This window comes from Microtus oregoni, unplaced genomic scaffold (genome assembly GCF_018167655.1).
Source record: "Microtus oregoni isolate MIOR12 unplaced genomic scaffold, Mior012 000184F_ref0000333, whole genome shotgun sequence".
NCBI classification, from domain to species: domain Eukaryota; kingdom Metazoa; phylum Chordata; class Mammalia; order Rodentia; family Cricetidae; genus Microtus; species Microtus oregoni.
Genome location: NW_024544842.1, coordinates 380,986 through 525,164, shown reverse-complemented (window position 1 = coordinate 525,164; position 144,179 = coordinate 380,986). Strand labels below are relative to the sequence as shown.

The following is a 144,179-nucleotide window of genomic DNA, read 5'->3' as shown; positions in this document are numbered from 1 at the left end:
ACCCACGAGGGCTACATACTGAGAAGGTAGGAGCTTGAAGTTCCTCAGAAACACGTGCTTAGAAAGTAAAGCCCACAGATAGAGCAGGAAGATGACTGGTTCTCAGTCCAGTTTGTGTATCACAGATACTCATTCAAGGTACGTTATGCAATTGCTCCTAACTATTAACTAACACATAACTAATGTTCTGTGTTTCTTGGTCTCAAACTTGATGACTCTGCTGTGGAATTAAGAAGACTTCTCTCCTCTGGTGGGCTGAGTTTAGTGAGCATGAGGCCTACCTACAGACAGCTCCTAGTGTAAAGCTTTGTGCTCTTCTGATAGAGATTGCAGCATAACCAGAGAGGACTGAGGGCTGAGTCCTACAAGCGGTGAAACTGAACCTGAAGGTTTACATGGCGTCGTCCTGGTTTAATCTAGTGTAATAAGTGTACATCTTGGTGAGTGCAAAACTAAAATGGGAGTGGCTAAGACACGAAAGACTAGAGAAGAACTATCTGTAATAGATAAGGAGATCACAAAAATTATTTTCAAAGCTGCACGCCACCCCCACCCCGTCCTACGAAGGAAGTATAGGTTTTGTTCGGGGAGCCTGCACATAATTAGATGAAAAAGCAGTGTGAGGGTCAGCACATTCCTGAGTGTGCTCAATGTAAGTAGGAAAAGTGCTCAAGGTCAAGTAGAAAAGATGACACATTTTTTAGCACGCTTCATACAAATTATGGAACACGTGTTCTAAAGGGTTGAATAGTTGAAAGGAACACCCCCCGAGCATGCTCGATTTTCTCCAAAAAACTGAAGCTGAAGCAAAAGAAAGGGGCACTTTGAAGGTGTATGAACACAGGCATTTCTCCCTAAGGGTACTGCTTTAGTTAATGGGTAAAACCCTGGCAGCTGTAGGTCATTCACCCTATATACCCAGGGGCTGTGTGGCACCAACCTGTGGCCACAACTGTCCCACTTCACTCCCAGTGTGGATAGAGAGGGGGCCTTGCACACCCCATCAGTACAAGTTAATGTCTGAAAACTCTCCATCTAGGAGTTCCTTTCCTGCCAAAGTATTAATGTCCCTAGATTGCTTTACAGTCTCATTGTCACACGCATAGAATATGAAGCTTAGCAACGTTGTGCGGTCAAACATAAGTTAGCTATGCAGTTTATCTGTTATTTAACAAAACAGTGTGTTTGTGCTCAGTTTTATCTCATTAGGGAGTTGCATGTTCTTCATATTCAAAATACCACGTGTGTGAATAATGATAAATTCCTTCAAAGGGAAAACCATGGGCCTTCAGAGCCTGAAAGTTTCCATCTATGGCCTACAATTGGCTATGAAGACAGTGTGGGTGTCTGTTTTGAGCAGGGCCGGGTCACAGAGCTGTGCTGGTCAAGTTGGGCTCTCTGGGGCCAGCAGCCACTGTCTCTCACTCACTTCCTTTTCTGTTAGTTGCATGACTCAAATCTCAGGGAATTCCAAGGGGAATCAGAGGGTAGAAGCTGTGAAACATGAACGGGATGCACTTTTCCTGGTGAATGATGCTTTGTTGGATGACTTATCCCCTAAGAATGCCTGAGTCAGATCCAGACAAATGGAAGAAATTAGTCTGGATACTAGGAGACCCTTGATGCCTTGTCTCTAAGGATGCACGTGGAGCTTATTCTGAAACCACTTTCTCCTCCTGGACTGATGAGGTTTCAGAGATCTTTGTTCCTCTCACTTGGGCCCAAGGACAAATGATACTGTTGAGCGTGGACAACCAGGCTGTCACTGGAGAGAGAACTAAACTTTAAAAAGACCCTTAGAGGACAGAATATAGAAACTGCCGAGGGCGCCAGCATGATCTGTGCTTGTCTTGAGCCAGTGAATGTGTCTAATCTAAAATAAAATATAAGGAAGGACTTGAGAAATGTCTCTGAGGATGCAGCCTAACCCTTTCCCCTGACTGTCACATCCATTTTATAGAATACTTCCACTATTTAGAAAATTAAGTCTGACCTTACTGTCAGAGAGGAAAAAAAAAAAACCCTGTTTTTGTCCCACATTGACATTGCCCCATGATGCCCTTCTCATGCTGCAAGGACCTCACAGTGTGTGTGTGTGTGTGTGTGTGTGTGTGTGTGTGTGTGTGTGTGTGTGTGAGAGAGAATATATTTTTATACATCCTCAGGAGCCTGCATTCCTGTAGGGTAGAGAGGCCAACAAGTAGGGGCAGTCCAAAATAGAGCAAGAGATGTCTGGGAGTTCCCTGATTTGGGGACACCCCAGGGGTTGAGCAAGAGGAAGCTGTTTCATTTTGAACACAGTGCCAGGGATGATGGGTAAGGACCCTTGAGTAAGAGGGTGAGCAGCGGGTGTGTTGGGTACTGTATTAGGTAATTTTCTCATTTTGTAGCAATATACCTGATGACCGTAGGGAGGGCTTATTTTGGGTCACAGTGTAAGGGTACAGCTATCATGGCGGGGAGAGACTGAGGCAGGTCACATGCAGCCACAATCAGGAAGGTCAGGGAGATGAATGCCCAGCTCACTTTTTCCATCTTTACTCTAAATTTACCATGTGCACGATGAAGAGTAAGCATTGAAGGGGACCACTGATGTCTGTTAGCAGTCTCCCAAATGACACGGGAGAGGGCGTGTCTAAGTTCGGCTTTCTTCCTTACTTCTGGTGACTCCACATTGACTCCACTTGTCCTTGTCCTGTTGCTTACTGTTCAGTGGACTGTGATGGAAGCCAATCAGATTCAACGAGTGCTGTTTGTCCTCACTCTGGTGGTAAAGACAGTGGTAACACTTTTCTAAGAAGTGGGAGTATTCCTACACCAAACAACTAGGCTGAGCTGACACGGTAAAGACTTGCTGCCACACAGTGAGGACTTCCTCTGGCTGTTGAGTTTCTCACGTTTTTTTTTTTTTTCTCTTTCAAACACACCTAAGGACAAATTTCAGAACCACTCACAACTCTCAAGGCCTTGGTTACTGCACTTCCTGCTTTTGCTACATCTAGTATTTTCTACTAATTTCGTAAGTTAATTATTGTCCTAGTTAGGGTTTCTATTGCTGTGATAAAACACCATGACCTTAAACATGGGAGGGAAGGGTTTCTTTTAGTTTATACTTCCAGGTAACAGTGTATCACTGAAGGAAGTCAGGGCAGAAATTCAAGGAGGGTGGGGACTTGGAAGAAGGAGCTGACGCAGAAGCCATAAAGGGGTGCACTTTACTGACTTGCTCCCCATGGCCTGTTCAGTTTGCCTTCTATTGGCACCCAGGGCCACCCAGAGGGGGCACTTCCCACGGTGTCCTGAGCCCTCCCACATCAATCAACAGTCAAGAAAGTGCACAGAGGTTTGCTCACAGACCAATCTGACGGGGCATTTTTATAACTGAAGTTTCTGCTTCTAAAATGACTTATGATCACATTGACAAAAAGCTACCCAGAACAATTATAGTAAATTATAACAATTAAAAGTCTTTATAAGGTAAAGGCTTTACGCTATTGGCTGTGTGAAGGCCTGTTGCTGGCTTTCATGTGTTATCTCATTCTATACAGACAGAAACTTCGCAGGTCATAATCACATCTGATTGTAAATCAGAAAATTGAATCCAGGGATGCTCATGACTCACTTGTATTGGGCCGAGGTATAATTTCACCTCAATAAATCCACCCATGTTTTAGACCTTCCCACTGGAATATATTGTTTTCAAGTGTTTACTGTACTACCTTCCCAAGAATCTTGGGATGTTAATGGAGTACGATAATGGAATATGCAGACAAGGAAGGGTAGAAGTTAGGCGGGAAGGCCCACTTGCCCGAGAAGCACCAATGGTAGTTATAAAGGGGCACACTTGTCATTCCCTAGGTCCCTCTATTCATATATATGGTCAGAATGCCAGGGTGACAATAGAAGTGAGATGTCAAGAGATTGAAGGGAAGCTCTTTAAGCTTGGAAAAGTAAACAACTCAATAGCTCCAGGAAGTCCCTGAAACTGACCAGGTTTACCAGGCCCCTTATTTCTCAAACATACATATACTATAAGCACTGTTGAGAGGCACTCAGATAAGCTGAGCTCTCTGGAAGAAGCAGAGTCTAGCCAAACTGCCTGGAAAGGACACTCTCCAGCCTGTTGAGCCGTCTGTAAGTTGTGCAGTGCACTTTCAAGTCTCCAGTTTTTGTGAAATGTCACCCATGTTGTGGCAGACTTTTGGTGATGAATCTGTCTTTGCCTTATTTTTGCTCCTGTATGTAACTCCTCACCATATTCATGTAAGTAACCCCAACAAAACTCAATGGTTCACCAAGTTGGATTCTGGTGGTACCCCTTCTTTAGTCTGTCATCAGTTTCCTGTCTGGAGTGGTTTGTTCACATCCCCAGGAATAGTCTTCCTGGGTGTGCCCAGCATTTCCTGTGAGGGGCTGCACTGAGTGATCCTGTGATGTGTTCCTGAGTGCATCCCAACCTCTCTTGTGAGGGATTTCATTCTAAGGCACTGAAGTACATTCCTCAGAGACTCCCAGTATCTCCTGTGAGGAGCCTCGCTGAATAACATGTTCTTTGAACATGATTCAGAATCTTCTCCTTGGGAACCTCTTTGAGACAACATTTTAAAAACATGAACTGTCTCTAAATTTGAGCTTGTGGAAGTCAGAAGCCTGTACTATGTGCCTGGGATATGTCCCATGCATGAAAAAATTGTATCGTTCATTTTTGGAGGTTCCCAGGCCTAGATTTTTCCCACCATCAGTAAATTCTCCTGATGATTTTCTGAGAGTCACAGTGATCCTCTCTATGACAGGGATGGTTTTTGACAGGCCCAAATACACCTCCCACGACAGTCCATCATCTGTGAAGTATCCTTAGTCTCTGGCCTTCTCTTGTGAATGGTGACTTGGTCATTATTGGAGTCTGGACACGTGTTGCCAGTCAGTGAGTTAATCTTAATGGTGTGGGCAGATATACAAACAGTACAGGTGACAATGGTTCACTTCCTGAGCTCAATTTGTTTTGTTGGCTTGTGTTCTATTCTGTTTTGTTTGGGACAGAGTCTCCTTATGTAGTTAGGTCATGCTGATCTTGGACATGAAGCAATCCTTCTGTCTCCTGAGTTCTGAGGGCTGGATTATAGGTGTGTCACCACACCCATCTTTGTTTTGTGTGTGTGTGTGTGTGTGTGTGTGTGTGTGTGTGTGTATGTTTTTTATGTGTATTGACAAACTTAATTTATTCCCACAATGAAGGCTGAAGGAAGATCAGAAGCAAGAGTCTGGTCTCCTGCCCCCTCTCCTTGTGTGAGATGAACAGGAGCTAGGCCTGAAAAGGCCTAGGATTGTTGCTAGGCTACTGCAGGCTTGTTCAGGCAAGATAACAAGCAGATATTGTCAGGGACAGCAGCAAGCTCATCATCAACAACATCTTGAGCCCCATGCATTTTGATGGTCATGCTCAACCTTCCAACCTATTTTGTACAGGGGGCATGGGACGACATGTGACATGTTCCCTGTTCAACTGGTTTCCTTGGTTAACCACCTTGCTTCCAGCTCTAACAGGTCCCTAACGATCTTGCTTCTTATCAACAGACTTGATGGCTTTTGTTTGAGAATGGGTCAGTATCACTCCCTTGAGCCCCTAGACAGACAGGACCCATGATCGAGTCCTGTCATTGGTACTTGTGAAGGGAAAAAATGTAGGGTCCAGCGCAGCTTTCCCAGGTCAACTTGGTACACACCTGCCAAGATGGGTTTTATAGATCAAAGGTAGACCTTAGTTCCAGTTTGCCCTAGGGCAATGCTAGCTCTTAGACCCCTCCTATTCCCATTTTACCTTGGGACCTGTTCCTTTCCTTTATAGGAGACAACATTAACAACTAGATATAAACTTGTTCTGTGTTTACCCTTGAAATGACTAATTTGGTTTCTTTATTAGCTTTAGTTCAAAATCATTACAGAGCATGGAGTTCTGGTCTTGTAAAAGCTGCTAGCTTATTATAGACTGTTAGGAAATACAAGTTAGTCATCTTTAAAGTACTGATATAATTAGTTACAGAAATAAGCATAATTTAGTTTCCTGTATATGTTTTCAAAGTCAAACTTAAAACAAACAATAAAAAACAAAGTTTGTTTAATCAGACATACCTAGGCAGCCTTCATACTGCAGAGATCTGCAGAATATGGCATTTAAAATAATAATTAAAAAACTTATTATATCAGACAGAGACTCCGAGGTCCTAGCAGTAACCCAAGGTCTCCAAAAAGATTATGAGACACCATGGTGTCTCCACCTGGATTGTGATGATGCTGACCCACTGGACGAGATGTCCCAGTGCAATAACTGCTGCCAGGACCCAGTCCAGACTGTGGACAAACAGCTGGACCTTGGAGAATTGATTGCACCACTTTTGCCTAGACAAAATAAGGTCAGTCTTTTCCATGTCCCTCTTCTACAGAAAAAGAAAAAAAGTTCACCGTATAGGCTTCCAATACTATGGAGTCCTAGGTATGACTAACTGTATATGGACTCTGGTCCCTGTCATTTTATTTTATTTTATTTTATTTTATTTTATTTTATTTTTAGTGACTTGATTAATTTCTTCACTTTTTTCTTTTTTTTTAAAATTTATTTATTTATTAAAGATTTCTGTCTCTTCCCCGCCACAGCCTCCCATTTCCCTCCCCCTCCCCCAATCAAGTCCCCCTCCCTCGTCAACCCAAAGAGCAATCAGGGTTCCCTGCCCTGTGGGAAGTACAAGGACCACCCACCTCCATCCAGGTCTAGTAAGGTGAGCATCCAAACTGCCTAGGCTCCCACAAAGCCAGTACGTGCAGTAGGATCAAAAACCTATTGCCATTATTCTTGAGTTCTCAGTAGTCCTCATTGTCCGCTATGTTCAGCAAGTCTGGTTTTATCCCAGGCTTTTTCAGACCCAGGCAGCTGGCCTTGGTGAGTTCCTGATAGAACATCCCCATTGTCTCAGTGTGTGGATGCACCCCTCGTGGTCCTGAGTTCCTTGCTCGTGCTCTCTGTCCTTCTGCTCCTGATTTGGACCTTGAGATTTCTATCTGGTGCTCCAATGTGGGTCTCTGTCTCTGTCTCTGTCTCCTTTCATCGCCTGATGAAGGTTAATATTCAGGAGGATGCCTATATGTTTTTCTTTGGGTTCTCCTTCTTATTTAGCTTCTTTAGGATCACGAATTATAGGCTCAATGTCCTTTATTTATGGCTAGAAACCAAATATGAATGAGTAGATCCCATGTTCCTCTTTTTGGGTCTGGCTTACCTCACTCAGGATAGTGTTTTCTATTTCCATCCATTTGCATGCAAAATTCAAGAAGTCCTTGTTTTTTACTGCTGAGTAGTACTTCCCTGTCATTTTAATAGATTTAAAAACTATTTGGTCTGTACTCAGATATACTTTATTTACCCTTCTGAGTTCTCTGATAGTATTAATGGCTAGAGCAGTATAATGTCAGTTTAGCAACAAAAGGTATCTAGATAAAAGTTCATAAGCTTTGAGGGTCTAAAAAATGACTTAAGATATAAACAATGTTTCTAATTTCTTCTTCCCCCCATGGTAGTTCTAATAAGCTAATAGAGCAATGACTATTAACTGTATGGGTCACAAGCTCAAGATTTTAGATCTATTCTGATTGCCATTTAAATATAAACTTAAAGGTGTTTCTCATTGGACAGCAGAAAAATACACATGCTTCTAACCAAAATCTGTAGTTTTTGCTAGGACTCAAAGGTATGAGTCTATTCCTTCTGTCTACAGATACCTGTTATCTGCTCTTTTTCTACAATATGGGTTTTCTTTAAGTAAATAAATTTTAACTTCTGTTCCTAGTTTAAACTTATCTCAATAGGCTTCCACTTGGCTGGCAGAGGCATCTAAGCATCAGTTGCTGACTACAACCTGCTCTGAATGGCGGTGAGCCCTGAACTTCCTGAAAGCTGATGTGGACCAGTCCAGCTGATATGAACACTCCTTGTTCTGTCAACAGAGTCTGATGAGTGCCCCATTGCCTAAATTTCCTCCCTACCTTTGGCTAGCCTTTCAACCTGCTTGGGCCCAGATAACAATGCCCCAATGTCAGCTTGAAGTTGTGGAAAGAAACATGCCCCATGCCCCATGCCCAAAATAGGTTGAAAGGCTGAGACAAGGGGGAACTCCCTGGCATGGGGGACAAGATAACTAACTATAGCAACTATTAACATCCTAGGTCCAGAGTTGTCAATTAATAGATTTATTAATTTAAGTAGTTCCATGCCTCCTTAAAAGCAGGGGCAAGCAGGATCCAAGACTGGGTCCTGTCATCGGTGCTTGTGAAAGGGGAACTGTGGGGGGCAGCCATGATAAGCTAAGTATGGGCAGATCACCCCAAGGAAGTTTTTTACTTCCAGCCATTATCACCTGCAAGAGTAAAACTTAGCCATTGATAAATTTAATAAGAGGCCTGAGTCTCAGTAGTTTACCCTGAAGCAATACCTGGTAGCAGAAAGAACCACAAGCTGAGATTACCCAACCACTACCCAAGAACAGACCATCCAAAGGAAATGGCTAACATTCCAACCGCTGTAGATAGGATCACCTGCTAGCACACTCACCAGGACACCCCTAGACAAATATCAGCTAATCAGGGGTCCTGAACCTCAGAAACCCCTCACCCCACCTTTACTACTATAAAAACCCAATTCTAACTAAGCTCAGGGCTCTCCGTTTATTCCAATATGTTGGACATGCAGAGAGACAGAGTTTGCAAACTTGCTTAAAATCAAGGCTCTTTGCTTTTATATATGGGACTTGGTCTCCTTGTTGGCTTTTGCGGGGACTTTGTGGATTTGGGCATAAACAAGTATGATGAAATTTCATGCCTTTAGCTAAGATCTGTCCAGATTGCAAATTATACTTTGCTTAGCAAATGCAGACCTGGCGGGCGCCATCGTACATGCTGGTCCAAATGCCCTTATATAGAAACTGAACCCTATCAACATCTGTCAACTCCCTCCCATCTCATCCTGGATATCCTGTCATTTTATGGCTTTCCAAGAAAGGTGAGTTCAATACATGACACTGTGGAGAAGCTACTCTCTCAGTTTTCAAAATAGTATAATGATGGTTTTACTCGTTTGCTGGTGATGTCAGTCTCTTACTGTACTTCATTTGTAAATTTAGTTTTATCAAAAGTCTATATCTGTAGGGAAAACATGATGGTTATAGGGAAAATATGGTATTTGTGGAATCCTGGAATATATCCCCTGCAACTAAGAAGACATGACTGTAATACATGAAACCTTTCACACATGGGCAGGAAAATGTCAAGAAAAAGGATAGAAAAGTAGACAGAAGAGATAGTAAAGCCATCATAAAAGAACAAACTGGTCCACGCTCGAGACCTGAGCACCTGCCACAATGCGATTCATTCCCATGACTTTTTAGGTAACTGGCAAGAGCGAGAGAGGTCTGGATAAAACTGAGGTCACTGATGAGTGAATCTTGAGATGATTTAAACTAAGAGTCTCCCAGTTGAACTTGACCTGATTGGATGAACTCAGGAGCGCCTCCTGAAGCTCCTAATGCAGTTTGTCCAGCTCTTTTCTTCTGGCCCTGAATAATTAAAGGTCCTTGAATTATATAGCATAACCACAAAGAAATGAATCTTACAAAAATCTGCAGGGTTATGAGAGAAGACCCTTCGCTGCCTGAATTTCCAGAAGAGAGGACAGGCCAGTGAAAATCTTGATCTTAGATTGAGGCTGTGTAGAAACTGTGATAAAAATGGAGGTTGTTTCTAAGCAGTAAGTTATAATGCCTGCCACACAGCCTAATCCGCAGCCCTGAAGCAGACCACCTGTGGCAGCTTTCCTTGTCCCCCCCCCCCCCCCCCCCCCCCCCCGCTGCTTCCATTTCCTGTGAATTTCATAGACATTCCCTTTCTAAGCTCTCTCCTCCTAGTTGCTTTGCCCCAGCCCCCAGCCCAAGCAGGTACCTCCTTCCAGGGCAGCAAAGGGACTGTCAGCAATCACTCCTCTCCAGCTCCTCCAGATCCAATCCCCCAGTCTCATCCCTACTTCCCTTCTAACCCCGCCCCCAACGGATCACAAAGATCCTCTCAACTTTCCTCCCCAACTCATCCCAGTAACCCAGTCTCCAGCTCCAGCAGGCTCTCCCTGCTATCCCGCAGGCCACTCCTACCAGGGATCCAAGTGGACTGTAGATCTTCCTCTCTCCTGTTTCTCTGGTTCCAACACCTCAGTCCCATCCACAGCTCTATAGCCGACCCTTTGTATTGGCCTCTTTTCACTGTCTCCCCCATTCTAAAGAGATAAAACAAGCAGATCCTGGTTGAATACTCTGCTCTCCTCCCTCCTGTGAACCCCTCCAGAGCCCCTAGCCTATCCCCATTTCTAAATGTCAGCTCTCAGTACCCCAAACACGTTTTACCTGGCATTCCCAGTGGCCACAACTATCAAGTCCAAAGGAACATTTCCTACCAGGTGATACTCAGATACCACACTCTGAAAACTCCAGAGAGGAAACAGAAATGAAATTGCCTACCAGATCAAATCGCCTACCCAACAAAGACAAATCAGAAATAGACCTATAACCAGCCCAAGTCCAGATGCCTAAGACACCAGCATAAAATCGCAATAAGAATTAAAAAATAGCCGGGCGGTGGTGGCACACGCCTTTAATCCCAGCACTCGGGAGGCAGAGGCAGGCGGATCTCTGTGAGTTCGAGGCCAGTCTGGTCTACAAGAGCTAGTTCCAGGACAGGAACCAAAAGCTACGGAGAAACCCTGTCTCGAAAAATAAAAAAAAAAAAAAAAAAAGAATTAAAAAATAGAGGTCAGGGAATGAAGTGCTTTCTTTGAAAACATGCTTTTATTCTTTTAAGAAACACAGAATTTATAAAAACTAGAGTTAAAAAAATCTAAGTCTACGTGTAGAGACAAAAATTTACAAAGAAAATGCACATTTTGTACATAAGGAACTAATTTAATAAACAGCCTTTCCCTGTTAGTTTGTGATTCAAACAATTTGCCAGCCTGAACTGTAGAGAATTTCAAATGTTAACACATTATATTGTGATCCCTCTTAATTTCTCCCAAAGAAAATGCAAAATGAATTCATTACACTGGAGTAAGTGGAAAAAGTGATGAGTCTCTCTGGAGAGTGTACAATAAGGAGAGACTGGGTATAGTGATTATCCTGAGATATTTCGGTAACTGGGCATTAGTGAGAACGTCTCCGCCGCTCTGCGGATAGTTATGTCTCTTCCGCTATGACTTCCCAGGGGACTAATAGAATGTTGCTAGTGCAGGAGATAATGGAAACTTCCATGCAGGTGGTGCCTTCATGCCAGTAGATGAATGCAGAATTCCTCTCCTGCCCGGCTTTTGCTTCACCTGGGCCCCATCAGCACAGACTGCCTGTACCTCGACACTGTGAGCACTCACAGTGATTAGTACATGTTAATCTACGTTTGTCCGTTTGGTACCGTGCACAGGAAGAATACATGTATCTGGAAAATGGAGTCAAGCATAGAACATCATTCTTCCAATGTAATTATATTTTGTGTTTAGAAAGCCTGGTGTTTGGCCAACTATACTTTTGTTAGCCACTATGGAAACAATTTTCTTTTTTTAAAAAAAATATTTATTTATTTATTATGCATACAATATTCTGTCTGTGTGTATGTCTGCAGACCAGAAGAGGGGACCAGACCTCATTACAGATAGATAGTTGTAAGCCACCATGTGGTTGCTGGGAATTGAACTCAGGACCTTTGGAAGAGCAGGCAATGCTCTTAACTGCTGATCCATCTCTCCAGCCCTGGAAACAATTTTCAAAACCTATTTTAGTTCACAGTGAAGGCAGTAAGTGGAATCTTTTTTTTTTTTTTTTTTTTTTTTTGGGTTTTCGAGGCAGGGTTTCTCTGTGGCTTTGGTGCCTGTCCTAGAATTAGCTCTTATAGACCAGGCTGGCCTTGAACTCCCAGAGATCCGCCGTCCTCTGCCTCCCGAGTGCTGGGATTAAAGACATGCGCCACCACGGCCCGGCTAGGTGGAATCTTATAAGAATAAAAATCTTTTTTCTTTTGTTGTAAAAGGAAAAAAAAAACCCCACAATCAATAATAGCCAGGGCAATATGTCTCCTTCGAGCCCATGAATCCTACCACAGTAGTCCCTGGAGATACCAGCATAGCTGAGGCACAAGAAAAAGCCTTAGAACCACCTGTGCGAAGATGATAGAGGCACTTAAAAGGGAAATTAGTAAATCCTTTGAAGAAATCCAGGAAAAAACAGTGGAAGGAAATGCATTAAAACTATTCAAGACCTGAAAATGGAAATAGAATAAAAAGGAAACCCAAAGTGAGGGGATTCTGGAAATGAAAAATTTAGAAATTCAAACAGGAACTTCTGAGGCAAGCTTCACTAATAGAATACAAGAGATGGAAGAGACAACCTTAGGTGTTGAAGACATGATAGAAGAAATGTGTTATGATTTATGGCACGGGTAACCCTGGCAAGTCCCCTTGCTGGTATGAGGGACCGTGTGGTGGGTAGGGACAGACGGATACATCATTCAGAGAGAGCTTGTGTATGAAGAGTTTATTTAGTAAGTATTGGGAGAGTATAAGGATAGGGCATATGGGGAAAGAGAGAGAGATAGAGAGAAATAGAGGGACAGAAAGAGGGAAGAGGAGGGGAGAGGAGGGAGGCAGAGGACTGTTGCCTCTTCAGAAGATGTGTGTGTGTGTGTGTGTGTGTGTGTGTGTGTGTGTGAGAGAGAGAGAGAGAGAGAGAGAGAGGGAGAGAGAAAGGGAAGAGGGTAGGCTGGGAGGAGATTGGGAGTGGGTGGAGCTTGTCTCTAAAAGGAACAGGATATCCAGATGACAGGGCAGGCCAGCATAATTATAATTATAACAAAATGGACATATCAGTTAAAGAAAGTATTGAATCTAAAAAGCTGACACAAAACATCCAGGAAATTTGGGACACTATTAAAAGACCAAATCTAAGAGTAATAAGAATAGAGAAACCCAGCTCAAAAGTCTTTTGACAAAATCGTAGAAGAAAAATTTCCAAACCTAAAGAAGGAGGTGCCTATAAAGGTACAGGAAACAAACTGAACACCAAAAACATTGGACCAGAAAATAAAAATATTGCTTAATAATATCCCCTCAGCATATAATAATAAAAATAATAAATTTACAGAATAAAGAAAAAATATTAAAAGCTGCAAAGGAAAAAGACCAAGTAACAAAAGGCAGATCTATTAAAATTACATATGGCTTCTCAGTGGAGACTCTAAGCCAAAAGGTCCTGGACAGATATGTTGCTGACTCTAAGAGATAACGGATGTCAATCAACAAAATTTTCAATCACCATAGATGGAGAAACAGAATATTCCATGGTAAAGCCAAATTTAAGCAATATTTTTCTACAAATCCAGCCCTACAGAAGGAAAGCTCCAATCTAAGGAAGTTAACTGTACCCATGAAAACACAAGAAAAAAATAATCTCACACCAGCAAAATCAAGAGAAGGACAGCACACACACACACCACCACCACCACCACCACCACCACCACCATTAACAACAAAATAACAAGGAATTAACAATCATTGATCTCTCTCAATAGCAATGGTCTCAATTCTCCAATAAAAAGATACAGACTAACAGGATGGATGTGAAAACAGAATTCATCCTGCTGCTGCATTCAAGAAGCACACTCCAATATCAAGGATAGACATTGCCTCAGGATAACTGTTGGAAAAGATATTACAAGCAAATGGACCTAAGAAGCAAGTTGGTGTAACCATTTTTAATATCTAACAAAATAGACTTCAAACAAAAACTAATCAAAAGATATTAGGAAGAATACTACATAGTCAAAGGAAAAAAAAATCCACCAAGATAAGATTTCAGTTCTTAACATCTGTGCCCCCAAATAAAACAACACACCAAGTTTATATAAGAAACACTACTACAGCTTAAATTACATATTGACCCTCCCACACTGATAGTGGGAGACTTCAATACTCCACTTTCAACAATGAACAGGTCATCTAGACAAAAACTGTAAACAGAGAAATGCTGGAGTTAACAGATGTTATAAACCAAATAGATTGAACAAATATTTACAGAACATTTCACCCAAACATAAAAGAATATACCTTCTTCTCTGCATCTCATAGAACTGCCTCCAAAACTGACCACATACTCAGACACAAAGAAAATCTCCACAGATACAAGAAAATTAAAATAACTCCCTGCATTCTATCAGAGCACCATGGATTAAAGCTGAATATCATCAATAAAAACAACAGAAAGCTTAAAAACTCATGAAAACTGAACAGCTTTCTACTGAATGGAAAAATGGGTTAAGACAGAAATAAAGAAATTAAAGACTTTGTAGAATTCAATGAAAATGAATGTACAATATACCCAAACTTATAGGACACAAAGAAAGCAGTTCTAAGAGGTAAGTTCACAGCACTAAGTGCCTACCTAAAAACAAAACAAACGAAACTGGAGAGTTCTCATTCTAGCAACTTATCAGCACACCTGAAAGCTCTAGACAAAAAGAGGAAATCACACCCAGAGGAGTAGAAGGCAAGAAATCATCAAACTGAGGGCTGAAATCAATAAAATAGAAACAAAGAGAACAACACAATGAATCACTAAAACAAAGAGTTTGTTCTTTAGAAAAATCAAAAGATCAACAAACTCTTATTAAAATAAACTAAAAGATGGAGAGAAAATAGCCAAATTAACAAAATCAGAAATGAGAAGGTGGACATAACAGGACACCAAGGGAATTCAGAGAAGCAATTATACAAGGACATACTTTGAAATCTGTACTCCACAGAACTGGAACGTCTAAAAGAAATGGATAATTTTCTTGATAGGTATCACTTATCAAACTTAAATCAAAATCAATTTAAATAGACCTATAAACTCTAGTGAAATAGAAACAATCATTAAAAGTCTACCCTCCCAAAAACAAAAGCCCAGGGCCATATGGTTTTAGTACAGAATTTGACCAAACTTTCAAAGGCGAGTTAATGCCAATACTCCTCAAAATACTACACAAAATAGAAACAGAAGGAAGATTGCCTAATTAATTTTATGAGGAGGCCACAGCTACTCTGATACTCAAACCAACAAACAATAAAGACCCAACAAAAAAAGAGAATTACAGATTGATTTCCTTTAGAGATGCAAAAATGCTCAATAAAGTACTTGCAAACTGAATCCAAGAGCATATTAACAAAAAAATCATCCACCATGATCAAGTAGGCTTCATTGCAGAGATGCAGGAATGGTTCAATGTATGAAAAACAATAAATGTAATTCACCGCATAAACAAACTGAAAGAAAAAAACCCACAGGATCATATCATTAGATGCAGAAAATGTCTTTGATAAAATCCATACCCCTTCATGATAAAAATCCTGGAGAGCTTAGGGACACAATAGACATACCTAAATATAATAAAGGCAGTTTACAGCAATGCCATAGCCAACATCAAAATAATGGAGAGAAATTAAAAAAATTTCCAGTAAAATCAGGAGCAAGACAAGGTTGTCTACCCTCTCCATGTCTACTCAATATAATACTTGAAGTCTAAGCCAGAGCAGTAGGACAACTGAAGGAGTTCATTGATCTACAAATTGGAAAGGAAGAAGTCAAAGTATCTTTATTTGCAGGTGATACAACAGTATATATAAATGACCCTAAAAATTCTACTGGGGAACTCTTATATCTGGTAAACACTTTTAGCAAGAAGCTGGATACAAGATTAATTCATAAAAATCAGTAGCCTTCCTACATACAAATGACAAATGAACTGAGAAAGAAATCAGGGAAACAACACCTTTCACAATAGCTTCAAATAATATAAAATATGTTGGGCTAATTCTGACTAAGTAAGTGAAAGACTTCAAATCTTGAAAGTACCCAAAGATGGAAAGATCTTCCATGCTCATGAATCGGTAGGATTAGCGTAGTAAAAATGGTCATCCTACCAAAAGGAATCTACAGATTTAATGCAATCTCCATAAAAATTTCAACACAATTCTTCACAGATCTTGAAAGGACAAATCCCAACCTTGTATGGAAAAAACAACAACAACAACAAAAAAAAAAACAAACCAGGATATATAACAATCCTGAATAATAAAGAACTGATAGAGGTCTCACCATTCCCTATTTCTTTGTGTTTTTTTTTTTTCTATTTTCAAGAAAGGGTTTCTCTGTAGCTTTGGAGCCTGTCCTGGAACTAGCTCTTGTAGACCAGGCTGGCCTCGAACTCACAGAGATCTGCCTGCTTCTGCTTCCCAAGTGCTGGGTTTAAAGGCGTGCACCACCACCACCCTACCCCATTTTCTATTTCAAGTTGTACTACAGAATTATAGTAATGAAAATTATAGTATTGGTATAAAACAAGACACGTTGATCAGTATAATAAATTGAAGATCCAGACATAAATCAACACGACTATAGACCCTTGATTTTTGATAAGGAAACCAGAAATACACACTGGAAAAAAGATAGCATCTACAACATATGTTGCTGGTCAAACTGGATGTCTGCATGTAGAAGAATGCAAACAGATTCATATTTATTACCCTGTACAAAACTCTATTCCAAATGCATTAAAGTCTTGAACATATACCAGATACTGAACCTGATGGAAGAGAAACTCAGGAATTGCCTTGAACTTGCTGGCACAGGAGAAGACTTCCTGAACAGAACTCTGTTAGTGCACAGTGTTAGGCACTAAGATCAACAATTAGTAAATGAGACCTCATGCAACTGAAAAGCTTCTGTAAGGCAAGCAACACCACCATTTGGACAAAGAGGCAGCCTACAGAATGGGAAAGGAATTTTACCAACTCTACATCTCTAGAGGACTAATGTCCAAAATATGTAAAGAACTCAAGATAGCAAAACACCAAATAATCCAAAATCTATAGAATGATTGGAACAAATACAGAAAAGTCATACCTAGGGACACCATAGTGAAACTACAGAAAATAAGTTATTGAGAGAAGGTCTTTAAGAGAACTAGGGAAAATGACACATTTTATACAGAAAAACAGCAGTAAGATAACGGTTTCTTACTTCTCAGAAATGGTGAAGGACAGAGTGCTGACATTCTAAAGAAAGAAAAATAATCTGCTGGCACAAGTGGTAAAACACCTTCCACATAAGCATGAGTACTTGAGCTGGATCCCAGGTACCATATAAAAGCTGGCACAGTGATGTACAAACCCCAGTGCTAGGGGCCAGGATAGAGACTGCCGGATCTCTGGAGCTCATTGGCCAGCCAGCCTGGTGAAATTAATGCATACTAGGGTCAGGGAAAAATTCTATGTCAAAAGTAAGGTGGAGAGCAACCGAGAAAGACATCGAATGTTGCCCTCAGGCTTTGTCTGTCATCCAATGTTCTGCATTCGGAGAAAACATGCTTCAACATGTACATCCTATCTGTTTGATCACAGAGCCTTTAGCTGCCTCTCTGTGTCTCCCAGAAATCAGGCCACACTCTTTGGACTTCTCCCCAGAGAGCTGATAAGCCTGCTGTGGCCTTGTGGCTCCCACAGAGTTCTTTCCCTCCCCTCTGCCACTATAACTCCCCTTTCCTACTGCCCTGACCCAGATGGCCTTGAGTTAGAATTCTGCTTCCGGCACATAGTCTAGTCACATAGATCTGTAAGAGCAAGATATTCCTTTTGTGCTGCTGAGCTGACAGTCTGTCTCTCCCTCCTGGATGTCATTGTGTTATCTATAACACAATGCTATAATTCTCTAAATCCATCAGGACTGAGAGAAACTGCGATGTCTTCTTCAGGACACATGCCATACTATGCCTGTGGCTATCCTACTTCCGGGCCTCAGCGTGGCTGCCTATAACCACTAGGAGAGCCTATAACTCTCCTAATAAAGCTCTTCTGAAGAATAATTTTTTTCTCAACATCCTCTATGAACCTGTTTTCTTTTATAAGTTATAACACTATCTTGGACAAATGGTTAAAAAAATAGTCTACATGTAATGGGTATTGTCAATACACTGGTTTAAAAACATGGATTAGAACTATGTCATTTGACAGAGATAGAGTGAGAAAAAAATTGAGAGAGAGAGAGAGAGAGAGAGAGAAAGAGAGAGAGGGAGGAGAGAGCCTCTTTCAATATATTTGTCTTCATTTGTGTGTCAAGGAGACAGAGGGTAATGTAAGCCACAGTTTACAGCTTTGTGTTAATCAAGGCAGGGTGAACAGAGTCTAAAAGCAGCAGAAGAGAAGACAAAACAGACTGAACCAGAGAACCCTCAGCCATGCCGTGCAGTGATGAAGGAAGTTTGCAGAATGGCCTTTTAAAGGAAAAAATCTTCCTTTTGACTTCAGGAGGCCTGGTCTCCTCTCCAGCTCTTGAATGTCTCTACCCCTACCCTGAGGCAAGAAACCACTGCAGGGCCAGGGCTACTCTGACTAGGATTTGGCTTTGGTACTCCTTGCACAGAGCAGTTGAAACCCTCAGACTGGTCAAGAATTTTCTGGAATATGGTTTTGCTCCTCCTTTTCTGTGACACTGTAGGCTCCTCAGTCTGAAGGGATTTCCATACATGTCTGACATAGTTCCCAGAAGGGCACCTTTTGATTGATTAGCAGAGCTCTTGTAAGATTTCTCTACAAGGTGGCTCTAGATCTGTGTGGACCTCAGGTGATTGTGTTCCAGGGTGAGGGTTGGCGTGTTGGTTCATTAGTTGTATTGTGTTTTTGTCAGTTTAATATAAAATAGAGTCATCTTTGAAGAGGGAGCCTCAACTGAGATCATGCCTCCATTAGATTAGGCAAGTTTATGGGGGTGGCAAGGCCCCACCCACTGTGGGTGGTGCCACCCCTGCGTAGGTGTTCCTCCTTGAATGAGAAAGCAAACTGAGAAAGCCATGGAGAGCAAGCCAAGGTTCCTCCATGGTCTCTGCTTCAGTTCCTGCCTCCAGTTTCCTGCTTTGAGTTCCTGTTTTGACTTCCTTCCATGATAGACTGTAACCAGTAAAGTGAAATAAATTCTTTCTTCCCTGAGTTTCTTTTGGTTATGGTGTTTATTACAATAGAAAGCAAGCTAAGACAGTTGGGTTCTAAGAATGGCATCTCTCCACCCTCAGCAGCTAGTTTTACAAAGCATGAACCAGCAGAATGCAATTTAAAAACTTTTCATACTGGTGCCGGATGAAAACTGATAGGTTTCAGTTTGGCTACAGTTTTGATAATTCCAGCCCTGGGTGTCTGTTAAGGACCAACAAACTATGGACGAAATACCTCAGCAATGGAAAGACCTCTGTGGTGGGTTCTGTCAGGACAAGACTGCCATAGCACTCTTGGAAGCACTGGGAACACCCATGGAAGATCATCTCAGCTTTGGATCTCTCTCTGTTGTTGCTATTTCTCCCGGTACCTGACCATCTCTTTCTACTCCAATTTTCCTTTCCACTGTCTTCTTTGCTTTAGCCCTCATCTATAACTCATCCTATGTGTGTGCTGTATGTTTTAAAAGTTTTTTTTCCCTCTCCCTTTGCTTTTAATTAAAATGTTTAATTTTACCCCAAACCTCCCATGTGACCCTTGGGATCTTGATGCCCCCACTATGTGTTATAAGTGATGAAGGGATGCCCTGGAAAACGAAGGGTTCTCTCGGACATTCCTGTTGGCTCTGCTGTCTGTAGCTCCACTGTGTGACACAGCAGCTCCAGAATATATGATATCTGTTTGGGGGTAGTCACTCCTGGTCTCGGGTGGACCTCATAGTTCTGTGGGCGCTGTAGAGCTGGATGAGTCAAGCTGAGGAGGCAGGAGTGTCCACACCCTGACGAGTTTTGGATTTCAGTTTTTTTCCCTCCTCAGAGGGGGCCTGGGAATCTCAGCTGGTGGCTGGTTTTCGACTTTGACTGTCAGCAAACAGCGTGTGGGGCTCTGCCTGCCCACGCCCTATGTGTGTGCTGTGGAAGTTATATGAGTCATGGTTGCATTTTTACAGGGTGGCCTGGTAACTCTTGATTGGCCACCATGGAAACATGGACCTTAGATGCAGAAGGTGGCAGGAGGGAGCCATGGGTGATGGCTGGTGCCTTTGTGAACACCAGCCTTTGGTCAGTTTGGGCACTAGGAGGGTAGTCTGACTATAGTAATCTATGAGCTCCATAATATACACAGGAACTCTGGGCATTATTTCCTTAAAGCCACAGAGGAACAAGTTGCCTTCTGCAGCACAGCGGGTAAGCTAAGCGGAGGTCATGGACTGCCATGGTTTCATGACATTCACCCTTGGCTACCAGCTAGATTTCCAACACAGGTATAGTCACTTTTAAACACTGACTTTGGGGCACTGTAGCTAAGCTCTGCTAGAGAGTGAACGGAGGACTGTGAACTAGTTCTTTGCAGATATGGTGAAAAGGCCCTTGCTCTACCTGTTCGGGTTCTAGGAGAGATTGCAAAGAAAGGGTCCCTTGAGGCTGGAGAAGGGTTGTCTTCAGGTGTCACACTGGAGAAACTTGCGTGGAGCATGACTTGGCCATGGGAGAGGAGATGTAACTGGAGTTGGAAGTCTCTCTGGGGTTTCAAGGATCATGGGTAGTGTGTTCAGTGTTCCAGAAATAACGAGGACATGGAGTTAAGGAAGGATACAGAGTTAAGAGAGCCTGTTTCCTGCATGTGTGTGTGTATGTACATCCATGTGTACCTAATGCCCTTGAAGGCTGGAAGAGGGCATTGGACTCCCTGGAACTGGAGTTACGAATGGTTGTGAGCTGCCATGTGGGTGCTGGGAACAACCTGGGTCCTTTTCAAGAGAAGCAAGTTCTCTTAATGACCGAGACATCTTCTTTTAACTTTAAAAGAAACTGTCAACCCTTTTCTTCACAGGTTGTTCCAATTTGTATTTCCATTGGCAATGTATGAGGGTTTAAATTTCTCTGAATCTTTACCAATACTTGCTATTGTGCCATTTTTGTTGTACTCAGTGAGTATGAGATGGAACCTCATTATGTTCTGTAGTTGACTGCTCTGTAACCAGTGGATGCTGAGCATCTCTCTCTGAGCATCTTCTTTCTCTGAGCATCTTTCTCTGAGCTACCCACTGACCTACAGCACATTTACAAAACTGGGCTATTTTGACTTCAAAAAACTTTCAAAAGTTTTAAGAATTCTTTATATATTTTAAGTAAAACTCCATATATAATATAGTCTGTATATTACCTTTTTATTTTTCCCCACTGGTGACTTTGAAGTGAAGGACTTATTAGTTTTGAATAAGTCCAATTTGTCAATTAGTCATTTTAATGATGATTTTTATATTATATAATAAAACTATCTAACACAAGGTCACAAAGATTTTTCTTCTAAAGATGCTTGTGATTTTCTTGATTTTTATTTATTGTCCATACCATATGAAAGCATATTTGATTCCAAAATATAGATCTTGTGATCTTTCTGAGATGGTTAATTTATTTCAGGAGTCATTTCGTTTGATTTTTATGTAAGAATAATCTGAAAATACAGTTTTATTTCTTTTTCAACAAAGATGGCTTTACATGTTTTGTCATGTTGTGTTAGCTGGAATATCCTGTACAGAACTTAACAGAAGTGTGAGTGGGTGTTGCTTTAGCTCGAGCCTTAGAAGCAAAGTTTTTCCTCCATCTTTCATCTTTAAGTATTTTGCGAGATATAGGCTTTATATGGATATCCTTTTCAAACCAACAAAATCCTCTTTATAAATATACTTTTCAGGTATTTATAAATGTATAAATATAAATCTACTTTATTGAAATGTTTTCTATGAAAGAGTACTGAATACTTTTTAAATCCCTGAGTCTATTTAGATGATTGCGTGTTTTAGTTATAAGCGATGTGTTTCGTTAATTAAGTGTTGAATGTTAAACCAACATGTGGATGCTAGGATATAAACCTCCTTGGGCTATTTTTATGTGTTGTTAGGTTCAATTTTATTTTTATTACCTTTATTTGTTGATTGTGGTGTGCGTGTGTGTGTGTGTGTGTGTGTGTGTGTGTGTCAGAGGACAACTTGCAGGAACTGATTCGTCCCTTCCTTTATGTGGCTCCTGGGGATGGAACTCAGGTTGTCACAGTAGCAATAAGCTTTGACCTGCTGAGGAATCTTGCTGACACTTTGGGATATAACTATACTCATGGACATATTTCCTTTCTGTTGGTGAATTCCTCTGTTTTCTTGACTAGTTTGTGAAGGATTCTTTCAATATTTGCTAGAATATAGCCAATGATATAGTTTTTTTCTCACAGGATAATTTTAATTATTGATCCTGTTCTTTAAGTATGCTATATTTATATTTATTCTTGAGTCAGTGTTAATAATTTGTATTTTTCTAGGAACTTGTTTATTTCATTTATACTATGTAGTTTATTGGAATAAGCATTCCATTGTATTTTATAATCCTTTTAATCTCTGTAGGATCAGAGATTAATGATGGGATGGCCACAGTGGAAGTCCCAGTAAAACCTGAAAAGAATTATTTGCCAATGAGGACCACACAGACTGATCCTAAAGTTTCTGATTTTTCATTTTCTCAGTCCCTTAAAGGATCACAAGGAAAGTATTATTTGAACCAAACATAACCTTGTGTGTATATTCTGCTATAAAATACACCCCCCCCCCCCGCTTGCTGAGTGGTTGGAACCATGTAGCTTTGGCTTTTTGTCTCTTTCTTAACATTGTTTCTATCTAAACTGATAGGCATAAATAGAAGAACAAGGATCTGTAGATGTTGGAGAAGCTAATGGCCGGTTGGAAGTCTTGCTTGTAGAGCTCATCTATTTGCCTTTGCAAGGGTAGAATTGTTTTGACACAAAAGTCTGAGATGTATGTCTTGTCTTATCCAACATGTTAGATGGTCCAGGTGCTGGGTTTTCAGATGATCCAAGTTTTGAGAGGCTGTGTAGATGTGAGGGAGTCCTACTGGCTTTGTGAAAATATCTCTAGAGTCTTACTAGAGACAAGCAAAGCTGAGGGAACCTCCAAGATTACCACTTCACCTTGTATGTCTAGACCTGTCCTCGGAGCCCCAGGTTATGCGGGAGCTTCTTGCTCTATTGCAGGGTGGGGTCAATAGGGACAGTGGGAAGACATATGAGGGATACCCAAGCTTTAAGGGACTTGCTTCCATACACACCCTCCATTGACCACATTTTACTATGTATTGCTCATTTTTCCTCTTTCAAAACTGTTTCTCCTTGCTGGGCGGTGGTGGCACACGCCTTTAATCCCAGCACTCAGGAGGCAGAGGCAGGCGGATCTCTGGGAGTCTGAGGCCAGCCTGGTCTACAAGAGCTAGTTTCGGGACAGGCACCAAAGCTACAGAGAAACCCTGTCTCGAAAAACCAAAAAAAAAAAAAAAAAAAAACCCGAAAAACAAAACAAAACAAAAACTAACTGTTTCTCCTTGAAGGTGGCTAAGCTTTTGAGACTCAGGAATTCAGAGAGAGGTTCCAGGGTCATCTCATGCTCCTAATCTAGCTGGGTTTAGATGTAGGGGTGAGTAGGATAGCACCTGGCCTCCAGTGGCCAATCATTTTCTTATCACAGGGTAGAAGGGATCCTTTGATACAGATTGACCCCTCAGTAGACAATAGTGGAGCTTGAGTTCATGAGGGTTTAGATTTAGCTTTATTTCTCCCTAAATTTTTCTCTGAAATCCATTTTTCTGTCTTCTGTCAAACTCCAAGTCTGAGTAGAGTGCTCCCTCTTAAGATTATGGTCATACTTTCAGCAAGGCCTAGGCTTACCCTGGATCAGAGCAGCCTAAGGGAGATGTCCTTTAAAGTATGAAGTGGAGATATCCTTGACCTTGTTTCTTTAGGAAGTTTTTTCCCTGTAAATATTTGCAGAGAGTGGATCTGTCTCCTCCCACCAGTTCACCCTCAGTGTATCCTGTGCCTCTCACATTCATATTTCTACCAAAACTTTTATTCTTATAATGAAATTGAGTCTCTGGAATGTCTTTCTTTCTTCCCTAAGAAGGTCTTCCTAAAAACTCTGATACTTTCCTTTCCTCCGTGGCCTTTGTATGATGTTCTAAAGAGCATTCATCCCATGACATCCCCATGACTCTCTCCAGAACAGAAAAGTGTCAAGATTCTTTGGGTTCAGGAAGTCACCATGTGTCATTGACCTCCACACAATCAAGTCAAACACCTAGATAGTAAGCAAGACCCACTCAGACTCAAGTGGAAGAGGAAGAAAACACTACTGGAAAAGTCCAGAAGTAGTGGTTTTTCTAGATAGTGAAAGTTGTTTTTAAAGATACAAACTTTCTGTATGTAAAAACTGGTTGTGTACAATTATGAGGCCCAAGACAGATAGCTGTACTGAGTGAGTCTCAGGAGTAGCTGCAGTTCCCTCTGAGGGTCACTGACCTTGCCTGAGGCTGGGATAATATATTTACATTCTGATGGGGGACCTTCAACATTCCTTAAATAGTTAGGAACTGGGCAGAGATCAGAAAAGATTAGCGCTTCTCCCCACAGCCATGGACTCTGTGGGCTCTATAGGAACGGCTGGCTGGGTGAGGTTGGCCTGGGTAAGTAACAGTGGCAGAGCAAGTTGGTGCTGGAGACAGAGACTGAGTGACCCTAGGACCACCAATCTTTTCTTGGCACCTGAGAGGCTGGGTCCTGGTGGATTGAGGAGGAGGCTCTGCAAAGCTGCCCTGTGAGTTTTCCTTGTGGACAGCTCTGGCTGTCAGCACCCTTCCTATTTGTGCAAGGAGCTGTGGAGACCACATGCTTAGGATCCTGTCATTCAGATGCCACAAGGCCTAGAGAGAGTAGAGAAGGTATGGTCATGATCTTGGCTCAGATCAGGGCATCACCAAAGCTCTTGCTTGTACTGCTTGATGAGCTGGATATGCAGGACCTGCAGAGAGAAAACTGCTGAAGCTGCCTAAAGAAGGTGAGAAAGTCCTTCGGTGTTCCTGCCTCATAAAAAATCTGCCAGACATTCTGCAGGACACAAAAGAAAGTGACTGACAAACTACCAATATAGGCGGAACAGTATTTGAAATTTCCTGCTTTATTGAAAAAGTCTGTCAGATACTATGGGCCAGTAGGCCAAAGATGGATGCACCAGTGGTACAGAAGAACTTTGGGTGACTGTCCAGGCAGCAAGAAGTTTCTGTCATTTCTAGAGTTTTGGAAGTTGCTTACAATGCACTTCTTGTTTACTTAGGTAATATTATATCCTTCTGGAGTCTTTGATGGAGTTGACCATTAACTAATACATTTTTAATGATAAAGGATGTTGTATATTGTTAGGAAGCCCTGAAATGCAAATCTTGATTGGAATTCCTAGTCTTCTGCCTGGTCCTGCCCATGAATCTTAGCCTGTTCAGTCACCAGACTTCTTTCTGGAACCACAGGTTTACAATGTCTAGTTGTTTATATTGCCGCAAGTACCACCAATGAAAATGCTGAGAGCAAAAATACAGGCAACATAACCTTAGACCTGTAAAATAAAAAAGCAAAAGGAAGACAGATTTAAATCATATTTTTCAACTCTCTCTCTCTGGTCAGAAGGATGAGATTTTATATAGTCTTAGAAAATGGTCATATACGCAGAGAGATAATATCCCCAATGTTTGTGGAGAGCTTAAAGGGTCACAGAATAATTACCCTGGTGCCCCCTTTCTCCCTCACTGTTCTGCATTGATCTTGTGTCCCGGATCTGGTGTGACTAAGTATCTCACATTTGAGTCTTCCTTGAGTCTCGTGACTATCTGTGAGATTTGTCACCTCATTGAGATCAGTGTCTTTTTCCTCCCTTCTTCCATTCCTTGTACTTACTCCACATGATCCTTTGCCAGCAATGCGAACTGATGGTTTTCCAGCTCATAACTTGTCGTCTCACTATCTTTTGTCTTTAATATTTAACTTCCAGTAGGGAGCTTGCCAGCTTTTTTCTTTTATGATACTTCTCTATTGCATGGCAACAAATCTTTACTAGCCTTGGGCACACAGGGGCACTCTCCTATGAATCCTACTCTAAAGGTTTGTCCTCTGCAGACTCATGTGTTTGGAAGTAATCTCGCCTTCTCAAGTTTGCTGAGGCTGGATCCAGATTCACTTTTCCTCAAGTGCACAATCAGATCCTGGTGTCTCTTGGGGTTCTGCATTTTAGCTCTGCCGTGTACCAGAGTATCTCTGTGCACAGGACCATTTCTGGGTTCTTTTCTGTTCAATCAGTCTGTCTATCCTGCACCAACACAGCCTATCCTGACTTCTCATAGATTGTTTCTTGCATTTCTGGGTGGGGGGAAAGTCCTCATTTCTACATCGGCACACTCTGGTATGTATAAGCATCTCTGATGTGTCACTAAAGCTGACCTCAAGCTGGGACTGCGCATGCAGGAGAGACTGAAAGCTGAATGCAAGGATAGGCGGTCAGCAGAGCTGAGATCAGTAGGTGGGTGCTCTTTACATTACAACTTCTTAAAAATTTTCCACCTGAGAAGATTATATGTGTCTGCATATTTAGGTATATAAAATAGGCATACAAATAAAACTTTTACTAACAAAAAGGTCATAAAGAATTTTCTTACAATTCTTTGCAATACATAAAATTTTACAACTTATTAATGACAAAAGCAAGCTTCCATATTAAAGAGATGGATGTACTTGTTTAATTTGGCTTGATACCTTTTCTCAGTGAGGCATTCTTGTCTTGCGTCCTCTCTGTCTAGCTGATGACTGTGTATCTGACTTTCCTCTTCCCAGAATTCTCCGAGTCTTGTTGCCCCTCCTATACTTCCTACTTAGCTATTGGCCAATCAATGTTTTATTAAACCAATATTAGTGACAAATCTTTACAGTATACAAAAGCATTATCCCACAGCATGGTACAGAGGCCAGAAGTGCCTTTGAAGGAATAAAGACTTCTAAATAGAAACACTGGACACCCATGGTAGGTGCATTTGTGCAGGCTCAAACCAGCCATAGCCAGTGCAGCTGAGGCAGCTTATACCACCACCAGGGCACACCTTGCAAGGCTAGAATTCTTGGCTGACAAGGTGCTTAGCTGAGATTCAGCTGAAGCTGCTGATCCAACTGAGCCTTGGCCTGCGGCTGCTTCACATTCAAAGCACGGCCTGCATTACCACAGTCATCCATGGATTCCTTTTCCTATTCTGGGTGCAGACTTCTGTCTCCCCTGAATCATCCCCATCCTGAGCCCTAAGCTGACATCTCTCTTTAAAGGGTCCAGTTCCCCTTCAAAGGACCAGTGCTTATTAAACCCCACTGCATTCCAGGGCTGCCTTCAACTCCTGTCTGGGCCCACCATATTGTGTTTCTAAAACCAAAATTGTTTCCTCTGTTGGGGGACCCACCCCAGATTCATGTTATTGGGTTTGTACTATGACCACTGGCCCCACTGGGCACATAGTGTGCCCTGAGTCAGGGGAGTAGCTATACAATAGGTAGAGTAGTCTACATTTTGGCCCAAGGGAGAAGTTTTTGCTTACTGTATCCTGCCAATGCAACACTGGATCCCACAGCAGGGCTCTCCATGTTCTGATTCATTTGTTTATTAAACATGTGGATTTTTGATTTGTAGTTTGGGGTCTGCATAGGCCTGGTGGCACCAGCTGTTTATAATCTATCATCCAACACAGCCTCCATGTGGTGGTCATGCTGGTTTGCTCCGAGAATAAGAATCTGAGTCCAAACATTGGGCTTTCGGCTTAAAAGCAACTACACCCTTAGCATTCACAGCCCCACAGGGACTGGAAATGTGCATCTTCTCCCTACTTGGTTTGCTTTACAAAGTCAGCATTATAGTCAAGATAGATTTCTTAGAAGGTGACCTGAGAACACAGTAGAAATTAGCCAGCATCGCATAGTTGAGGCCACCTCAGGCTCCTAGAGGGCTGCCCAGGCCCTGCAGCCACTCAGTGAGTGCTGACCCCCTGGACTCTCCCTATGTGCTGTGGATATGTTTTATTTCCAGTGGTTAATGAATAAAGCTGTTTCGGCCAATGACTTAGCAGAGTAAAGCCAGGCGGGAAATCCGAACAAAGATACAGAGTGAAAGTAGGCGGAGATGTCTATAACCATGGAAAGTGTAAGAGCTGGCAATCTGGAGTGGGGGTTCAGCCACATCATATTCCAGAGTGAGGAGAGGGGATGGATGAAGCCACAGCGCAGGGGGGAATGCACCCCCTTGGTGGTTGGTCAGGCCTGCAGGCTCCTTTCCTCTCCCTTCTCTTGACTGGTTATAACAAAGAATAAAGCTAGTTTCAACAGCACTCTGAAAGAATCAAATTCGAGGGATGTGAGGCAGTTTAGCATACATAAATTAAGAAATGGGAGACACAGATTAACAAGATGAGAAACAAAAACATTATCATCAACTCAGTGGACCCAGGAAAGGCATTCAACAGATTTCAACATTTCTTCATGATAAAACTTCCAACTAATTAAGTACAAGATGAATTAAGGAAGATCATATTCAATGAGTTTACAGCTGATATCATTTCAACAGAAAAGAACTAAAGGTTTTTCCTCAGATCAGGACAAGACAATAATTCCCACTCAAAACTCTCAGTCATCACAGAGGGCAGTCTTAGATAGAGGGCTTAACCAGAAGGGAAAGACATCTAGATCTGAAATTTGCACACACATGAGCTAGTAGATTGAAAACACTACAGGCTTCACCAAAGTTCTAGTAGAATTCGTAAGTGAATTAAAAATATTGCAGGATGCAAAATCAAATTGTGCCAACAAAAATTGGCAGAGTTTCTATGTATTTATGATGAGCTATTAAAATAAGAAATCAAGAAAAAATTCCATTTACAATAGCTCCAAATGGTGCAAAACTCTTATGAATAAATGCAGGCAATAAGAATCCAAAAACTAAAAAGTAAAGTTGTAGTTTAAAATGTGCTGTTATCCCTACTGAGTCAAGTTTATCTTTCTTAACTTTATTTTTAATTGTTCTGCCCTATCCTCTGCTGCACTGATAACAGTGTGTGGCTTGCCTATGCCCAAACTGTGCTGTGTGCCTCCCACACATTGGCACCCTTACCTCTCATTGACTTCCTTCCGTGGGCAATTGTCCAGCCAAAAGCTCATCTTGAATGACTTTCTTCTTGAGGCAGCTACTTACTCAGCCATCTCCAGTTCTTAGCTCTTATCCTGCTCCCATGAGTTTCTGAGGCCCAGACCTAACTCCCCAAATTGGCATTTGTGACTTCTCACCTACATGAAGCATAAGAATTTATTTGTCCTCCATACTTGGAATATGCCCCCTACTATCCCCAAAGACCTCATCCCCTTTCTAATTGAAGTGGTCACCGCTTTGGCTTAACTTTTGTACCTGTCCACATACCCCACAGTAGTTCCCAGTATCTCTTGAAACCCAGCAAATTCTCAGTGCTCTAATTTGAGCCCCATTTTCTATGACCTAAGTAGCACTGGGGCCATCTTACTCTGAAAATCTAATGCATTTCCTCCTCAATTTGCTGAGACTGTGGTCTGGGATTGCCCTGTACTGTCTCATCCTCCCCCATCAGCCTCATTCAGCCCTAGTCTTGCCTGGGCAGTATGACAGAGTCACCCTGTACCTGGGTTTTCAGATGCCTAAAGTTGTCTCTTAACTTGAAGAATTGAAACAGAGACTCCCTACATCATGATAGCTGCAGATGACTGCCCATCAGGTTTTCCCCCAAATCTTCCAAGCTCCATCTTGGGCAAAATCTCAGGACCTCCTGCATTCTCTTTTCCTTTCAGTGGCCTTCCCCATACATTCAGCCCCTGCCAAAGTCTTCCTTTCCCTTGCTGATGAACATTTGGGAAAGTTATTCACGCTCCCCAAAATAGGTGCTAAGTCTGCTAACATCACCTTTGTCATTGTGGTATCCCATCTCTGTGAATCTCATGTTTGCCTTCATTGAGACAGAGCGGACATGAGTTTTTGTTTGTTTGGTTTTGAGATAGGATTTCTCTGTTTAACAATCCTAGCTGTCCTGGAATTCATTTTGTAGAGCAGCCTGGCCTTGAACTCACAGATGAAGCATGATTAAAAAAAACTCAGAGACAGTAATTGGGGTTCAACCTGAAGGTTAGGAAAGCAAAACAGTCAGCTACTGCCTCTTACCTCTACCTCGGTCCAAAATGGCGATCCTGCCTCCAGGAATCTCTGAATGAGACTGAGAGCCGTCTCTCTCATTTTACAATCCTCTCTAGTTCTGGGATTAAGGTCATGCACCACTGCTCCTTGGTTTCTATGGCAAACTAGTGTGGCTACTGGGATTAAAGGTGTGTATCATGTATCATTGCTGCCTGGTCTGTAAGGTTGGCCTGTGTGGTTATTTTACTTTTCTGATACTCAGGCAAGTTTTATTTATTAAAATACAAGTGAAATGCCACTATATTTCCCCCTTTTGTTTAAAATTAAAAAGAAGGCTATAACTAATGTAAGAAAAACTATATACAATAAGTACAATAACTATATATAATATATACAAGCAATAATGTCTAGTCCATTTGCATTTGACAAATTCAGAGAAAATACTCCATATCTATCCTATCTTGGTAAGTCCAAAGTCTTGTACCTAATTTAATTTCTATCATAACTTGCTTTTTGCATCAGGTAATCAAGGAAAACTATAGCTATCCAGTCTTCAACTCCTTCAGAGACCCAAGAAGGAAATAATGTTAACTGAGCAGGCAGGAAGTGCAAGCAAGTAACTTCCAAAAAATGTGAGTAACGACAGAAACAGCTTGGCTGCCTGGACAGGCATCCAAAGTTCCTCTGAAATATTGGGGCATCCATCTTTGGCCTACAGGCCTAGCATATCTGACAGACTGTTCTGTGAAGCAGGATATTCTAAAGGGCTGTTGCTCCTTTTCTCGCCAATGTTTGGCAGTGTTGAAGGAGCTGCGGTGGACTGCGTTCCCACCCAGCTCCACATGGCTAGCTTTACCCGAAATAATTACACGGACACTGTATTCTTTTAAACACTGCTTGGCCCATTTCTATCTATCCTCTTCTAGGCTAATTCTCACATATTAATTTAGCCCATCTCTAATCATCTGTGTTGCACCCCAAGGTGCGCTTACCGGGAAGATTCTAGCCTACGTCCATCCTGGGTTGGAGCTGAATCGCGTCTGCCCGGGAGAGTGGAGCATGGCGTCTCTGTCTGAGGCATCTTACCTCACTTCCTCTTCCTCCCAGCATTCTGTTCTGTTTACTCCACCCACCTATGTTCTAAGCTATGAGCCCAAGCAGTTTGTTTATTACTTAACCAATGAAATCAACAGATTGATATATGACACTCCCACATCATGGCAGTCACTTTCTTTTGTGTCCTGCTTGTCTAATTAGGACAGCATACTGTCAACAGTTGAGGCAGGGGCATTTTCTTACTCAGTGGCTTACTTTTGCCACAAAGAAAATAAACTCCATGTGGAATTTCTTCAGTGCCTATTATCTTCTTTGAAGTAGATTAGTGTTGCCAGGAGTAGACATGTCTCATTGTCATAAAAAAGAAGAACCTAGGGTATTAAAACATATTAAATGCCATATTTTGTAGATCTCTGAAGTGTTTGAAGATGACCTGTTTATCTAAAATATATTTTTGTTTGATCTTGTAAACATACCTAATGTGACTACAAATTTGATAATACTAGGTGATTAACTGTTAACCTATATTATTATCCATATTATCCTAAACAGTTGGTAATAATAATTTTCAAGACTAGAAATTTGAATTACATTATTAAATGAGTTATATAGGTACAATACCTTGAACAAGAGTAGAAATACATGTATAATATGTTCTAACAAAAATAATCTCAAATTTGTATCAGTACACAAAATTTGTATGCAATATACGAAGGTCTAATCCAAACATTTAAAACTGGTAGCTACTTTTTAAAAGTAGACTCAATAGTCTACCTTTTTATATTATCATATATATATCCTCCTTTTTTCAGAGTAGATTCAATAATCTACCTTTTTATCTGATCATATCTCTATCCCTCTTTTTTCTTTTTAAAACAAGAACCTTGAATCTAGTTTCCTTTGTTTAGCTTTTTTCCTAATTGTTGTCTACAACAACTTGTAACCAACACACTAAACAAAGACAAACAACCATAATCCATTTTTTTTTGGGGGGGGGGAATGTGGGCATAGTTTTCTAGGCTACTTCTTGCTGATTGGAGGTGCTGATAATCTTATGAGGACCAAAATAAAATTTAGGATTATGGTCAAGTCCTAGCTGGAGTACTCTGTGAGGCTGGATCATCTTAGCCAGCAGTCTTGAAGCTGTTCTGGATGTAGAACTCAGAGGAAAGTTCAACAGAGGTGCTCTAAAATGTTGGATCACCTGGGCCATCTTCTCCTATCGGAGATTTTTTAGGGAGTCTTTCTTGGTCAAACCTCATTTTTCTTTGCCTAGTATGAACCCACAGCTTCTCACTTCCTGTGGAAACAAAAGCAAAACCTCTTCTCTAAAGTAACATATCTTTTGACTTAAATTTTGAAGTCAAGGCCTTTTCAAAATATTTATGTTGGATTTATCCAGCAGCATTAATAATCAAATGTGTTTTAGCAGCTGTTGCTCCTTCCTCAGCAGTCAAACAATTCAAAGACAACACAATAACATGCAGTATCCAGATTCTCTGTGTGTTTTCCATCTTTACATGGAAGCTAAGCTAGTGCAGTTGGGAGTTGGGATGCTAGTTATTCTCCTGAACCCAGGTGGCTAGGTTTGGGTCCAGCTCTGGCCTGTGCTGGTGGCTAAAATGTCTCAGGCAAATGACATTTTTGTGAATCTGTACCCTAAAAGTTGGGCACCAAATGAAGCATGATTAATAAAAACTCAGAGACAGAAATTGGGGTTCTGATGTGGGATTCCTCTCTATGATGTGAATGTGTTTTGTTACCATTGGTTAATAAAGAAGCTTCTTTGGGCCTATGGCAGGGCAGAATAGAGCAAGGCGGGAATTCCAAGCAGAGAAAGAGGAGAAAAGAAGGTGGGATCAGGGAGACACTGTGTAGTTGCCTAAGGAGAATAACACCCACCGGAAGCTTACCAGTAAACCAGGAACCTCAGGGTAAAACATAAAATAATGAGAATGGGTTAATTTAAGATGAAAGAGTTAGTTAATAAGAAACCTAAGCTATTGGCCAAGTAACACTATAATTAATGTAGTTTCTGTGTGATTATTCTGAGGGCTGGGAAATGAACGAGCAGTCTCTGTCTACAGGGTTCAACCTGAAGGTCAGAAAAGCAAAACAGCCAGCCAGCCACTGGCTCTTACCTCTTCCTAAGTCCGAAATGGTGATCCTGCCTTCAGGAATCTCTGAATGAGACTGAGACTGAGAGCTGTCTCTCCCATTTTACAATCCTCTCTAGTTCTGGGATTAAGGGCATACACCACTATGGCCTGGTTTCTATGGCAAGCTGTCATTGTGGCTACTGGGATTGATTAAAAGTGTGTGTCATTGCTGCCTGGTCTGACAGGCTGGCCAATGTGGCTGTTTTACTTTCCTGATCCTCAGGCAAGTTCTATTTATTAAAATACAAATGAAATGTCACTACAGGCAGAGATCCGCCTGCCTCTACCTCCCAAGTGCTGGGATTAAAGGCCTGTGCCATCACCATCAGACTAGCAAGCACAGGGTTAAGCCCATTTCTGGAGTTTAAACGAGGATGTCCATCAACTTCTTGTGCGTATGTGTGTAGTGTATATGTATGTAGTGTGTGCACTCGTGTGTACAAATGTGTATGCCCACATAAACACAGAGAGTGTTATGTGTCCTGATCCATCACTCTTTACCTTACTTCCTTAGGACAGAGTCTGTCAATGAGCTTGATGCTAGGCTGTAGCTAGCAAGCCCCAGTCCAGTAGTCTTCCCATCTCTACCCACTTTCCCCCAGTAGTCCTGGGGCTATAGGCACACGCATGGCTATGCTTACCTTTTTACTTGGGTCCTGGGGATTCAAACTTAGGCTTTCATGCTCAGTCACTCTAACACATAAGGTCATTTCTCTAATCCTCTCCTGCTCTATTTGCCTGTGAACCATGATCTTTTTGTGACTTTATATTTTTCTGCACTCTGCCTGACTTCCACCACAAGTGGCTTTCTAAGACATTTTTCAGAATTACTCCACAGCAGGAGGGGGCTTGGTTGTGGGCCTCTTTTTATCTCAATGTTTGCTCACCTAAAGAGAGTCTCCATACTGTGGCATGCCTAGGGAGAGGCTATATACTCCATCACAAGGGCATCTCAGGGTCATGAGTTACAACAGGGCTGAAGCAGAGCAGGGTAGGGCAAAGGTCATACCCAAAAGCCAGAACTATTTACTCATTTCCTCTGCAGATATTGCCATGGTGATAGGGCTGGCATCTGTTGATATCATGTAGGCTGGGGCTTTTATGTATCTGCTGGATCTGCTTAGAACTCTGAGACACCCTAGGATGCTATTGCAATATGTGAGAAATGAGACTTAGATGATCTTGGACATGGGTCTCTGAGACAACACATATCCTGTGTGAACCTTTCCATAGCAGACACTGTATCTAGCATAATGGGCAGTAGTCACTTAAAGGCAGGAGGAATTGTCTGGAGCTGCTGAATGGGTGCAGAAGACAAGACACTGTGTGCAGCTTAGAAGAGCAAGCCACAAAATCTGTGGGAGAAAGGTGCAGAAGGACAGAGAGGCTGGCCCATCAGATGTCAGTCAGGATAGCTAGGGCCCTAGCCCTGTTGCATCAAGGAGTTTTTTGCTATCTTTATTCTGACTTTAGAGGGATTAAGGAACAGTGGGTATAAATCTGGAAGAGAAGGCAAATTCCTTGATGTGACTACTTCCTAGGGCCTCCTTTCTCAGAAGGGCTTTTTAAGGTTCTGGTGGCTTCTACAGGGATGTCTGTGGCCATTTGTGACTTTGGCTTATTTCTTAGCCTGACCTTTAAAACATGTGTCTGGTCCTTTATCTATGGAGAGTGTATACAGCTAACAGGTAAGAGTTGGGACCCTGTGTTGAAGAGGCTGCTTTGTGTTAAGGATGCTATTTAGACATTCTACCTTTATGATAGATGTGCTGGTTGGTTTTTTGTCTACTTGATCAAAATCTAGATATTTCTGGGAAGATCCAAATCTAGACACATCTCAATTGAAGACTGTAGGGACAGTTTCTTTATTAATGATTGATGTGAGAGGACCCAGATTGTATGGGAGGTGCTACCCTGGTCAAGTGGTCCTGCGGTGTATAAGAAAGCAAACTCAAAAAGCCAGAGGGAGCACACCAATAAGCACCATTGCTCCATGGCTTCTGCTTCAGTATCTGTCTCCAGGTTCCTGCCTTGAGTTGAGAGTTGTACGCTTAAATAAACTCTTTCCTTCCCAAGTTGCTTTGGTTATGGGGTCTATGATTATAACAGGATTCTTTCTTCTTGAATAGTCCATGAATTTGGATAAATTTGCAATGACACTATAGTGTCACTGAGTAATCTCACTCTCCCCTGTACTTGGTTCTTGTTTCTGCTTAGTCCTGACAACCATGGATCGTTTACCAAATCTATCATCTATTATCTATCTATCTATCTATCTATCTATCTATCTATCTATCTATCTATCTACCTATCTAATAAAATTGACATATATAATATTATTATTGATTATTTTTATAATTTAAATTTAAATAAATATTAAATAAAACTTTATAATAAAATTTAAATAAATTTTATTAATTTTCAGTGAGAAATAAATTTTTATACAAGCAATACATATTTTTGTCTATGATCATTAGTAACAAAAAGTTTCATTTTCAAGGAAGTCATAAATGGGAGTATAAATGATATTTGATTCTTCTAATCATACTATAGTATTTTTATTCAAATGTAATATTTCACTAGCCACACTTACACATGTTTTGACAGAAGGATTTTTGTTTTTTGCTTTTTTCCAGAATGTCATGCAGCCAGATTGGCTTCTTTTTGTTAGCGATAAATATCTAAGATTTCCCTACATCTTTTCGTTTTGTCTCATCGCTCTTTAGTATTGAAAACATTTGGACCAAAACTTATCCAGTTACCTACTAAAGGGTATGTTGGTTGCTTTTGGCTTTCAGCAGTTATGAATAAAAAAATCTATGAAGTCTGTTCTGGTTTTCATGTGTGCGTGTATTTTGGGTTTATTTGGATAAATACCAAGGGGAACAGTTGCTGCATCATATTGGTAAGAGTGTGCTTTATTTCACAAGAATCCACCAAACTACCTTCACCATATCTGTACCATTGTATCCCTCAGAGCAACGAATGAGAATTCTTGTTATGTCACATTCGGCATTCTCAGGGCTTTGGGTCGAGGCAATTTTAAAAGATGTATAGAGGCATTACATTTTAATTTGCAGTTTCCTAATGACATATGATGCTGGACGATACGGTCATTTGCTTAGTTGCCTTCTGAATATCTTTCCTGACAAGATGTGTGTGTGTGTGTATTTGGGTCTTTTGCCCATTTTAAAATCCATTGTGTATGTTCTTATTTTTGAGTGTCAAAGGTTCCTCATATGTTTTGGTGAACGATCTTTCATTGTTTGTATCTGTGGTTTACTCTCTTATTTTCTTGAAAACATTTATCACAGAGTAGACATTTTCAGTGAACTCCTGTTTATTAATTATTTCTTTCATGGGTTGTGTCTTTGGTATTGGAACCAGAAAATCATTGCTCCACCCAACCAAGGTCATGTGGGTTTTCTCCTATGCTATTTTCTAAGAATTTTGTCTTTTTATATTAAATACATCTTTAATATATTTGAAGATGGCTCTGTTTAGAATTAGTGGATATTCTTTTTTTTGGTGAGTTTAAGTATGGTAAATATTTTTCTATTATTTTAATTTGTATATGTCTCTAAATTTGAAGTAGGTTGTACGTATAAAATACATAGTCAAGTCTTCTTTTTTGGAAAAAAATCTTTTCTGCCCAGTTTGGTGGCACTTGCCACCAATCCCAGCACTCAGAAGGCAGGAGCAGGCAGATCTCTGTGAGTCTGAGGCCAGCCTGGCCTACAAAGCAAGTTCTAGTGCAACCACATTACAAAGAGAAACCCTGCTTGAAAAACAAACAAACAAAAATCTTCTCTGACAATCTCTGTTTTCAATTAATGGTTTTAGACCATTGATATATTTATAATAGAGTTAGATTAATAGCTGCAGTATTTGTTACTGTTTCTGGTTGATGTTCTTGTTCTTTGCTTCCACTTTTACTCCCAACATTTTTTTCTATTTTTAATGGTTTGATTTCCTCTTCATTCTTAGCATATCAATTGTATTTATTTTTTAAAGTTTTGGTGATTGTTCTTTATAAACAATAGACCATCTTCCAATAAACTGTGAACCCCACAGGTAATAATGTAATAAAAGCTTACAATATCAAAGCATTTCCAACTCTCCACCTCTTATTCCTGTACCTCTGCTGTTGTCCATTTCATATATGTAGGTGTTCATATATATTTAGTGTGTGCATAAGCAAACACACCACAACTGTCATTACTTCAGACAAACATATTGCTAAGTAAGTTAATAATAAGAAAGAGAACCGTAGATATAGCTCAGTGGCAGGGAATCCACCTTCCTGGTTCAAAAATAGGAAATGTGGAAGTGTTAACCAGATGTGGTGGTGCATGCCTTTAATCCCAGCACTCAAGAGACAGAGGAAGGTGGATCTCTGTGAGTTCAAGGCCAACAAAGGCAGGGCTGTATAGAGAGCCCCCCAAAAATGAAAGAAAAAAAGGGGTTTGTTTTATTTTCATGCATTCTTTCTCTAATGCTTTTTTTTCTTTTCCTTTTTTAACTGTGTGTTTTCCTTTCTTCCTGAAGAGCTTTTAACATTATACAAAAGGCAGATCTTGCTTCATCCCTGAAGGACATTATTACAGGGTGCAGATTCAGGCTTGGCCATTTCTTCAAATTTTATTTACTATTTATTTATTTGTTTGATTGGTCTTGAGACAGGGTTTCTCTATGTAGCCTTGGCTGTCCAGGAGCTCACTCTGTAGACTGGGCTGGCCTTAAACTCAGAGATCTGACTCCCAAGTGCTGGGATTAAAACGTGAACCACCACGGCATTTACTTATTTTTTATTATTAGTTATGTGTTTTTGTGTGAGTCTGTTTGCGTGGTGGCCTTCAGAGGCCAGAAGAGGGTGCTGGGTTTCCTGGAGCTGGAGTGGCAGATGACAGTGAGGTGCTGCTGGGAATTGAACTTGGGTTCTCGGGAAGAGGACCAGGCTCTCTTGACCACCCATGGCAACGTCTTTTCTAGTACTTTAAGCATTAAACTATACTCTGCAGGATCTCTGAGGTATGGGATGCAGTTCTTATTCTTGCTCCTCTGAAGAGCAGTTCTTTTCTTCTGAACTCTTTCATGATTTTTCTCCTTATCTTTTTAAAAAATTATTATAATTAAGTTGAATATGGTAGGCCTAGGGGACATCCTTGGGACTGTTTCAGCTTGCTCTTGGTGTTCATTCTCTGAGATTACAGAGATGGCAGTCTGATGTCTGGCACCTAGTCTCAGCCACTATGACTCCAGACCTCTCCATTCCTTTTTATAGTCCTTCTTCTTGTGTGACCTTCTGCAAGGTCTACAGATCATGGACATTCAACACTTTTTTTTCAGTCTTTTTTTTCTTTGCTTTTTCAAGTTGGGTGGTTTCTAATGTTGTATGTGTAAATTCAAATATTCTTCCATCAGTTTTGTCTTATGGGATAATGAATTTACTAAGGGGAGCCTTCATTTCCCTCATGGTATTTTGATCTCAGTGTCTCATTTTGATTCTTTCTGAAAATTTCTATTATCTGCTTGCTTACGTTGCTCATCTATTCTTGCAGTTCCTGTTCTGGTTGCTCCAAGCTACCTGTCAAGACCAGTACTGGCTCTGACACAGCTTCAGTTGATTTGATGTTTGCCTTTCTGTGTGTCTGATGATTTTCTGGGGAGAGACAAGAGCTGATAGTATCAGGCACGGGAGCTGCAGCGAGTTCTTTTTAATAATAAGGTAGTAAAATGGGATGGGCGAGCATTTAATGTTTGTTAAATAGATGCTATTCTTTGACACTGATGGGAATAATGTAAGCTTCTACGTGAATGTTGGGAAGACCTGAGGGGAATTTTGTCTTTATAATAATGGAGGTTCTAAAGGGACTGGATCATGGAGGGGAAAGAGGGCAATACCTGTTCTAGCCAGAGCATCAACACCCCTTTAGAAGGACATCTAAGGACCTGTCAGACCTGCTCTTCAGGAAGGCGGCGTGCCAGCTCAGAACATCCCTGGGCATGATGCTCTGACTCAGAGTCCCCAGCTGTGTAGTTTGAGGGTGGTCAGATACTGTCAGATCAGTCTACATGGAGACATCGTGCCTGCAGGTCAGACCAGAGCAACTGCAGCTTGTGCCTCTGACTCAGAAAGAGAGAAGATGCTATTTGGTTTCTCCAGTTGGTTAGGGAGTCAGCTTAAGTCATCTGACTGCCACACCCCATTCTCAGATGCAGTTTCACTCACGCTCAGGCCGTGTGTAAAGATAAGTTGAGCCATCAGCTGTGCCCAGAGTCTTTCATTATTTGTGAAGAGCTGTCTGTGGCAAAGAACAAAGTTAATTAAAGTGTGTTGCTTCTTTTTCACAGTTGCTGATGGTGAGTTTAGAGTTCGTTACATTTTCTAAAACAGTGTACCCGGTGGTGTCCTGAGACAGATGTCTGTTTGGGTGGTGGCCAGAGTAGAGCAGCAGAAAGGCTGGAAGGTAGACGGGTTCTTGGAGTGAGGTAGGCCTGTGTGCCCCAAGTCTCTGCCTCACACTTCATGACTGTTCTCTCTCTGTGGTCAGGCATGGAGTGAGGATGATGTGACACCAGGCTTGCCTTTCCCTCTGCCTGGAACTAGATGGAGGATTTTACTGTTGGAAGAACAAACTGTTAGGTAGTGATCCAGCAGGTGCCGTGGCAGAGGGACCAGCTTTAGAGTCTAGAATGATGTTGGATACATAATGTTAATTGCTGAACAACAGTGCTGGCAAGGAGTCCATAGATGCTTTATTTGAGTGTCTGGGTCAGTGCCCACTCTGACTCTGAGGCCAAATCAGGCTCCATGGGGTGCATCTGCACAAAGGACTCTCTCGCTGAACTATGACGCTTAGTTGGGCTGAAATCTCTCTCTTATAGCTGTATTGTGAGGATAAGAGGCTGTGAGAAATCATTGCATGAAGCTATGAAGGTGGAGACCCCAAGAATTTGGAGATGCAGAACCAAGAAATATCTGTCAAGGAGAGTTGCATACAGGGAGTGGGACCAGACCAAGAGAAAGGTGTATGTTGCAAGCAGAAAAAATGGGAAGAAAAGAGACATATCAGCCTTTTGATACAGGACACGGAGCTATTAAGATTTGGTGCTTTCCTTGCTGGGTTCTTGTCTAGCTTTCACCCAGTATTTCCTCACTATGCTCCCATTCCTCCCTTTTGGAATATGTATATATTCTGTCCCATCAAATGTTGGAAATATGTCATTTGCTTTTTGATTTTGCAGAGGTTATAATTAAGAGATTTCCTTGAGTCTCAGAAAAGATTTTGGATTTTGAATGCTTAAATTTCATGTTAAGAGTGTAAAGGATAATGGGGATTTTTGAAGTGAGATATTACACATTTTACATTATGATATGGACATGAGCCTATGTAAATAAGAGAGTGGAATGTTGTGGTTTGGATGAGAAATGTCCCTCATAATCTCAGACATTTGAACACTTTTTCTTCAGTTGGTGGTGCTGTCTAGGGAGGTTTAGATTGTTCAGCTTTGCTGGAGGAAGCATGGTACTGGAAGCAGGTTTTGAGATTAAAAGCTCAGTACCACTTCTAATTCTCTCTCTCTCTCTCTCTCTCTCTCCTCTCTCTCTCTCTCTCTCTCTCTCTCTCTCTCTGTGTGTGTGTGTGTGTGTGTGTGTCTGTCTCTGACTCTCTCTGTGTGTCTCTCTCTTTCTCCCTGTCCGTCTCTGTCTGTCTGTCTGTCTTCCTGCTTTGTGCTTGTGGCTGAGACGCAAGCTTTCAGCTACTTGCTCCTGTTGCCATGCCTCCATACCTTGATTGACTCTTGTCTCTCTGGAATCATAATCTCAGATAAACCCTTCCTTCTCTAAGTTACCTTGGTCATGGTGTCTTATTAGTGCACAAGAAAAATAACTAATAAAGTCTGCCTTTCCTTCCTGGGCAGACCATGATTGTCTCAGCCCCCTTTCTGGGTCCTACTGTCTGGGAGTGTCCCCAGTATTGACCTATAGGTGGCTGCTTTTACCATCTTCCCAGCTGTATTTGGTGTAGGACATCTCTCACTTACTAGGACACTGCCGTCACAGCACTTGGCTCCCTCTCCACAACGTGTTATTGCCAAAAAAAAAGTCCATAGAGTGACTCATGCTCAACTCTCTGGTGCTCTCCTCATCCAGACACCCTTAGAAAATAGGAAATACTGATCCATTGCACTCAAATCAATGGATTTCTAGTGGTGAGGCAGCAGCTGGCAAGGGAGAGATTCCAGAATGAAGATGCTTTCCACCTCCTTGTCTTTCCTTTCTCCATCCTCCTACTTCTTGCTCTAGAAGCTGAGTTCATCTGCCCTTTCATGACCCTCCTTGGAAGGTTCCCACTCAAGATGAGAGCATAGATGAGCCTGGTTGGGATCCCTCTCTGGCTCTGTGGAGCTGTACACACGAGTGACTGGGCAGTACCAAAACTTACCTCAGTGTGGGATATTTCTTCATAAGATTAATTTTCATCATTCTAAATGTGTTGACACAGCCTGTGGATTCTGAGAAAATAAAATTAGAGTAGTTTTGTTGTTTATTTTAAAGAGAAAGTAGTCTATGGAGAGGGGGGGAAGAGGCCCCTAGGCTGTGTTCTGAGCTTTCTAACTGCTGAAACATGGGACAAAAATGTTTTCCCTAGGACCAGACCTCATACCCAGCCATCTTCAGGGGGTCATTTTGTAGAGAAGGACACGGTGCCTGCTTAACCCCAGCACATGCTGAGTTGTACACAATTCTCTCTGGGTCTGAGCATCTAGGTCTATCCCCACTCTGCTGTGGGTCTCAGCTAGGGATATCGTCTTGCCTACTGCGGTCCAGGACCAAAGGGCTCTTTTTTTCCCCCCAGAAGCCTTGAGGATCCTCAGCTTGGATATCCACAGAGAGGCCCCATCTACAGTGAACTGGGTAGGTGCTTGGAGCCAGGGTGCAGACCATCTTCAGCAGAAAGTGTTTCTAGCATACTCAGTAGGATTAATGGGGTCTGGAAGGGAGATGATTCACCTTGTGCTTTGTCATGCTCAGTGAAGGAGCAGCTTTTCTGAGAGTCAGTGTGGGGGCCCTGATCCCAGCCATTGTGCCGGTCCAGTCATCTTCATGGGTTCTGGATGCCCAGGTCCATGATCATAAACTAAGGGCCTCTGTGTACTTCCGACCCTACTTGAACTTCTTAAACCTGGGGTTCAATGCATGACACAAACAGGAGTTTCTGTGATCCAGAGAGGGGCTGAGCTGTATTGATGAGGAAACCAGACGGCAACTCTAGGTGAGTCAGGGGAAATGACTCAGAAATATGTGAAGCTTGTGTCTTGAAAGAGGTGAAGAGGGCATTTCAGCACGCAGAATTTGGGTTTGACTGGAGTCAGCAAAAGGTGAACGGAACTGGGACAACTTTCCAAGACTCTTTAGTTTTGCATGCTGCTAATCCACAGAGTGGGACAACATATTAATGGAATCTCATTTATGGTGGTTAGGAGATATTTCTGCCCATTGGACATAGTAGGACTTTCATTTTTAATTAATTGGTAGTTTTTGGGTGTGCATGTGTGGATGTGCACATTCCACAGTGCGCATTTGGAGGTCAGAGAAATGGGTTCTATCCTCCCACTACGTACCTCTCTGGGCTTGAACTCAGATTGTCAGGATGCACAGAAGGTGCCTTTATCCACTTAGCTACCTTGATGGCCCAATAGGAAAGATTTAAGGAGAGGTTTCTGGCTTGCTTTCTGTTGCATTATGTTTTGTTTTTAATATTTATTTATTTATTATGTATACAATATTCTGTCTGTGTGTATGCCTGCAGGCCAGAAGAAGGCACCAGACCCCATTACAGATGGTTGTGGGCCACCATGTGGTTGCTGGGAATTGAACTCAGGACCTTTGGTAGAGCAGGCAATGCTCTTAACCTCTGAGCCATCTCTCCAGCCCTGCATTATGTTTTTATAGTAGCCTGGATACATGGCTACTCACCCCAAATAGAACATCAATGATAGACCAAAACCTACAATCCTGAGTATAGCTTAGTGAATCCAGTGCAGTTATTTATTGCTTACAGGAACATGTGTAAGGCTCTATTTACAGGAGTATTGGTAGCCCTAAAATAGCTGCCCTACCAAAAAGTCTAACCCAGCATTGATTATGAGTTTTCTAGCTGCATAGGTTGAGTTCTTTTTCAGTTAAATTTTTACACTTTATATACTCTAGCACCTCATGAGACCATGAGTAGTTGTGGCAGAATTACACATGGCTGGATTGGGTGCTGCTATATGACACTGTTTCTGGGGAGATATGAACACACTGTCTACTCCTGTCAGATAGGGAACCAATAATGAACCAAAGTCCAATTTGGTCAATCACTGACTTTATTGGGGATACTTATAGGTGTATATGTGAGAGGTTATTTACAGAAACAGGGATGACTTAAACTGTGCCACCAAAAGTCTACCACACATGACTTATGAAAGCTACCCTGGAGCTGTCTGTACAACGTGGAGGCAGCTTGACAGGTTGGAGAATCTCATCTTCTTATACAGCCTTATGAAGTGGCCTTGTGAGTCTGGTAAGTTTCAGGGTCTTCCTGAATCTTATGAGTTGTACACTTCCTGAGACTCAAGGAGCCTTACTTTAGAATCTAAAGGAAGTTTAGACTTCTTTAGATATATATATTATATATAAGTATATATAAAAGTATATGTGTAGTTAGATATAAACTACATAGATATAAACTATATAGCTTATATCTATAAAGTTTATATATGTATATATATTGTTTATATCTATATAAAACTGTATATAAAGTCATCTATCTATCATATGTCCACCTACTTATCTGTTTGTCTGTCTGTCTTAGTTTAGACCTTTAGGAATATTAATAAGTGTTTCTCCAGAATGGAAGGTTTCAATTAGGAAGAAATTTCAAACAACAGGGGCACATGAAGGAAAGAATGACTGGAGTTTTAGGCAAGGATCTAATATTCTATCCCAATTCTTTCTTTCAGGGACCATCAACAGGGCCTGATCTTAAGGGTGTCTTATGGGTAATCTCAGCTCCTCTGATTAAGACAATGTCTGTTATGTTTGTACTCCATAGATAGTATCCTACAACACTTTTTTAAGCTGTGTGTGTTCTGCTCCATAACCCATGTCCTGAGTGATGGGAACATATATGCTCCTGAAGGCTGGCATGTCAGGTTGGTGGATTTCCAGGCCTTACCTAGGTCTGCATTATGTGTCCCTTTCTTTCAAGGAACAGACTCCTTATGTTATAGGGTTAGCTTCAGGAAATAGGGTTCACCGGAGACCTGGACATCAGGAATTAACTATAGTAGATGCTTGTCTTCTACAGCTGAGCAACGCATGCTCAGCTGCAAAGCACATCACACAGCAGTTTAGGGAAACCCCATCTTAGCCTATATGTGAAATGCCATGGTCAACTGCCCTGGCTGCAGAGGGAGCTCAGTTAGTTCTGAAGTATATGAGGTTCTTTGAAAAGTTCTCGGGGCTTGACTGGAATCAGGATCCTCTGGCCCCCAACTAAGCCTTCCTTCAACTTGTTCTCTAGGATGGTGATTCATGTACTGAATCCTAGAACTTTGGATAGTAAAGTAATGGAGCCTTATGAATTGTACTAGTGTCCTTGTGAAGAGGCTTCAGAGAACTCCCCCATTTCCTTGCCCAAGTGAAATGGTGCTGTCTATAAGCTAGGAAGACAGCCTGCTCCAGGATCCAAGCACGCTGGTTCATAGCCCCAGACTTCTAGCTTGCAGAGCTTGAGAAATAAATTCTTAGTGTTCACCAGTGACTCAGCTGATAATGATTTTTTATGACTGTATATAGTATCTGTTAAGACCGGCATCCTCTCTCTTTTTACCTGGTCTTCCCTGGCATGGCCTGGGCAAGGTTTGTGCATGGGAGTGGGAGCTCCCGGTGCAACTTGTTTCAGAATTTTATCTGGGCTGCCTGAGACATATTAGGACTCTTGAGAATGGGCATGTGGTCCACATCCACATTCCACTTTACCAGAAGGTTAGAGTTAAGTAGTGCCATACCAATGTTCTTGGAGTTCTTTGAGTGGCTCCAACCCTACCCTCCTTGCTGCCAGGATGTATTGGAGCCTTATGCAAGGCGGCAAATGTTGTACAAGGTGGTGTGTTCTGTGTGGGTTTTTGTGTCCTGTTTAGGGTGGCATACACTGTTTCAGTGATGCACACTATCCAGGGTGACATACTTAATGTGATAGGTTCGTGCTTCTGGAACCGAATGTCTATGCAGGGACAGAGCTGCAACAGACAACCAGGCTATGTCTTGAGTGTTTGAAAGATGCCACTCTTTCTTTCATAATAATCACTTTTCCATGGCTAACCATGTCTTGGTAGCTGGCTCGTGGAATGCAGGGTTCATAGTTATAGAAGCAGCTAGAGACAGTATTAGGCACAGCTCTGTCGATAGACCTGGGGACTGACTAGGGAGCAGACTTTAGGCAGTCCTGCTTATACCAAGTGGAGACTTGAGAGGGGCTTTGGTTGATGCTTCCTGGGTTGTTTTTATCTATGTGATGACCACAGTCTACATTCTGTGCCAGGCCTAATGAAAGGAGACGTTCCTCTAGCAGGAAATAGAGTGGGTACAGAAGCCATCACTGACTGCAGCTCAGGACAAATATTTGTGATCGTTCACCTCAACAGCACTCCAGGGGCTCCCCCATAATGCTGCTGACGGTGTGATTTGAGTGCACGTATTACAGTTGATTGTTTGCGGTCTGTTTATAGACAGAGTGAGGGAGGTGAAATCCCTGGATCCTGTTCTCACCTTCTCTGCCCTGGATTATGGAGAAAGAAAGCCATTGTGCAGAGGTACTAGCCCTTGAAGGCCTCTGTTCTCTTGGTGGGAGGCTCAAGGGTTGGAACCTGGGTTCTGTTTGGGGTACCCTGAGGTTGGTTGCCTTCTGTATTTTGAATGGTCAGCTGAAAGAGTCCACACATTGTTGTTTGACAAAAAAACTCAAGTAGAAATGTCGAAAGAGGTCTGGTGTCTCTGAAATATCTTAATCCTCATTTTACTTACTTCCTCAAATATATTATGTGATCGGAGAGGTTGATGATCGCCCCACTTCCTCTTAGAGAGGCTCTTTTCTGTCTTTGAAGGCTTTTTACTTTTGCTGTTATTCTAAATATTTTAAGAGCAATGTGTTAAGTGTCCCACAAAACATTTGTGCACTAATGGGTGGCCTCAGGGGAGGTCCAGAGTGGTGGTGGGGATGACCCTGCCTTTAGGAGCCATGCTTGAGAGACTCACCTGAGCAAATCAGACAGGTAGTATCTTCCTCTTAGCTTCTCTTTCCAGAGGAACTCTCAAGAAGCTGTCAGCTGTCCAGAAGGGCTTACTATATGTGTATGGTAGCTCTCAGCTGGGTGGTGGGTTGGGTGTCAGCTGCTTCCTCATTCAGGATATCTACTGCTAGTAAAGAGAGGATTTGAGCTCTCCGCTTCCCACACTCAGAGCTGCAGCCGCTCTCTTTGGATAGGGTTGATGGGACAACCACTGGTGAAGAATAAAAGAAAATTGCATCAGTGTGTAAAGTGTGCTTTCCTAGTGAGTTTTCTTGTGTGTATGTGTGTATATGTTTATGTGTGTGTACATGTGTGTTACATGCATGATGAAACCAGAGGTCAATGAAATGTCTTCAATTGCTCTCTACCTTTTTTTTTTTGAGACAGGGTCTCTGACTACATCTGGACCCTTGTAAATTGACTAGCCAGAAAAATCACAGAGGTCTCTGTCTCCCCGATTCTAGGATTTATAGGCGCACACTTGGATTCCCCCAACCCTTTGAGTATTGGGAATTGAACACAGGTTCTTATGCTTCCATGACAAGTACATTCGTAACTGAGATCTTGCTCCAAGCCCTCCCAGTGGTTTTTTTTTTTGTGTGTGTGTGGTTTCTGCAAGACCAAACAAAGCAGGGCTCCTTGATGCCAGGTGTTTCTACACTCCCCAGAAGATAAAGGAGGTGTATGTACTGTGGCACAGGCCTCAAGGTGGTCTTGGGTATTCTGGGCGAGCAATTCAGGCTGTAGTAATAGAATGGATAGAAAGAGGAACTCTTGGTATAGATGACTATATGAGATTGAGCAAAACCTTTAGTGTTTTCTCTGAATTTGACCTACATTTGAGTCGAATTTTAATGAAACAGAATTTCCTTCCTTTCATAATCCTAAATTCAAATTTAGTAAGTGCTGAACCAGACCAAGAATGACTGTGTGGCCCTGCCGCAGGTCACCACCATTTGCCTGGGCTTCTTAGTTCAGTTTGGAAAAGGACCATCGCAGCACAAATCCCACAAGTCAGAAGGTACGGCCTGAGTTCGAGTCTCACCTCTCTCCATGACTGTCCAGGGAAGCGGCTTCTGTGAGCCTGAGCTTATTTTTCTGAAAAATTGGGCTTAGCAAAGGCGCTTACTTGGTTTATTCACGGTGACTAATACAATGATATGGATGTACTTTCACAGTTTTAGCTGTGTATGGCAAGAAGGGTCTTTCCATTCTCTAAAATTCATCAGTTTAATGTCTAGGACACACAAATCATTCATTCTATTGATAAGAAAAAGAGCAATTTCAAGGGAAAGATGTGTAATTGATACAAACAGGCAGTGTACATGTGGTTTCTCATCCACGGGGCTAACAGTAAAATTCAAATTAAAATAACAGTGAGACTAGTGTCCCTGCCAGAAGGAGCTGTGCTGTCTGATGGGAACCTGCTAGAGACAGCATGGGTGCAGAGGGCTAGACAGGATATGGCTTCCAAGGGAGGAAGAAGTCCTTGCACAGTTTGAGAAAGACTCTGAAGACAGGAAAGAGGGAGAAATCATTCTAATCTCAACCCTACCCTATTCTCCTTGAGTCAGTGACAACTAAAGACAGTGGTTTAGAGTTGTCTCTGTTGGGTATAAGGAACAGAGCTGGGCCAAGCTGTGTAAACTAGAAATATGAAAAAAATGTGTTACATCAAACCAACCTAAGTTTCTGTTTCTGTAGCGGCTATGCCCGCCGTGATGCTCAGGAAAGGCTGTCTTTGTGTTCTTCTCACAGATGTTATGCTGCTGTTTCTTCAGGTACATTCCCAGGCCATGAGTCTTCACTGTTTCTGTCCACTTCTCCACGGTTTACTTGTGGGGGCTTTGCTTTGTCTCCTACTCAGTCCTGGGATTCCCACTTTTATCCCCCCTTTTCCCTAGGAAGGTAAATTGGATCTTATGGTACCATTGTACTGTTTGGGTCTTACCTTGTCTGGTTCTGTCCAGAACTGATGGTGACACTTCTCATCTATGCCTCATACACAGTTATGGGCACAAATTCGGTGAGCACTGACTCCAGGCCCTTTATAAAGCCGTGTTTGTGGTTGGCATCAGCCTCCCCATCTTGTGCCTCTACAGTCCCTCTAATGAGAGATGTTTAGGGAGTTACTAGTGCTTAGGTGGTGTCTTTTTTTTTTTTTAAAACTGTCTTGTTTCCATGATATCCTAACAAGAGCAACTTAAGAGACAAAGGGCTTATTTTAGCTAGTGGGGCTAGCCGTGAAGCAGGATCTTGAAGCTGTCAAGTTACATCTGGAGTCATAAGAGGGCAATGACTGCACACTCTGTTCCCTTTTCCGTTTTGTGTAGTCTAAATGCCTTCCTTGGGGGAATAGTCTCACCCACAACTGAGATGGGTCTTCCCAAACCCAATTAACATAATCAATTTAATAATTCTCCCACAGGTTCCGTCAAGTTGATAATTAATACTTAACCATTACAGGCAGTTGTCAGAAAATGAATATTATTCACGTTTTTTTATCACATTCCACAGCTGGCAGGGGTAGTATATTTGATTCACATGAATGGATGTTGAGACCCAAAGAGCACAAACAACTTGCTCAGAACCACATGACTATGAAGAAACTGAGCCAGGGTCTGGACCAGGTCTGGTTCCAAATCCCAGACTTTCTCCTTCTTGCTGTCATCGTCTGTAGTCCAAAAGCAGTGACTCCAGCTTCAAAAAGTACCTCCCTTCCCCGTATAACCCTGGTTCACTGGAGCAGCCACACAAACATCCGGACTGGCAGGTTTTTGGCAGGGTCCTGGGGGCGTAGGCTGTGCAAGTCTCCTGACAAGGATAGGGGTTTGGGCCTAGGAGCAGAGCCAATCCTGCTTTGGGGTGACCTGGCTGGTCTGTTCTGAAATCAAACCCATGTTGGCAGAGGTTCAGATACCACTAAGGTTAGCTCAGGGCAGGGTAGTGGTGTCGTCAACCATGGTTTAGCCTCCTGGGTGTTGTGTTCTTTCTTGGCTCACTTCTGTTATTGTCTGTGTCAGTCACACTCCCTTCCTTCATAACAGGATGGCAGACAAAGCTGCTGCTCTGGGCTGTTCCAGCTACTGAAAACACTGAGATAAGCCCCTCAAGGCAGAAATCCCCATGGCTGCAAAGTGTTCATTCCCTGACCTTGCTCTTTGAGAGTTGCGTCTCCTCTCTGTGCCCTGAATGCACTCTGGCGATACTGTGGAAGCATCCCTGATGTGTCTTGTTTTGTTTTGTTTACAATCTGAAAACCTTTTCTAGTTGAAGGTCCTTGATTGGATATTCCTCAGATATCAGCTGAAGAAACAATCACAGTTTTTAGTCTTGCAAAAGCTATACTTCTGGGACTTCTATATTTTTTCTCAACTCTTCTGCCAATTTGCTTATTCTTTTGTAGATTAACCCCCCCGCCCCACGATATGTTACTAAGCACAGCAGAGCAGCTATTCATTCTGGTGATGTTTTGCTTTGCAAAGCTTCAGCTGCACTAGGTGCAATTCCTGTTTTCTAGGTTATTGTATGCAGTTTTGTGATTTAAAACAAAACAAAAAACAATTACATAACACAAATTGCCATTTCTCAACTTTTGACACCAGATTTTTTTCTGGTCAGCTATTGCTGCTACGATGCCGTGGAATGACCGCCCTGCTGATCCCGCTGGATTAGGACTTCTCTTGATTCCTGCGTCTGCACAAGGTCACTTCTCATCCCTCTTTCTTTCTTTCTTTTTTCTTTTTTTGTTTTTTTTAAGACAGGGTTTCTCTGTGTATCTCCAGCTGTCCTGGGACGCACTCTATACACCAGGTTGGCCTCGAACTCATAGAGATCTGCCTACCTCTGCCTCCCTGTGTGCTGGGATTAAAGGTGTGCACCACCACTTCCAGGTTCATCCTGTGGAAGATGCAGAAGCTTATTAGGGCAAGTTCCAGACAGGAACTTCAAGAGTGTGAGCAGAAGGGTATTTTGCCTCTGAAACCTCTGCTCAGAACAGCTCCCTGCCCCTTCAACCACATTCCGGTATTTGCACCAGGTCCCATGGCCACCTGTGGTAGCTGTTCTGCTATGGGAGTATCTGAGGGATTAAGGCAAAGCAAAAACAAGGTAAGGATCCTGCTCCTTCTGGTAGGATGGACAATTTTCTAGGCAAGGCCAGGTAGGCTACTCTTTATACGCCCTATGACCTATAGCCACTCTTTAGCTTTCTTTAATCATCTCTTCCAGCTGTAGGACTGAGAGGCACCTCTTGGTCATTACCTACACTTCAACTGGAAAAGCAGGGGAATGCTCTTTGTATATAATGTCTAATCTGATGGGATTAGATTGGGTGAATGAACTAGCCAAGGGGCATCTGGAGTCCTCAGAAGCTGTGAGAGACAGGAAAGACCCTCACTATCTTTGATAATTGCCCTTTTGCCTTCCTGAACTACAGAGAATAAATTTCTGTAGTTTTAAGTCAGTTAGCTTGTTGTGGTTTGTGTGGTAGCTGTAGGAAATTAGTATGCTATAATATTTACACTAGAACCCTTCAGCTACTCCCATAGCAGAACAGTTTCCCTCCCGTCCTCGGTACCACAGGTGGCCATGGGACTTGGTGTAAATACTGGAACTTGCCCTAAAAACCCCATGTGGTAGGTGTCTGATACCCATTTTACAGGTAAACAAATCCAGGTTTTCAGTCTAGGTAACTTGATTCTGGTAGAACCCAGCCTGCTGCCAGCACCTGTGTATTATTGCTGTCTGCCAGACCCAAAAGTAGTGGTGGTGAGGCTTGGGCAAAGAACGAAGTCGTGAGAACAGAATTTGCCTCATTTGGGCTGCCTGCCCTCAGAGAAGCAGGCTCTCAGGGCTTAGCGTCCACACGCATGGCTTACCTGCAGCTCCCGTTACAGGGCCTCTGCAGAGAGACTGGGTAATGTCCCTCCCTTCAGTATCAGTAAAATAGGCCTCATCCCTGAAGTTCTGTCCTAATCAGGAGCCCCAAAGGCCTGACCTCTCCTAATGGTTGGAAAGAGCGTGTTGGGCGAAGTATTGGAGACTTGTTGGGACTAGGACCTGCCTGGGGCATGAAGAGCCCAGATTTCTGTGTCTAGCCATGACAGACAATAGGATAGGGTTGCTCAAGTGTTGCTTCTAGACTCTCACAGGGATCTTTTTTTTTCTCCTATTTTCTTGCTTATTAATAGGAAGGTTAGCAGGTGTCTGCCACTTTGTCACACGTGAGGAGTAAGTACCTGTCCCCCACAGGCTCATGAATGGAGAATATTGTACGTTTGGATAGACTATACACAGAGCCTCACTTATTCCTGAGATGATGAGACTTGGGACTGATTTATACACTTTATATATTGTTACCTATGTAGCCCAGGCTGACCTTGATTTTACAGTTCTCCTACCTAACCCTTCCAAGTGCTGGGATTATAGGCCTGTGCTCCTAGACTGTTAATTGATTAGATTTAGACTTTTGTAAACTTTGACTTAATATCACAGTGGGTTAGATTTTTATAGATGCTGGGATGGTGTGAACTCATTTTGTATGTAAAGTTTTGGAGGCCAGATTTTATGATCACATAACAATTACCCCCAAAGAAACCAACTTCCTAATCCCCAAACCTGTCGCTAAGCTGCATTATATGTCAAAAGAGGTTTTGCAGTTGCAATTGGTAAGAGACGATAAGATGGTCTTGAAAGAGTCATAGTATTTTTCTTTAAAGGAAACCAGACTGCTGGCACCAGGGAAGATGTAAGCACAGAAGCAGAGGTCAGAGGGATGACATTGTCTTGTAAAGAGAGGGAGGGACCATGGAGTATGAAGCACGGGCAGTTGGGAAAGCCCAGGATTAAACTTTCACTTGGAGCTTTCAGCGTGAGGGTGATCTCGCTAAATTGTGATTTTTGCCTGGAGAACCTGGCTTTGGAGTTCTGTTATTCAAAACTGTAAGATATCAGCTTTGCTTTGTTTGAAGCCAAACTTTGCAATACTCTGTTTTAGCCTAAGAAAATAATTCAGGGCCATGGTGGTGAGAACAACTAAAGAATGGGTCTGGAGAGGAAGGTTAGGGAGAACTTGTGTTCTGCAGGGCATGGTGTCCTGTGTGGGGATGTTGCTGATAAGCCAAAAGAACACTAAAATTTGATGCCCAGACTTGGCAATTGACAGGCCACTTATGAGCCCAGCAAAAACGTGTGTGTGTGTGTGTGTGTGTGTGTGTGTGTGTGTGTGTGTGGAAAGGAGGAGACAAAGTCTTAAGGAAAGGATTCAGAAAAGTGTAGAGTAGGTGAAGATAGCAATGCTATCTTCGTGACTGTTCACAGTAAAAAGCACAGGCAGGCAGTGGCAAAACCTGCAGGCTTCATATGGTGCCCCCCCTTCAAGCCATGACTGCTGTGGAGAGATCCAGCCTGGGAGATGATCACTCTCAGGCCCCTGAGTCGAAGAAGTGCTAGGTTTGGCTGTGTCCACAGAACTGGCTAGGATTGGGGAGATGCCTGGAAGAAACACATGGAAATTCTCTTTTGATTCTTTTTATTTTCTCAGTGAAATGAAGAACAATCATCTCTTTTTCACTCGCTAAATATGCTGAGCAGGCTTGCAGGATGCTTGAGGTGCAGGAAACAACAGAGGTGGTTGCACATGCAGCTTCAATATCGTTTGGTTGGAGAAATAATACACTGTCCAACTAGCTTGTTTTAAATTAGACAAATACCCCAGAGCCTGCCTGCTGATGGAGAGCACAGCCCAGGTCTCTGTTTGGAGTGGGGCTCTCAGGGTGCTGAGGTCAGCTCTGTTTGACATTCCTGATGTGTGAAGGGCGGCTTAGAACAACAGCACAAGCCACGGGCGTGCAGCTCCCTGGAGCTGCTCCAGGGGCCCTGCCTGAGAAATGTTTCGGTCTAGAGATTCCTCCCCAATTTTAAACATCTGTTGGTGCTTGTGGAGAATAAGGTTGGGATTGTTTTGCTCACAGCCCCGAAAGCGCCTCTCACTGTTTGCAAAGCTGATGATAGATGCTGCACACTTTGGCCCAAGCTAAACAGCTCGGCCCTGACCAGGCAACAGGGTCCCACCTGCCTGTTGGTACAACTCAGCTGTTCCTAAGATTATGCAGGAACTGAGAGACATATAGGAATCTCTGGGGTTCCCTGAGGTGAGTTGTATTGGCTATTGGCTTGATCCTTGATGCATTCAGACTGCTTTCAGTTACATGCTCAGTATACCCCGCTGCCTCCTCTGCCAGCCTCTGTGGAGTGTTAGGGTGAACTGGTTTTTGTTTTGTTTATTTGTTTATTTTACTTATTTATTTTTCTGAGACTGGGTTTCTCTGTGTAGCTCTAGCTGTTCTGGAACTCAGATCTGTAGACCAGGCTGGCCTCGACTCACAGAGATCAGCCTGCCTCTGCCTTCCAAGTGGGATTAAAGGGCTGCACCACTACTGCCTGGCCTGTTTCATTTCTTACTGGTGTCCTAAGTACATGTCAAAGCAAACTTAAATCTCATTCCAGTGGACCAGGCAAAGCACAGTGTTGCATTTTACATTATTATTTTTAGTCAAATTGAGGCCATATTGGAGTTCCCATTTTTTCCTAGGATGATGGAAATATGAAGCGCAGGCATTGCAGGCCATCTGGCCCTGATTTAGAAGGACTGCATAGATCCTGGGCCTCCTGTTTTGCTGCTTTTGGGGTCCTCTCTTTTCCTGGCCTCCTCAAGTCCTCTTCTATCAAAGCTGTTGTCCAACCCTGTTGATAGATTCCTGGGTACTGGTTTGAGCTTCATGAGCTGCCCTGCTTGATATGACCCCTTCTCCTGGCTGGAGTATCCTATGGATCAGAGAACCCAGAGAATAAGCTTTGGCTCTGTAAGGGACTGCAAACCACCTAAAGAAGGTTGCTTCTTGCTCACTATAGCACTCTATAAACAGATCATCAAATCAGGGCAGAAGTCTGGATATGTGCTCACATAACATTAGAAGGGCAAAGGCCATGTTTTCATCCATTACACAGTGGTTCTCTGGGTTTACAGAATGTCAACACCTACGTCTGTCTTCCTGCCTTCCTAAAGTCTATATGTTCTGTTGTACATGATTCCTCTCTTCCTACCCATTTATGAACAATGTAGCAAATTGTTCACCCTCAGCACCAGTCTTGCCCATTGATCTGTCTTCTATAACTGGAGTCTCCCTGTCAAAGGCCTCATTATTTCCTACCCTCCCATCAACCCCAAGCCATGAGCCACACAAGCAACTCAAATGGCACCTTTCTGTGGAAGCTGTTCTATAGATGGTAAGTGTGAAGCTATGTTTGTTGAAGGAGGAAACCCTGGCTTTAAAGTCCACGCCCAGGGTAACGTTAAAGGCTCAGAAGAGGAAGGGCCAAGAGGCTAGAAAGGGGCCCCAATCATAAGACCAAAGGTCACCCTGGGTGGGAACAGTAGACAGATTAGGACACAGCCACACAGTGAGGGAGGCACTTGTAGATTATAAATTCCTAAATCAACCTTATTCCTGGGCAAGGCCTATCCTCACTTTCCTGGTGTAGTGCCTGTCTCCCTGAGGACAGTGCCAATGGACAAGTATGTGGGGCTCAGTGGGATGAGGCTGAGGCCAAAGACCTTTTAAGGTCTATACCTGGAAACTAAAGCAGGAGTGTAGGAAGAATTTTCTGTTGGGACTGCCCGCTCCCCAATAACTGACAAAGACTTTTTATTAATTATAAATGATCAGCTCATAGCTTAGGCTTGTTACTAACCAGCTCTTTCAAGTTAAATTAACCCGTATTTCTTGTCTATGCTCTACCACGTGGCAGCACCTTTTCCATCACATGCTCATTTCCTGCTCCCTATGCATCTCACTGGTGACTCCGCCCTCCTTCTTTCCAACATTCTCTCAGTCTGGCTCTCCTGCCTAACCTCTTTCTACCTAGCTATTGGCCAGTTGGCTCTTTATTAGATCAATGAGAGCAAAATATCGTCACAGTGTACAAAAGGATTATTCCATAGCACAGGAGGACTTCATGCTCATCTTCTGACTAGGTAACTTACACTGCATGTCCTACCTCCCTGAACCTCAAGGCACCCAGGTCACAGAAAAACACCCAACCTATTGGAAACTATGGGAACCCCTTGTCCTCCAGGGAGAAGCAAGGCTTTCTAGGACAACATAGGGTCAATGGAGGCTTTGGAGAGCGGGCCAACCACACTTGCCCACTCTGAGATCTGACCTCAGAAAAGAAAGTCTGGTCTTACTGATAGACTCTAAGAAAAGAGGTGAGCCTGTTGACGTGATGACACAGACTTCTGAGCACTTATGATGAACTTGAATTCTACAGTCACACCAGGATCAGCGACATTACTGAGACAGAATATGCCAGACTTGTACTTGGCTTGAGGTTAGACAGACAAGGACCTACGAGCTGTAGGGCACTGGAGACCACCCTGCCTTGGCCCCATCTATAGACTGAACAGCTGTGGATAAGATGTAGCATCTATCCTGGGACCATGTCAGATGATTTTGATTCAAATGCCTCCCCTTTTAACAGTTTTTCCTAACTTGCTTAGTGTTGGCCTCTGTGTGGTCTGCTGCTGGTAGATCTGGTCCAGACCTCTCAAGAATAGGGCCAATGTTAGAGACATGATGGCCGATCCCCAGGGGACATAATCGCATACCCTTCAGACACAGACATGTCTCTATCCTTAACCACCCACTGATCAAGTTATGTTTCGGATTCCTCTGTGATGTTCAGATCCTCACCTTACCCTGGCATCTTGATATTTAGACAGAGCCTGGCATGCTCTGCATATTCTGTGTTCAGTCTGTCAGCCCCCAAAGCAGGACTAATTCATGGTGTTCTCCTTCTTTACGGTGTCCCTGGCCCTACAGCTGAGTATGGGGTAAGAAGATAGAAACCGTGCATGCATATGTGTATATGCTCTCCTTAATTAGCTTAATCAATGAGCTGCCTGTGAGCAGACAGGACCCTGGGCCAGAGAAAGAGTTTCTCACGTACTGACATTTCTGCTTTACCAGACAGGTAGACCCTTGATCAGAGCAAGGTCGGAGCAGAGGTCAGGCTTGTCTGTCCCTTCCAAGGCTTCTAGCCTACACAGTCATTTCTCTCCTCTTAGAGGGTGGCGCTGTGTGTGTGCGCGCACGCACGCGCGCACATGCATGCACATGTGCAGAAGCTGCCCCACAAAGGGCAGTATGTCCTTGTAGTGTCCTCAACAGACGGCAGCGTTCTATGTTCTATAACCCACGTGCCCATGTTAGAGGGTGAGGGCTCACTGAGATGGCTCAAACATCTCATAAGGACACCATAAACTCTCATTCCGTTTTTTGATGTTATCGTCTGCTAACGAATGCGTCTACTGACCCCTAGGAACACAGAGCTAGTGGGTCTACACACCTTTGAGCTCTGAGTTACTAGCCTAGCAGATCTGCTGGGAGAGACTTGGGTGTGTCAGGAGCCCTCACCACTAGGGTAGAGTAGGCGTTCTATGGCTGAGGACAGGGTCAAAGTTCAGCAGATCTAGAGAGTCTTGCCAGGAGCCATTTCCTAGCAAAGATTAAGGACTTTGAGTCAGAAGAGGACCTGCCTCCAGGGCTGGGTATGCTATATGGAGACACAGAGCCCCAGTGTAAGCTGTCTGGATATTGGAGCAACTGTTTTAAGTGTGGTTCACCAGCCCTAGGAGCCAGGAAGTATATTCAGGTCATTTAAGGAGGAAGAGGTAGGGACCGGAGTGGGGCAGTCATTAACTCTGTTGAGTTTTTCTCACACAGTACATGTGTGTCATGGCTGAGAGGAGCTACTGCCTCACCTTGTCTCATAGGGCAGGAAGTAGTATTCTCTGGAATGTGCATCAGTGGAAACCTGGAACTCTGGAAGCAGTTGGGAATTTTAGTTAGAACTCAGCACTGTAGGTATGAACTGGCCGCATCACACAGAGGCTTGGTTCAGGGTAAGGACGCCAGCAAGCTCTTCATGAGAAACAGTAGAGGGTGTAGTTTACACAGGTATGGCTGTCCACTTGGGCCTGTGAGGACCCAAGGTGACTCCTCTACCTGGCACAGGGTGGAGAATCATACTATAGATGTCTAGAAACAGAATCAGGGGCCTAGCATCCATGCCTCTCTCCTAGCAAGCTTGCATTTCAGGTGGTATTGGCTAGATGCACTTCCTAAGCTCCTCTTGAGGCCTTCCTAGCTCTGATATCCAACCACCTCAGTCTTGGCCCATGTGGGAAGCTGGGGAGCGTGTCTTTTGGAAATGACTCCAGTTTGTGGTTGTTCTCAGTAGACACGCCCTTTGCTGGGGATGAGAGGCTAACCTCAGCCTTGGTTTGGGGAGAGAAATGTGCTCTGTCCAAATACTGTCCAAAGTATTGTTTTGGTCTTTAACTTTCAGAGTCCTATTTGAGGCTAGGCTTGGGTCCTGCATGCCTTTGGTGACTCTGGAATTCAGGGCTGGCTTCTCTTAGGACACTCCAGTGAGTGCCTTTTGATGTTCAGATCTGAGGTGGTAGAGATGGACGCCCTTACTGTTCCCTACTGAGACTTCAGCAGAGGAGCTGTGTGAGCCTGCGTAAAGGAATATTGGCCTGAGAATCAACTCCTGATCCATACAGAACTTCCACTCCTCTGCTCAGCCTGGCTCTTAACATCAACATTCCAGAGCAGACACAATTTACTGAGGCGTTTGCTCGTTCTCGGCAGAGTTCCTCTGTATGTCCAGGTACTGTGGCTGATGTTAGGCAAATATTTGTTACAGCCTGGTTAGAGGTCTTGGTGGACCAGGATGAATCCCCACCCATTCCCATACTCGTCTGCAGCTTCTAATCAGGCTGTAGCAAATATTTGCCTAACATCAGTAAACTGTGTCTTGTCAGGAGAAAAAGGGGGAGGGGAGATGATCTGTAAGAACAGACAAATGAGTGAAGACTGTGTAGAGGAGGGCACAGCCTTTATGGGTGCACTCAGTACCGGGTAGAGGAGGGCACAGCCTTCATGGGTGCACTCAGTACCGGGTAGAGGAGGGCACAGCCTTTATGGGTGCACTCAGTACTGGGTAGAGGAGGGCACAGCCTTCATGGGTGCACTCAGTACCGTGTAGAGGAGGGCACAGCCTTCATGGGTGTTCTCAGTACAAATGCTGTCATATGATCCTTGGGCCTTTGTGCCAAGCCTTGGCCTACAGCTGCAGGTGGTTGTGGAAGGTAGGTGCTGAGGAGCCATGTGAATCTCAGTGGGAAGGAGACTTCCAGGAGCGCTCTAAGCTCAGGTGGGAACTGGGGAAAGGCAAGGTGATGATCCAATGTCATGGTGCGAACAGGTGAGCCCAGGGTTCTTCTTGGCAGGGAAAATATGCAGAAAATGGCGGTACAGAGAGAAAGGGCAGTGGCCCCAAACAGGGAGATGGCTTTAATGTGAGACCAGTCCCTAAATCACTCCTCCCTTCTCCCATTGAGATGACACAGCGTGGGTGTTGGCTCAAGCATGAGGTCCCTGTGGCAAAAGGGGGGAACCCTACAATGATCCATATTGTTCCCCAGGGACAGACCCTTCGGACCTCACTCACTCCAGGTTCATAAGATAGGAGCCATTAGTGACCACCCACCAGCCACCACCATGTATCCGGCTGCGAATTTCACAGACATCTGTATCAAATTACTGGCTCATGTCATGTATAAAATTAGAGACAGGAACTCTCTGAAAGGCAGAAGCTACCACTCTTCATTCCAATGTGATGTTTGTACCCCTCCCCCAGCTCACTGGAGTGCAGAAAGGGAAGGGAGAGATGACACTGCCTATACACGAAGGCTGACCCCCAAGTGGAAGAAACTCCAGGGTGGGGGTCTAGGCTGAAATGGATGTGGTGGGAGGCCCTAAAACAGTAGAAATGAGTTGGATGGGGTGAGGGAGGCGGCTGCCTGGAGTTGGAGCTGATCAGCTTTTGTCTCCAGTAGGCTGACAGAGCTCCTTGGAGTTTAGAGAAGGTAGTTTCACTAAACCTCCTGTCCACATCCCCTAGGGCATTTGAACAAAGGACCTGCAGACCGAGACGGCCACCCCAGTATCATGTACTATCACTCACCTCAGCCAAATTCCCCAGTCTCTAGTCTTCATGTTAAACACAACCTCTGCACAGGTGTCATTCCACAGAGCTGGCTGGGGTCTCCAAATCTCTGATGAGACTCCAGTTTATCTCTCCAGGCCCACTTATATCCATCTCAGCATTGTCATTAAATATTTTTCACTTTTTCTATGATTAATAGAGATGTTTTATATTTTTTCTATTATTTTTAATTTTTACCCTTCACTGTTTCGGTTGGGTATCTGCTTTTTTTTCTGTTGCTTTTTGGGAGTTCTATGTATGCAATGAGCATCAACACTGTGTTTATAGTGCTGACATTGCCATTTTGCCTTTCTAATGGTGATATTTTTGTCACATAGAAGTTTAAATTTTTTTTTTTAAAAAGCCAAATCTATCAGCTGTTTGCTAGAGGCTTTGGAGCTTGCCTCTTGTCTGCTTTCCTGAGAGGGCAAAGACTTCATTTTGTGTTTTACTCTAAAACTTTTATAATTATGCTTTTTCTCCCTAATCTAAGTTTATTTTGGGGTATGGGGTGAGACAGAGTGGAACCATTTTTCCACATTAAGCCTTAGATATATTGAGCCCTGGAAGACACAAATTATAGCCTAGAGGCTGGAGAGATGGGGCCAGCTTCCTGGGCTGGAGTCCAGCCTGCATTAAGGCTGGGTGCTAGCTGGTGGCTGAGCTTCCGGTTCCCCCTTCTCCAAAGATGGTTGTACAGATCAAAACAAAGCCCTCCTGTAAATACTTCAGAGGGTGTCTTAGCTTTAGGCTCAGGTCCTGCCTCCAACCATTCGCCATCTTACTTCTTCCGGCAAAGAGGAGAGCAAGGGAGGAAACCAGATAGGTATCTTGGTGAGTGAGAACACTGAACTCACAGTTTGGCCCATGCCCTACCCATGGCCCTCCCATGCTGGACCCCTAGGACAGAGACAAGCCTTAGGCTGCCCACCTCTTTAGGAGACTCAACCAGACTTTGGCTATCCTAGGGGCTTCCAAGATGGAAGTTGCCACATTTGCTGGGGGGGGGGGGGGGTGCAGGTTTGGAGAGATGCAGACAAGTGCCTCAACTTTCTCATTTGCTAAGCAGAGGGCACAAGATACCCCTTGTTACTTTGTTGTATAAATACCACTCAGTTGAGAAGGAAAAATGTGCTCACCTTCCACAGGCCTTTCTAGCCCTGTGACTACCTCTGGGCTCTGGAGGCACACAATGGTCTCCTTTGTTGGCTGTGTCTTAAGGGACTCCTGCTGACAATAGACTCTCATCTGGCTGGACTCCTGCTAGGCAGCACGTTTTCTTGCTTTCACCCATGCCTGCCAGGGAACCAACAGATACTTTGTACAAGTCCCCCAGACTTGATTTGAGCCCAGAGGTTTATGCAGGCCTGAGTGCACATTTGTCTGAAGGCAGGTGCTACGTCAAGACATTGTGGCCTCAAAGAAGCTCTCCTTAAGCCTTACGTCCTTTCTTGCTCAGAAGGTCATCAACAGTTGGTGGGCAGTGGCAATGGCCCACAGGAGGACACAGCCATAACCCTGTCTCAGGCACTTCTGAAAGGATTTAAAGAAACAATGTGTTCTTTCTCAAAATGTATCTGGTAATCAGTCAGAAGGACCTGACAACTGAGTTTCCTCTTTTTCAGAATGAGTGGTCTGCAAGCCTGACTCACACTTCTAACTTGATAAATTCTGCAAGGCTTTTGAAGTGCCTGGCACTCCCCTGGCCCATGGTGTCAGTGCTGACACGAGCACATTGCAAAAGTCTTGCAGAAAGGAGCTGATATCTTCCTCCTATAAGAAATACATAAATCAGTTAAAAATAGTCCTCAGAGCGGATGTGATGCCGCTGTGGCTGTCGCAGGAAACACATGAATCAGCCATCTTCAGTCACAGGATGATGTGGACAGTCCTGGAGTTCTGGGCCCCTCCCAGGCTGTTTGGATGTCCCTCTCTTTACCCTATACCCACCCAGGCCATGAAGGCTGCCCAAGGAAGCAACTAACATTGCGGCTTCCTTACTTTTTGAAGACTGGGGTTATTTCCTGAATTCAGACTAACCAGAGCTGGCCCAGGAAGGGGGACACTTATGTGTGGGTACGCCACAGCCTTCAAGCTCCCTATGGGCGCACGTCTGTCCTTACCTGGGAAGTTGTGGGAGTTGCCTGCGCAGCTTAGGTAATTCGTGGTCTGGTTTCTGTTTTATTTGTGAAGAAGCAAGACATTTATGTGGTCACCAATGTTTCACAACACCCTATACAGTCACCCAAGACTGTTGGTACATTTCATTGTGTCAGAAGTTTATGTAGCTTGTAGTAGCTCAGCAGAACAAGTGGTGAGGCCCTGGTAACCCTCAGAGGCTCAGACTTCCAAATTACTGTGTGCCCTGAGGGGAAGTGGGACTGCTGCTTCTAGTAACTTCTGGGTTTGGGTTCTGTGGGCAGAGGCAGCTCATTCATCTACCTGGAAGCTGAGGGCCCCAAGAACTCCCTGATCTCAGGGTTCCATTTCTAGGATGGGACAGAAGGGTCAGCAGAGAGCCTGGAGAAGGGTAGTAAAACAGAAACCAAACCACGAATTATCAAGGTTCCAGAACCTCTATTGGGCTGGTATTCTTTTATTGCATTCAGAACCTAAAGTTTAGGACATAGGGTCAAAAATATCTAAACTAGATAGAAATAGCTGCCACTAGCTCCAAAATATAAAAGAACATTGATTCTGTAGCTGGGGTCTCTCTTGTGATGAACCACCTTTGGGCTTTAGGAAAACTGGCCACATGACTTACTTCATCTGACTGTGAGCCACCACTACTATTGTGGAAGCAGAGGAACATTTGGAGGTCAGCATCTCTAGGTCAGCAGGGATGACACTGAAGGCCTGGGGTGTGAACTCATAGGACAGAGGGGCTTCAAGAAATCAGGGTGCAGAGGCACCTTCTCAGTCCTGATCAGGCCTAGGGCTCTTCTCTGCCTCTCTTGGCCCCTTCTAAGGACCCGTGAGCCAACTTTTTGTCCAGTCCATTCTCATTCACAGTCCTTGGAAAGTCTCTGAAGAATGCACCAACCTTACTCTGCAAACACTAAGATTCTGCAAGTCACGAAGACTCCTACTCCAAACACTGATTCTAATGTTTGAAGGAAGAGAAAACACATCATGGAAGTGGTGATGGAGGGTGACTGAAGTTCCAGCATCCCCTGCTATTCTCCCATGACCACAGTCTTTCTCAAACCTGATCCCTGTCCAAACTTTCTGACTATGAGAGAGATTAAGGAACAACCTGGGCAGAGCCCAGCTGTGCAGAAACAGAAAGAAAATCCTTCGTGGGAGAACCTGAGCAAAGTCTCTTACGCTTCTGCAGTGCCCTCTGCTGGCTGCTGGTCCTTGACCCATCTGTTACTGCACCTGCCTAGGTTTCACATCTCAGTGGAGCTCATCTGTCTCCATCTCCAACGAGCTCCCAAACCAGTTGGCACCAACTTACTGCATTCAGGCCCTACACAGCCTTGGGGTGGGAGGCAAGATTGCCAGGAACAGGGCATGGTCTCCAGCAGAGGCAAGTGGTCCCAGTCAGTAGATGAATGCATGAGTGATTATCTGTATAGGCTTCTGCACTCTGCTCACTAACCCAGCCCATCCCTTTGCATTGTCCTGGTAATGTAGAGTCATTTTCCTTGAATTACACCGGAGGTTGTGATCAGGCTCAGCTGTGAGGCAGAGACAGCAAGTTGGACCCTTGTAGGGCCTGAGGTCCAGTGCATGCTCTAGGAGCCTGCTCAAACGCTATGTGACTTTTAATTGCAAGCTGTGACTGTTGCTGGAGACAGGCACTGCTTCTTTCCCAAACCGTAATCCCCTGGGTACGTGAACTCTCAAGTGAATGTGTGCTGTTGACAGGAGCTGGCCATGCCAAGGAACCTATGGGAAAATGGTGACGTTTCCTCCTACCTCAGGGTGGGGCTCAGAGAAATGGGGTAAAGCTTTCCTTGGGAGTCTGAGTGTGGGTTAATAGTGTGTGCAGAAAATGTACTGCAAGCTTGCCTACAGGTCAATCTTTTGGGGGTATTTTCTCAATTAAGATTCTCTCTTCCCAAATGACTCTAGCCTGTGTCAAGTTGACATAAAAACTAGCCAGCACACTCTGGTGTGGATGAATGGAAATGGGACATAGGCTGTGAGGGTACTTTAGAAAGGACAGAGCTGGTTCTTCCTTAGGACTTCCATGTCTGTCTGCCAAATGCTAGCTAGAGCCATAAACTGATGTGCTCTGGCTTCTGGGCATTCTGGGATAGCTGCTGACTTGGCCAGAGCATGGGAAGACCTGGAGTTGCTGATGAGGCAGAGGAAATACTGATCCCCAAGTTACCAGCTCGTTACTGAGACAAGAGCTGCACACCTCTAAACTCCTAAGTCAGGTTGTAGCTAGCCTTATGGTCTCTGGGCCCGAGGACTCCTGTCTTCATTTAAGTCCTAAGGGTGGAGTTGGGAAGGCAGCCCATAGGAACGGGAGCAAGGAGCACTTTTGCTACTGAGGACAGTGGTAGATAGGGATATACTTCCTGGTTATGCCTGGTCCAGGGCTGTGTTGATAAGGATTTGTGCTCAGGTCACCATCTGGGACAAAGAACACACGCCAGAAGGAGGCCATTTGGGATCTCCAGGACTCTATGTTCTACATTTATACATGTGTGAGCACATGGATGTGTTTAGTGCATGCACATGTTTGATTGCGTATGTGTGTACATGTTCAGTATGCATCTTGTACATGTCAGTTGCATGTTCTGTATGTACATATACCTTGGTCCAATAGATTCTCTTTGGGATTTCATTCTTAAAAGTTGTGATTATCCTTGTTCAGGTTAACAACAATGAAGAGACCATATCCACCTCACAGCGAGGTGCAGCCAGTACTTACAAGGTCCTATGGACAGTAGCATGCTGGAGTGCATCAGTGGCTGTGTTTTTACAGTTCTGGCCATCTTTTTCTTTGTTTTGCTATTTGTAAGGTCTCTGCTATAAGTTGAACATTGAGATTGGGTGGATGGATGGATGGATGAATGGATGGATGGATGAATTTGTGCATGCTTTTCTATATGTGAGCACTGCAGAAAGCTCTGGGGATAAGGTAACAACTCTGTTCTTTCCTTCTCAAATACTGTGTACTATTTTGCTTTGTTCTTGGGAGGACACCTCATGAACCTACATTATTATTCAGCCTGAACTATCCCACTAAAGCTGTTCTGTGGCTTAGTTCTGAGCTGGTGGGTTGGATTTTTATTCCTGTGGTACTTGGGATGGCTAGGAGAATGCTAACTTGAAAAAACTTTATTTCTTATAGACAAATTATGGACTATTTATTGTTCTATCCTTACATTTGTATGGATCTCAGGACTGTACACCAATGATGTGGGATTCCCCTCTGTATGCTATGAATGTGTTTTATTATCACTGGTTAATAAAGAAGCTGCTTTGGTCTACGGCAGGGCAGAATATATCAAGGCGGACAATTGAAGAAGAGATAGAGAATGAAAGACGGCAGAGTCAGGCAGATACCATGTAGCTGCTGAAGGAGAAGGACATCAGAACATTACTGGCAAGCCACAGCCTCGAGGCGATACATAGATTAATAGAAATGGATTAATTTAAGATGTAAGAGCTAGCTAGGAATATGCCTGAGCCATGGACCACAGAATGTTGTGATTAATATTATTAATATTAATGTTGTGGGTAACTATTATTCGAGTTTGGGCTGCTGGGAAACATAAGCACATTCTTTGACCACACACCAACTGGTAATTTACATCACTAAACTACAGTGTTCATAATTCAGAACCTGTTGCTGTTACCACTTGTTGGTTGTTCCTATTCATACCCTTCCAGGTTACATTTGTACTGTCTGGATATGGGCTTCCTACAGATTCAAGGAGGGGCTTTAACATTGTCATCTAGGTTGGCAACTAATACTTTTATCACTTCATAAATGCATATTCTTAGTTTTGTCATCTTTAGCTGTAGAAGGTTGAATTGATAAAAATGTTAAAATATCTCTTTTTATCATGAGCCCATTTTAAAAATTGTTTTAGGCTCAATCTCTTACAAGCATAATATGTATTCAAATCCTTAAAAATAGACACACAGAACTTAGTATAAATTTGCAGCTAGAGTAGCCTTTGGCTATTATATTTCCACCCTTTTTTGTTTTGTTTTGCTTTTTGAGACAGGGTTTCTCTGTAACTTTGGAGCCTGTCCTGGAACTAGCTCTTGTAGACCAGGCTGGCCTTGAACTCACAGAGATCCGTCTGCCTCTGCCTTCCAAGTGCTGGGATTAAAGGCATCACCACCACTGCCTGGCTTATATTTGCACTCCTTTGCCATTGTGAGAAGAAGTTAACTGAAAGGCCAACATGCTGGATGTTCTCTCCTCCCCAAACAATTTCTCAGTGGAAGCTGAAGCCACAACCATGAGATGTTGAGAATATGAGCAGATGGTGACTCTTGAACAGATTCAGGAGGAGCGCTCCTCCTCTGCATTAGCTCACTTCAGTTTCTAGAGATTCTGGCTCTCAACTTTAATATTCCTACCCAGCCACAAGGCATATATGGAGAGTCTATATTCCCATATTTGTTGAGGCTCAAAATGAGCATCCAGAGGCTTTAGCTGCTGCCATTTTGTGTACACCACTGTCACTGTCAAGGTCCTGGAATAAACGCTATGCTGTGACCCGATGGGGTCAGTTTCTGGCCAACTCCTCATTTTCAGGTTCATGCGTACGTTGTCCTTCAGGCAGATTGTTGAGATTTTCTGCTAGCGTCACAGAGCTAAAGGGACTCCAGTAAACAAGCGTATCACATGGATAGCCACGCAGATCAACATGAGGAACCAAGCGTCTGAACTCACACTGCAGGCACATGGATGTTCCATCAAAATGGCCAGAAAAACTACTCATAATGATCACAATAGGAAGAGAACACTGAACACAGAATAGCTAGGTATGGGTTCACAGCTGACAGGAAAGCTGAAGGGGAGAATAGAAAATTACAAAGAACTGGATTAGGAAGGCAGGGGGTAGGCTAAGAACTTCACTGGACATCTGATTGGGATTCAGGCTTAGCAGGTCCAGAAGAGATCACCGAGAAGCCTGGGAAGCTTAGGCAGGGAGGGAGTGTTTGTCATCAGCCAGTGACTCTTTATAGGCAATTAAGAAGGTGGTTCAGACCAGACGGGGAAGGACTCTCCATGTGGCAGCAGGTGGCTCACAGATTTAAAGCCAGCTGTGATCATACTTCACTGCTGAAGCTCAAAGTAGGCTTAGGCTCTGTTCCTATACATTGACTTCCATGGTGACCCCTCCTTCTTAACCTCCTCCCCCATCCCTTTTGTGAGTTTCCTACTCACCAGCGTCCGCTCTGTTGTCTTGATGGTGTGACTGTTCTGATTCTCCCTCAACTCCACCACCTGGCCCTTCTTCCTACTCTGCCATGACTGGCCACAGCTCCCAGCACATCTGTGCCAGATTAGGTTGTATTTGTATGCTTTTATAGATGAGCACAATATTTTTTCTTAAAAGAAAGAAAAATGCAAATAACAAAATTAAGTAGCCCTTCATGGCTTGGGCCCTGTGAGACTTTTTTTTTTTTTTAACAGATAGAGGGGTTGTCTTCATTTTAGACCAAGCTCAAAGAACAGGTATGGAAGTTTCCCTGTGGAGAAACCCTGGTGGATAGCCAGTGGACTTTTCCTGAAATGTAGAAGCTGAAGCTGCCTCATCATAACTGGTTTTCCCTGCCTGTCCTGTTGTGCCTGTCAGGAGAGGAAGTCAGAGACCTAGCAGGTAGGAGAGGAAAAGCAGCAGGAAGGGAAGAAGGATTGGGATAGGGAGGGGACTATGTGAGGAAGAGGTCATTAGCAGGGATGTCTGGCAAAGGGAGGAAGGGTGGGTGGAGGGACTCAAGCCTGAGCGGTGATAGGGTCTAATTCCCTACTTTAGGGCCATCATTGTTCTCTCAGGCATGAGGAACAGAGATACTAGGGGGAGCAGGCAGATGAACTATAGCTCTGGTACTTGGAGCTGAACCCAGCCTGATCCCTAGAGGCTGCCTAGTGGTTTCTGAGGCTGCAAATTCGCACTCTTCTCGCACTGGATGCTGAGAAGTTTGAGGATAGCTTTCTTAGAAGGTGAATTTCTTTCCTGGTTCTGATCTGTCTCCACTTGGATATCTAATGTAAGCTCACATATGTTATGTCCAAACTGGAGCAGCTCCCCAAAAGAACCCCCCCCCCACTTCTGCCTAAGTTATGCCTTGCTCATCTTGGCTCTTCTTATAAGCCCCACATTTACCCTTTATTTCCCAAGGCTCTGAATCTGTTGTGCATTCTAAGTCCCTGGTTCCTCAGGGCTTCAGTCCTATGCCATTCCCTGAACACTTTACCTGGCTTAGACTCTCTGAAGCTTCCCAGTGTCTTGCTTCCCTTCCCCCTGACCACCCAGTAGCCAAAGGATTACTTTAAAAAGAAGCATGGGTTATGACACTTTTACCTCATTTCATGTTTAAGGAAACCCATAGTCTTCATCACACTAGAAGGCCTTTAATGGGGCTCCTGATGATGCCTTGACCCCTTAGCCTTCAGCCCCCTTCAATAATGAACCTCTGTTCTAGGCCTGACCATCCTGCTTACCCACCGGAAATGTCTTCATGCAAGCCCAGCCTTCTTGTAAAATGAAGGCATCCAGAAAAATAAGATCACATTCTGTCTTCCTGCTTCTTAGAGTAGAATGGCATGAACAAACAGCAGGGTCTCAGTAACTAGTAGCTAAGATTAGCTAGTAGTAGGAAATTGATGACCCCCAACATCGGAAGCCCATATTCCAATTGAGAGGCTTGATCCAAGATCCTATTATCTGGGTAGATCCCTCTCCCAGGCCCAACCCTGCTTTGCTGCCTGCAGGAACCAGATCTCGGCATGGGAAGCCCCACCAGACTCCTCACAGACCCTGTTTTCTTCCCTTCCATCCACCTTTTGTCTCCTGGTAAAACCATCCATATAGCCTGTCTCAGAGGATGTTGGAGTAGCTTTTCCAAAGGGCCTTGAGGAAGCAGAAGCAAAAGTCTAGACTCAGTTCAGTAAGAATCTCAGCGCTGTACCCCCGTTTTAGGGGTACAGTAGTGTTAGTGTCTCATCTCCAGCTATATGTGCTGAAGGGAGACAATGATCAGGCAGCATCAGAGCATACCATCCCACACCTCACTCAGAGAATGTGAATCTTTTCCTCCAGCTGTTCAGTGCCCCCACCCTGACCTCCTCCCACTGTTTCCTTGTGACACGCTCAGGCTGCAGGAGTGATGTGGGAGTCCCCTCTGTGTGCTGCCATTGCCATTAATAAATAAAGAAACTGCCTTGGTCTGTTGATAGGGCAGAACTTAGGTAGGCAGGGAAAACCAGACTGAATGCTGGGAGAAATGAAGGCAGAGTCAGGGAGTCGCCATGGACTTGCTGAAACTTTGCTGGTAGGCCACCACCTCATGATGATATAAAGATGAATAGAAATGGGTTAAATTAAGATATAAGAGTTAGCCAATAAGAAACTAGAGCGAATGGGTCAAGCAGTGATTTCATTAATACAGTTTCTGTGTGATTATTTTGGTTTTGGGTGGTCGGGACGAACAAGTGGCCTCCTCCTACAACAGAGGAGTTTGCAGGGGGTGGGGTGGGGGGAGGGCAGCAGACAGGTCTGTATTCCTTTCTCTGTTGTGCTCTAGACAACCAAGAATCCAAGTGTGACAGGGGTCTTTTAGTGCTGTTAGATTGCACACCACCATTTTGCAATATGTGCTTTTGGAGCTCTTGCTCCCTGTGCCCTAGAGCTGGTTTTTCCTGCTGTGTGCCTGTTGCAGGGTGAGAGGAAAAGTAGGCACAGCCAGGGATAGGGTATGGTTTCTGGCCCAACTGTTTAATGCCCAGGAGCACTTGCTTCTTGGGGATTACAATTCCAGTTAGCAAACAACTTGGGGATGTTGGGTAGCTACTAAGAATCTTCCAGCGAGCAGTCACGCTCTATAGATTTTCTCTGTCTAGTTGACTCTCTTGGAGCACCAAATCCAGCTGCCAGGTATGATCAAACCTTTTTCCAACAAAGCACACAGCTGGAAAAACAATCCAAACCAAGTAAAAGGAAAAATTAACTTGTAGTTACATTGGTAGTTGTGAGTCAGAGCCCAGCCTGCACGTTACTCTGCTGACACCAAGTGTTTGTGCAGAGGAACTGACGCAAACTATAATTCCTTCAGGCACCTCTTAGTAACCACTTCAGACCTTAAATTTGTTTCAATAACCAAAGTCCATACCAATGTAAAGTATTCATTTCTATATCATATTCTGTTTATTGTTTTTTTAGAAATTGGCTGTGACTATTAATCATCTATAATCAATCACCTTTAAATGAAAACAAACATTCATAAACAATCATTTTGGGAATTTGGGTGTTGTTTTCTCCAAACGGCTTCCTAATGTTTGTTGGATGAAGTAATTTTAGGGTTCATAGAGACCTTTTTGGAGGGTCTTGTTCCGTCAAACCACAAGACCTCCACAAGGTTATATATCTATACACACACACATATACATGTGTGTGTGTGTTCCTGGGGATTATGTACAGGATCTTGTACATGTTAGACAAACACTTTAACACTGAGCTACAATCCCATTTCTCAGCTTCAATAATTTGTTCTGAGACGTGTCCCACTCTGTTTCCCAGGCTGGCCTTGAACTTACAATCTTTCTATCTCTACTTCCTGAATAGTTAGGGCTACTGGTGCAAACCACTGCATCTGGCTTCATCTGTAATTTTTGGCCAACCATAAACTGACCTCAGTTTAAGCACAAGTGATGGATTACTTACTCCTCTTGGCATATTCGAGAATAGTTGTGATGACCTACAGGAGACCTTAGCCTGCAGCTATGGAAACAAAATCAACAGAAATATACAGCAGATTAGCTAGACCTGTAGTAATTGAGTTATTAGCAGGATCTCCTCGACTCTTCTCTATTTCAACCCCGGTTCCCTCCTTTCCTAGCTTTAGGCAGGCAATGGCTAATGCTGACTAAGGTGGGTCTTTTTGGTGGTGCAGCTGTCTGTAGGTTGCCCCTGCTCCTGTAAGTAATCCTAATACTCATTGATTTGTTTAAAGTGGGGCGGGGGCAGAATCTTTAATCTGTTAGACCTTTCTTTTTGGGGTGAATAAACATTTGGAAATTCACACAATTGCATACCACAGTTCCAGGATGGGCACAATAACTCAGCAAATTTTCAAAGAATTTACTTCCTGCTCTGATAAAAAGCAACTGATACTGGTTCATAGACACTGCAAAGCGCACAAAGATGCAACAAATTTAGAGGAAATTTTGTTCGATGATCTTAACCAATCTCCAGTAAATGCTATCTGGTTACAAGCTTTTTACTTGAATATAGAGGAAATAAGCTGAAAGTAACAATCTATGTGCTACACTTCCTTTTTTGGGTGCCAATTTATAATGAATCTCAAATCTAGCTGTCTCAGTACAGTTTTTGTTTTGATTGGAAACTATACACTTCAGATTGATAACTTTGTAATTGTATAAGCAGTGTTTCCTCTAAGAAATGCTTCCATTCCTGATTGGCATTTACGTTTGTTAACAAGCCTAGATACAACAAGCCTCAATCTCAGAGATTTGACAATCTAGTAGGGGAAAGCGACTAGGCTACAACAAAGCAAGTGTGAAGTTGTCCCTGCCACTGGGACGTCATGCTGGAGGGGGTAAGCTCATACTCCCAGTGAGGGAGAAGTGCTCCATAGGGCCTGGCTTGAGGAGAAGCTCTGTAACAAGGAGAATGGTACCAACCCTAACCCTGGGGCAGACCCCGGACCAGGAAGCTCCCCTCGGTCACGTGCTCCCAACCGTCGCCTCGGAGCAGCCAACGGTCCATGGGTCCCAGACCGTTGGGGCGCAAGTAGCTCGGCAGCAGATGCTCTGAGCAGCTGTAGGCGACATGATCTCCTCCAAGGTGGTGCCCCGAGAGGAGGCTCAGCGGGAGACGCTGTCTGAAGGTCGACTGGAGGCAGAGACCTCCGACGAGGCTGGCCCTAGCTGGGCTGCAGGGCCGCCGTCAGAGCGCCTGCCGCCCCTGGGTCAGGAGGCTCCTCCGCCACGTCGCTGCCACACCGACTGTTTGGAAGCGCCCCTGTCGCGCTCCTTCCAGCGCCTTGGCGCTGCGGTGGGTTCGCACCCCTGGCTGTTCTTGCTTGGGCCTTTGCTGCTGACGGTCGCGCTGGGCACTGGCCTCATCTTCCTGCCCAAGGAGAAGGAGAACCTGGAGGAGCAGTACACGCCGATTGGCAGCCCTGCCAAGGCCGAGCGGCGCTTCGTGCAGGGTCACTTCAGCACCAACGACACGTACCGCTTCTCCGCCTCCAGGACCAGCTCCGAGGCCAACTTCGCGTCCATCCTGGTGGTGTCTCTCACCGACTCGCTCCTGAAGCAGAGGACATTCACAGAGGTGAGCAAGCTGGACAAAGCGGTGCAGGCGCTGAAGGTGGTACAGGAAAACGGACCGCCGATCCTGTACAAAGAGGTGTGCGCCAAGTACAAGACGCTGTGCGTGCCGCCCAACCCTCTGCTGTATGCCTGGCAGCATAACTTGTCATTGGATCTATCAAGCCTCACCTTCCCCATTCATAACATGTCCAACCACTTCATCTACTTGGCGGACTTCTTTGGGGGAAACATCTTGGGCCAATCGGTGGGAAGAAGTCAACGACTTGCCGAGTCCCGAGCGTTGAGGCTGCTGTATTACCTCAAGACCGAAGACCCCGAGGACAGTGAGCGTAGCAAGGCATGGCTGACTCACTTTCTTGACCATTTCAAGGACATGAAGAGCAGTCTGACTTTAGAAGAGACAGAGGTATTCTGAAGGTTAGGGTTTGCAAGGGAGGCCAATAAGGGTGGGAGGGTTGGAGACGAGGTGGCCCTTGAATTAAAGCTGAATATGCTCTGCTATGCTCGGTATGGAATCCCATTGTAACACGGATAGATGAAGTCACAGATCATAAAGCATTGGCATCATTCTGGTCTGTACACGAATCCTGCATCAGGAACTCTGCTTAATATAGAAAATGACTTTCACACGTGGTGTGGGGTTTGGTTTTCTAATTAAGTTACTTGAAAAATATTTTATTGAGCCCATTCTTGTTCCTAGGAGTTCCTACAGCCTGTTTGTGCCCAATGGAATTAAAAGACAAGACTTTTAAGTTCTGTCATGATGGTTAGTTATAGATAAGACACCTAGCTTAGTATTGAAGTATATGTCATCTGTTAAAATTCTGGGCCAGCAAGTCCAATATATAACCCTAGTGAAAGCAAATGCTCACTGGGAAGCCAAGCATTTCTTAAAGAGCTATTGATGCAACTAAAATATGAAAAGACAGCAATCTAGTGAGATGTAGAATATGCCCACAATTTCCCACAGTTGTCAGTGAGGATAAGGTTTTACAGTGTGCATAAAATTCAATTTTGGTTTGTTTATATTTAGGCTTTTTTTTTTAAAACCTGATCTTAGCTAAAATGTAGAGCAACCATTTAAACTTTGCATTTTGAGGGAAAGGTTGGAAAGCACACTGCAGATTTTATGTGAGGCAAACCATTGACTTTTTACAGTGTGGCCATTAACAAGCTGAAGTGTCCAGCAGAGTTTGTAACTTCTGACAGACTCTGGAACTGGGATTGATACCGAGTATTTTTTGGTTGTTGTTGTTGCAGGTAGTCTACTTTACATCCCTTTCAAGGCAGCTGGAGTTTGAGGCAACCTCCAAGACTGTGATTCCTCTGTTCCATCTGGCATACATTTTAATCATACTGTTTGCCGTTGTATCATGTTTCAGGTAAAACTCTCACTCATGATTTACTTATCACTTTCTAATATATTGTGATAAAACATACACAATATACAATATTTCATTGTAACAATTTAGTGATATTAATTCTATCCATACTGTTTATCCATTACAACTATCTGCTTCCTAGGTTTCTCAACACTGCTAATAGATACTCTATTAATTATGCAGTAACCCCCTAAACCCTTCTCCCATAGTCCCAGAAAAACTAACCTATTTTCTATCTCTGAATTTGCCTATCCTAGACTTTTCCTTTCTGTTCTTTATAGCGTACTCAGTCTAAAGAAACGATAACAGATGAACACTTCTGTTATCTATGGTTTTATTTTTCCATAATTTTAAAGATTTCCAGTTATTCAAGTTTTCCCTTTTTAAAGTAGGTGTCTATTGCCGTACATTGCCTTGTCACCTCACTCCGTAAGTTACAATGTTGTACGGCTTTTCTGTCACTTGATAGAAAACCTATACCAAAAGAAACTTATAGAAGAAAGAATTAATTTTGGCTTATGTTTCTCAAGGGATACAGTTTATTATGGAGCAGGGATCTGGCTGATCATATTTCATCCACACATAGGAAACAGAAGGACAACAGGAAGTACCCAGTGATGTACTTTCTCTGGAAAGGCTCCACCTCCTAAAGGTTCCATAGCTTCTTCAAACAGTACCACCAAATGAAGACCAAGTATTCAGGAAAAAAGCCCATGAGGGAAATTTCTCATTAAGACTAATAGTTTATTCCCCTTGTCCCATAAGTTCATGATTATCTTACAATGCAAAATGCATTTAGTCCAACTTTAAACATTCCCACAGTAGTGGCTAGAGAAATGGCTCAGCAGTTAATAGTACCTGGGTTTGGTTCCTAGCACCCCCACACGGTGGCTAACAACTGCTTGTAACCCCACTTCTAGTTGATCTGACCTGCCCTTCTTATCACTGCAAATGTGGTGTAAGATATATACATACAAAATTTAAAAAGTAAGTTCCTATAGTTGTAAGTCTTAGCACTGTTCGAAAGTTCAAATTTTCTTCGTAACTGTGATTTCCTGTTTTTTTAAAAAAACAAATTATATATATATATATGCATATATATATATACAGATACACATACACATATATCTTATAAAATGGGACATAGTATATATTACCCCTCCAAAAATGGAAGTTTGGGGACATAGTAAGGAAATATTAGAGGGAACCAAGACTGAAATCCAGCAGGACAAATGCAAAGGTTTGTAGCTCTGTGTCTGGTAGCTGGGACTTTAGGTTCAGAGGACTTAGTTAGATGCCTCGGCACTTCCAGCTTCGTTGTCAGCAATATCTCTCCTGAACTGCATCCATTCCCTGTATTCAGCTCTCCTTGATACATGCCTTTTGCAGTTTTGACATCTCAAACATCTTGAGGTCTGAAACACAATCTGGGTTTCACTTTTACAAGCTTCACACAGTGGCCTTTCAGGGTCTCTAACATTGGCACACATCGCTTGGCCTCAGTGGCTCTTTGACACTATGGAAAAAGAATGATTTTCTCAATTTTGCATCTTTCTTGTCTACAAAAGTAGTACTATGTGAACAACACTGAGAATTTCAGCTGCCAGTCTGAGATGGGCCCTTGTCTGTTGGCTTGGTTTGTTTCATTTTCTAATTGCTGAGTTGCTTGCAAGTAGATTGTGTGCTACAAACCTTACTCTCTGTTGATAAAAATAGTTTTGTTTCCAATCTAAAGTTTTTCTTTAACTATTATTTTATTTCATATATATGGGTGTTTTCCTGCGCATATGTCTGTGTGCTGTGTACTTGCTTGGTACCCATGGAGGACAGAAGATGTTGTCAGATACCCTAGAACAGAGTTACAGATGGTGTGAGATACTCTGTGGGTGCTGGGAACCAAACCCTGGTCCCCTGGAAGAGCAGCCAGTGCTCTTAACTGCTGAGCCATTTCTCCAGCTCCTTTTTCTAACTCTTTAAAGAGTTTGTTGAGGTCTGAAAAGCTAAGTCCCTCATTACAACCTTTTATGAAAATGATTCTGTGGCGTTTTTCATTTTTCTGCGTATTTATCTGTACACTGAGCAAGTGACATGAAGTTGTCAGCCCTGGTTTAATCTTCTGGAACCACCATTGATTATGCACTTTCCACTGCTTCCAAACAACATTGTTATTGGAACATCATTGGTCACTATTGTATGACATACTTTTCTTGGAAAAACACAACACAATACACACACACCTACTCACCCCAGGAAGGGAGCTCACAATAGATCAAAGTAATGATTGTGCAGAGTTTAAATCTGAAGAACTAATGAGTTTTTAATGGGGTTACTAAAAGTAATATGCGTAAGGGGGGTTACTTATAGGAATAGGGGTGACTTAAAAAGAGCAGCTGGATCACCAGAAAGCACAACTTAACATGGGTGGCCACTCATGAAAGTCGTATCCCTAGAACTTTCTGCATAATTTGCAAGGAAACTGGATAGACTGAGGGTTTTTCTGTGTCTTGACTGGTTAGACTCCTCTCCTAGCAGATCTATGGGAATTTTTACAAGCTTTTGCTTTCCTAGATGTGTGTCTCTGGAGTTTCTTCCTCCTTCCTGGAATAGGAATAGGTGAAGAAATCTTTGCCTATTTGAATGCGACCTTTCCTTTTGTCTTAGAATCTCTGATTTGAATTCCTATTCATCATCCGCACATATAGGGCCCTAACTTGTTTTCTTTTCCCCATAATGTATTTGGAAGTATAGTTGTCACTCACAGTTTTGAAGCAGTTTCTAGCAAGTGAAGTCTAAAACCTGTAGTGTATTGCCAAGGTTTTAAAATGTACTGATGGAGGCAGAGGGATGGTTCTTATAGAGAACCCAGGTTCAGTTCCCAGCATTCACTTGGTGGCTTATGATAAAGCATCCTCTTCTGACCTCTGTGGGAAGAAGGAATGGGCATTATGAACATATAGATATGCAGGCAAAACAAACATACACACAGAAGAAAATAAATCCAAAAATTTTAAAATTTTCTGTTGTCTTGACAAGGAAATAGGTTGGTTGTTCAAAATGTGTTGTACTCCAATTCTTTTCTTTCCTTTTTCAAATTATCAACCTTTCTATAAAGCACACATCATCAAATAGATAAAAATCATGAAAATGATTTTAAACAATGTTTCCATACCTTTAGCACAGTATCTACTGGACTAATTTGAAATTGCAGACTATTTGTACTACGTTTATGTCTAGTTGAAGTCAGGGGTTGGATGGACAAAGAGCTGAATATGTGCTCCATTTCACACACAGCTTGCCCTTGACTGTGCTTTGGATGTGGTTTGAGGGAATCCTAGTTAATGTATTGATAACTTGGTTTTTAGCATTGTGATATTGGGAGACAGTAGAGTCTATGAAAAGTGATAGGGATGCTGTCCTCAGAGAGCACTGGCATGGCACTCATTAGTTCTTGTAACAAAAAGTTGTCATGAAAACAGAAAATCTTTCTCCTAAATCTATTTTCCCATCTTTCCTTTTATTCTCTCCCCCCCCTCTCTCTTTCCTACCACAAAGACATTTACCATGTTATAACACAGTGCGAGGAGCTCTTGCAAAGATGCTGCATCATCCTCTTGGACCTTCAGAATTGTGAACTAAATCAATGGTTTTTATTTTATAAAGTATCAGGCCACCAATTTAAAACATTTAAAATTAATAGTTGCTTTTAAAAAGTAGATTCAACATCTACCTTTTATCATATCTATATCCTCCCTTTTTCTTTTTAGAATAGATTCAATAATCTACCTTTCTATCTTGTCATATTTATATCCCCTTTTTACTTTTAATCCCCCAAAGGAGATCCCTGAGATTACAAAATTTACACCCCAACTCCCAACCCTATGCCAGTTATAATCAACCCCTAATTGATGTCCCTAACCCTGAGGATAAACTTTGTTGAAAGAGGGGGCGTTGTCTTCTAGAATTACTTCCAGCTGTCATGAAAGCCATGTTCTTTCTATGGGATCCTGTAAAAACTAAAATGATGGGAGCTGGAGAAATGGCTCAGAGGTTAAGAGCATTGCCTGCTCTTCCAAAGGTCCTGAGTTCAGTTCCCAGCAACCACATGGTGGCTCACAACCATCTGTAATGGAGTCTGGTGCCCTCTTCTGGCCTGCAGACATACACACAGACAGAATATTGTATACATAATAAATAAATATTTAAAAAAAACTAAAATGATGGTTAAATTTCAAGAGTACTGTCTGGTATAATTGCAAATAGTCTCTGAGTAGTGGGTAGGGTTTTTCTGAAGTTCTCGTTTGAAATTCTGGCAATAACGTTGTAAGAAGGTGCATCATTTCAGCTGACCAAGTTGGAATCATTTTGAGCAGCTGGTACCCAAAACTGATCTTAAAGTAGCATTATCAACATCATGATGTCATAACAGCCAGATTAAATCATTGTTGTAGGACCCCCATCTTCTTCCTGGAAACTTCAAAGAATACTGCAGGAAAATTTATTGTTCATCATTATTATTCATATAGACATATATTCAATGAAAGGTATGATAGAGACAGAAATATTTATGGAGAAAAGTAAAATCTTTCCTAAATTCTTTCTTCTGTCTGTCCCATACCAGATGGCTCTATATGAGACAGAAACTCCGAATTTTTCTTTTAACAACATGCTTGGATTTAGAGATGGATAGTCATTGTTCAACTCCAAAGCCAACTTTGATTTTTAAGTGATTTATGCTTCTGTTATACTGAGAAGTGAATATATATGTAATGAAATTTTACCTTGTAAAGGATATGGTACCATAAGTCAGATTTCTCTTTGCTTGTTGATTCTTTCTGGATAGCTATGTTTTCTTCTTTCGGCATCTAAATGTCCAAAGTCTCTTGACTTTTTGAAGATGAGTATTTTTCTGCAAAGACAAGAACAGAATCTGCCCCAACCCTTATGAGGGTTTCTTACCACTTATATGATTGTAATCTCTGTGGATGAACTGTTATTTTTATGTCTCAGAGATTTCTCTTTTTCAAACTGAATTTTTATTAATTTTGATGATATCCATAGCTCTTCTTCTCCTGTAGAAACAAGAGAGAAACCCCTTCCCCAGTCTCCTGGTTTCTGTTGAAATAGGAGCGGCGGGGCAGTGTCCCCAGCACCCGGCCGCCCACAAGGCTAGCTCTAGCTTATGCCCCAAAATAATTACACCGAAACTGTATTCTTTTAAACACCGCTTGGCCCATTTCTATCTAGCCTCTTCTAGGCTAGCTCTCGCACCTGGACTAGCCCATTTCTAATAATCTGCTGTAGCCCATGAGCTGGTTTACCAGGAATGATCTTAACCTGCATCTGCCTGGAGTGGGAGAATCATGGTGACTCTCTGACTCAGCTTCTTTCTCCCAGCATTCTGTTCTGTTTACTCCACCCACCTATGTTTTAACCTATGAGGGCCAAGCAGTTTCTTTATTGCTTAACCAATGAAATCAACAGATAGAAAGATGACCCTCCTCCATCAGGTTTCCATTCTGAAGTCAACACATTCTTGAAATACACTGGCTGATTTAATTCAAATTTTTTTTCTATTATCCAATCTCTCTGCTGTTGTTTCTTTCTCATTAGTGATAAGAAAATTCAAGGTTAATAAAGCATTATACAATCTATTTCTGGAAGTATTTTTCTATCCCTTTCTGTTTGTTTAGCATGTACTTTATAGTTCAATTTGATTTTTCTATAACTGCCTGACCTGAGGGATTGTTTGATGTACCTGTAATATGTATATATTTATATATGTATATATGCATATGTATGGATATGAGATATGTAGATGACAGATATAAAAATTATCACCCTAGAGGCTTTTGCCATGGTGTCTAAGTCAACAACCAATTGGTCTGATTTCAGTATGAAAGCTGCCATCACAAGTTTTTATTTTTCTCTCTAAACTTACAGGTTGGACTGTGTAAGAAACAAAATGTGGGTAGCAGTCTCTGGAGTGTTTTGTGTTGCCTTGTCAGTGGTGAGTGGCTTTGGCTTGATGCTGCACATTGGAGTCCCTTTTGTGATCATAGTTGCAAATTCACCATTTCTTATTCTTGGTGAGTAAAACAAAATATGAAGCTGTGTTGAGCCTGTAGGTATGCGGGGTGAAAAAGGGAACACATTTGTGTAGAAAGCTCAAGCAACTGGAAGAACAAATTGGATTATCTATCTTCAGAGTTGGAAAAATATAGTATCCCAGACAAATAGAAAGGAGAATGGACTTTAGTTTACACTGAAAATATGCAAGAAGTATTTTGTATCAAGGGATACACACTAAATTTAAAAAAGTTTTTCTCTAGATTAATCAGTACTAGCAAGATTATTTTGGAATGTCGTGTGTAAATGAGTACTCAAGAGTTTGCTGTAGAAAAAATATAAATTGGTTTGTATTCCCCAAGTTTATAGCAAAAAATTATAGAGCAACAATTTCAGTTCTATAAAATTTATTTGATACATGTAATTGATCATAAGAACAAATGGGTTTACTTTGGTGTGTTTTAGAATAAGAAAATATTGAAAGCAACTTGATCCCATATCAATATGGCGTTTGTCAAATCAAACATATTAAAAATGGAAACCGTATTTGACCTTTTAAAAAAGACATATAATGAATTAAATGAAAATTTGTCATTATGAATCAAGATACATGCAATAGATAATTTCATGGGTATAGCTGCATAGAACAAATTCTAGATGAATTTTTTTTAAATATTTATTTATTTATTTATTTATTATGTATACAATATTCTGTCTGTGTGTATGTCTGCAGGCCAGAAGAGGGCATCAGACCTCATTCCAGATGGTTGTGAGCCACCATGTGGTTGCCGGGAATTGAACTCAGGACCTTTGGAAGAGCAGGCAATGCTCTTAACCACTGAGCCATCTCTCCAGCCCCTCTAGATGAATTTTTAAAATGTGTTTTCAAGCCAGGCGATGGTGGCGCACGCCTTTAATCCCAGCACTTGGGAGGCAGAGGCAGGCGGATATCTGTGAGTTCGAGACCAGCCTGGTCTACAGAGCTAGTTCCAGGACAGGCTCGAAAGCCACAGAGAAACCCTGTCTTGAAAAACCAAAAAAAAAAAAAAAAAAAAAAAAATTAAAAAAAGAAAAAGATGTTGTAATAGGAGTGGCAGGCCTGCGTCCCCAGCACCCCGGCTGCCTGGCTAGCTTATGCCCTGAAATAACAACACACAAATTGTATTCATTTAAACATTGCTTGGCCCTTTAGCTCTAGCCCTTACTGGCTAATTCTGATATCCCGATCAACCCATCTCTAATAATCTGTGAGCCCTGGTCTTACTGGGAAGATTCTAGCCTACATCCATCTTGGGTCGGTGCTTCATCGCGTGCGTCTGCCCGGGAGAGAGGAGCATGGTGTCTCTCTGAGCTCACTTCCTCTTCCTCCCAGCATTCTGTTCTGTTTACTCCTCCCACCTATGTTTTAACCTATGAGGGCCAAGCAGTTTCTTTATTGCTTAACCAATGAAATCAACAGATTGATATATGACACTCCCACATCAAAAAGAGTAAAATGTGTTTTAAGAATTTTTCTTGCAAGGGTGATTATAGTTTTTTTGTATTGCTGTTTTTAAATTTTATTTTACAGTAAGTATGCATGTCAAACTATGCAATTTGAGAGAAATCAGTTTTTCCCCTATAAATAGATGGGTTTATATTGCACATCAGTTTAGCCTGCTCTTAAGATTACACTTCCATGTTGTTGAAATAGGAGCGGCAGGGCTGCGTCCCGGGCACCCGGCCGCCCCCACGGCTAGCTTTACCCGAAATAATTACACGGAAACTGTATTCTTTTAAATACCGCTTGGCCCATTTCTATCTAGCCTCTTCTAGGCTAGCTCTCGCACCTGGATTAGCCCATTTCTAATAATCTGCTGTAGCCCATGAGCTGGCTTACCAGGAATGATCTTAACCTGCATCTGCCTGGAGTGGGAGAACCATGGCAACTCCCTGACTCAGCTTCTTTCTTCCAGCATTCCGTTCTGTTTACTCCGCCTACCTAAGGGTTGGCCTATCAAATGGGTCTAGGCAGTTTCTTTATTAATAAGAAATCACTCCCACATCACCATGTTCATACAGTCAGCCACTGTGCCCATAGTCATCAACAACTAGGTTGATGTCTTTATTGTAAGCCAGTTTGTACTCACTGTATTCATACGGTCTATATCCATAGGAGTGTAAGTATAGATTTGTAAAGAGTATATGTAATTCTAGCAACTCAGTAACTGTGAGGAGAATTTCTGAACAAATTTCCATAAGTAATAAAATCAGGTTTTAAACACCCAAGAGTTACCACTGCATTCCATTCCATTATTAGTTTTTAGTGCCTCTGATTGTTTCCTCTGTTCAGTTGCTGGTTATGGGGTGCTACCATACAGTATATGACAGCCCCTCTACCTTTGCGCAACTTCCTACCTCAATTATATCTGAACTACAGGCCAGCTTGTAATTTTCAGTATTCTCCTAACCTTAACTTGTAACCAATGAAAAAGAAGTAAAGATCAGCATTGCAGTCCCAAACCTGCTGTTAAATAAACATGGAAATTAAAAGCACACATGACTGCAAGCGGTCTCCACTTCAGTCTAATGCTGGAGAGAAGTCATTGGTAGCTGGCTCAGACTGTCTAGTCTCCCTGCTTTTGCATCTTCATTCTTTACACTATTAATGTAAAAGCTCTCAAACATTCTTCAGTTTTGTTTCAAGCCAACCATGAAATGGCACCATGGAAAGGACTCCAAAGATTCACTTTTGCACACCTTTCTCATCTCAGGACCAAAGAAACATTCTGTCCAACAGAGACACTAGATTTGTGTGTATGCCTAATAAAAATGGCACAACTTGGATGGCCTTATGCTTACTTGCAAAAACATTTGCCAACTCCCACAGAATGTCTGATGGATGTGTTTGTGTATTAGTTGAAATGACTCACGGGATCAAAGACAGATTGCTGGTGCTGTTTCAACTGGTATGCAATCAGGTAGATGTCCCCCTTTTATCACGAAGACACCCTGGGTAAACACTAGGGAGTGTTCTGTGTACTAACTAGCAGCATAGGTATGTACAAAGCTAAGACCTATTACAGAGGAAAGAGTGACAAATTTTGTCATAAATTCAGAAGCAGACTGAGAAGATGGTGTTGAAACAGAGATTTTCAAGACAAGTAATAAAAAATGCTTGGTTGTTTTAATATTTAATGTGTATTATTAATATATAGAAAGATCTGTTCTTTTGTTATAGGTGTTGGGGTTGATGACATGTTTATCATGATTTCTGCCTGGCAGAAGACCAGCCTCATGGAAAGCATAAGAGAACGACTCTCCAATTCATATTCAAAGGTGGCAGTGTCCATTACAATCACCACCCTCACCAATGTCCTTGCTTTTTATACGGGAATCAGCAGCTCTTTTAGGTCTGTACAGTATTTTTGCATCTATACAGGAACAACTCTGCTCTTTTGCTATTTTTATAATATCACCTGCTTTGGAGCAATTATGGCTCTGGATGGTAAAAGAGAGGTTGCGTGCTTCCGCTGGCTAGAAAAGCCAGACCCAAAATATGCCTCATTCAAAAAATCCTGCTGTGTCCCATTTGGTTCAACCCCAGAGGAGAATGGGGAAGATAAGCATCCAATGAATTTGTTCTTTAGAGACTATTTTGGCCCTTTCCTCACAACTTCTAAAGCCAAGTTTTTTGTAGTGCTGGTATACATTTTCTACATCATAAGCAGTATATATGGATGTTTCCAAGTGCAGGAAGGGTTAGATCTTCGGAACCTTGCTAGTGATGATTCCTACATCACACCATATTTTAATGTTGAGGAAGATTATTTTTCAGACTATGGTCCAAGGGTTATGGTCATAGTCACTGAGAGTGTTAACTACTGGGATGGTGAAGTAAGGCAGAAGCTGGACAACTGTATGGTGAAATTTGAAGAAAATGACTATATAGACAAAAATCTCACAGAGTTTTGGTTGAAAGCATATATTCAATATATGAATAACAGTAGAAAGGATCCTAATGACAAGAATACATTTATGAATAATATTTCAGGTTTTTTAAAAGTTTCCCCTGTTTTTACATATGATGTTAATATTTCCTCATCAAATGAGATCATTGCCTCCAGAGGCTTCATTCAGACTGTAGGGGTTTCTTCATCAAGCAGTAAGAAGAGAATGTTACTAGAGTTACGAGGCATAGCTGAGAACTGTGAGGTTCCCTTGATGGTGTATAACCAGGCATTCATCTATTTTGACCAGTATGCTGCGATAATAGAAAACACTGTTCGGAATGTCATGGTTGCATCAACAGCTATGCTCATTGTCTCCCTGTTGCTAATTCCTCACCCAGTGTGCTCCTTGTGGGTTACTTTTGCTATTGCATCTGTGATTGTGGGGGTGACTGGTTTCATGGCATTCTGGAATGTTAATCTTGATTCCATATCCATGATTAATCTTGTTATTTGTATAGGGTTTTCTTTTGATTTTTCTGCACACATTTCCTATGCATTTGTTTCCAGTTCTGAGACCTCAGTAAATAAAAAGTCAATTGAGGCGTTATATATGCTAGGCTATCCAGTGTTGCAAAGTGCAATTTCAACAATAATAGGGGTGTGTGTTTTATCTGCAGCTAAAGCTTACATCTTCAGGACATTTTTTAAGATTATGTTTCTTGTTATGTTTTTTGGGGCCGCTCATGGCCTAATTTTTATTCCAGTATTCTTAACCTTTTTTTGAAAGTTTGTTTCAATACACGGTAAATAGCCCTAACCAGTTAGAGAATTCCTGATGACCTGAATCCAGTCTGATTGCAAAATGTACTCATTAAGACTAGTCAATAGAAAAAGAGAGAGATGAATTAGAAGAGGCATTTCAGGGTAAGAAAAACCAGGGGTAGGGGTGGGAGGGAAGAGAGGGTAATGTTGGATATAAACAAAGAACATTGTATACATGTATGAAAATGTCTCAATAAAAACCATTAGTTTGTTCAACTGGTATGCACTAATAAAGTATGAATTATTAATATATAACTGAAAACAGATATAAAGTGTTAAAAAATAGTCATTCCAGTTAAAAGATGTTTTCTTGATTTTGAAGTTCCATATTAAATTGTTGTTCCTTAACATATTCTGAGAAAAATTAAAATGTCTTTACCAAATTCAGAAAAATGTTATCATCTTTATTCTAATATCTACAATAAGTCTTAGTTACTTTTCTATTGATGTGATGACCAAAACCAAACTTTGGAAGGTAAGGTTTATTCCAGTTTATAGCTTATAGTCCATCACAAAGGAAAGTCAGGACAAGAACAGAGAGACAGAAACTGAGGCATAGACTGTTGGAAAAACTCTTATTGGATTGTTCCTCATGGGTTGCTCAGCCTGATTTCTTACATACCCTAGGGAGCCTTTCCAGAGATGGCCCATGAAGGGACTGTAAGCTAGGTACTGTGGGTACTCAGCTATCAAAAACAAGACATTACTCTCTCTTTTTCGAGACAGGTATTTTCTGTGTAGTCCTGGCTGTTCTAGAATTCACTCTGTACACCTGACTGGCCTTAAACTCAGATCTGCCTGCCTTTGCCTCCTGAGTACTGATATTAAAGGTGTGTGCCATTCCTGCCACCTTTGTCATAACGCTGTTTGGGAACATGCATAGTTTTTTGAAGGAGATAGCATTCAATTCTGAATAAATAAATTTATTAGATTAGTTCAGCAGCATTTATAAACAAATATCTTTTAGCATCTGTTGCTCCTTCCTCAGCATTTAAATAATTTAAAGAGAGCATAATAGTATACAGTATCAAAATTCTCTGTCTATTTTCCATCTTTGTACAGCTTTGTTTTAACCTCTATTTCGTTTATTTTTACTTTTAACTTTTTGCTTTTTAGACAGGTTCTCTGTATCTTTGACCTGGAATAACTCTGTAGACCAGGCTGTCTTTGAACTCTCAGAGATCCGCCTGTCTCTGCCTCCCAGGCATTCGGGATTAAAGGTGTACACTACTACACCTTGAACTCACAGAGATCTGTTTGTCTCTGCCTTCTAGGCACTGGGATTAAAGGCATGTGCCACCACACCTTGAAGTCACAGAGGTCAATCTCCCTCTGCCTTTCAAGTGTTGGGATTAAAGGTGTGTACTACCACACACAACAACTCTCTTCCTTTTTTTTTTGTTTTTTACTTTAAGAACTTCAACTTTTAGTCTGCATATATTTTTAACACACTGTAAACCATTTAAAAATTTTCTTTGTCTTTGAATCTCTCTTTACTGTATGTCTCTCTTTTTCTGACCACATGAGTCTTTAATTTACCAAGCAATATCAGTAGGACTAAAGGCGTGGCTTTGCCGGCTAGATGTAGCCCATTCCTTAGCTTTCCAGCCTCATGGCTGAGGTACTGGCTGTAGCCATGTTTACTGCCACAACTCTATGGCATTTCAAGGTCCCTGCCAGCAAGTGAGCTTCAGCAGCCTGTGCTTGCAAACCACACGAACAGCCTGCGTAAAAGAGTCAGAGTTTGCCCTGGCAGGACAGCCCAGAAAGCCGGCATTTTTAAATGGCGCAGCTTTTTTCCTGCTACGGCTGAAAACCGAAAAGCATGCGTTCAGCTTTTCGTCAACACCGTTTAAGTGTTTCGTGGCAGGACCTCTTAATGAGCTGCAGGGTTTTGCAGCTAAAGCTGAGTCAGGAAGCCTCTCTTAGATGAGAGTGCTTGCTTGCCTCTAGCAAGCAGAGCAGAACCGAGAAATTGCTGCTACCAAGAAACCAGGCACAATGCTTTCATTTTGTTCTAGAATTGCTTCCCAAGCTGTCTTAGGCTTTATGTGGAAGCAGTTGTCCACATGGGTGCCATTTGTAGTAATAAGGGGCAGCGGGGCTGCGTCCCTGGCATCCCAGCCACCTGGCTAGCTTATGCCCCGAAATAACAACACACAAACTGTATTCATTTAAACACTGCTTGGCCCTTTAGCTCTAGCCCTTACAGGCTAATTCTCACATCCTGATCAACCCATCTCTAATAATCTGTGAGCACTGGTCTTACCGGGAAAGGTTCAGCATGTCTAACCTGGCGGCTTGCTTCATTGCGTGCGTCTGCCCGGGAGAGCGGAGCATGGCGTCTCTCTGAGGCGTCTGCTCCCAAGAGGAGAGCTGTGGAGTCTGAGCTCACTTCCTCTTCCTCCCAGCATTCTGTTCTGTTTACTCCTCCCACCTATCTTCTAACCAATGAGGGCCAAGCAGTTTCTTTTTATTTAACCAATGACCTTCCTCCATCAAATGCCAATAGTTGTGTAACCACTACCTCCTCCAAACTGTAGAACTGAATGAGCATGGTAATTTACACCTGTTACACCAGCACTTTGGAGAGAGAAACAGCAGCTAAAGGTCAGCCTGGGCTACATGAGACTTTGTGCTTAAGAAACAAACAGTTCCATCACCCCAAACACAGTGAAGTACCAGCCAGTACTTCCTTGCCTCCCACAGCCCTTGGTGAGGTGGCTACTTAAGTATAACCTCTTGTCTTTTGTTTGTGTGACCCCTTTATCTAAGAGTTTGTCCCTCTCTTCTGGTTGGTAACAGGGTTTGAAGCATGATTTAACAAAAGCTCAGGGTCAGAAATTGGTGTTCAATATGAAGATCCAAAAAGCAAAACATCCAGCCACTGGCTTTTACCTCGACCTCAGTCTGAAATGGCAATAGTACCTTCTGAAATCTCAGAAGGAGATTGCTTCTAAGAGCTGTCTTCCCCTGTCTTGTATTTCTCTCTAGGGCTGGGAGTAAAGGTGTGCGCCACTATTATTAAAGGCATGTACCACCCAGTTTCTATAGCAACTAGTGTGTCACTGGGATTAAAGGTGTGTGTCATTGTGGCTACTGAGATTAAAGGTGTGTGTTACCATAACCTGGCTTTGTTTTACTCTCAGATCTCCAGAAAGTCTTTATTTATTAAAATACATTTGAAATGATACTACAAGGGCTGATAGGAGGGCCTCAAAAACAAAAATATGTCCTGTGGATCCAGTGGAGTTGGAGGAGCCAGGTTACTGAGCCCCGGCATTGCTTCTACGGCAATTCTCTATCCATAGAGTGTGCTTATCTCAAATGTTGCGTGGATGGAATTATGTGGTGTGTTGGCTGCAGCTTCTTTGACAATGCTCGGTTAATTTGAGATTTATCTGATACATAAGTTAGCAGTTTGTTTTTATTGTTGAATATATGTCCATCATATGGATATACCACATCTTATTTTTGCATTCTCTGTTGAAAGATGTTTGGGCAGTTATAAAGCCCTTTCCAGTTTCATATACTTGCATATGGGTTTTTATGTCAATGTATCTCTGCACTCTCAGATATGTGTGAAAAGAATGACCTTATGCATCTCCTAATTATCCACATGTTAAAGGCTTGTATCCAGCCTTGAGAGGTAGTGGACTCTTTTAAAAGGTAGAACCTAGCAAGACGACCATAGATTATTGGATGTATGCTTCTTAAGGGATTAATGAGGCCTTGATCTCTTTCCTTTATTGTTCCTGACCATGACATGAACAGGTCTCTTCTGCCAGACTTGTCTGCAATGATGTGCTATGCTGGTCCAGACCCCAAAGCAACAGGGCCCATTGACTCTCTTAGCTAGGTGTTCTATTACTGTGAACAAAACAACTTGGGGAAGAAAAGATTTATTTCATCTTATAATTCCATGTCACAGTCTATCACTGATGAAAATCAGGACAAGAACTCAAACAGGGTAGGAACCTAGAGCCAGGAGTTGTCATGGCTTGTTCAGACTGCTTTCTTATGGCAGCCAGGACCATCTGCTCAGGTGTACCAACACCCACAATAGGGTGCACCCTTCCCCATCAATCACTAATAAAAAAAATAAATAGGTTTTCTGTAGCCTGATAATAGGTTTCTTCACTAAGCCAGATCAAGCCAAATAGAAAAAGTGGAAGAAGAGGGTTTTTTGGGTTTTTTTTTTGTTTGTTTGTTTGTTTTTTTTAGCAAAGCAACTTCTGGATGAGTTCTCCAGTTCCAGAGATTTAGGCTGGAGAAGTCATACACCTGAACAGGGAGCTTTTATATAGGCTGTAGGCAAGAAGTGATGATGTATCTGCCACAGCTAGGTTTATGCCCAAGTATGGTCAAAAGCTGAACACTGTAGGCAGGGACTTGGGCAGCTGGCAACTTCAGGGAAGGAAGCTGCAGTAACCACTAAGAACACAGAATTCGACTTTTTGGTGCCTCCCCTTTGTTCAGAGATTCTGTGAGTAGGCAGACTTTGGTGGGAGGCATGGGGCTTTCCAGATCATGAAGAGGAGAGCTGGAGGTTCCAACCAGACAAAATGTACTGCAGATTTGTAGATGAAGACTGCTTTTTTGTTTCCTGGCTGCCCAGAACCGAATAGTTACACAGAAACTATATTATAACAGTGCTCGGCCATTGACTCAGGTATATTCTACCTAGCTCTTACATCTGAAATTAACCCATTTCTATTCATCTGTGTATCTCCACATGGCTGTGGCCTACCAATAAGGTTCCAGCGTCTGTCTCCTTCAGCCTCTAAATGGCATGGCATCTCTTTGACTCTGCCTACTCTCTCTCTACATCTCTGTTGGAATTTACCACCTGACTTTACTCTGCTAAGCCATTGACCAAAACTGCTTTATTCATTAGCCAATAAAAGCAAGATATATACATCCCACATCATATCCCCTTTCTGCCTAATTAAAAAGAAGGTTTTAACTTTAACATAGTAAAATTGCATATAACAGAACAATTATCAAGCAAGAATTATAGTTACAGTATTTCTTTGTGAGTGTAAAGTTTCATAGCTAAATTATCTTTTATCATAACTAAGGAAAACTATAACTATCTGTCTTCAACTCCACCAAAGACCCTAGAGGATATAATATTACCTAAGTTCAGAGGAAGTGCACTGCAAGCAACTTCCAAATCTCTAGAGTTGACAAAGATGTCTCGTTGCCCGGACAGTCACCCAAAGTTTTTTCTGTCATGTTGGGGCATCCATCTTCAGCCTATGGGCCCATGGCATCCAGCAGACTTTTCGGTACTGTCAGCTCAGTCTCTTTCTGATGGAACTCCAGAAATGGAGGGCAAAGACATGTGTCTTGCTCAGTGCATATTTGTTTGATGTTGTAGACACTGGTGACCTCCAGTAATGTGGTTGTGGCCCTCTTCAGGGAAGAGTGGAAGCTGCTGAATGCTGATCAGCAGATTCTGTACAAAGATGTGATGCCGAGAACTGCAGGAAGCAGCTTTCTCTGAGAAGGGCCACAAAAGTGATTTAGTTTTTGTTTGTTTGTATAGGTATTTTGTTGGGATGTCTGTTGGTATACCACAGGGTCTTAGAGGCCCCAAGACTTTAGCACAACCAGCACCACCTTGGAAGTACCATTTAGGTCATGGAATCCAGCATGTAGTGACACCACCTGCCAAAAGGAGATCAAAGACCTAATTCATAAATGTCTGTAGTTTTGGGAAAGTCTTTTGGCTTCTGTAGTTCTGCTTCTGGCTAACTGTTCTTGCTACAACCCAGGATGTTGATGAGTTTTCCAATTACATACATTTCATTTCAATGCTATTATGTCTAACATGCAAATTGTTATATAGCTTCCAAAGGTGTTTTCTTTTTTCCCAGCCTCCCGAGTGTGTGCATAAGGACAACCAGCCTTCTGGGTAAAAAGAAAACAGAACTTTTGCTCATCCCCACTCCTTCATTCTCTGTCTCTTTTCTCTGATCTGTTCTCAGCTCATCTAGCATCCTACCTTCAGCATTCACATTAATTAATTGAGTGATATTTGTGTTTATTTTTGAAGACAATATCTCACTATGTAGCCCTGGCTGACCTGGAACTCACTATGTTTGTATACTAACCAGGCTGTCCTCAAACTCACAGTGATTTACCTGTCTCTGCTTCCTAAGTGCTGGGAGGTAAGGTGTGTGCCACCAAGCACTTCTCAATACTGCTGTCTTAATAATTTACAGCTAATATCTTCCATGCTATATAGAATAGTAGCAGGAACTGGAGACAAAGCCCATAAAACCTCATCTGAAGCAGCCTGAGGTCTTTCAGAGACCTCTACTTAGATGGAGCCAGGGTCCTTGGCTTTGCCACTGAAAAGAATTCTAGGTTGAGTCAGTATAAATCACACTTAAGGTTTATATAAAAAGATTTTTAACATAGATATTACCATAGGTATTAAGTAAGATAGACAGCCCTTTACACACACACACACACACACACACACACACACACACACACACGGGAAAGGCTAGTATTCATCTAGGTGTGGGTATTAATTTCGTGTGGGGGTTTCTGCAAACACCTTGGCCAACAGAGTGTCAATCTGTGTGAGGCAAAAAGGAACTCAGATTCAATAGGATTCAGTAGTCAGTAATGGTTCAAGTTATTATAGGCATTACTTATGTAGAGTATAATTTGAAAAAAAAGTTTCCTGGTGTAACAGAATCCCATGAGCACAGTAAAGCTTAAGGCACAACTAAAAAGAAACATTTTTCAAAATACATGTCTCTTATTAAATAAAGATGGGTTCCATAGATAGACTATAGATGTTATCTTAAGAGCCTTGGGATGATGTTCAGATAGTACAAAGGTCATCTAGGCTATTGACCACCTCCATTCCTAGTCTTCCAGAAAACAGGTTATACATCTCTTCCTTTGAAGAGACAATCCTGTATGTTTAGCATTCCTGGTTTTCCTGTTCCTTATCTGCAAGCACAAGGATCTCTGTGCCCCAAACAATTTCATAAGAGAGTTGTGTGGTGCCTTACTAATAGCAATATATATGATTTTGTTGGCTTCTGATGTTTTGGATTTTATACCATTTTGGATTTCATAGCAGTTTCTTTTTTTATGGTTTTTATTTTAACTTTATGTGAGTGTGAAGGTGTCAGATCTCCTGGAACTGGATTTCCAGATAGTTGTGAGCCGCCATGTGGGTGCTGGGAATTGAACCCGGGTCCTCAGGAAGAGCAGTCAGTGCTCTTAACCACTGCGCCATCTCTCCAGCCCACCATTTTGGATTTCAGATTAGGTATGTTCCCACTGCCTGTAATGTAGTGTGTTTATCTCATGGAAATACCCCATTCTATTGGGCATTTTTTTAACCTGTGGACTATTATGAAGATGATTTCTTCCTATGCTGCACTATCTAATTGATAATAATGTTGCTATTTTAAACTATAGGTAATGTTTGGTATTTGGTTGTCAGCTGACATCTGAGTGTTAGAAGATGGAGTTCTCGGTATCTTGGGGAAATCTAGGAATGATGGTTAGAATCAAACTTGAGAACCACAGAGAACAGGGCATCGTTCTGATAGCACATGGCTCATTTAACTCAATCATATAGTTGAAATTCTATCAGAAGGTTATTGTGTGGACTCACTCACTGTAATGCATAGAATACTTAAACAGTGCCTGGCCCTTAGCAGGGATCTTTATCTGAGCAGTGAACAATGCTAGCTTTGCCCTCAAGACCTGGAAGTGCAGTAAATGGTGAGGGGGCTAGTGGGTAGGATCACTTTCTACTAATCCTGATGATCTGAGTTTCGTACCCAGAGTCTAAATGGTAGCAGGAAAGACGCAACATGGCACATATTCCCTCACCCTCAAGAAAGTAAAAATAACAAAAAATAGGTAAACATTTGATGGTCGTTCAGCTGGTGCTTATAGTAGTCAATAATTTATGAAATAAAAACCTTCATCAACATTTTGATTATTATATATCTATGTAATAGAATATTATGCAGACATTAAAATATATACACAACAAGTCTAATAATGGAAAGGTTGATACTGCCATGTATAGTGAGGAAAAAGCATGATCGGTGTTGGTATGACATAAACTAACATATTTATAAATAAATGCACAATAAATAGGTGTCCATTGCCCCAAACTTAAGGAAATATGTGAAGGATTAATAGCAGTTAACCTACATATTGTTTGTTTGTTTTTAAAACTATGCTTGGGCTAGCGAGAGGGCTCAGAGATTGAGATTGCTTGTGGCTCTTATAGAAGACTCAGGTTCCATTTCCAGTACCTACATGGTAGTTCACAACCACCTATAATTACAGTTCTGGTACACAAATACAGGTACTTTCTCCCCACCACCCAACACAATACCTTAAAACTGTTTTATTTGTTACTAGGGGTGATGGTTTACCTTTAATATCAGCACTCAGGAAGCTGAGGCAGGTGGATTTCTTTGGCTAGTATGGTCAACACAGGGAATTCCAGGACAGCTAGGACTATATGGTGAGACCCTGTTTCAACAAAACAAAACACACTATCTCACTCTTGCCAAATTCTCCTCAGAGACCATGTTAAATTTTATAATCAAGAAAACTGTGTGTGGTAACAAAATTTTCTCTTCCAAAGTTCCTCTATATTCATAAGCTCAAAAAATCTTAAGGGAGTTTATGAAGGTCACAGAACATCTAGAAAGTGAAATCAGAACTATGCGCTTACATTTATAATGATATAAATGTATTCAGTTTTTTATTAATGAAATATGTATGGACTAGGGTGAAAACTAAAGCAATGTTAAATGAAATTATGAAGCAAAGGGCCAGTGAGGTTTAGTGAGTAAAGGAGCTTGCTTGAGAATTCAGTGCCTGGACCTACATCATGGAAGGAAAGACCCAATTACCGCAGTCCCACATCGAATACTATGGCACTCTCCCTCCCCATGGAAGGAAAGACCCAATTACCACAATCCCACATAGAATACTATGGCACTCTCCCTCCCCAAATAAGACAGATAAAATTTAAAGAAATTATAAAACCCATTATAATGCAGAAAGATGTCATGATCACAATGGAAAACTTAGTATTGTCAACATAGCATGTATTCCACAAATTAACTTTTAGATTCAGAGGCATTTTGTGTTTAAATGAATAGGCTAATCTCAAATTTGTGTGGAAATGCAAAAGTCTGAGAATAACCAAAGCATATTTCTAAAAATAAATGGAAAATTTTACACTAAGTAATTTTAAAGCTTGCCATAGAAATGCATTAGTCACACTAATACGCAGTTCAGTGTGGCCCCACGTGCCACAGTGGAAGATTGTGAGTCCAGGTCAGTCTAGAGGATGTAGTGCAGCCCTGTCTCAAAAGAACCAAACAAGTATACTAATAAGAAATATCTTTGACATGAACATAAGATCAGTAAAACATAGTCTTGAATTCATATTCATATACATTGTAGGCAGAGACTGCTCGTGTGTTTCCTGGACACCCAGACCCAAATGATGACACAGAAACTATATTAATTACAGCACTGTTTGGTCAATAGCTTAGGCATATTCCTAGCTAACTCTTACATTTTAAATTAACCCATATCTACTAATCTGTGTACCACCATGTGGCTATGGCCTACTGGTAAGGTTCTGGCTGGTGGCTGGTGTCTTTCTCCTTTGGTAGCTACAATGTGTCTCTCTGATTCCACCCTCCTTTCTCTTCTATCTCTGCTTGGAATTCCCACATTGCTCTATTCTACCCTGCTATAGGCCCAAGCAGCTTCTTTATTCATTAACCAATAAAAACAACACATACACAGGACTTCCCACACCAGCTGCATTTTGAAAGAAGTTCCTAAATCAATGTGGGAAAATGTTTTTTAGTGGATATCGCTGTAACAACTGAGTATTTGAGGATGGTTAGGATTGGGGTTTTAGCTTGGTGGCAGGTTTGCTCCTCTCCCTCTGGGACACTGATGGAGTGACAGGGAGAGTCTTCACTGAAGACAAGGCCTCAGCAGCTAGTGAGGAGATGGGCTAGTGCCTGCCATCTCTCTTGGGATGTGGGAAAGGCCTTGGCTCCACTTATTTCCCCAGAGGCTGACCAGCTAGAGTCCCTGTGGCCAGACAGGGACAGCAGTCAACTTTCCTCCATTTCCCTTCCTGGGATGGGGAATGCTCTGGGCTGAACCAAGGTCACATGTATTTTACTTCAGGTGCACCTGGAGGTAAAGCCACTGAGAGGTCCTCCACTCACCCTCAGGGAGCTCTTGTTCCTCAGGGGTTCAGCAGTACATTTTTGTAAGTTTGTAGCATTAAGTTGATATAAAAGATGAAGTTGACTCTGCCAGGTAACTCCTAACTAGCTGACTGGCATTCGAAGTTGGTAAATTAGACTAATATGTACTGATGCACATTTGGGGTGATTTGTCTTATCCTAAGCTCAACTTCCTTCCCCAACAACTGACACTGCCTTTTCAACCCTCCTCCTGCCTCCTCAACTTTCCTGCCTCTTCCCCTATCCCCTTCCTCCATCGCTCCACTTTCCTCCCTCTGGCTCCTTGCCATCTGCTTGCCTTCTTCTCCTCTCTTGTGCCCTCCCCTTCCCAGACCTCTGCTCAGGTGCATTTGGTCAAAGAGCACAGAGCACGGAGCTGCATGTGTGCTGTCTTCCTCAGACACGTGCATGCTAGTGGAACAACAGCAACTGTACAACTTGTAAAGTCAGTCTCGCGACTTCTAAGAAAAGCCCACGCTACTGCCTGTGCATTTTGTTTTTGTTCGGTTTCATTACTTCATTTTATTTTTTTCATAAAACACTTTCTGAGGTAGTGAGGGAGGAAAACATCTAACTTGTGAGTATGTAACTGGAAGAACAAGCCAGCAGCGGATGGATGCTGGACAAGCACAATGCCCTGAACCCTTCATCCTTAGAGAACTCTTTGAAGAGGCCTTGAAGGGGAGAAGAGATGCCAAGTAGGTGAGGCAACACACATGGAATTTGGACGCTGAGAATCATAAGCTAAAGGGGAAGCAGGTACAAGTGGTAGGAAGTAGAAGGGGTTTAAGGCAGTGTCTTAAGCGTAGGGGTTATGGTTTAGAGATAGGGTTAAAATGGTTAAGGACAGGGTCAGGGTCCAAGACAGAAGTAGTGGGGATCTGATTTATGAGGGGAGTGGGAAGCCCTGGGTTCCACCCTCTCAGTACTGCATAAACTGGGTGTGCTGCCCCATTCCTGTAATCCCAGCACTCAGCAGCTGGAAAGAGGGGGATCAGCCCCACTCCCACCCTTGTGGAGTGGAATTTTTCTTTTTTTTTTCCAGCAGCATTTGGGCTAATAAAATGTTCTTGCAAACTGTGGTTAAATATGATTCTCTGTTTACTAGATGTGTCCTCTTTCATGTCTTTCATGATCTTTAAACTCAGTTTAGGCATGCATACTCCTGTACCCAGACATACATACAGATACACACACACACACACACACACACACACACACACACAGAGAGAGAGAGAGAGAGAGAGAGAGAGAGAGAGAGAGAGAGGCAGACAAACATAAATGAGTAACAGTTCCTCTTTCAGAAATGATTGCTTTATTCAACCTCCAATAATCATGATTTTTCAAACAGTATACTCTGGCAAATTGTGGTTCAGTCAGACTCTCTGCTCATCACACAGGAACCTGCAGGGCCCTGTCTCTGTCTTCATATTCACTGAACTCTCTTAGGACTTGGTGAGTTGCAGAAAATGCCCAACTTTATGTGGAAATGACAGGTCACTGCCCTCTGATTTGTTTGATTCTTTAATTTTTAAAAAAGATTTATGTAGGCTGAGTGTGGTGGTGCATTCCTTTAATCCCAGCACTCAGTAGGCAGAGACAGGTGGATCTCTGTGAGTTGGAGGCCAGCCAGGTCTACAGAATGAATTCCAAGACAGCCAGAGCTGCTACACAGGGAAACCCTGTCCTGAAAGCAACAATAACAAAAGAGAATTAAGCTTTTATTTTATGTACAAGAGTACTCTATCTGCATGCATGCCCCTTTACCAGAAGAGGGCACCAGATACTACCATGTGCTTTCTGGAAACTGTAAAGGAAGAGTAATCAGTCCATCTCTCCAGGCCTGATTCTTTGTTTTTCCTGCAGGCCTGCATTAGTGGAAGAGTGGGCAGCTTTGTATTTCTTGTGGACTGCTTTGCCCATGTAATGATTAACCTGTGACAAGAAAAAAGAATCAACTTCCTCGTGTAAAATTTACAATAAAAGACTGTTATTAATTAATTATTACCATGAGGCCATGGCCTACCAGCAATGTTCTGGCATCCTCCGTTGGCAGTTACGTGGCATCTCTTTGACCCTACCTACTCTCTCTTTAGATCTCTGTTCAGAACCCTGTGTTTGTGTACTCACTTCACCTTCCAGATCCCAGATTCGAGACACATTCTCTGCTGAGGCTGGTCCCCAGTGCTGGGATTAAAGTGTACATCACCACCGCCTAGCTTTGCTCTACCCTGCCATAGGCCGAAGCAGATTTATTCATCAACCAATGAAAGCAACACATAGAGAAGGACATCCCACATCAGATTATCTCAGTCAGCAGTCTCAAAGATTTTCTGAATGTAGAACTGGGAGGAAACTTCAACAGAGGAGCACTGAAATGTTGGATCATCTGGGCCATTCATTTCTACTGGAGATTATTCAGGGGGGTCTTCCTTGATCAAACCTGATCTTTCTTAACCAAAAATGAATCCATAGCCTCTCTTTTCCTGTGGAAACAAAAGTAAATCCTCTTCTATAAAGTAACATAAATTTTGAAGTCATTTTCAAAATATATAGGGTAGGTTAATCCAGCAGCATTTATAATCAAATGACTTTTAGCATATGTTCCTCTTTCCTCAGCAGTCAAACAATTCAAAGACAACACAATAACAGTATTCAGACTGTGTATTTTTCACCTTCATATAGCTTTCTTTTTCTTACCCTATTTCTTTTATTTTATTTGCTTTTTGGTTTTTTGAGACAGTCTTTCACTGTTTATCTTTGTCTGTCCTGGAACTCACTCTGTAGAACAGGCTGGCCTCAAACTCACAAAGATTCATCTACCTCTGCCTCCCACATCCTGGGATTAAAGGCATGCACCATCATGCCCAGATACTCTACTTTAAAAATTTTTTTCTACCCTTTTTCTCTCAAGCCTACATATATTTTTAAACATATTGTAAACCATTTAAATGTTTTTATTCTATCTGAATCTGTTTTACTGTATATTTCTACCTTTTTCTGAGCATGAGTCTTAAATCTACTAAGCAGCATGGTTAACAATAAATCTGCAGGTCCCTGGCACCACCAGGAAGCATGCCACCAGCTGCTCATAAAAACCTTTTAAGTGATTGGAAACAGGACCTCTTATAAGGGCTGCCATTTGGTTTTTGCCATTAAGTTTGGAAGCCTCAATTAAAGGAGCTGAGCTTCTGCTTGCTGCCAGCAAACAGAGCCTACCAGAGAAAAGATGGCTACCAAGAAGCTGCACTTGACTCTGTTCTTGTCTGACTAGAATACTTTTTTTTAAAGAAAGCTTTCTCAAGCTTCATGTGGATATTCTTTCCAAACGTTAGGGTGCCATTTGTAGACAGAAGTTTCTGTCCGGCCTGATCCTGCAACCATTCATCCCAAAGAAACACACAGAGGCTTATATTAGTTATAAACTGTTTGGCCTATTAGCTCAGGCTTATTACTAAAATTCTTACAACTTAAATTAACACATAATTCTCGTTGATGTTTAGCCATGTGGCTCGGTACCTTTACTCAGTGAGGCATTCTCATCTTGCTTCCTCTGCATCTGGCTGGTGACTGACTCTTTGACTTTCCTCTTCCAAGAATTCTCTTAGCCTGGTCACCCCCCTCCCATTCTTCCTGCCTGGCTACTGGCCAATCAGCATTTTATTAAACAAATACAAGTGACAAATCTTTACAGTGTACAAAAGCACCATCCCACAGCAAATATCCATAAAGTTTTACAACTGAATTAGTTATTTCATGTCATTGAAGAGATACATGAAATCTAAAAGAGTTACTTTAACATTTAAGTTTGTAGGGCTCTGTTCATATGAGTTTGTAGGTACAAACAAAATAATAATACACTGCTTGAACAGATTGTTGACACTGTCAGATTTTATCTCCAGAATTCCCTTGTGTAACTTAAATGTGTTAGCTAAAGGTCTTCCCAAATCCTTTATAGCTAGAGTCTCTTCTGTATGAGTTTTTATCATGTCTTCAACGACTACTGTGATATGCACAGGCTTTAACAGAATGGTTTCACACTAAAAGTTTTATTGTCGTATAAACAGTACTATGAAGTGCAGAACCTTACCACATTAACTACATTTGTAGGGTTTCTATGCAGTTTGATTTTTTTTTCTCATAGTTTCAAAGACAAAAATCACATACAAAGGCTTTACCACAATGATTACTTTCATAGTGTTTCAATCCAGTGTGTGTTCTTTTATATATGTGGAATCTACTGTTACATGCAAAGGATTTCCCACATTGATCATATCAACAATCAGGGTTTCTTGCCTGTATGTGTTCGCTTATGTGTTTTGAGATATTTGTGAAATGAAAAGGCTTTACCACATTGATTACATCCATAGGGTTTCTCTCTGGTATGTGTTCTTTCATGTGTTTGGAGACTACTGTCACGTGCAAAGGCTTTACCACATTGACTACATTCATAGGGTTTCTCTCCAGTATGTGTTCTTTTATGCATTAGAAGAGCACTGCTATATCCATAGGCCTTACCACATTGATTACATTCATAAGGTTTCTCTCCAGTATGTATTCTTTTATGCATTAGAAGGTAACTGTGAGTGGTAAAGGATTTCCCACATTGATTACATCCATAGGGTTTCTCGCCTGTATGTGTTCTTTTATGTGTTTTGAGATAACTTTGAAATGCAAAGGCCTTACCACACTGATTACATCCATAGGGTTTCTCGCCTGTATGTGTTCTTTTATGTGTTTTGAGATAACTTTGAAATGCAAAGGCCTTACCACATTGATTACATTCATAGGGTTTCTCTCCAGTATGTGTTCTTTTATGTGTTTGAAGCCTACTGTGACATGCAAAGGCCTTACCACATTGATTACATTCATAGGGTTTCTCACCAGTATGTTTTCGTCTATGCATTAGAAGATGATTGTGTTGAGCAAAGGCTTTACCACATTGATTACATTCATAGGGTTTCTCTCCAGTATGTATTCTTTTATGTATTCGGAGATAACTGTGAAATGCAAAGGCTTTACCACATTGGTTACATTCAAAGGGTTTCTCTCCAGTATGTGTTCTTCTATGCATTAGAAGACGACTGTGCTGTGCAAAGGTTTTACCACATTGATTACATTCGTAGGGTTTCACACCCGTATGTATTCTTTTATGTGTTGTGAGATAACTGTGAAATGAAAAGGCTTTGCCACATTGATTACATTCATAGGGTTTCTCTCCAGTATGTATTCTTTTATGTGCTTGGAGAATACTGTCACGTAAAAAGGCCTTACCACATTTATTACATTCATATGGTTTCTCTTCACTATGTATTATTTTATGCATTTGGAGACTACTGTCACGTGAAAAGGCCTTACCACAATGATTACATTTATAGGGTTTTTCTCCAGTATGTGTTATTTTATGCCTTAGAAGATTCCTGTTGCATACATAAGTTTTACCACACTGATCACATTCATAGCGTTTCTCTCCAGTATGGATTCTTTCATGCCTTTGAAGCTGATTATTATAAACATAAGCTTCAACACTTTGAGTATATTCAGAAGGTTTCTCTCCAGTATGGCTTCTTTCATTCCTGTAACAATAATTGGCACATGTTAAAGTTTTACCATATTCATTACACTATTGAATATATTGCATAAATTCATTTTACAATTTGGTCTAATTGTAAATAGGAACCAGATCTTAAGGTTTTATGACTGTGATTACATTCATATTGTACTCTTTCATTAAGGGGTGTTTTGCATCTTTGAAGATACCTATGATGGTAAGAGCCTTTATTACATGGTTCACATTTATAACATCTTTTTTTCTATTTAAGATTTTTCACATATTTGAAAAGAACTGGAAAAAATCAGAGCTTTACCACACATATTACATTCATAAATTCTCCTATAATGTGAGTCATACTACATTTGCAGAGTGAACAAGAACAAACAAGTATTTAGACATTCCTACTACTCACAGGGCTTTTCTGCAGTATGAATTTGTTGCTGAATTTTCAAAGAAGTAAACTTGAAACCTACTGAAGAAGTTCATTCAAAGTGGGGACTAATATATATCTTCTAATTGATCTGAGAGGGAGAGGGCTATGTTGCTTCTTTTGATAACCCTATGTTTATATGGCTTGTATCCAGAATGACATAGGATATTAAAGGAAGAATTACAAATAAAAGGTGTCCATGTTCCATTCATGAAGTTTGAGTTTCTGTTCCTCATAGATATATGGTATAGGGATTAAAGTTCCTGCACAACAACTGCCCCTTGGCTCTTGACTCTAACTACCCCTCCTCACACCAAACATAGCAAAATCACAACAAGCATATGAGGAACACAAGCTTTATTATAGACTGTTTGCTTATTAGAAAGTTTGGGACATATACGTATCACCAATTTAATGAGCATACCTTTTGTACTATGACTGGCATGAAACTAAATGGATTGGCAGTTCCACAGGACAGCTCGCATGGGGCTATAATCGAAATGGTGATATCTATTAAGAAACTGTTTCCTTCTCTTCTTTTTTTAACATAATGATTTGCAAACAAAATTCACCTATATGACATCAAGATATGTGGTTTTGTGAGAATTTAATAATCTTCAGTGCACTTTAAGTTGTCCTTATTTACACTGTTGCTTTCTTTTAAAATGTCTTACAATTTCCTGAGGCATATTTATATTAGCTTGCATATGAAAATTACCTTCCAGGTCTTCTAGAACTTTGACGTTCTTCAAAATTATGATCTTCCCATTTGCAGCCTAAAATATAGTAACAGAAAATGAGTAATGTATTATTGGAAAATGTGCAAAATTTAAGTTGTTATCTTCAGTGAACCTTAGAACCATGCCCAACTTATTCACATCATCCTTCCTTAGTCTCAATTACAATTACAAAAGATCATCTATAACCAAGAAACAGTCATCCCCTTATTTTAAAATGTGAAGGAAAATTCACAATATTACCTATAGCAGTGAGGTTCCTGTAGGTCTCTAGCATCACATCTCTGTAGAGATTCTTCTGGGAAGGATCCAGCAAAGACCACTCTTCCCAAGTGAAGTCAACATACACATCATCATAGGTCACTGCATTCTAAAATATACATGTGTACAAAAGAAAGTGATAGATAACCTTGCAAATGTATACTTCTTTGAAAATACAGTCATATAATTCTGGTGCTTCTCAACATATTTCATGACCCAGAAGTTTAAATGTAATCACCAAGTTATTTTAGAAGAAAATTGAACAGGAGGGTCAACTCTGGCATTTCTGCACCTTTATATGGGATATCGCCTTGTTAGAGAAATGCCTGTTAACAGACTCAGAGAGACAAGTAAACAGATCAATAGTACTGACTACACATCAGAGAAATTGTATGAACAGCTACCAACTACAAAAACATGATGGGCAAGCTGGTGTGCTAGCTCATGTCTGTAATCCTAGTACTCAGAAGGCAAAGGCAGGTATGTTTGCCTCTGAGTTGAATACTGGCCCCACTTATGCAATCAGTTCCAACACAGACGGAAGTACATCATAAGAACCTGTCTCTCATGCAAAAATCAAACAAACAGAAAAGATATTAAAAACTCAGGGGTTTCTTACTGAAGTTCCTACAAAGAGTATGTATTCATTCCAGTTCTGCATTCATATTCGAGAAACATGAAGTGCCTGTCTAAACTGTAATATAAATAAGACCTTTCTAAAAGGAACTGCATATTTAAACAGGTACAAATGGACAGATGAAAACAAGCAATGTAAATGTTGATCATAAATAACATAGGGCAAGAGAGATGGCTCAGTAGAAAAGAATATTTGCTGATCTTTCATATAGGTGAGATCAATTGCTAGTACTTACAGGGGGGAAATCATAATTACCTATTGTCTCAAGTTCAGAGGTTCTGAGACCATCTTTTTACTACTATGAGGACCAGGCACCCATGGGGTGTATGTCCAGGGAAACAGACAAAGACTCATATTAACTTAAAAAAATTCAAAGCAAATACAACAGGCAGGAAGAATGTCACAAATTTGCAATCCAATGACTCAAACTGCTCAGGTAGTATTAGTGTCATGAGCTTTTATTTATTGCAATCACGAGCTTAAACTCTCCATTCGTTCTGAAACAGAGGTTGGTTCAGGGAGAGCCCCAAGTTCAGCTGTGGCAGGGTTTTCAATGATTAAAGTATGGGAGATGGGGTAGGGGAACTCCTCATTGGGGAGGTGTGATGGAGGAAGGTCATTGGCTAATAAAGGCACTGCCCTGTTAACACAGATTTTTGCTGTTTGTTGGTGTCGTGCTGTAGAGAGATTTCCTGATTCAGCAACAGTAGCAGAAAAACCACTTTGTCATTTTAAATCGCAACTTCCTGGGGCTGTGCCGCCATTGCGATCTCTGTCTGGCTCCTGCGGGAGACAGAGCTTTTGAATAGAGCATTTGGAATAAAGTGCTACGATTTGTTTGATGGCAACTTGACTCGCTGTGTTCTCGGGTCTGCTCTGCTTGCTAGAGGCAAGCGGGCGCGTCATCTAAGAGAGGCTTCCTGACTCAGCTTTAGCTGCAAAAGCCTGCAGCTCATTAAGAGGTCCTGCCACGAAACACTTAAACGGTTAAAGCTGAACGCATGCTTTTCGGTTTTCAGCCATAGCAGGAAAAAAGCTGCGCCATTTAAAAAATGCGGGCTTTCTGGGCTGTCCTGCCAGGACAAACTCTGACTCTTTTACGCAGGCGGTTCGTGCGGTTTGCAAGCATAGGCTGCTGAAGCTCGCTTGCTGGCAGGGACCTTGAAATGCCATACAGTTGTTGCAGTAAACATGGCTACAGCCAGTACCTCAGCCATGAGGCTGGAAAGCTAAGGAATGGACTGGATCCAGCCGGCAAAGCCACGCCTTTAATCCTACTGATATTGCTTGGTAAATTAAAGACTCGTGTGGTCAGAAAAAGAGAGATATACAGTAAAGAGAGATTCAAAGACAAAGAAAATGTTTAAATGGTTTACAGTGTGTTAAAAATATATGCAGACTAAAAGTTGAAGTTCTTAAAGTAAAAAAAAAAAGGAAGAGAGTTGTTGTGTGTGGTAGCACACGCCTTTAATCCCAGTGCCTAGAAGGCAGAGACAAACAGATCTCTGTGAGTTCAAGGTGTAGTAGTGTACACCTTTAATCCCGAATGCCTGGGAGGCAGAGACAGGCGGATCTCTGAGAGTTCAAAGACAGCCTGGTCTACAGAGTTACTTCAGGTCAAAGATACAGAGAACCTGTCTCAAAAAGCAAAAAGTTAAAAGTAAAAATAAACAAAATAGAGGTTAAAACACAGCTGCACAAAGATGGAAAATACACAGAGAATTTTGATACTGTATGCTATTATGCTCTCTTTGAATTGTTTGAATGCTGAGGAAGGACAAACAACTGCTAAAAGATATTTGTTTATAAATGCTGCTGAACTAATCCAACATAGATACTTTGAAAATGCCTTAAATTTGAAATTTGGATCTAAGGACATGATGCTTTGGAAAGGAGTTTCTTATTTTGTTTTCACAGAGGATGAGACGCTGTTCATTTCTTCTATTCCGATTTGGTATGATGGACCACGCCCTCCTGAAGGGTTGCAGTGAACATCTTCAGAAAATTGCTTCGCTCAACTGCCAACTGAGATGAAACTAGCACACAGGTTATACCATGAAAGACCTAATTAACGACGCCCCCATTCAGCAGGAAGCAGTTTGGAGAGAAAAAACTGCGCCCATGTTCCCAAATATGGTTTATAAACGTTCTTTTACATTTAAAGGGGGATATGATATAGATATGAATAATTTGCATTAGTATAGATTTTGCTTTATTGATAGAGATTTAAGGTCAATTTTGTTATATGTATAAGTGTTTCTGATTTTGATTAAGGTATTGTGATTGTGTAGTTCATTTAAATATGTACTGTATAATTAAGAAATATAGGTTGTTAATGGATAATCATCGATAATAGTAAAGCTTGTAGTCATGTTAGTTAGATTTTCTAGATATATAGAGATGTATTTTAGTTAGATAGACATTCTTCATGTCTTTCAAAGATTACAGAATAGGACATTTAATGTTTTAATAACTGAGGACTTTTCATGACAATGAGACACTCTGCTCCTGGCAGCACCAATCTACTTCAAGAGGAAGATGGGCATCAAAGAGGCACCTTATGGAGTTTGATAGCCATTTGGGCAAGAAACTGCTCTTGCCTGGACTATTGCATAAACTGGACACAGAGAACCCGCAGAGGACTACTGAACTTGCCTAAGGTGAGATGATCTTTCGGGGTTCCTGATTCATGAAAGAGTCTGCGAGACATGCTGCAGGACACAACAGATAGTGACTGAACTGACTTTGAATTTTCCTGCTTTATGGTATGTCTGCTGGATACCATGGGCCTGAAGGCTGAAGATGGATGCCCCAACGGTACAAAAGAACTTTGGGTGACTGTCCAGGCAGCAAGATGTCTCTGTCATTTCTAGAGTTTTAAAAGTTGCTTTTTTCTTGTTTGCTTAGGTAGTATTGTATCTTTCTGGAGTCTTTGATGGAGTTAAGAATAGTTAGTTATAGTTTTCCTTAGTTATGACAAAGATTATTGTAACTTTTACTTGATAACTGTTTTGTTATATGTAATTTTGCTATGTTAAAGCTTTTTTTTTTTGTTTAAACCGAAAAAGGGGAAATGATGGAGGAAGGTCATTGGCTAATAAAGGCACTGCCCTGGCCCATTTTATTGGTTAGAGGATAGGTGGGAGGAGTAAACAGAACAGAACGCTGGGAGGAAGAGGAAGTGAAGTCAGTCTCGACAGATCTCCTCCCTGGAGCAGACGCCTCAGAGAGAGACACCATGCCCCACTCCCGGCATGAAGCTCCGACCCAGGATGGACTAGGCTAGAATCTTCCCGGTAAGACCGGTTCTCACAGATTATTAGAGATGGGTTGATCGGGATGTGAGAATTAGCCTGTAAGGGCTAGGGCTAAAGGGCCAAGTAGTGCTTAAAAGAATACAGTGTCTGTGTAATTATTTCAGGTAAAGCTAGCTGTGGGGGCGGCTGGGTGCTGGGGACGCAGCCCTGCCGCTCTTATTACTACAGAGGTGAGAAGCAACAGGAGTCTTGTCAAACAGGGATTGGTGCTGGCACTGCTGCAGGGAAATTGAAACCTATATGCAAGTTATGTAAGCCATTTTTAACTTTCTGGAATGTCTGGTACTTGTTTGTCTCAATTCTGACTGGTGGCTGAACTCGGGACCAATGTGAGGGTGAGGCCTAGTACCTTTCATGACTGCACTAATGTTAAGTTAGTCCTCCTCAGTACAACATCAATGTTCCACCAAATTTGGCTTCTAATTTGTGATGGGACCTGCCATACTTCATACAGAGTTGCTTAAGATTTTTATAGGAAATTCCTTCCTGGGACTAGGAATCACTTTTCCTAATCCTTCCATTAACTGAGGGCATAGAAGGACGGATTCTTAACCTTAGGGCACCTTGCTCCAATGCAGAACAAGGGCAATCTCTTTAATTGTGATAATCTCCCTGAAAATTCCTGCCTCTGTTTCAGCATTTGGCTGCCATGTGAAACTACTTAGGCCTGCTTTTCCCTACAACCCACAGATTTTCATTTATTTCTGCCCAATTTGTTGTTGTTTTCACTGGAGTCCTGAATGAGCCACCATTAATAGCCATCTAGGAGATTCAATATTTCATCTAAGAAATCAGCCCACCATTTTTTAATTTTCTGCCTTATTCAATTTCTCAGGGCATATCCTCAATTGATGCTCCATTAGATGACTGTATGTAAACAGAGACTGTTCTTCCATTTCCTAGCTGCCCAGACCTGAATAATCACACAGAAACTGTATTAATTACAACACTGCTTGGCCAATAGCTTAGGCGTATTCCTATCTAGGTCTTAGATCTTAAATTAAGCCATTGCTATGATTTAATATTTTACCACGAGGCTCATGGTTTACAGGTAAGGTCCCGATGTCTTCCTCCTTTGGCAGCTACATGACATCTCTCTGACTCTGCCTACTCTCTCTATATATCTCTGTTTGGATTTCTTGCCTGACTTTACTCTGCTAAGCCATTGGCCAAAACAGTTTTATTCATTAACCAATAGAAACAACAATACAGAAGGATATCCCACAAAATCTCCCCTTTTTTGTTTAAATAAGAAGTAAGGTTTTAACTTAGTAAAATTACATATAACAAAACAGGTATCAAGGAAGAATTACAGTTACAATATTTCTTTTTGAATCTAAAGTTTCATATCTAATTTATCTTTTATCATAACTAAGAAGAGCTATAACTATCTGTCTTCAACTCTTCAAAGACCCCAGAAGATATAAAATAATACATAAGTAAACAGAAAGTACATTGCAAACAACTTCCAAAACTACAGAATTGACATCTCACTGCCAGTACAGTCACCCAAAGTTCTTCTGTAATGTAGGGGCATCCATCTTCAGCACACAGGCCCATAATATCTGACAGACTTTTCAGTGAAGCAGGAAATTTGTTTTGCTTTGTACTGGCAAAGTTTGTCAGTTGCTTTCTTCTGTTTCCTGTAGAATGTCTGGCAGTTTCTTCTGTGAAGATGGAACCCTGAAGGACCATTCAGTCTTTTGGAAAATTTAGCAGCTTCTAAGGGTCCTGCATGTCCAGTTCATATAGCATAACATCAAGCAGTCTAGGCAAGAGCAATTTATTGCCCAAATGGCTAATAAACTCCATAAGGAGCCTCTTCAATGCCCATCATCCTCTTGAATGGATTGGTGTTACCAGGAGATGTGTCTCATTGTAATGAAAAGTCCTAAGTTAACAAAACATTTTAAATACCATATTCTGTAGGTCTTTGAACAGTTTGAAGATTCCTTATCTAGCTGAAATATATCTCTGTACATCTAGAAAACCTAACATGACTACATTATAGATGACTATCTATTAATCTGTATTTCTTAACTATACATTACACTTGATTACCCATTTCTATTAATGTGTGTAGCACCCCAAGGTGCACTTACCAGGAAGATTCTAGCCTATGTCCATCCTGGGTCGGAGCTTCATCGCGTCTGCTCCAGAGAGGAGAGCTATTGAGTCTGAGCTCACTTCCTCTTCCTCCCAGCATTCTGTTCTGTTTACTCCACCCACCTAAAGGCTGGCCTATCAAATGGGCCAAGGCAGTTTCTTTATTAGCCAATGACCTTCCTCCATCACCTTTACTCTGCTAAGCCATTGGCCAAAACAGCTTTATTGATTAACCAAGAAAAGCAGCACATACAGAAGGACATCAGACATCAAGTGTATGATCTGACATGTTGACACCTGGAGCTAACTAGGACACAGAGACAATAATATACAAGAATGTTTTTGTTTATTTGATTGTTTTTGAGACAGGGCTTCTCTGTGTAGCTTTATAGCCTATCCTGGAACTTGCACCATAGACTTGGCTGGCCTTGAACTCACAGAGATCCACCTGCCTCTGCCTCCAAAGTGCTGAGATTAAAGGCATGTGTCACAACTCTCCAGATGCAAGATAGTTTTAAAAATCAAAAACCAACCTAGTAACCACTTCAATAACTTAAATAGCAAAAGTGTAAATATTGATGATAGTAACGAGTGGAAAACAAAGATATGCCAAGAAATGAGATGCTCAACTACTTGCCACATCCATCAGAAGATCAGGGAGGCTACCCTCAGATCTACCACATTATCTATTAGCCCAGATCCGATTTTCCCAGCTGCCTCTAGCACTGGAATAGAAACGAGAGGAAGCTTCCCCTTGACCCTCTCCATACCTCCTGTGGATCCCTAGGAAGATCTCCCTTTGGCCTCTCATTCCCTTAGCCTCTAACACCAGCAAGCTTTCTCCCATGAGCATATCAGCCAAGAAGATCAGGAAAAAAGGAAACATTCAGTCAACAAATACTCTGATATTCCAGAGAGCACACAGAAATCCAGGAACAAACCTCCCATCCAACAATGAAGCCAGAAATCAGCACCTACAATTATCCCAATCCCAGATGCTTACACAACAGCATAGGAATATACTCCATAACATCCACGGAAATATATCACCAACAGAGCTCAGCTATCCTATCATAGCAGGTACTGAATATTCCAACATAGCTGAAATACAACAAAAAGCCCTTAAAAACAATTATATGATCACAAATTATAGGATCAATGTCTTTTATTTATGGATAGAATCCACTTATGAGTGAGTACATACCATATTCATCTTTTTGGGTCTGGGTTATCTCACTCAGTAAAGTGTTTTCTATATCCATCCATTATAATTCGTGATCCTAGAGAAGCTAAATAAGAAGGTGAACCCAAAGAAAAACATATAGTTATCCACCTGGATATTGGAAGTAGACAAGATTGCCAGGTAAAAGTTGGGAGCACAGGGGTGGGGGTGGGGTAGAGGTAAGGGGAGATGGGGAGAAGGGGAGGATTGGGGAGAGCTTGGGGGAATGGGATGGTTGAGATGGAGGAAGGGTGGATATGGGAGCAGGGAAGTAGATATCTTAATTAAGGAAGCCATTTTAGGGTTGGCAAGAGACTTGACTCTAGAGGGGTTCCCAGGTGTCCAAGGAGATGTCCCCAGCTTGTTCCTTAGGCAGCAGAGGAGAGGGTGCCTGAACTGGCCTTATCCCATAGCCACACTGATGAATATCTTGCATATCACCATAGAACCTTCATCTGGCGATGGATCGAGATAGAGACAGAGACCCACACTGGAGCACTGGACTGAGCTTCCAAGGTCCAAATGAAGAGCAGAAGGAGGGAGAACATTAGCAAGGAAGTCAGGACCGCGAGGGGTGTGTCCACCCATGGAGATGGTGGGACTGATCTAATGGAAGCTCACCAAGGCCAGCTGGACTGGGACTGAACGAGCATGTGATCAAACCGAACTCTCTGAATGTGGCTGACAATGAGGGCTAACTGAGAAGCCAAGGACAATGGCACTGGGTTTTTATTCTACTGCATGTACTGGCTTTGTGGGAGCCTAGTCTGTTTGGATGCTCACCTTCCTAGACCTGGATGGAGGGAGGGGGGACCTTGGACTTCCCACACAGCAGGGAACCCTGACTTCTCTTAGGACTGGAGAGGGAGGGGGAGGGGGAATAGGGGGAGTGGGAGAAAAATGGGAGGAGGTGGAAATTTTTAATAAATAAATAAATAAAAAGAAAGGAAAAAAAACCAATTATATGAAGATAACAGAGGTCCTCAAATAGAAAATGAATAAAATACTTAAATTCAGGAAAACACAAATGTTGGAGGAAATCAATAAATCACCAAAAAAAAAAAAATCAAGGAAAACATAAATAGCTGTAGAAAATAAAGCAAAGAAAATAAAAGCCAGGCCGGGCGGTGGTGGCGCATGCCTTTAATCCCAGCACTTGGGAGGCAGAGGCAGGTGGATCTTTGTGAGCTCGAGGCCAGCCTGGTCTACAAGAGCTAGTTCCAGGACAGGCCCCAAAGCTACAGAGAAACCCTGTCTCAAAAAACCAAAATATAAAAAGAAAAGAAAAACCAAATAGTTAAAACAAGTGAAACTGTTCAAGACCTGAAAATGGAAACAGAAGCAATAAAGAAAACACAAACTGCAGGAATTGTGGAAATGAAATCAGTCTGGAATGAGTTACTGGTCTGTATTCCCAGCAATGGGAAGCAAGGTCAGGATTAAATGTTCAAAGTAATTCTCAATTACATATTGTAAAGCAAGCCTGAGAAATGGGAGACATTGGCCTAAACCAGTAGTTCTCAACCCTTCTAAGGCTGCAATCTTTTAATACAGTTTGAATTCCTGTGGTGACAACCAAGCATAAAATTATTTCCATTGCTACTTTATAACCACAATTTTGCTTATTATGAATTGTAATATAAATATCTGTATTTATGATGGTCTTAGGTGACTCCTGTGTTAGGGTCTTTGACCCCAGGAATTATGACCCACAGGTTAAAAAACACTATTCTAAAGATAGATAGATAGATAGATAGGCAGGTAGATAGACAGACGTATACATAGATCGATTGATAGATAATAAAGCACTTAAGAAAAAATGGTATGAAAATTCTTAATGACTGGAAAATGTTAGAAAACAGAAACACACAGAAATTAGAGAGGCAATGCATTTAAAGAAAATACAATTTAAAAAGTGATACCAATAATTGACTTCTTAAAGAGATAAAAATAATTGGAAGAACACTTAGTTATACTGACTTTGAAACAGAATAGGCCCTTCCCTGGTAGAGAATGCCATTAATAAGACATTGTATGACTTTGTCCTGTGTAAAATGATAGGTGCTTAGGGCTGTAAACTCATACAGAGTTACAGGCAATGGCTGGTGTCTCAAACCTCTCAGCTGAGTTAACTGTGTCCACCAGGACTGCACATATCTACATAGGAGAGTTCTCTAACTGGAAACTGAATACTCAGTATTCAAGCTACCCTCCATAAACTGCACACTCACCAATTCTGTCTGTCTTTGTTTATATAGAAGGGATAACACACACTGGGAAATCACACAGAAAGTACTTACCCTGCCCCATCAGTCCTTCTTTATGCTGGAGATCCCCCAGCTTACTGCCTTAAGCTTCAGTCTGTGATCTAGCTATTGTCTATTCTATTTCCCCCTGCCGTGTGCCCAGTGCACTGTTTTTCCACTTCTGGTCTGAACGGAGAAGCCATCCTTTCCCTGTACTGAAATGGACAGTCCACTACAGAAATTTGTGGTGCTACAGACCTGTAATCCAGATATTTAGGATGGCTAGTCAAAAGGATAGAAAGGGCAATGCCCTGTGGGTCTACGGACAGGGTTCAAGTTCACCTCAATCAACATCAGAGACTTTGACTCAAACCATTTTTCAAAAAGGCTGGTGATGCAGCTGTTCTATAATAATACACCTTTAGGGCAATGCTGGTTGTGACCCTGTAATGTCCCATTGAAGAGAATATTAGAGGACTGTTCTTTGATGGGGGCCTTTTGGCTGTTTGCAAATCAGGGTTGTCTCTTTTGTTATGGGAATGTAGCTTAACAAATCCTGATGGACAAACATTCATATACTAGCATCCTAATCTCTAAAAGGCCTGGTTACCTTAATGCTTATCTTTGGTGTATTTGGGAGGCAGCCCTACCCTTAGCTAAATTCTACTTTATGTGAATTAATGTCCTACAAATTGGAAAATCCTTATACTATCAATTCTATTACCATCAACACTGCTCTTGTACGTCACAGTTTAGCAGCGGAGTGGTTCTCTACAGCAGATACTGTCTATAAATTGCACAAAATTAACTCCAGATGGATCCTAAAACTAAATGTTAAATGTTGAAAGTTCAGACACCTCCTCTTCACAATGACCCCCAAAACAAGAATATGTCTAAGTAGTCCACTCCCAATGCTCTGCACAGAGGCAGCCCCAGGGAATTGCAAGGATAATGCAGGACCATGCAGAATCATGCAAGTCAGAGGGGATTCTGCCTTTTGCCACTGGTTCCAACCCAGCCCTGGGGAGAACACACAACACCAGATCTAGTAGCTTAGCAGGCCACCCCTCCCTGTCTGGGGACAGTGGCCCCTTGCTCACCAAGGTATATCTGCTGAGCATGCCTGCTCTCTACCTGCAATGGAGCACAAGGAGCAACACACAGGCCAACTTCTGACTTCCTCAGTAGTGTAGCTGAGAAGGCAGCATGGGGCTCAGAAGAACCTTCCCATTTGAGCTTCCAGGTCCAGAGGAGGCCCTGATTGGCTAGTGAGATCTGAATGACAGGAGTTCCCTTGGAGATAGGGTGAGCTGAAGGGACCCAGCAGAGTGGTTCCCAGCCTTGGCTTCCATTCCACCCTGAGCACAGACTATCCCAGACTGGCTGGAGATTTGCAGCAACTTCACCAAGACATCTCTTGTTTTCCTAAACCAATGGTTTCAGTTATAAAAAAAATCTATACAAATTCAGAAGGAGGATAATCAATGTTGCCCAAGAGGAACACAGGGTAACTCCAGAATATTATAAATAAAACCAGGGAGAAACTGCTGCGCGAGTAAGCCAGAGCAAGAGACCACTGAGGGTCCAGATGTGAGTCTAGGACCTCCCAAGAACTAGGCCTGAGCCAGGACCTCTGCCAGTCTCAGCATGAATCTGGGACCTCTGAGGGAGTAGGCAGAAATGAGCGATCTTGCAGGGCCAGGCGTGAGACTGGGACCTCAGATGGAGTAGGCCTGAGGCAGGACCTCTGTGGGCCTGGGCATTGGTCTAGGACATCAAAGGGAATAGGTAGGAACCTGGAAACTCTGCAGGTCTGAGCATGAATCTGGGACCTCTGAGGCAGTAAGCCTGAGCCAGGTCGTCTGCAGTTCTGGGTGCACCCAAGCCTGGGAACTTGAAGGCAGTAAATTGGAGCCAGAAACCTTTGCAGGACACACTCCAAGCCAGGGACTTCTGCAGGAGAGGATCCAGACCAGGATTTACAGAAACAGGTCAGAGCCAGTAACCTAAGCCAAAGTAGGCTAGAGAGAGTAAACTCCAAGGGAGCAGAGCAAAGACATTACTAAGAAAGAGAATTACAGACCAAATTCACTCATGAACATGCAAAAATACTAAATAAAATACTGGCAAATCGAATCCAAGAACATATCAGAACCATCATCCACCATGATCAAGTTGGCTTCATCCCACAGATGCAGGGATGGTTCAACATATGAAAATCTGTCAACGTAATCCACCATATAAACAAACTGAAAAATAAAAACCACATGATCATCTCATTAAATGCCGAAAAAGCTTTCAACAAAATACAACATCCCTTCATGATAAAGGTCTTGGAGAGAGCAGGGATTCAAGGACCATACCTAAACATAATAAAGGCAATATATAGCAAGACAACAACAAACATCAAACTAAATGGAAACTCCCAGCAATTCCACAGAAACCAGGAACAAGGCAAGTTTGTCCACTGTCTCCATATCTATTCAATATAGTTCTTGAGGTCCTAGCTAGAGCAATAAGACACAAAAGGAGATCAAGGGAATTCAAATCGGAAAAGAAGAAGTCAAACTCTCACTGTTTGCTGATATGATAGTTTACATAAGCGATCCAAAAATTCTACCAAGAAACTTCTACAACTCATAAACACTTTGAGCAATATAGCAGCATACAAGATTAACTCAAAAAAAAAAATCAGTAGCACTCCTGTACACAGATCATAAAAGAGCTGGGAAAGAAATCAGAAATACAACACCCTTCACAATAGCCACAAATAACATAAAATATCTCAGAGTAACTCTAACCAAACAAGTGAAAGACTTGTATGACAAGAACTTTAAATCTCTGAAGAAAGAAATTGAAGAAAACACCAAAAAGTGGAAAGATCTCCCATGCTCTTGGGTAAGCAGAATTAACATAGTAAAAATGGCAATCTTTCCAAAAGCAACATACAGATCCAATGCAATGCCCATCAAAATTCTTCACAGACCGTGAAAGAACTGTACTCAATTTCATATGTAAAAGCAAAATACCCAGGATAGCCAAAACAATCCTGTGCAATAAAAGAACTTCTGGAGGCATTACAATCCCTGACTTCCAACTCTACTACAGAGCTACGGTATTGAAAACAGCACGGTACAGGCATAAGAACAGACAGGAGGACCAATGCAACTGAATAGAAGATCCAGATATTAATCCACACTCCTTCTAACACCTTATTTTTGACAAAGAAGTAAAAAACATCAAATGGAAAAAAGAAAGCATATTTAACAAATGGTTCTGGCATAACTGGATATCAACATGTAGAAGAATGAAAATAGACCCATATCTATCACCATGTACAAAACTCAAGTCCAAATGAATCAAACACCTCAACATAAAGCCAACCACACTGAAACTCACAGAATAAAACGTGGGAAGTACACTTGAACGCATTGGCACAGGAGACCACTTCCTAAATATAACCCCAGCAGCACAGACACAGAGAGAAACAATTAATAATTGGGACCTCCTGAAACTGAAAAGTTTCTGTAAAGCAAAGGTCATGTTCAACAAAACAACAGCCTACAGAATGGGAAAAGATCTTCACTAACTACACATCAGACAGAGGTCTAATCTCCAAAATATAGCAAGAGCTCGAGAAATTGGTCATCAAAAGAACAAATAGTCCGATAAAAAAAAAATGGAGTACAGACCAAAACAGAGAACTCTCAACAGAGGAATGTCAAATGGCTGAAAGACATGTAAGGAAATGCTCAACATCCTTAGTCATCAGAGAAATGCAAATCAAAATAACTCTGAGATTCCATCTTACACCTGTAAGAATGGCCAAGATCAAAAACACTGATGACAACTTATGCTGGAGAGGATGTAGGGTAAAGGGAACACTTCTGCATTGCTGGTGGGAATGCAAGCTGGTACAGCCCCTTTGGATATCAGTGTTTCAGATTTAGGAAACAGCCTTCCTCAAGACGCAGTTAATACCACTTTTGGGTATAAATCCAAAGGATGCACAATTGTGCCACAAGGACATGTGCTCAACTATGTTCACAGCAGCATTGTTTGTCATAGCCAGAACCTGGAAACAGCCTAAATGCCCTTCTACCGAAGAATGGATAAGAAAAATGTGGTACATTTACACAATGGAGTACTACACAGCAAAAAAAGTAACGACATCTTGAGTTTTGCAGGTAAATGGATGGAGCTAGAAAACATTATTTTGAGTGAGGTAACCCAGACCCAGAAAGACAATTATCACATGTACTTACTCATTGGTGGATTTTAAACATGAAGCAAAGAAAAGTAGCCTACAAACCACAATCCCAGAGAATTTAGACAACAATGAAGATACTAAGAGAGATTTACGTAGATCAAATACATGGTGAGTAAATTGGGAGCATGAAGACCTTGGGGGAGTGTTGGAGTGGGGAAGGGAGAGGAAGGGAGGAGAGCAGAGAAAAATGTAGAGCTCAATAAAAATCAGTCAGTCAGTCAGTCAATAAATAAATAAATAAATAAAGTCCACAGTGACCACGGGACTGATAACCACAATCCCATGTGTGGAACGAATCAAGTTCTTAACTTCTGAAGCAACCCCTTCCCAAAGGCCCTGGCCCCAGACCATTACCAAGTGTGATCTTGACCAGTGTTACCCAGCTATGCTGAGGGATAATGTTGTTGTTCACTGTAAAGATATGTCAGTTGTATTAGTTTAATAAAATATTGATTGGCCAGTAGTCAGACAGAAAGTACAGATGGAGTGACCAGATTAAGAGAATTCTGGGGGTGGGGCTGGAGATATGGCTCAGTGGTTAAGAGCACTGACTGCTCTTCCAGAGGACCCGGGTTCAATTCCCAGCACCCACATGGCAGCTCACAACTGTCTGAAGATCCAGTTGAAGGGGATCTGACACCTTCACACCAATGCACGTTAAATAAAGCAAAAAAAAAAATAAATAAAAATAAAAAAAAATAAAAAAAAATAAAAAAAAAAAGAGAATTCTGGGAAGAGAAAAGGCAGAGATTCAGTCACCAGTCAGATGCAAAGGAAGCAAGATGAGAATGTCTTAGTGAGAATAGATACCAAGCCACACGGCTAAACATAGACAAGAATTTTGGGTTAATGTAAATTGAAAGAGCTAGTTAATAATAAGCCTGAGCTAAGAGGCCAAACAGTTTATAATTAATATAAAGCTCTGTGTGTGTCTATGGGACTGAATGGCTGCAGGAACATACAGGATAGAAATTTCCATCTACAAACAGCACTTATGTTTGGCAAGAATTTCCAAATAAAGCCTGAGAAAGCTTTAAAAAAAGAATTCTAAATATACAAGAACAAAGTCAAGCCCAGCTTCTTGGTAACTGCCTTTTCTCCAGTACGCTCTGCTCCTTTAAGAGAGGCTTCTTGACTCAGCATTAGTGACAAAAACCTCCACAGCTCTTTTAAGAGGCTCTGCCATCAAACACTTAAACAGTGTTTATGAGCAGCTGGCATCAGGCTTCTTGGTGGTGGTGAAAGACCCCCACTCACTAAGCAGCAGTAACGCCATTTTGCAAGGCTTAAACTTTGGAGCAACGCAAGTAATTAGAGCAGGGAAGTTCGACTTGAGAATAAGGGCGGAGAAGCCAGGCAAGATATCTGCGGTCAGCCGGTCAGCCATCTGGCCCCAAGCGATAAGGAACCCGCAGCTGGCCTGCTCTAATGAGAACATCCCGTTTGCTTAGGGAAACAGGATGCCTATAGTCAGCACATGTGCCCAACTTAGAATATCAGTAATTCACAGAAGAGACAACTCCCCCTATGAAAGATCCCAGCTTATCTGCTGTAACGTCATTTCACAAAGCTTTTGACGAACGACTGTAAGTGCAGAGTAAGGTCAGGGTCCCTGGCTGCAAAACAGGATCTTTATATCCATAGATTAGGACAGGACATCAATTAACAGGATATCTGTTCCCATACATCTGTGCTGGGAGAGGAAAAACCACCTGTGCCCCTTGCCCCATTCCAACTGACCACTAACGATGCATTTGCTTCTGTAATCTGCTTCTGCTGCCCTCTTTCCTATAAAAAGACCTTCCCCCAGTCTGCAGGCGCGCTTGTCTTCCGAGAGACTAAGTCGCCCCAGGTACCTGTGTACTGAATAAAGCCTCTTGCTATTTGCATCCGAAGATTGACTCGCTGTTCCTTGGGAGGGTCTCCTCAGCCTGAAGGACTGCCCACCACTGGGGTCTTTCATTTGGAGGTCCCACCGAGATTTGGAGACCCCTGCCCAGGGACCACCGACTCACCACCGGGAGGTAAGCTGGCCAGCACAATTGTTTTCTGTCTGTCTTCTGTCTTTTATGTTTGCGCCTGCGTTTGTACTGGTTAGCTAATCAGATTTGTATTTGGCGGACCCGGGGAGGAGCTGACGAGCTCGTACTCCCCACCGCAGCCCTGGGAGACGTCTCAGAGGCATCTGGGGCCAGATGTGGTTCCTGGCCCATCAGTAATCCTGTGAATCCTTCCCGGGTAGGACTGTTCGGGGCACCCCCACAGTCCGAACGGTACGTGATTCTTCTGGGAGACGAGGAATCCGGGTCCTCAGAGTCTCCGTCTGAAGTTTTGCTTTCGGCATTACGCCGAAACCGCGCCAGCGCATCTGTATTGTCTGTGTATTTTTGTGCTTAATATGTTCTTTGTTTTGTATATCTGTTTGTACTCGAGTCTAAATCTGGTACCATGGGGCAGTAAGTAACCATCTCTTTGACCCTAACTCTGTGAAAATCCAAAAGGAACGCTGACAGTCTGCCCTTCCTTTACTTCTCTAGGCTCTGCTGCTGAACTGCCCTGCTTGCTGTTGCGAGGGGGGAGGGAACAGGACTGTGATCTCCTGAGGCACAGCCTGGAGCCAGGCCTAGGCGGGGCAACTGGCTCCAGCTCTGAGCAAACCTCTCAGCAGGACGCAGGGCGGGCATGGCAGCAACCCTGGCCCGAGTCAGAGAAGGGGGCAGCCGTGGCCCCCCTGAAATCCCTGTGCTGAAAATGACGTCCTCCCTTGCTGACCTAAAGTCCACCAGCACCGCACGGGAGGACTGGGGGAGGAGGGCTGCCTTAGACAGTCCAAGGTGTTCCCTCCCCCTACAGCCAATGCAAAGGCCTTCCCAGCTGCTACTGGCAGTGTGAGGGCTAAGAGGAACTGAGTGGACCAATCCTGACCTCACAAGTTCCCTGGAGGGAATGCCTCCTGGGGCCTCTGGAATCCCATTCAGAGAAAAGCTGCTAGATTGCTGTGAGTATAGAGATGGGATGTGGGAAGCTTGTGCTATACAACTAGGAGCTCACTGTGGACAGAGCTGAGGCTGAAGCCAGGTCCTGGGAGGATCCCCAGTGGGGTTCCCTGTGGAGAAGGCTTGTTTTCCTTAGAAAATAAGGTGCTAGAGACTGAATGGCAGCCCCCATCTGCAAATGCCATGTAAAACCTTGTACTAAAGATCTGTGGCCCTTGCCCAGGGGAAATAGCTGGTGCTAGCGCCAGGGTCACAGAACTAAGCCTGGGAACCTGCAGTAGGCTATTTCTCTGGGGTCGGATACCCTATTAAAAAGCAAAGGTCCCCTAAAGAACCTGGACCTTTCCATTTTGGCAGTAGGGCAAGAGATTGCAAGTAAATTTCCCTGTGGCTGTTGATAAATGATAAGTGTGGATTCAGGAGTAGTAGCTAATGGAATAAGCTGACATTAAAAGGGCCTACCAGCCCTAATAACATCTGTCTTCTGGGGATGCTCTATACCAGTCATCATGTGCTGCATCCAGGTAAAAGCCTCTGGTTTAAAAATTGGGAAAATTAAATTAAGTCACTTTAAAATAATATGCTTATAAAAAAAAAAACTACTATGCAGTGTGTCTGGAAGAAAAGTAAATTCCCAGTTCTGTTTAGATGGATGCAGGACTACACTGTCTTCAAGAACTATTGCTGTAGAAGGCCTGGCACAGGGCCGGGGCCATATGAACAGCCCAGCTGAGCTTCTAAGCCAGCCCATGTTTAGATCTGAATTTAACACTTGTCTGCTCACAATGCTTGTGATAAGGTGGGGGCCCTGAGTTGCCCCACAAGACAAAGATCTGCTAAAGCCTCTCACCCCACTAAAATGGCAAAGGGGGTGTTACTAAATGATGAGGTTGAGTTAAAATGGTCCTTTTGACTCTTTATAATGTTTATGGCTATTTAAAAAAAAAACATGGCGAAGATTCTCATTTATTATTAATATAAAAAAGGTGCATTTTGAGTTGTTTTCAGATTCTGTCAATGATAATATAAAGGATGTCGCTAAGTTTTTAAGGTAATATGTTATCTAATTTTGAAAGTCCACCATGCTAATGTTCAAAGTAGCTGTAAGCATAAATTGTCAAATGATATTTTTAATCTTGGTCAGTTTTACAAGAATAAGATAAAATCTCAAAATTGTTTAATTTGCATTTCCCTGATGATTAAGGATGTTATATTTAAACAAATTTTAAATATCTTTCAGTCACTTCAAGTTCATTTGTTGAGAATTTACAGTTTTGGTCTGTGACGTAATTGTACTAAAATATTTGTTTTTATGAGGATTAAGTTCCTAAGTTCCTTATATGTCTCATGATACCTCCCCATTCTACAGGTTGATATTACGTTCTGTTGATTATATCCTTTGCTAAAATAAATTTTAAACTTTTTTCCTTCTATAAAAGGTTCAATATTGTTGGTTTTATGTTAAGGTCTTTAATTTGTTTGGATTTCAGTTTTGTGCATAGAGAAAAATATGGATCTATCTTCATTCTTCTAAAGGGAGAAACTGACAGTCAAAATGCTGGGCTCATGGCAAATCTCAGGCGGGGGCTGCAAGGCACCCCACTAATTCGGCCAAGATAAGAGAGGTTCTCCAGGGGCCAGTTAAAATCTGTGTTCCTTAAATGATTAATGAAAGTTTACAGGCATTTTACCCAACCTCTGAAGGTCAGCAGACAGCAGTAGCCACAAAAGAGAGAGAGGCGGGAAGCAAAAGAAAGACAGGACTCAGACAGATTAGGGGCCTGGGCAACAGAAGATCAAAGACAAATAAAGAGGGACACTGGAACTGAGTAAAGAATACAAACTGGACACCTTACGAACTATAAATTTGGGAAAAAGACAAATAAATGACTCGTTCCTCCCTGGTCACTTCTGAATGTATGACCAAAGCCTTTTGTTGACCAAACGAGGGACTTTTGCTTTCGCTGCTGTTTTCAGTTCTGCAGGAGACACAGGCTGCTTGTCTGCCTCTGTCTCTACCACGCCCTCCTCACCAGGACGACCACCTCTCCCTGCCTTCACCACTGAAGAAATCCTCACCTCCTAGCAACTGCCTTGATGCTGTGCTTGCTCTAAAGCCTGCATGAGCCCTGACTGCTCACTCTACAGTCTTGCTCCCCTCACCCATGTCAGACTGCGATACAGCAGTCACCATGCTACCACAGGTGCCCTCCTGTGCCAGACTACTGCTCCTGTGCTGGGCTGACGTCGATGGACTATGGATCCTACTAGCATCTGCCTAAAGGACAGGCGAATGGCAAAATGGCAGGCTAAGCTGTGCCAGGCAGAGCCGAAAATGAGGGTGAAGCTTGCCAGGGGTACAAGGCTGGCGGTCCGAGCTAAGCAGGTACAGAAGACCGAAGGTAAGCGGAAGGCGGGGGCAACATTGGTGGACAGGAAGCAAATGATCTGGGCCAGTAGCCTCCCTTCAGGGATGGTGGCCCGACCACAACGCTGAACTTGTGGCTTTGATACAAGCTCTACAGATGGCAGAGGGAACGTCTATACTAACAGCAGGTATGCTTTTGCCCTCATATATATATATATATATATATATATATATATATATATATATAAAGCAATATACAGACAAAAAGGACTGTTGACATCTGCGGAAATTTTGAGCCTCCAGGAGGCCATGCATTTGCCAAAGAAGATAGCCATCATACATTGACCAAGATTGAGACACCCAATATAATGGCTAAGAAGATCATAAAAATCATCCTAAGGTTTGGGATGGCCAAGATAATCATGTCCCATAATAGGCCTGCCTTTGTTGCCCAGGTAAGTTAGGGTGTGGCCAAGACATTGGGGATCAATTGGAACTTAAGCTTACCAACCCCAAAGCTCAGGTCAGATAGATAGGATAAGTAAGATTCTAAAAAAACAAATTGATATAATTGGCCCTGGAGACCAGCAAAAATGACTGGACAGACCTCCCTCCCTCCTGTCCTGTTCTGGGTTCAAAACACCCCGGCATCGTTGCCACTAGCTCTGTTGCCTGGCTAGTTAGCTGCTGCTCATGTATCTGCTGACAATGGTTGACCTTGATGATGGAATCCTGAGCTCAAGGCTTGCACAGGGCAGGCACATCTGCTGTAAGATGGGCTTACATCACCTTTAAGGCTCTTCTTTCCTAAAGTCAGAAACCCACAGGGCTCTGCTCATTTTTAATGTCTTTTAAAGCATAATATCAGACAGCAGAAGCAAAAGACAATTCTGTTCTGTTCCTCCTTTGTGTGTCTGGGACCTATTGACAGGAATTATTTAGTACAGTTTGAGACTTTTCCAGATCAGACCGTTTTGTGCAGATAACTGCAGAGAGAAGCAAACACACCTAAAGCCTCCTTACCTCTTGACAGGTTTTGTTTTTCTACAGGAAAATCTTGTTTTAATCTATGGGGTTATAAAATGATATGGCTTTCAAAAGGTAAACAGATGTAATTTAATATATGATAAAATAGATATCAATGGGATGTTAAAACTTTTTAATGCTGTACTTACAAATGTGAAGCCTGGGTAAGGTCAGTCTCAAAAAGATATTTATGTCCTCATTGGCTGTCCTCTGGCTTTAGGGCTTTCTGTTTTGTTTTAAACATTTGTCATCCTGTATTGCATTTTCTCTCATTGTTTGTTAAAGTTCTCACAATGGACACAATCCTGTACATTTGGATAAAGCTGATGCTACGGGATGCAATGGAAACTCGTAAATGCCATGTGGTGCCAGCTGGACCGAAACTGACTTCTCCGGCACATTCTCTGGAGCTGAGGAACAACACTCCCGGTGTCTACAGCAAAAGAGATTTGTCTTCATAATACTAAACTTGCCTCTTAGGAGAAGGCATCCATGTGTTTCTTAGGGCTGAGTTAAGCTCTTTGTAGTCAATAGACTATTATTGCCACAATGTTGGGTGCTATTCTCGGGTCTACAGTGGTTCACAATGTCTACCATGTAGTTACTTTCAAGCCTCATTCAGATAGTTTTGCTAAGAGCTATTCTGCAAACCCTAGAGATGTTCTACTATCTTCTCAACAAGGATATTTTAAAGGATGGTTTAATAAATCACCATGGTTAAAAGCCTTAATTTCCACTATAGCTGGGCCCCTACTTATTTTACTTCTTATCTTTACAATCGGCCCTTACATTTTAAATCGCCTGGTGCAATTTATAAAAGACAGACTTTCAGTTATCCAAACCATGGTACTCTCCCAGCAATATCAGATATTAAAGCAGAATGACGTAGAGGTCTTTAAACACATGGATTTATGATTAAATCCATGAAAAAGAAAAAGGGGGGAATGAAAGACCCCCACTCACTAAGCAGCAGTAACGCCATTTTGCAAGGCTTAAACTTTGGAGCAACGCAAGTAATTAGAGCAGGGAAGTTCGACTTGAGAATAAGGGCGGAGAAGCCAGGCAAGATATCTGCGGTCAGCCGGTCAGCCATCTGGCCCCAAGCGATAAGGAACCCGCAGCTGGCCTGCTCTAATGAGAACATCCCGTTTGCTTAGGGAAACAGGATGCCTATAGTCAGCACATGTGCCCAACTTAGAATATCAGTAATTCACAGAAGAGACAACTCCCCCTATGAAAGATCCCAGCTTATCTGCTGTAACGTCATTTCACAAAGCTTTTGACGAACGACTGTAAGTGCAGAGTAAGGTCAGGGTCCCTGGCTGCAAAACAGGATCTTTATATCCATAGATTAGGACAGGACATCAATTAACAGGATATCTGTTCCCATACATCTGTGCTGGGAGAGGAAAAACCACCTGTGCCCCTTGCCCCATTCCAACTGACCACTAACGATGCATTTGCTTCTGTAATCTGCTTCTGCTGCCCTCTTTCCTATAAAAAGACCTTCCCCCAGTCTGCAGGCGCGCGCTTGTCTTCCGAGAGACTAAGTCGCCCCAGGTGCCTGTGTACTGAATAAAGCCTCTTGCTATTTGCATCCGAAGAGTGACTCGCTGTTCCTTGGGAGGGTCTCCTCAGCCTGAAGGACTGCCCACCACTGGGGTCTTTCAGTGGCATGAACCTAAAAACTCCACAGAGTTGTGACATTCAATGTGGTTCCCACTTGTGCCATGAAGCTAGACTCTTGGGAAGCTAAGAAAGGTAGAAGAGCCAGTTGCCAAAGCCACAGCTTCAATTCTAGCCATTTCGCTTAGCAGATGAAGACTCATATGTTCAGAAAAAGATAGAAATATATAGTAAAGACAGATTCAGAGGAAAAAGAATCCTCTAAATGATTTACAGTGTGTTTAAAAATATATGTTGGCTTGGGAGAGGAAAAAAAAGATAAAGTACTTAAACAGAAATAGAGTAGTTGGATGGGGTGACACAGTAAATCTCTGAATTCAAGGTCATCCTGGTTTACAGAGTGTGTAACCAGCACAGCTAAAGATACACAGAGAAATCCTGTCTCAAAACCCAACCATTTAAAAATAAAAATAAAAGAAATGGAGTAAGTGAAAAAAAAAGCTACATAAACATGGAAAATACAGAGAATCTGGATCCTGTATGTTACTGTGTTGTCTTTGAGTTGACTGCTGAGGAAGGAGTAACAGCTGCTCAAACACATTTGATTATAAATGCTGCTGAGCAAAGAGGTCAAGACTAGGATGGAGAGACCCACTGAAACAGCTTACCTGAGCTAATGGGAGCCCATGGACTGCAGTCCAGCATAGGACCAAAATAGGCCCACTTAATGTGAGTGACAGTTGTATGACTGGGGCAGACTACAGGGTCATTGGCAGTGGGACCAAACAGTTTGTACTGGCCAAACAGTTTATAATTAATATAAACCTCGCTTTGTTTCTTTGGGATTGAATGGCTTTGGGACTGGGTGGCACAGAAACTTCTGTCTATACAGCTACCTATAATTCTATGTGTGTACAGAAATTAATAAAGATAGATTTCACAACTTCAACAAAATTAACTCAAAGTGACACTTAAACTGTTCATGTTTTGAACCTCCAGCTACTGATATGTCTTCCAGAGAGGCCCCACGCTCTGGAGCCCTCCCTGCAAATGGAGGCGAGCACAGCTGTGGCATCTGCCCTAGTCACCTGCCCAACACCATGCAAACCTGAGATACCTCTACAGATCAGAAACTCATTTTGTCCCTTGGAACTGAGCTTCACACCATGGTGGCTGGCTATAGCAGAAAGTTGAAAACATTCTAATCATGTGTTGCTGAAGGATGACGCCCATCACCTCCTTTCTTCCAGTTTCTAAACTATCTGACACATGTGTTAAACAAACCTGAAAGTGGAATGAAACATTCAGAACTTCTACAACTCAGATCTTCAGTTTCCAATCTGTCTTCCCAAGGCACAAGAAAAGCAATGCCTCTGTGTGGACACTGGACGGAGATATTACTAGATAATAGTCTCCGAGGCAATGCCTCTGTGTGGACACTGGATGGTGATATTACTAGATAATAGTCTCCGAGGCAATGCCTCTGTGTGGACACTGGATGGAGATATTACTAGATAATAGTCTCCGAGGCAATGCCTCTGTGTGGACACTGGATGGTGATATTACTAGATAATAGTCTCCGAGGCAATGCCTCTGTGTGGACACTGGATGGAGATATTACTAGATAATAGTCTCCGAGGCAATGCCTCTGTGTGGACACTGGATGGAGATATTACTAGATAATAGTCTCCGAGGCAATGCCTCTGTGTGGACACTGGATGGAGATATTACTAGATAATAGTCTCCGAGGCAATGCCTCTGTGTGGACACTGGATGGAGATATTACTAGATAATAGTCTCCGAGGCAATGCCTCTGTGTGGACACTGGATGGTGATATTACTAGATAATAGTCTCCGAGGCAATGCCTCTGTGTGGACACTGGATGGAGATATTACTAGATAATAGTCTCCGAGGCAATGCCTCTGTGTGGACACTGGATGGAGATATTACTAGATAATAGTCTCCGAGGCAATGCCTCTGTGTGGACACTGGATGGAGATATTACTAGATAATAGTCTCCGAGGCAATGCCTCTGTGTGGACACTGGATGGAGATATTACTAGATAATAGTCTCCGAGGCCAGGATGGCAGAACCTCCCCCTGCCCAGAGAATCCACACTCAAGGAAGCTCAGTGGTCCAGAGCCACTGCTCAAGTCACCACAGGGATCAATAGAACCCCAGGCTGGCTTATGGGGTATCTGAGTCCAAGCAGTCCTGATTCTGATAGCTCAGTCAACCTACTCTTCCTGGTCTAGAGACAGTGGCCCCCACACTCACCATGGACTAGCTTGTGGACTTCAGCCCCCGCCCCCAGCAGAACAAGAGGAGAATCATGAAAAGAAATTGTAAACTACCTTCCACTAGTGCTCCTGAAGGCCAAGCCTTCCCAAATTTCCTCATTACTTAAGACCACCCAGTGAGCTTTAGGACAATAGCAGCAATGCCACTAGGTGAGTAGAGATCAAATGACTCAGACCACACAGTCCTTTCCAACCGTGTCCTTCCATATATGATCAAATAAGGCCCTAATCTGGGAAGTCTGCAGTTTAGTAAAATCCCCCAACCTCCCAGAACACTTCCTGCTCCTCTTCTAAGGCACAGGGTCCTATGTGTGCACCGTCCAATACAGCCAGTCCTTTGCTTCATAGTTGGGAGGTCCTGCAGCCAAAGGCAGGTCACATCCAAACAGTAACTGTTGTTAAACAAAAAGAGGCCATGGATTAGAACACAATGAAAAGTCTATGGGAGGGCTTGGAGGCAAAAACAGAGATAGGAGAAATAATGTAATTATAATTGTAAAATACTTTGCTAAAAAGTTGAAACAAGCCTTATGGCTATATGCTCCAGAGACTAGGAATTTCTAGTAGAGCACACCAAGTACCACTCATGCCATTTCTCTCAGGGTATACAACTGAAACCTGGAAAACACAGTCATACAATGCAGGGACACACCATTTTATCCAGTTCTTCTATTTAGGTTGAACTGGTGTAACTACAATAATTTGGGTTCTAGTTCAGTTTTTTTTTTCCAGATTCTTTATGCCTGCTCTGTGGACCCAAGATATGGCTAAATAGAACCTTTTTTGACCATCTAAAATTGATTCCCTCACTACTCATTACTAAAGTCAAGTACTGTCAGAGCAGGAAAGCCTTTACCCTCCTCCTTGCTCATCTTTTTCTGTGCTGTGACTACACATGCTTTACAGTTAGTCAGTGGACTCAATTCTTCCATGGGTCTCACTTCATTTGTAAATTCAAAATAAAATCTACAGGATCATTCACTGATCTATTTTTTCCTTCCAGTCAAGGCCCAGCCAGGACTGTCTTTTCATCAATGGGCAGCAGAGGCAGGAGTAGGTGTTCAAAGCAATTTTCAGTTACATAGTGTGAGGCATCGGAGCTATGGGAGACACTGATCTAAACCAGTGGTTCTCAGCCTTCCTAATGCTGTCTCATTAATGTACAGTTCCTCATGATGTAGTAACTCCCAATTATAAAATTATTTTCACTACTACTTCATAGCTGTAATTTTGCTGTTATGAATTGTAATATATATATATCTGCATTTTCTGATAGTCTTAGGCCAGTCCTGTGATAGGGTCATTTGATCCCTCAAAGTGAGCCAGACCCCCCCCAGATTGAGAACCATTGCTCTAAACTAATATGAATAAATAACACTTAAGAAAAAACAATGGAATGATATTCTAAACTGGGAAACATTGAAAACAGAAATAAAGAGATTATAGCAGTAATGCATTAAAAATGAAATAAAAAAATACAAAACACTGACCTTTTAAAATGATAAAAATAATTGGAAGAGTAGTTAGCTATACTGACATTGAAACAGAGTGGGTACTTCCCTGGTAGGGAGAATGCCATTAAGAAGAGAATGCATGACTTTATCCCATGTAAAATGTTAGCTACTAAGTGCTGTGAGCTGACACATGGAGTTACAGCCAATGGTCTATGTCTCAAACCTCTCAGCTGATTTAAATGTGTCAACCTGGATTGCTCATAGCTGCATGAGAGAGTTTGTTGGTTGAAAACTGAATACTTAGTTGTTCAAGCTATCCTTCCTAAACTGAACACCCACCAATTCTGTCTGTCTTCATTCACATGGAAGGAGTTAATTCATGATAGGAAATACACAGATAGTCCCTCACCCTACACCATCAGGTCTGTCTTTGTAATGGAGACCCCTGCAGTTCACTGCCTTTAAACTTAACCTGTGATGTAGCTATTGTCTAGTCTGTTTGCCCCTGCAGTGTGCACAGTACACTGTTCCTCCTCTTCTATTCTAAATGGACGAGCCATGCTCCATCTACACAAATCCTTCTCCTGTTACTGCATTGGATAGTCCACTATATGACTCAAACTGGTCATTTTAGAATTCTATGGTGCTATAGACCTGCAATTCAGGAACGTAGGGTGGTTTAGTCAGGAGGATAGCAAGGGCAGGGTCCGGCGGAACTACAGACGCGGTTCAAGTTCACCTTAATCAAACTGACTCAAAATTGCTTTTCAAAAAAGTATTGAAAGTGAAGAACTTCTAGAAGATACTAGAGAGATCAGTATTGTTCGACTCTGGCAAATCTGGTGATGTCTCTCCACACTGCAGGCACCAGCTTTTCACAGTGATGTTAACAAGGATCTTACTAAGCACAATTCTGCTCCCAATGCTCTGCGCAGACACGGCCGGGTGACTGAAGTTATTCAGAGGCTGCCAGCCCGGCCCAGGGAGTTGCAAGGCCACATAGGACCACGCTGAACCGGGCAGGAATACAGCGAACTCTGTCTGCCCACTGGCTCCCACCAATCCAGGGGAGGACCCATCACAGGCTGCTGAACCTCAGCCAGCCTCTCTCCCTAGTTTGAGGACAGCGGCCCCTCCCTCACCAAGGGTAGCTACTCCACGGCACGTGGGGACAGCGGACCCTGGCTCACCAAGGCCCACCGGTTCTCCCCGCGTGAGTTCAGCAGCCCCTCATTCACCATGGCCAGCCACTCTTGCCGGCGTGGGGACAGCACCCCCTAGCTCACCAAGGCCCACCGCGCCTCCCCGCACGGGGTCAGCAGCCCCTCAATCACCATGGCCAGCCACTCCTCCCCACATGGGGACAACCGGTCCTCACTCACCGTGGTCCACCGCTCTTCCCCGTTTGTGGAGCGCAACCCCTCGCTCACCATGCTGCGGCTGCCAGAACGATCCGAGCTCTCCCCACAATGCAGCTCAAGGTTCAGCGCCGAGGAAACTTCCGACTTCCTCAGAAATGCTGAACCAGAAGTCTGCCCCCCGGAGGAACCCACCAATCTGACTGGCCGGTCCTCTGGAGGCTCTGATTGGCTAGTAATGAGTGAGTGATAGGAATGCAACCCAATGATTCTCAGCCTTGGCTTCAATCTTAAGGACAGACCTATCCTAGATTGGATGGAAATTTGTGCCAAATTCAACAACCAGTCTCTTGTTAATGTAAACCAGTGGGCTCAGTTTTAAAAGGAAGTATGCAAATTCAGGAGGAGGTTACTCAGATAATGTTGCACAAGGGCAACACAGGTAACTCAAAAACGTTAAACAGAGTCCACAGTGACCTTGGAACTGAAAATCACAGACCTTTGCGTGGAAAAGTGTTGGATTCTCAGGAGTTGAAGCAATTCCATCCCAAAGGCCCTGGCCCCAGATCGTTGCCAGCTCTGCCAAGCATATTCCCGGTATTAGAGAGGGAACTCTGATTTTGCTCTATACATCAGGGCCTTAGAGAAACCACCCAAAACTTAGGCAGGTTGCCAAACTTGGAGAGTACTAGTTTCAAGCCTTCTATTGAAGCTCTGCACTGGTGAGGGAGGAGCCGCTGTCCTCAAACTAGGGAGAGAGGCTGGCTGAGGTTCAGCAGCCTGCGATGGGTCCTCCCCTGGCTTGGTGGGAGCCAGTGGGCAGACAGAGTTCGCTGTATTCCTGCCTGGTCCAGCGTGGTCCTATGTGGCTTTGCAGCTCCCTGGGCCGGGCTGGCAGCCTCTGAATAACTTCAGTCACCCGGCCGTGTCTGCGCAGAGCATTGGGAGCAGAATTGTGCTTAGTAAGATCCTTGTTAACATCACTGTGAAAAGCTGGTGCCTGCAGTGTGGAGAGACATCACCAGATTTGCCAGAGTCGAAAAATACTAATCTCTCTAGTATCTTCTAGAAGTTCTTCACTTTCAATACTTAACGTTTAGGTTTAGGAACCATCTGGAGTTAATTTTGGGGAGTTTCTAAACGTTATCTTCTGTGTAGAGTAGCAGAATTGTAGAATTGATGGTAATAGATTTGATGGCAAAAGAATTTACCAGTTCTTAGGAGACATTAAGTCACACAAAGTAGAACTTAGGTAAAGGAGAGCTGCATCCCAAATACCGCAAAGATAAGTAGTAACATTAACCATGCCTGTTAGAAATTACTATGTTAACATGTGTTTTCTTCACTGGGATTAATCACCCATTCATTCCCATAACAAATACAACCCTGATTTACAAACAACCTAAAGACTCAACTCCCCATCAAAGACCTCTAATGTGGTGCTTAGGGACCATTACAGGGACCACACAACCAACATTACGTCCTGGTGTGCCAAAAAGACATATTAATTCTAGAACAGCTGCATCACCAGCCCTTTTGAAAAGCAATTTTGAGTCAATTTGATTAAGGTAAACTTGAACCCTGTCTGTGGTCCCTAGGACACTGCCCTTGCTATCCTCCTGATACAATATCCTCCTGATACAATAGTTTACATAAGTGACCCCAAAAATTCTACCAAGGAAATTCTACAACTTGTAAATACTTTCATCAATGTAGCAGGATACAAGATTAGCTCAAAAAATCAGTAGTCCTCTTGTACACAGATGATAAACGGGTTGGGAAGAAATCAGAGAATCAACACACTTCACAGTAGCTACAAATAGCATAAAATATCTCAGAGCAACTCTGACCTAACAAGTGGAAGACTTGTATGACAAAAACTTTAAATCTTTGAAGAAATAAATTGAAGAAGACAACAGAAAGTAGAAAGATCTATGCTCTTGGGTAGGCAGAATTAACATAGTAAAAATGGCAATCTTACCAAAAGCAACATACAGATCCAATGCAATGCCCATCAAAATCCCAGCAAAATTCTTCACAGACATCAATAGAACGGTACTCCTTATGGAAAAGCAAAAACCAGGATAGCCAAAACAATCTTGTGCAATAAAAGAACTTCTGGAGGCATCACAATCCCTGACTTCCAACTCTACTACAGAGCTACAGTACTGAAAACAGCCTGGTATTGGCATAAGAACAGACAGGAAGACCAATGGAACCGAATAGAAGACCCAGATATCAATCCACACATCTTCAAACACCTGATCTTTGACAAAGAAATTAAAAATATCAAATAGAAAAAAGAAAGCATATTTAACAAGTGTTGCTGGCATAACTGGATATCAACATGTAGAAGAATGAAAATAGACCCATATCTATCACCATGCACAAAACTCAAGTCCAAATGGATCAAAGACCTTAACATAAAGTTAGCCACACTGAACTTTATAGAAGAAAAAGTGGAAGTACACTTGAATGCATTGGCACAGGGAACCACTTTCTAAATATAACCCCAGCAGCACAGACAGTGAAACAAACAATTAATAAATGAGACCTCCTGAAACTGAAAAGCTTCCACAAAGCAAAGGACATAGTCAACAAAACAAAACAACAGCCTACAGAATGGGAAAAGATCTTCACTAACTCCACATCAGACAGAGGTTTGATCTCCAAAATATACAAAGAACTCAAGAAATTGGACACCAAAAGATCACATAATCCAATAAAAAAATGGAGTACAGATGTAAACAGAGATCTCTCAACAGAAGAATCTCAAATGGCTGAAAGACACTTAAGGAAATGCTCAACATCCTTAGTCATCAGAGAAATGCAACATCAAAACAACTCTGAGGTTCCATCTTACACCTGTAAGAATGGCCAAGATCAAAAACACTGATGACAACTTATGCTGGAGAGGTTGTGGGGTAAAGGAAACACTTCTGCATTGCTGGTGGGAATGCAAGCTGGTACAACCCCTTTGGATGTCAGTGTGGCGATTTCTCAGAAAATTAGGAAACAACCTTCCTGAAGACCCAGTATACCACCTTTGGGTATATATCCAAAGGAAGCTCAATCATGCCACAAGGACATGTGCTCAACTATGTTCATAGCAGCATTGTTTGTCATAGGCAGAACCTGGAAACAACCTAAATGCCCCTTAATCGAAGAACGGATAAAGAAAATATGGTACATTTATACAATGGAGTACTACACAGCAGAAAAAATACTGACAGTTTGAATTTTGTAGGAAAATGGATGGAGCTAGAAAACATTATTTTGAGTGAGGTAACCCAGACCCAGAAAGACAATTATCACATGTACACACTCATACGTGGTTTTTAAACATAAAACAAACAAACAAACAAACAAAAAACAGCCTACAAATCACAACCCCAGAGAACCTAGGCAACAATGAGGTCCCTAAGAGAGACTTACATAGATCTAATTTACGTAGGAAGTAGAAAAAGACAAGATCTCCTGAGTAAATTGGGAGCATGGGGACCTTGGGAGAGGGTTGAAGGGGAGGGAAGAGGCAAGGAGGGGGGCAGAGAAAAATGTAGAACAGAATAAAAATCAATAAAAAAAACCCTTCCTACTGGCAACAGCTTTTTTAGCATGTGGTGTCCTTTTCTTTTGGCTCTGGTAGGACCTGCACTTTTGCAAGACTGACTCTAGACCCATGCAAATTCTTCATGAACCTTTCAAGACTAAACATTTAAAAGTGCCAGATTCCTTTGATGTGTTGCTAGTTTTGGAGGCACATAGCTAAGAAAATTCTCCACTTCCTTATGAGGTCATTAATTATGTCAGGAAAAGCAATGTGTCAAAAACAAAACAAAACACCAAGACTAACAAAATCCAGAGAAGTCTGGTTTCATCTCTTTAGTATAAATAGGGTAATCCACTCAGGACCCAGTGGCAGCAGGAAGTTTATGGATGTCTCCTTTTCGTTTTATGCCACAGTAACAAAGAAGTCACTGGGCATTGATTCTTTTTAACAAAACCATTACTAAAGAAGATGGCTAACTCAAATGGCTGCTGCCTTTGTGATGAGGTCACCAGTCAAATGAGAACAAACCACATGGTTTCTTTTTGCTCAAGGTTAGCTCAGCCCAATGGAAAGGTGAACCCATTCACCATCAGGCAAACTCTCTGCAAGATTCACATATCTCACAGGTTAAATGTGTCCTGTTGCTCCCTAATCATAAGCCCATGAGCATTCTTAGTTTTTCTGCTTTCCATATAACTTTAGAAACAGCTTTTCTTTTATAAATATTTAGGAGTTTTCTTTGGGTATGTAGAATTTATGCTGCAAACTGAACATGTCCAACTTCTTAATATTAACTCACCATGTTAACAGGATCATCAAGTGATGGAGGAAGGTCATTGGTTAAGTAATAAATAAACTGCTTGGCCCTCATAGGTTGAAACATAGGTGGGAGGAGTAAACAGAATAGAATGCTGGGAGGAAGAGGAAGTGAGCTCAGAGAGACTCGACAGCTCTCCTCTCGGGGCAGACGCCTTTGAGAGACTCCACGCTCCTCTCTCCTGGGCAGACGCATGCGATGAAGCAAGCCGCCAGGTCAGACATGCTGAATCTTTTCCCGTAAGACCAGAGCTACACAGTTTATTAGAGATGGGTTGATCGGGATATCGGAATTAGCCAGTAAGGGCTAGAACTAATGCGCCAAGCAGAATGGGCCGAGCAGTGTTTAGAGGAATACAGTTTCCATGTAGTTATTTCAGGTAAAGCTAGCCGTGTGTGCGGCCGGGTGCTGGGGACTATTTCAACAATCAAGGGACTAACCATTTATTTAGTTTTTTATTGTTTTCCGTATATGTGAAAACTTAGTTTATTGCCTAAAATATACTTTGGGGCTAGATGGGTGGCTTAACATGTCCTCTTCTTTAGGATGATGCCACACCAACTCCAGTGTCGTCTGTGTGACACGAAATATGTCATTATGCCAGACGGGAGCTATGTGTACCATGGGACTAGGCTTCCTGGAGGTCAATGGCAGACAGCCTGGTATTGACCATCCTTGGGGCAGAGACAGGTTTCTCGATTAGCTGGCTATGCGGGATATGAGCTTTGCATAATCTCTTTCATAATAATGATAGTCTTTATATATACAAGACAAGGATCATTCTCTTCAGGAACAGCTCTGAGATAGGGAATCACAGTATGGGAATGTATAAGACTACAGCAGAACCTTTGTCATACACGGGGTGTATGATGAGCAAGGGAATAGATGGGTTAATGTTGATGGACAAAGACTGTTATGTTATACTTTGAACTTTATGGATAGGCTTGCTAGATCCCAACCCCCATGGTGTCTGCTGCATAAGAAGGTACTAAAAAGTATATTTCAACAGGTACAGAGAACTGATTAGGCATATTTGATCACTAGATGAGATAAAGAAAGGGTTAGAAAGAGGAAGGGCCATGATAGTGATAATGAGACAGAAACTTTCTATTCATAAGATGAAACCACTTGTCTGAGGTTTATGTTCCCAAGGACAAGATTTCCTCTTCTAAGGATGCTTTATGTCTAACACCTGTCCCTGATAATATACTTTTCTTAAATGTCGCTGATGTGACTAAAAGAAGCTTTCATACTGTGCCAATCAATGATACATGACCTTCTGATTTGTTCTTTGTTTGAATACTATATAATGAAAACACGAATTCAGTAAAATCGTAGTAGATTTCAACCACTCTCTTGTGTGTTGTGTCTGTCTGTCATCCGCCGAACTTGTGCCTTCCTGTGTACCAAGACCCTGCTTCTCCCACGGTCTGAGTGGCTCCCCTCAGCTGGTCCGGCAGAATGACCTGTGTCGATCCTAATACTCATGTTGGATGGCTCATATGTTCCTGCAACTCCAGATCCAGGGAATCTGACAAACTTCTCTGAAGAAGGATGCTTAAAAGAAATCCCACACTAGCTCAGAATTGAAAATAATAGACGGGCTGGGTGGTGGTGGCACAAATGCCTTTAATCCCAGCACTTCGGAGGCAAAAGCAGGTGGATCTCTGTGAGTTTGAGGCCAGCGTGGTCGACAAGAGCTAGTTCCAGGACAGGCTTCAAAGCCACAGAGAAACCCTGTCTCAAAAAACTGAGAGAGAGAGAGAGAGAGAGAGAGAGAGAGAGAGAGAAATAATAGATGGTTATTTATTTAGGGATAGACTCACAAGTCACAATCCTCTGCTGGAATTGAGAACAACAATCAAATCCAGCACCTGGAAAAGAGGCCAGACACGTGCTTCACATCGGCATAAATAGTATAAAAGGCCACATCCAAGTGGGCGGGTAACTTAAAAGCTACTGGCTGTAGGAATTCCTACAGCACTTCCCTCTTTTGTTTAAATAAGAGAGTTCTCAGACTAATACAAAATTATATACAATAAGAAAAAATATATCAAGCAAGAAACCTGTGATAAATGTTTCAATAATTATTCTATCCTAATGAGTTTAAGTCTTGGCCAGGTCATGAGAGGAAAGTAACTACAACTACCTAGTCTTCAACCTCATTGAAGATTCGAGAAGGGAAATAATATTACTTGAGTAGGCAGCAAGTGCAATCAAACAACTTCCAAAAATGTATAACAACTGACAGAGACAACCAGCTACCTGAGCAATCACCCAAAGTCTCATTCGCACTATTGAAGGTCTAGCATAACTGACAGACCATTTTCAGAGGTAGGCAATTTTTCAAAACTGTCTTACCCTGTCTTTGCAAGATTTGAGTCTTTTTCCTTGTGTCCTGCTTATCTATTTCTGGATACCATGTACATTGTCAGTGGTTGAGACGTGGGCAGCTCCTTGCCCAAAGATCAGTTTTGCCAAGAAGAAAACAAGCTCCAAGTGGAGTGTCTTTGGTGCTCAAAATTCTCTCTGGAATAGATCGGTGCTGCCAGGAGCAATAGTGTCTCACTTTGACAGAACCCCAAGTTAATTAAATGCCATATTCTACAGCTCTTTGAAGTGGTTGAAAATAGGCCCGCACACTGAAGATTTTGATGCAGTACTGAGAGCATGGAGTCCATAAGATCAAGATGAAAGCATTCAAGGGGAATGGCTCCATATCTGGCAGAGGCAGGTGGATCTCAGGGAGTTTGAAGCCAGCCTGGTCTACAAGAGCTAGTTCCAAGCACAAGCTTCAAAGCAACAGAGAAACCCTGCCTTGAAAAACAAGACAAAAAAACCAACCAAACCAAACCAAAAAAAAAAAAAAATAATAAATAAATAAATAAATAAATCAAGCAAAAGAGAGAAAGAGAAGAAATGTCGATTTACAGATAGAAAATAAGAAAAAAAAAACCCAGAATGTTCTTCACCAAGCAGACAGCCTGGTTTATAAAGTAAGTTCCAGGACAACTAGGGCTATTACATAGAGGAACTGTGCCTCAAAAAATAAAAAAAAGAAAGAAAGGAAAAAAGAAAGAGCCAGGCAGTGTTGGTGCACAACTTAAATCCCAGCACTTGGGAGGCAGAGGCAGGCAGATCTCTGTGAGTTCAAGGCCAGCCTGGTCTACAAGTGAAATTCCAGGACAGCAAGAGCTACAGAGAGAAACCCTGTCTTGAAAAATTAAAGAAAATCATACAAAGAGCCGCCTCACCCTGGCCCCTCCCCCTCTCTCCCCCCCCCAGGCCGTGCTCAGTGCTCGGTGCTCGGTGCTGAGTGCTGAGTGCTCGGTGCCCCGGGGAATCATGGGAGACGTAGTATTGTTGGGCAGCCGGCCGGCAGGCCGAAACTACGGGGATATACAGAGTCCATGGACAGGCAACAAGGCCGCCCTGGGGAATCATGGGAGATGTAGTCTTGTGGGGCAGCCGGCCGGCAGGCCGAAACTACAGGGATATACAGCCACGCCCCTTCACGCAGACCACGCCCTCTCACGTAGGCCCCGCCCCCTCACGCAGGCCCCGACCCCATCTGCGACACCGCCCCTCACCCTGGCCCCGCCCCCATTGGCGACCACGCCCCTCAATGACGGCCACGCCCCTCACGCAGGCCCCGCCCCCATCAGTGACACCGCCCCCTCACGCAGGCCCCGCCCCATTGTGGTGGCCCCGCCCCCTCTCGCAGACCACGCCCTCTCACGTAGGCGGTTAGCGCCGCGGTTCCGTGCGCGCGAAAAAAGTACCGCCGTCCTAGGAACTCGGTTCCGCTTCCGGGTGCGCGAAAAAGAAATTCCGCCGGCCGCGGGACGCGCGAGAAACGTTCGGCGGGCCGACGGACGCGCTTCTGCATTCACGAAAAAACAATTTGGGCTTGCGAGAAAAGTTCTGCGGGCCGAGGAACGCGCTTCCGCTTCAGGACGCGCGAAAAAAAGATCCGCGGAACAAAGAACTCGCGAACAAAAGACCGCCCCGGACGACGAACTGTGTTGCGCTTCCGGTCCTGCGATAAAAGTACCGCGTAGACGAGGGGAACGCTTCGGGGGGCGCGAAAAAAAGTACCGCCGGCCGGACGTCCGGTTCTGTCCGGACCCGCTGGAAAATCCGTCCGCCTCGGGGTCTCCGCGCCGCCGCCCGCGATGATAACGGAGCAACGCGGGCGCCCGTGCACATCGGTTCCGCTTCCGCCGAATGTTCCTCTTCCGCTGAGGGCCTGGCGCTTTGGTTCCGGGGTGCTGGCGGGGCGAATCGGGATTCAGCGTGACCCGCGGGACCCGCGCCCTCTGACCCGGAAGCGCTATTCCTACGGCGGCTGCCCGGCTCTGACCGGAGTCCCCCCGCCTGTACGGCACCGGCCGGGGAACGGATCGCGCGGGACCCGCGCCCTCTGACCCGGAAGCGCACTGGCGGACCGGAATTTCAGGTTCGGGGCTGCCGGGTCTTCACCGAACTGCCCGCCGGTACGGCGGCTCCCACGGGAGGGGCGGGAACCGCGCGCTCCGATCCGTACGGAAGCTCCGACTGCGAACAGGAGTTCCCGGATGGGGGCCGCCATGTTTTCACCGCAGTCCCCGGCTGTACGGCGGCCGCCGAGGGATCGGGAACCGCGCGCTCCGATCCGTACGGAAGCTCCGTCTGCGAACCGGAGTTCCCGGATGGGGGCCGCCATGTTTTCACCGCAGTCCCCGGCTGTACGGCAGAATTTCAAGGGACGGACGGGAACCGCGGCTTCCGCTCCGTACGGAAGCTTCCCGGATGGGGGCCGCCATGTTTTCTCCGCAGTCCCCGGATGTCCGTCCGACTGCCAAGGGACGGGCGGGAACCGCGGCTTCCGCTCCGTACGGAAGGTTCCCCACCCGATGCGGGCCGCCATGTTTCCCGTCCGTCCGTACGGAAAGCACGTGGGGGCCGCCATATTGCCCGTCCGTCCGCTCCGTACCGGAAGCGCCGTCTCGGAGCCGCGGCGGCGGCGGCCATGGCGCTGACCCCGGTGCTGCGGCGGCTCCGCGGGCGGCGGGTGGTGTTGGCGAGCGCGTCCCCGAGGAGGCGGGACATCCTGGGCTACACGGTGACCACTTCCGGGTCGGCCGGCCAGGATCCGGCCCGCGGGGCGGGGGCGGGGCGGGACGGGGTGGGGCGAGCGCGGTGACACCCTGACCTCTCACACCCTGACCCCTGACCCCGCAGGGCCTCCGGTTCGAGGTCGTGCCCTCCCGCTTCCCGGAGACCCTTGACCCCGCGGCCTTCGCGACCCCGCACGCGTACGCCCGCGAGAACGCGCGGCGGAAGGCGCTGGAGGTGGCGTTGCGCCTGCGCGAGGTGGGTGAGGGGCGATCGGCGGCGGCCGCCATTGGCCCGCGCGGCTGTCCTTCCGCCCCCGGGGCCACGCCCACTGACGTCATCTTCTCTTTAATCCCCGCCCCCTCCCCCACCCCCCCACCCCCCCCCCCCGCAGAAAGACCAGCGGGCCCCGGATGTCGTCTTTGGCGCCGACACCATTGTGGTGAGGACGGAGGCCACGCCCCCTCCTGGCGGCCACGCCCCCGCACGAAGGCCTCAACCCCTCACTGTGACCCCGCCCCTCGCGGAGACCACGACCCTTCCCGTCGACTCCGCCCCTCATGCTGACCCCGCCCTCTCACACAGGCCCCGCCCCTCAGACCTCAGGCCCCGCCACCTCGCGGCGACCCCGCCCCCTCGCGGTGACCACGCCTCCTTGTGTCGACCCCGCCCCGTCAAAGCAGGCCCTGCCCCTCGCGGCGACCACGCCCCCCTCGCGCAGGCCCCGCCCCTCGGCCCTCAGGACCCGCCCTCTCATCCCGGCCCCACCCCCTCACGCAGGCCCCGCCCCCTAACAGCGACTCCGCCCCTCACGCAGGCCCCGCCCCCTCCCCCCCAGGTCGTGGACGGGCTGATCCTGGGGAAGCCGCAGGACAAGGAGGATGCCATGGGGATGCTGCGCCGGTGGGTGGGGCCTGGGGGCCGGGGGTGGGGCTATGGCAGTGGGCGGGGCATGGGAGTGAGGGGGCGGGGCCTGTGAGATGGAGGGGGCGGGGCCTGGGGACAGAGTGGGCAGGGCCTGGGGCAGAGAGGGCGGTTCCCTCTGTCTGACCCCCGTGTGACCCCAGTCTGACCCCTGTGTGACCCCCATGTGACCCCATTCTGACCCCTGTGTGACCCCGTCTGACCCCCTTGTGACCCTAGTCTGACCCCCATGTGACCCCCGCGTGACCCATGTCTGACCTCCACGTGACCCCAGTCTGACCTCTGTGTGACCCCCACCTGACCCCAGTCTGACCCCCATACGAACCCAGTCTGACCGCTGTGTGAACCCAGTCTGACCCCTGTGACCCCCATGTGACCTCCACCTGAGCCCTGTGTGACCCCCATGTGAACCCAGTCTGACCCTCACATGACCCCGGTCTGACCCCAGTCTGAGCCCCACGTGACCCCCGTCTGACCCCCGTGACCTCCCCGTGACCCCGCAGGCTGAGCGGGCGCGAGCACAGCGTCATCACGGCCGTGGCCATCGTCCTCTTCCCGCCCCGCGACCCCAGTGACCCCCGCGACCCCGGCGGTGACCCCGGCGATGACCCCACGGTGACCTCGTTCCACGAGGAGACGCGGGTGATGTTCTCCCAGCTGACAGAGGAGCTGATGCGCGACTACGTGGACAGCGGGGAGCCCATGTGAGCCCGGGGGCGGGGACTGGGGCGGGGCCTGCGACGACATCACCGGGGGGCGGGGCCTGTGACATCACCGGGGGGCGGGCCAAGGGAGGAGAAAAAAAAAACGAACGGGGAACTTCTACGCGACCCGCGACGCCCCGCCTGCCCCCCCCTGACAGGAAGTGGGCGTGTCCCTGACGACGAGGCCCCGCCCCCCTCCCCCGCAGGGACAAGGCCGGCGGGTACGCGCTGCAGGCGCTGGGCGCGATGCTGGTGGAGCGCGTGGAGGGCGACGCCCTGGGCGCCGTGGGGTTCCCCCTGAACCGCGTCTGCCGCGAGCTGCAGGGCCTGCTGGGGGGGGCGGCGACCCCTGACCCCTGACCCTGCGACCCCCGACAACCCCGCGACCCCCTGACCCCCCTGACCTCCATGACCCCTGACCCCCTGATCTCTGGCCTGAAAAATAAACCCGAGGGTCACGCCCCGACCCCCCGACCCCTGACCCCCCCGTGACCCCCCCGACCCCTGACCCCCTGGCCGGAAAATAAAAATAAACCCGAGGGTCGCGGAGTTTGTCATCCGTCGTCGCTCCCGGTTCTTGTTTCTTCATTTGCTCGCTCGTTAATTTGTTTATTGTGAGTTTATCTTTATTATTAATTTATCCCCGATTCGTTAATTTATTTATTTTTGTTTACCGTTAATTTATTAATTTACTTATGAATTTATTTTTATTTATTGTTAATTTATACCTGATTTGTTAATTTACTCATTACGAATTTTTTGTTTGTTATTAATTTACTACTAATTTATTAATTTTCTTGTGACGAATTTATTATTAGCTTACCGCTAGTTTGTTAACTCACTCATCACGAAATTATTTATTTTTACCCGTTTATTACTAACTCATTTGCTCATCATGGATTTGTTTATCATTAATTCGTTGCTGACTCATTAATTTATTTGTTATGAATTTTATTAATAATCCATCACGGATTTATTAATTTATTAGTTTATCACTAATTTATTAATTTACTAAGCACTGAGCACCCGGGGTACTGAGCGCCGGGCACCCGGGGTACTGAGCACCCAGCACTGAGCCCTGATCCGTAAGCACTGAGTCCTGAGCACCGGGCACCCGGGGTACTGAGCACCGAGCACTCAGGGTACTGAGCACCAAGCACTGAGCCCCGATCCGTAAGCGCTGAGTCCTAAGCACCCGGGGTACTGAGCACCAAGCACCCAGGGTACTGAGTCTTGAGCACTGAGCACCCGGGGTACTAAGTCCTGAGCACCGAGCACCCAGGGGTACTGATCAGCGAGCACTGAGCCCCGATCCGTAAGCACTGAGTACTAAGCACCAAGCACCCAGGGGTACTGAGCACTGAGCACCCAGCATCCAGGGTACTGAGCACTGAGCCCCGATCCGTAAGCACTGAGTACTAAGCACCAAGCACCCAGGGGTACTGAGCACTGAGCACCCAGCATCCAGGGTACTGAGCACTGAGCCCCGATCCGTAAGCACTGAGTACTAAGCACCAAGCACCCAGGGGTACTGAGCACTGAGCACCCAGCATCCAGGGTACTGAGCACTGAGCCCCGATCCGTAAGCACTGAGTACTAAGCACCAAGCACCCAGGGGTACTGAGCACTGAGCACCCAGCACCCAGGGTACTGATCAGCGAGCACTGAGCCCCGATCCGTAAGCACTGAGTACTAAGCACCAAGCACCCAGGGGTACTGAGCACTGAGCACTGAGCCCCGATCCGTAAGCACTGATTATGAAGCACCGGGTACTGGGGTACTGAGCACCAAGCACCGAGCACCGAGCACCGAGCACCCAGTCCTGAGCTCAGAACTGGGGTAGAAATCAAATTGATAATAATAAAATCATTAATAGTAAAACGTAAAAATTAAATCTGTGAACATAAAAGAAAAATAATCGGGTTATGAAAACAAATAATTAGGTTATGAAAATTAAATTTATAATAATAAAATAATTAATTGTAACGTAATAATAAAAGAAATCACCAAAATAAAATGACATAAAATTAATGATGACACAAAACTAATATTATAAGTGAATTATTAATTAATTAAATTAATTAATATGATTAATTAAAATGATAAAAAAATTAGTTTCAGGTTTTTTTTAAAAATATAATTTATTTATTTATTAAACCAAACGTTGAATATTTTTATATTTATATTTACTTATTAGGGATTTATTTTTAATTTATTTTCTATTTTGTATTTATTTTTTCTCCTGTATTTCTTCGTCTAAGAATTTTAATTGGATTTGATTTCAATGCAATCAGAACTTTAATTTTAATTTAGTGTAATTAGAATTTTAATAAAACTTTTTAATTTTAGTTTAATGTCATTAGAATTTTTGATTTGATTTCATTTTAATTAGAACTTTAATTTAATTTCAATTTAACGTAATTAGAATTTTAATTTAATTTGATTTTTTGTAATTAGAACTTTAATTTAATTTTTATTTAAAGTAATTAGATTTTATTTGATTTGATTTCAATGCAATTAGAACTTTAATTTTAATTTAATTAGAATTTTAATTTTATTTCATTGTAATTCGAAATTTAATTTAATTTTAAGTTAACAAATTAGAATTTTGATTTGATTTGATTTTTTGTAATTAAAACTTTAATTTTAACTTAACGTGATTAGAATTTTAATTTGATTTGTTTTCATTGCAATTAGAACTTTAATTTTAATTTAATGTAATTAGAATTTTAATGATTTCAATGCAATTACAACTTTAATTTAATTTTTATTTAACATAATTAGAATTTTAATTTGATTTGATTTCAATGCAATTAAACTTTAATTTTAGTTTAATTAGAATTTTAATTTGATTTCAATGCCATTAGAAATTTAATTTAATTTTAACTTAACGTAATTAGAATTCTAGTTTCCATGTAATTCGATTTTAATCTAATTAAACGTCGTGAAACCTTTGTATTTATTTCATTTTGGCCTCAACGTGAATTTAAAAATTAAAAAAAACCGTTTTAATCTGCGTTCGGCGAGATGAATTTATTTAAATTTAATTAGAAGTTAAAATGGATTTGACGTAATAATTCAATTAAAATGAGTTTTTTAATTTCAAAAAAGGCACTGATTTTAATTTAGTCGAATTTAATTAAATTATTAAAAATTAAAATGGATTTAACATAATTCAATTAAAATGAGTCTCTTTTAATTTTAACAAAAGGCACTGATTTTAATTTAGTTGAATTTGTTAAATTCGTTTAAGTCATTAAATTCAATTTATTAAATTCCTTTAGATTAATTTTAATATAATCATAATTAAATCATTAAATCTAATTTATTAAATTCATTTAAATCATTTTAATATAATCATAGTTAAACCATTAAATTTAATTTATTAAATTCATTTAGATTACTTTAATTTTAATATATTCATAATTAAATCATTTAATTTAATTTATTAAATTCATTTAAATCATTTTAATTTTAATATAATCGAATCTTCATTTTATTTCTTTTCAGGGAAAATTAATTAAAATTTCGATTTCATTAAGTTTTGATCAACACGAATGAAGATTTTAATTTAATTTAGATTTTAATTTAATTTCATTTGGTTAAAATAAATTTAGAATTAAGGTTTTAATTTAATAATTTAGATTTTAATTTAAATTAATTTGGTTCAAATAAATTTAGAATGAAGATTTTAATTTAATTTAGATTTTAATTTAATTTGGTTCAAATAAATTTAGAATAAAGATTTTAATTTAATTTAGATTTTAATTTAATTTAATTTGGTTCAAATAAGTTTAGAATGAAGATTTTAATATTTAATTTAGATTTTAATTTAATTTAATTTGGTTCAAATATTTTACTTTCTATTATTCATTTTATTATTTTTTTTCTTGGCTGGGTGCTGGGTGACCTCGGTGCTGCGCTCAGTGCTTCTCAGCCTGGGCTACGGGAGACTCGGTGCTCGGTGCTTGGTGCTTGGTGCTCAGTACCCTGGGTGCTTGGTGCTTGGTGCTCAGTACCCTGGGTGCTTGGTGCTCAGTGCTCAGTGCTTGGTGCTCGGTGCTCAGTGCTTGGTGCTCGGTGCTCAGTGCTCAGTGCTCGGTGCTCAATGCTCGGTGCTCGGTGCCCCAGGTAATCATGGGAGATGTAGTCCTGTGGGGCAGCCGGCCGGCAGGCAACATGGCCGCCCCGGGGACTCATGGGAGACGTAGTCCTGTGGGGCAGCCGGCCGGCAGGCAACATGGCAGCCCCGGGGAATCATGGGAGATGTAGTCCCGCCACCCCAGGGAATCATGGGAGACGTAGTCCCGCGTTGCAGTGCAGTTGCTCCCCACACCCCGCCCCAACCCCA

At 42.8% G+C, this 144,179-nt stretch overlaps 3 protein-coding genes across 3 annotated transcripts; 2 read left to right on the top strand and 1 right to left on the bottom strand.

The window, feature by feature from the left end:
• Positions 1–71,835: 71,835 nt before the first annotated feature.
• LOC121445404 (patched domain-containing protein 3) lies at positions 71,836–84,505 on the top strand. Its single transcript, XM_041647540.1, has 4 exons — positions 71,836–72,747; positions 73,602–73,723; positions 79,664–79,809; positions 83,010–84,505. Exons 1-4 carry the CDS (start codon positions 71,836–71,838, stop codon positions 84,503–84,505), a joined length of 2,676 nt encoding a protein of 891 aa, XP_041503474.1.
• A 12,145-nt stretch (positions 84,506–96,650) lies between these two features.
• LOC121445403 (zinc finger protein 120-like) lies at positions 96,651–135,392 on the bottom strand. Its single transcript, XM_041647539.1, has 7 exons — positions 135,369–135,392; positions 129,582–129,736; positions 128,761–128,968; positions 101,791–101,917; positions 101,529–101,586; positions 99,592–100,402; positions 96,651–96,761 (listed from the first exon to the last, which is right to left on the bottom strand). The coding sequence occupies exons 1-7, from the start codon at positions 135,390–135,392 to the stop codon at positions 96,651–96,653; spliced, it is 1,494 nt and encodes a 497-aa protein (XP_041503473.1).
• A 2,650-nt stretch (positions 135,393–138,042) lies between these two features.
• LOC121445398 (probable bifunctional dTTP/UTP pyrophosphatase/methyltransferase protein) lies at positions 138,043–140,324 on the top strand. Its single transcript, XM_041647536.1, has 6 exons — positions 138,043–138,207; positions 138,327–138,458; positions 138,595–138,642; positions 139,039–139,103; positions 139,628–139,828; positions 140,035–140,324. The coding sequence occupies exons 1-6, from the start codon at positions 138,115–138,117 to the stop codon at positions 140,186–140,188; spliced, it is 693 nt and encodes a 230-aa protein (XP_041503470.1). The 5' UTR covers positions 138,043–138,114; the 3' UTR covers positions 140,189–140,324.
• The last annotated feature ends 3,855 nt before the right edge of the window (positions 140,325–144,179 follow it).

Excerpts from the sequence above, each read along its gene's own strand:
- LOC121445404 (XM_041647540.1), top strand. The coding sequence starts at position 71,836 with ATGATCTCCTCCAAGGTGGTGCCCCGAGAGGAGGCTCAGCGGGAGACG. Across the intron at positions 72,748-73,601 it reads TGACTTTAGAAGAGACAGAG|GTAGTCTACTTTACATCCCT; the intron begins GTATTCTGAAGG and ends TTGTTGTTGCAG. Across the intron at positions 79,810-83,009 it reads TTCACCATTTCTTATTCTTG|GTGTTGGGGTTGATGACATG; the intron begins GTGAGTAAAACA and ends CTTTTGTTATAG.
- LOC121445398 (XM_041647536.1), top strand. The coding sequence starts at position 138,115 with ATGGCGCTGACCCCGGTGCTGCGGCGGCTCCGCGGGCGGCGGGTGGTG. Across the intron at positions 138,208-138,326 it reads GGGACATCCTGGGCTACACG|GGCCTCCGGTTCGAGGTCGT; the intron begins GTGACCACTTCC and ends CTGACCCCGCAG. Across the intron at positions 138,459-138,594 it reads TGGCGTTGCGCCTGCGCGAG|AAAGACCAGCGGGCCCCGGA; the intron begins GTGGGTGAGGGG and ends CCCCCCCCGCAG.
- LOC121445403 (XM_041647539.1), bottom strand. The coding sequence starts at position 135,392 with ATGAGACTTTGGGTGATTGCTCAG. Across the intron at positions 101,918-128,760 it reads GGGAAGAGCGGTGGACCACG|AATGCAGTGACCTATGATGA; the intron begins GTGAGTGAGGAC and ends TGTATATTTTAG. Across the intron at positions 96,762-99,591 it reads AATGTAATCAATGTGGTAAG|GTTAATCATTACATGGGCAA; the intron begins GCCTTTGCATTT and ends TTCTTGTCACAG.